This window comes from Cornus florida, unplaced genomic scaffold, assembly GCF_030987335.1.
Source record: "Cornus florida cultivar Cherokee Brave unplaced genomic scaffold, ASM3098733v1 CherokeeBrave_3.0.0_Hap2_Chr01, whole genome shotgun sequence".
NCBI classification, from domain to species: domain Eukaryota; kingdom Viridiplantae; phylum Streptophyta; class Magnoliopsida; order Cornales; family Cornaceae; genus Cornus; species Cornus florida.
Window position 1 is genome coordinate 75,387,121 of NW_026775571.1, and position 144,179 is coordinate 75,531,299.

Sequence of the window (144,179 nt, forward strand, 5' to 3'; positions counted from 1 at the left end):
AAATTTAATTTTAAAAAAAATAAAAATTAGGAACTAATATAATTTTCAAAACAAATTTAATTTTCAAACATTTACCAAGCTTTTGTTGTTAGAGTAAAATAATAATGTGAAGTATAGACATATACTCAGGGGTCCAAATAAAAATTACCCAATTAAATTCATGAATTGGGAAAAAGATTTGCTCGGGGGAGCATTAATAGAGCAACACCCCTTAGATTGATTGTGTGATCCAGATCATAACCCACAATTTAAATCATTTACTTAAATTTGTTTAATTCCAAGCGTATTTGGACGGATTAACGGATTGAATGGCTCACGGGAATAAAAAGAAGGGACATACACATATTACTATAGAGACTTAATATCATCTTAACTTTATCTTTATCAAAATTATTGGCTACTTTGCTTTGACATGGAAATAATTAGTGAAAAACAATTCAAAAAATTAAATCAAAATTTTTTTCAATTTTAATTCCAAGATTTCAATTCCATACGAGGAGCACGCATTGACATATCGCATCTTCCCTTTACTGAGGAAACTAGAGAGTTCGATCAAAATGAATTTTTGTTTTGACTAAACAATTATGGATAACTTGACAATTTCAATTTGAATCGACTACTTTGGTATATTTTCCACATTCATAGGAGTGCATCTATGTTTCTGCTTTACGAATATGATATTTTTTGGGCATGACCTCCTTTTGGGAAGTAGGAGCCTTGTACCGCTAGGCCACATGCCTGTTGGTAGTAACGTTTTCTTTATTGGATCCCAAAAGACTTGACTTGCAACCATGATCAGCATCATCAGCAATTGCTCCTCCATGACCACCCCATGAACACGCTTTGCCACTCACTTGAGAAATTTAGAATCATCTCTTTTTATCTTGCAAACAACGTAATTACGATTGCCTTCTTCTCCCAACCCATCCAAACTCACATCATCCAACAAATACTCGTGCATATTCCAATGACCCCACGATATGGGAGAGCACTCATCTTTATTCACTTTCACTTCGAAAACCAATAACTTATTAATTCCGATAAGCTGTTTCTGTCGATTATAAATATTCTCAGGCTAGGTTTGGCCATCCCATGTCCTGCACCCGGCTCTCCTCAAAGTTCTCTTATTGGCGCCAATTTTTTTCAACCTCGCGAACGCGTAGATAATGAATTCCCTTTTGTCTTTGTTGGTCGTGTGCCATGGATCTTTTGTCTGGAATACATTTCACAGGGATTTGCCATAAATTTCGCGCTCATTTATGACATCTGAAGACAATGATTCTTCTTTTACCTTTCTTTGCAGATATTGAATGATCAGTTCTTGATCTGTAGGAGCAAAACGAAACCCTAATAGTGCTATTCTGTCCATATCTGTGACATCTTGGGTTTTTATTAGGTTCTTTATATTCTTAAGTAAATTATGTTTTATTTGCAAATTTTTTTTTTTTTTTTTTTTTTTTTTTTTTTTTTTTTTTTTCTCTTGCTGCCACATGAATTTTTTTTTTTTTCTTATCCTTAATATTTAAAATGCATCAAGATTTATTTTCCTATTCTTTGTGAGTTAAGTTGTTTTATCTCTATTATGCTGAAACTATTTTTTTTTTCTCCATAGTAGTGTTGTATTATTTTTCTTGTTTTAGGTAGAAGGGTGGGCCAAAGATGCAATTAGTTAGCTAAGTTATGCGGGTTCACTATTAGAGGAAATTGTGGGGAAGTATTGCTGTTCCTCTATATTTAAATTAGATGGTGGGGAACACTTGCAATTTACATAAGATTTATATATTAGTGGGAAACACTTGTCATTATTCCTAGCATCCTAAGGACACGTTTGTGTTCTACGATTGACACCAAGACACCAAGCTTAGGCCCTTCCACATATTTTCTCTGCATGTAAGAATATCTAAAAGTAACTAACAGAAAGGGGAAAGAGGAAGATCGAGCAAGGAAAAGAGGAAGAAAAAGGGACGCCGAGGAAGGCTGGGGAGTTGTTTATTCATCTATGTAATTGGTAGGGATTCTCTAATTTTGCTGATTTGGGACATTTTCATTCTCTAAAATTTCTTTGATAGTCCTATATGTTATATTGAAATTTCTTTCTCTGTAAGCTCATGAAATATTTCTCTCTAGTTGTGATGCTTAGAATTTTTGAAAGTCATGTTTTCTAATATGTGTAGGTTCTGATTTTTCCTTTTTGAAAGATTGAGACAAGCATTGTTTATATCATGTTAAAAACTGATTTTTTTCTTTAATTATTTGAAAATAAGGGTACTTCCAGTTAAGGTTTTATGAAAACCCTTTAGGCATTTGTGTTAAAGTGAGATGTTTACTGGTTTGTGCTCAAGAAACAAATTTAGTAGACTTCCTTCAAGTTTGAACTTCTAAGTTGGTACAATAGACATCATGAGAACATATTTTCTTGCGTGAATTGAGACTGGGTGCGTGAAGTCTCGGAAGGGAAAAGAGGGTACGAACTACCCTAGGGTGAAAGTCCCAAAACCCGCAGCTGTAGACCCTTGTTTGGGTATTTGGGAGATGTTTACACACTGATCGGTGTGGGAGTGACAGTGTGGGACACTCTGGGATGAGTTGAAGGTGTTCGATGAATTGTACCAAAGAAAAGAATATGGTTTTTTTTTAACAAATTTCCTGAATATTTTGTTAGCTCATTGTGAGTTTTGTTTGTTCTTTTGTATGAAAATATAAAATTCTGATATATATAACATAGTCTATAATTAAAAGAACAAAACCTCATTGAGGCATCATTAGAATTTTCCTACTGGGCATTGTCTCACTCCTAACAATTTTCAGGTACCGTCAACCGAGATGGTGGACGTAGGGATGCTAATTGTGGTCCATGACTTGCTTTTGCACTGGGATATATTTTGGATTGAAGCCTATGTTGCTTGATGAAATTAAGCTGATAGTATGATAAGTTTTATTTTGGCTTTTATTATAGTAGTTATAGTATGACTCTTATAGCAGGTTGTAGAATTGTCACTCTTTGTGCTGGTTCGAAAATGTTAGCATGCTCTTCTATTGTATATATTTGGTTTTGATGTTGTATATAGTTGGCTTAAGGGGTGAAGCATGCTATGGTGTTAATGTATGGGTTTAGCCTATTTCAGGGTATTAGTTGTACCCTCTTTTATGTGTATACCAATGTAGTTTTTGTGAATTGACTAAGTTTTTACCCATCTGTATGGAGACCTTGGTGTGTAAATGTATCTGTTTCTATGTAAATAGATATCTAGAGACTTCTTTCTTATATTCCTTGTGGGTTTGAATGATGAATTGATGATAGGGAATCGGAAATTGTTTGTTTTGTTGCCGGAAATTCACTTTTCTTTCAATTTTGCTGAAATTCAAAAATTTCTCCAATGAGCTGTATTGATCCAAATGCTTTCAAATTTTTACCACAACTTCCTTTATGCATCTAGTATTTCTCCATAAAATTTTGTAATTTTTGGATCAACAAATATTTTTCTAAAAATTTGAGAGTACCAGCTATCCGAATTTTACATCTGCTGGAAATCAGATTTTGCTTGAATTATTTGACCAACTTTTCAAGACCGAATCTTTATAAAAAATTTTAGTTTTATACTTCCCTAAGTCTACTTTCTAAAAATGAATTTATTGGAATTTTCATAGCTCCGGATATTTTCAAATGAATGAAGGTTTCCGAAACACTTTATTTTCCGCTCATTCTTAGACAGCCATTTTCCTTCCAAAAACTGATTTTATCTGCAAAGCTTAAGTTGTTGGGAATTGTAGTGTCACATTACCCTTTGAGTCTAGTTTTCAATTCATTTTCGTTTGCTCCGTTACGATTTAAAATGAATTTGCTATGAATTTTTGAATAATCGTTACTTAGTTTTCTTCCAATTATAATGAGCTGTCTATTATTTTTTTTATTTTTTTATTTTTTTCAGAACTGTACTTTATCACGCCCTATGGTTTTGGGGCGTGACAATATCGATCTACTTCAACGGTTTACAATCTTGCTTAAAAAAAAAATGAAAGTACTAGGGTTAAAACTAACTTACCATATAAGGTTATGTCTCTTATGTCGATAGATTATATACTGTCTTGTCTAGTGTGTATATGTTTTTTTTTTTTTCTTTTTATTAAAGGATAAAAACATATACAAGGGCAAGGCCCAAAGGAGAAGCGGCCCAAAAGACCACAAGCCCAAACGTAGCAAACACGACAACAAAAGGCCCACAACAGGTCTTGTACTAGTAAACCTGGGTTAGGAAACCCGAACCCAACCGGAGCCTAACTCGATTTTTCGCAGGTTTGGGCAATCATTTTTACAAATAGGGTTGGTTTTAGATTGAAAATCTCAATCCGGATTGAATTAGGGTTGGGCTTAGGTTAAAGTGCTAACAACCCGAACCCGAATTATAATATTATTTTCATATATATTTTTACTTTAAAATACATTATATATATTATTTAAACTATGATTACCTTTTTTTTTTCAACTTTTTTTAAATCTTAACTTATTGTTTGTAAGTTATTAAAAATCTACAAAAAGTCTTTGAACTTTTTTATTGTTTAAGAGTAATTTAATCTAAAACTAATTCAGGATCATATTAAATTTTTGGTGTGAAGATTAGCCATATGAGGAACCCGAATTAACCTGAAGTTTTTATACGAAATCTAAGCCCGAGTTGCCAGCTTGAATTTAAAAGTAGAAGGATGGGTTGGGTTCGAGTTGAGTAGTTAAGGTTGAAGATAAGGTTAGAGTTGGGCTTAGGTTTAGCATTTCATATGGTGGGTTGGACTCAAGTTAGACCTCAAACACGCTCGAATTGCAGCCCTATGTACTAGGTGTGTTTTAAGTACCATGACACAGATTATGTTTTAAAACTTATTTACTGCATGTCACAAAAAATAGAAAAGAAAAGAAAACCACTAACAAAACCAATAAATTTCGTTATAGAATGCAAATGCCCAGATGAATTAGTGAAACATTTTTGCCCCGGAAACTAATAAAGAATGGAAAATTTTAACTCAAATATATCTAAACTCTTAAATTCTCACAAGAAAATACCTTTAATATTTTAATGGGGGAGAAAAGAAAAAAATAAATAAATTTCATCCTCTACGTGGAAATTCTTGCATAATCAACTATGAACAAATCTTGGTTTTGTGGCACATTGGTATCTCCTATAACTCTCAAAGTGGACGGTGAAGGTTCAAGTCTCCAAAGAGGGTGTGTGAGAAGTGTGTGTGTGAGAGTTTCTTGCCAATAAAATAAAAACAAAAACAAAAAACTATAAACAGAATATGGTATGCAAAATATCTTCATAGGAGACAAAATTATTCCACAAAATACTTTTAAAATTGCTTTAATGCGTACATGCAAATGTTTAAAAAAAAAAAAAAATTAGTTCGATAATTTGAGCAATGTTGAAACTATTGCGGATATATACACAACAATGTTTTGAGAGGGACATGGTAAGATTCTTTAGCAATCATAAACCCTTGGTCTCCAAAGGGAGTGAGACATTGGTTTGCATAAACAGAGCAGAGGTAAAACCCTTGTATTCATATGATTGAAGAATTAACTTCAACATAACACCGGGGACCACAATGGCCATTGTATACAAGGGTCGCAAGTATAAATTTTGATATATACTGTTTTATTTGAATCCTAATGAAATATATATGTGAAACAAAAAGCCTTATTTTGGACATATAAAGATGAGAGATTAAGAAACACAATTAAGTAATCAGGTCTGCTGAAGCCTTAGGGATCGAACCTAGGTGGTTGCATAAGGTCTATAAACTTATTGTTTTGTAATATATTGGATTTCTTAAACTTTTTATTTCCTTGGCTCTAAATTTTTTATTTAAACTTCATAACAAATTTGTTATTTCCTTATAGACGGCCCTCCAATAAGAAAGCCACTAAAACTATTGTTTCCTTATTTTATTAGACTTCCTAAAAATATTGGACTTCTTAAAATTTTTGATTCCTTACAGTAGTAAGCCCATAAAATTATTATTTCAACTTCCTAATAAATTTATTTCCTTATACACGGTCCTTCCAATAAGAAAGCCACTAAAAACTATTGTTTCCTTATTTTATTTGACTTCTTAAAATTAATAACTTTATCTTACTAACATTTAACATTTTTATTTGCTTTATATTATTAGACTCCAACTAATAGTAGCTATTTCGTTGGATTGGTAAGGACGCTAAAATTATTACTTCCTTTATATTTTTATTATTTTATTATTTTTAACAATATTGTATATTATTAGACTTTTTTATTTCCACATATTATTAGACTCTCCAACCAATAGTAGCAATTTAATAGTAGTTCCTTATATTATTAGACTCCTACAACCAACCAATCGTAGCAATTTACCAATGGGCGAAATTTGAATCATTCTAAAAAAAAAAATTATTCCACTTTCTATCAAAATTCCTAATACAATCATTATTTAATTTTATTTTTCACCTCCCCTTCTTTAACGTTTTTATTAAATATATATGTAACTAATAATTGTGAAAATTAATTTTTAAATTATTTGAAATAATTAAAAATATTATTGACTTCATCAATGATAATTGAATGTGTAAGTCACCTCAAAGAATTTCATTTAAATAAACATTACTAATATATTAAGAAGTTACTTTTATAAGTTTTGTCTAAGACCTCTAATTATATTGAGCCACCCCGATAAATAACGCACACACAAAACCATATAAAATTTGTGAGCAGAGGAAAAAAAGGCATGGTAATAAAACCCAAACACAAAACCAAAAATTTGCAACAAAAAGGCAAATAATGACAATGGTTTGCAACACCACATATAAAAATTTGAAACTACAATAAAAGTGTGATTAAAAATAGTCTTCTGTTGTGAATATAAGAAAGGATATGAAAAGAGAGAATAGAGAGAGAGTTTTATTTATTCATAAGCTGAAAGATGTCATCTATAGGACCCTTAACCACACATATATATCGTCCAGAGTCACCGCCTATAACTACTTAGTAACCAATCAATTGCATTGCATATACATAATTGAACTAATGGCATAGACACACATCAGTGGACCAACACAATTCTTCCGCATCAGCAATCACCGCCTCACATTTCTCTCTGCATCTCCAACTTACATTTACATGCATGAAATATAGTGGAGCCCACTTCTACAATACTCCCCCTTATGATCCATTATACAATACTAAGAATATGTCTCTTTAAAACCTTGCTAAGAAAAATCCAGTTGGATAAAAATTAAATAAAGTAAAAAGAGTACAATATTCTTGTGTATCAGAAAAGAGTATTACATAGGTTAGAACTGCCTCATTAAAACCTTGTTAGGAAAACCCATTGAGACAAAACTTAAGCGAAGGAAAAAGAGTACAGTATATGTCAATACCTTTTCAATTAAGTAGCCCCCATCATCAGTGCCAAAGATCTTTAAGTTGTCGTATCCCAATATTGTGTACTAACTTCTAAAATGTCGTGGTTGGTAGTGCCTTGGTGAACAGTTCTGCTAAATTATCACATGAACTTATTTGCTGAATATCAATTTCACTTATTCTTTTAACGTTCATGTGCGTAAAAGAATTTTGGTAAGATGTGTTTGGTCCTGTCACTTTTGATATAACTCTCTTTCATATGTGCAATGTATGCAACATTATCTTCCTATAATATTGTGGGGCTATCTGTTATTGATGAGAGGCCACATGTTGTTATAATGTGTTGGATTATGGATCGCAACCAAATGCATTCCCTGCTTGCCTCATGAATTGTGAGTATCTCAGAATGATTTGAGGAAGTAGAAATCATTGTCTGTTTCATAGAGCGCCATGAGATAGATGTGCCACCACAAGTAAACACATACCCTGTTTGTGATCGAGCTTGATATGGATCGGAGAGATAACCGGCATCTGCATATCTAATTAACTGGGATTTTGATTCTTTTGAATAAAATAATCCCATATCAATTATTCCATGAAGATATCGCAATATGTGTTTGACTCTATTCCAATGTCTACGAGTTAATGTAGAACTGTATCTTGCTAATAAGTTGACTGAAAAAGTAATGTCAGATCGCGTGCAATTTGTAAGATACATAAGAGCATCAATTGCGCTAAAATTTGGTACTTCATAACCAAGGAGTTCCCCATCATCTTCTGGAGGTCGAAATTTTTTTTCTTCTTAACATCAAGTGATAGTACAACCATTGGTGAGCTCAAGGGATGGGCTTTATCCATATAAAAACGCTTCAGAACCCTTTCTGTATGTGTTGACGGGTGGATGTGGATTCCTCTTAATAAATGTTCAATTTGCAATCCTAGACAAAAGTTGTCTTTCTGAGATCTTTCATCTCAAATTCTTTCTTTAAATTAGTGACAGTCTTTATGAGTTCTTCAGAGGTTCCCACCAGATTATACTGCAACAATAACAAAACTAGATTTTGTTTTGTTAATAAAAATGCATGGACAAAGATGACTATTAACATACCCTTCTTTTATTAAGTACTCGCTAAGGCGATTGTACAGCATGCGCCCAGATTGCTTCAATCCATACAAGGATCATTGTAATTTTATTAAGTACATACTACATGGTTTTGTTTTTGGCATTTTGAAACCATTATGAATCTTCATGTAAATATCATTATTTAGTGATCCATATAAGTATGTCGTTACCACATCCATTAGATGCATATGCAATCTTTCTGTGACTGCCAAATGTATTATGAATTTATAAGTGTTTGCATCCATATGTTTTTTTTATAATCAATACCAGGTTTCTGTGAGAAACCTTGAGCTACCAGTCAGGCTTTGCATCTCACAATTTCATTTTTCTCATTACGTTTGTGTACAAATACCCATTTGTATCCAACAGGCTCAACACCCTCGGGTGTTTGGGCAACTGGTCCAAATACTTCTCGTTTAGCTAATGAACTTAGCTCTACCTGTATTGCTTCTTTCCATTTTGGCCAATCATTTCTTCGTCGACATTCTTCGATGTTTCGAGGTTCTGAATTCTCATTTTCAATATCAAGAGTAACGGAATATGAGAATACGTTGTCAATAACAATTTCATTTTGTGGTGACCTTGTGGGCTGGTGTGTGTGAGCGTGTGTAGGAAACACCATTAGGCTACCACACTGGGCGAGTTACAGGTGCACAATCCTACATCGCCTCGGTGTGGAAGGGGCTAGTACTATATGTAGATTCATTACTCTTCTATGATACAATGCGTTTTAAAGCCGTAATGGCCGTAAACCCACCAGAACTCTGGAGTTAAGCGTGCTTAACCTGAAGTAATACCAGGATGGGTGATCCCCTAGGAAGTTTTTGGTCCGGGGGAGCCAAAAGCGGACAATATTGTGTCTAGCCAGGGTAAGGGTTGTTACAAAATGGTATCAGAGCCTGACCCAGCCGGAAATGTGGCCAACAAGGATGTTGGGCCAAATCGGGATGATTGTGGCGACCTTATGGGCGGGTGTGTGTGAATAAAATAATGGATTCGTACATATATTACTAGTGAGACTTAATATTATCTTAGCATCATCTTTACCAAAATTAATGGCTATTTTGCTTTGACATGGAAAAACTCTAATTTTTTTTAGTATGAAAAAATAAAGTCGGGAAGGACTAAGCTTCCAAATCAACTGGACATAAAAAAATACAGAGCAAAAACCTAAGGTTGTGGCATTGGAGAAAAACAATTCAAAAAATCAAACCGAATTTTTCTTCAATTCCAATTCCAAGACTCCAATTCCATGCCATCGCCGAACACGGGCTAAATGAAATAAAAAATTAAATTTCATGACTTCAATTTTACTTTTCTTTTTTCGAAGTCACAGGCATTGACATATCGCATCTTCTTATGAGTAGGGTTTTCTTCATTGGATCTCAAAAGACTTGACATGCAACTATGATCACCATTATCATCAATAGCTCCTCCATGACCACCCCTGTGAACACGCTTTGCCGCTCTCTTGAGAAATTTAGAATTGTCTCTTTTTATCTTGCAAATAACGTAATCACGATCCCCTTCTTCTTCTAGCCCGTCCAAACTCACACCATCCAACGAATACTCGTGCATAATCCAATGACACCACGACATGGTCGAACATTCATCTTTATTCACATTCGCTTCGAAAACCAACATTTTCTTGAATCCGATAAGTTATTTCTGTCGATTATAAATATTCTCAGGTTTGGTCTGGCCATCCCATGTCTCGCGCCCGGCTATCCTCAAAGCTCTCTTCTTAGCACCAATTTTCTTCAACCTCATGAATGTGCAGATAATAAATTCCCTTTTGTCTTTGTTGGTCATGTGCCATGGATTTTTCGCCTAGAATACATCCCATGGGGATTTGCCATAAATTTGCGCTCAATTATGACACCTGAAGACAATGATTCTTCCTTTACCTTTCTTTGTAGATATTGAATGATTAGTTCTTGATCTGTAGGAGCAAATCGAAACCCTAATGGTGCTATTTTGGGCATATTTATTTCAACTGTTTACAATCTTGCTTAAAAAAAATAAAAAAACTTTGATAGTTTTTAAAAAGAGAGAGAATATATAAAAAGAAAGAGCTATGGTTAAAACTAACTTACCATATAAGGTTATGCCTATAGATTACCATATAGGTTATGTTTATAGATTATATAGATACACACGCTGTATATATTAGAATTCTTAGAGGACAAGTTTTCGTTCCTAGAGAGCGTTTAATGGTGATCTTATATGGTAAGTTTATATAAGCCAGGAGTGTATTGTCCTAATGTGAGTGTGTGTGTGTGTGTGTGTTTTTTTTTTTTTTTTGGTATGTGAAAAATTTATTAAAGGATGAAACATATACAAAGGGTAATGCCCAAAGGAGAAGAGGCCCAAAAGACCACAAGCCTAAACGCAGCAAACACGACAACTGAAGGCCTACAAGAGGTCTTGCACTAGGTGTGTTTTAAGTACCATGACCATTATAAAGAGAGGCTATGGTTTAAAACTTATTTCCTGCATGTCATGAAAAATAGAAAAGAAAAGAAAACCACTAACAAAACGAATAAATTTCATTACAGAATGCAAATGTCCAAATGAATTAATGAAATGTTTTTGCCCCGCAAATGAATAAAGAATGAAAAATTAATTCTCATAAGAAAATATTTACCTAGAAAATTTATTGACGTAGTTAAAAAAGACTTGAATGAAAATTTACTGACCTGGCAATCAGAAACCCTTGGTATCAAAAGAGTTCATTAGGGAATGAGACATCAGACACATGCTTCATAAATAGAGCTTGAGACCTAGGGTTTTCATACGATTGAAGAAGCTTCAACAGAACACCAAGGACCACAATGGCCATTGTATACAAGGGGTCGCAAGTATAAATTTTGATATGTTAGCCTAATGAAATATATTAAACAAAAAACTTTAATCATATGATCGACACCAAAGAGAAGTAAGAACACATTGATGAACATTAATTCAGATACAAATTTTAAAATGATTTTGGACATATAATGATGAAAGATTGAGAAACACAACTAAGTAACGCACAAACAAAACCATTTAAAATTTGTGAGCAGAGGAAAAGAAAGCATGGTAATAAAACCCAAACAAAAAACCAAAATTTTGCAACAAAAATAGCAAATAATGACAATGGTTTGCAGCACCGCATATAAAAATTTGAAACTACAATAAAAGTGCGATTAAAAATATGTCTTCAAATATATATTAGTAGCTAGAAAGTACTTTTTGTTAGAGTGTTTCTTAATTTCATCATTGTGCTTTATTTAAGATGGAGAAATCTTCAATTAAGGTGGAGTTATGAAAAGATCTTTGTTCGATGTTAAGTTATGGTGGAACACATACGTGAAGATATAGTCTAATTACATGTTGATTATGTGAAGAAATTAGGGTGCTCAACATCGCTGATTTTGGTGTGCACTTTGGCTAGTGCCAAAGTTGAACCTGGGTCAAATGTCGTTAACGACTTTTGGCTACTATGAAACTTCAACCGGTATAGAGCCATTGAACCAGTTCAAGTTGGGTAATGAATTGCACCTACACAAAAAGTTGAACGGGTTTAGTGGTGTGAAACCAGTTCAACTCTCCTGATAAATTATTTGAATTGATTTTCTTATTGGTTTTGGGCTTGGAGAAAAGATTGAAGATACCATTCAACTCTCCTGATAAGTTATTTGAAATGATTTTCTTGTTAGTTTTGGGCTTGGAGAAAAGATTGAAGATTAATTTGGGAATAAGTTATACATGTTATTTTAGAGTTGAAGACGGATATTGTTACTCCTTGTAGGCAAGTTGGAATACTTGTCCAACAATTAAGGAATTGAGTTTTGAAAACTCTAGAAATAGATATGGGTATAAGAGGTTTAGAGATGAGATAGAAAAAAGAAAAGATGTAGGGGTTTAAGGGTGAGTGTTGTGAGGAAAAGAGAGAGTATATATAATTCCCGAATTTATATATGTAGCCTCAAAAGAGATGATGAGTAAGTGATTGGGGTTTTGACTTTTGATTATATATTCTCTTCCTTGATTCATAATAATAAAATTTCACGAACCTAACCCTAGAGTTGGGCAAAACATGTAAAATATTGTGTTGTGAATCTCCATATATATGTGACGTTTTTGATTTTTCCTATTTTTCAATTTCGGGTATTTTTTATTTTTATTTTTTTGGATTATTTTTTTTGCCTCGTTTTGCGTACTGGACACCATGGGATGTGCCGAAGGAGTTCTGAGAGTTGATTGGAGCATTCCTTCGAGTTTAGGACTCTTAGAAATGCATCACTGGTCATTTTGACATTTTTCAATTTTTCGGGCCAGGAGATCCCGGGCGGGACCCACAACTGAATTTGTAGTATACAAGAATTATTTTTTAAAGCTATTGCATGTTACAGAATATTGATTGATGTATATTTATGTGGCTATATATTTAAATGAGTGTTTGTAATGTGTTTAGTACGTGTATATATATATATTATAATGTTAAAGGGAGATATTTTGTTGTGTGGGACCCACCATTTGTTTTAACCCTAAGTAATGACCATATGACCATTAATTCTTCTTCTTTCTCACTCAGTTCCCCTTTTTCCTCAATTTTCTATTTTTCTTTTTCTTTTGCTACACCCATATAAGCTTAGATCTACATTAAACCTTTGGGATTTCGACTTTGTCACTAAAAACAAAGTTAACGAGCACGAAGAGAGCTTCGATTTGATCGGAGCAAAGCTTGATTTGGAGCAACTTGGTGATTTTGAGTTTTGGGGCTTTTAGCATCTAAAGTGGTAGATTTGTCTAATTGTCAAATGTGATACCCCCGGATTTCCGGATGCGGGTTGGCCAGGCCCACGCCCGATTACCCGAGGATATCAAAACAATTAGCAATTTAATGAACACAGAATACAATATAGAAAACAAGAATGAATAAAATTTGCTGAAAAGAATCTAGAATGATAATCCAATAATTGAAAACCTCAGAATAAATAATTTCATTGATAATTAAAACTATTTTTGATACAACTGATCCACCACGAACGGAAATCGTTCTCCAATTTATACAACTCGGGAATCCATCTAGTGGACCCCTAAAAATATCCAATGGTACTCAAAAGACTGGAACAAAACCCAAGTCTTAACATGAAATAAAATCCTACGCCATCAGTAGAGTGAATAATTGTATCTGCTCAGCACGATCAAGCTCTACAGCCCAGAACTAACGAACACCTGAAAAAATAATAAAAGGGTGGGTCAGGCCCACTAGCAAGTTCTAATCTAACTGCAATCCATATAGTGACCCGATACGCAGATACACCATAGATACCTCACAATATCTATCTAGTCCATACATATATATATCCACACTATGGGACATTCACTGAACTACAGTAGGGGTCTCAACCTAAATAGAAGGTAACATGCGAATACGCACCCAAAGGTGGGCATGAGTACCTAGACCTAACAGGGTACACCCAACCTACTATAACCAGCTACACGTCCACTGCATATACGCACCCTAACCAACAAGTTTGAGACTCAAGCTCAACTCGTGGTACCATAAACATATATATATCTAAACTCCGTTCCTAACCATTCACAAGAAAATCCAATAAGTCATTCGGCGTATTCAACCGTACCGACTTATATATATATAAGGAGGATTTATTTAACAACCCGTTCCCTTATTCCAAAACAGGTAGGACTGAGTATTTTAAATCAGTCTGTCCCTAGTATGCCACCGTCCCATACCGGTGCATACAATCCACAAAGTCCATATAATTGATAGAACCAGTCATACTGTTCACCAATTAAAATCCATAAGGTAGGAATTAGCATTTTGAGCTAAACCATACCTAGTATGCCACCGTCCCATACCGGTGCATACCATCCTCCATATCCATGTAAATTACAACATTCAGATGACAAGCAAGTAATTTACAATGCAAAACCAAACCCAGATAATTGACAGAATTTTAATGTGAGAATTCAGCAATTAAAATCCAATACATAATTCCAAATAATTGGTCAAATTTAAGATAAGAATTAAGCAATTATAATCCAATATATGATTCCAAATAATTGACCGAATTAAGTATAAGAATTCAGCAATTATGTTCCAATACATAATTTCAGGTAAATTACAAGGCATAAATAATAAGCATGTAATTTATAGTCCAAAACCAATCATCCACATCGTTGTAGAATAGTATGTAGTATTTCAACAACTTAAAAACCAAAACCATGTAAATTACAGACTACGAATGATAGTACAGCAATTTAAAATCCAAAACCAATATCCAATTAATTACCGAAGATTTTTAAATGTTTCAGCAATTTAAATCCAACCAATTAACCATATAGTTGCAGGGGATGAATTAATGAATCAACAAATAACTTCCAGAGCCTGCATAGATTACATCTAACACATCAATGACCCCATAATATATTTAAGACCTTTTAATAAATATATTACATCCCACTGGAATGCCTAAAAATAAGCTTAAGCATTTAAAACTTCATTCATCCACCAACCGTATACAATTGTTCATAAGCGTTATACAGTTTGATCCGTTAATTTAGAATTAACCTTAAATTAATTTAGGGTCTTAATAACACCCAAAAATTAACTATTTAATCCCCCGTGTAGTCTTATTAAATTTCTAAAATTTAATCAAGCCATTTAGTTCCTTTCTCTGTTAGTAGCATACACCGTGGTATATTTTTACACTGCTTCATCCTTTGTCTTAAAGACTTAAACCATGCAACATTAAGTTTAATAACACTTAAAATTAACTACTTAGATCCTCTGTTAAGTCCCTACAGTTCATTAGAATCACTCAGAAGCCCAAACAGTGCTCAAAACACCAAACAGAGCCCTAAAACCACTTTCTGGACGTAAAAACCAATTGGAGCCGGCTCTTGGAATGGAGGAGCCGGCTCTTCCCCTATTGGAGCCGGCTCTTGCTGAAGGGGAGCCGGCTCTTGACTTTCTAGAGCCGGCTCTCTCCCTCTTGAGAGCCTCCAGTTCAGTCTCTGCTTCCTTTTCGTCAATCTGCTCCTTCTCCGATCAATTCCTACCCCTCTGCTTGTTTCTTAAACTGATCTAAAGGATCTAACACCCTCCTGATAGCATCCCCAAGGTTTGATTATAGCAATTTAAGTCAATTACAAAGCTTAAGTTTGCTACCCAACTTAACATGCTGTTAGTATGAACACTGGAACCATATGCAAATTGAAGCAGAACGGATTGCAACACGTATTTAAAATAGAATAATAGCCTCCCTATAAGCTTTGTATAACCCCAGTAGTGTTCCTATACTGTGTTTACAAAAGTTGCAATCACATACAGAGACTAAATTTACAACAGAATCAATATACTTGACGTACAGGATACTGAAACAAATATACACGAACTGTAAATATATTGGATTTTAAAACAAACAGACTATCACCCAAGCATATAATAAACATGTAGGTTTCAATCATTGATTAGTTATTCCCTAGAGATCATCTAGGTGCACAGAACACGGCCCAAAGGGAAAGAGGAAGATAGAACTTGCCTGATTAGGTTTGCAAACAAACCCTTGTTGCCGTTGGTCTCAGTTTTTCCGACATCCACTGAAACTTGTCTAACCTCCTAGAACCTCTGCTCCTTCCTTCTCCTTGGTTAAACCTTGGAACCCCAGTCGAAATACTCACAAACTGCTCTGTTCTCACCAAAACTCCCTCTGTAACTATCTCTATTTGGTAGACTTTTCTGTGTAAAAGTTACGACAATATGTAATCCTAGGTTTAATATATACTGAGTTATTTATAATTGCAAGATTAAAACCCTAATCCACAGAGCCCTAACTTCGTCGGCCCACAAAGTAACCCAGTTTAGATACATATCAGATGCTTACGAGACGGCTCCAAAAACCCTAACTAAAACGTATCTAAAACCCTAGTTAATGGAAATTACATAATTACCCTGTTCAAAAAATTAAATACTTAATAAACAATTAATTTAAACCCATTAATTAAATCAAATAAGGAAGCAACGAATCACTTAAAACACATAAAATAAATAAACAAATAATTAAAATAAACCAACAAATAAAGAATTACATCCTTAATTAAAATAAACAATAATAAATCAATTAAATCAAATATCCAATTAAGTCAATTAATGCAAATAATGTAAAATAATTCAACTAAGACAATTAAACAAAAATAATAAACGCAAATAAATAATTAACAAATAAATCAATTAATACACACAAATAAACATTTATTCATAAAATTAATAAATAAAATAAAAATGCACATAAAATAACATTTAAATTCCAATTTTATCCCCTTTTTAAAGTAGGGGTATTACATCAAAGTACTTGATGATGGTAGTTAATTGGATGCTTTCCCCCTCCTATGGCATGTCAATTTGATGTTTAATTGGATGATTTGGTTCTAGGGTTTTGGTTTGTGCATGAGCTTTGTCAATTGCTACGTTCAATGCAATTATATATTTAGCTTGTGTATAAATTACAAATGACAATTTATTAAGATGTTATGTGATGAATTACATAATTTATTCTCTTTCTATGGTTGTTGCGGTTAATAGTTGTTCACTTGCTAGATGATATTAAATTGCTTAAAGCATGCTATAATTGTTAATTAACCTTGTTGTGACCATAAAATTGTCTATTGTGTTATGGAAGTATAATGTGCAGTGAATGGTTATGTTTTGAAACATTTTCATATGCATGGCGTAAGGGTGTTTATAGCTTGAGAGTTGTGTGGATTCGATGTGTGGATACACGAGGGTGTGGTTGTGATTAAAGAATATGAGAGTGTGGACGTGGTATGTGGACGCGTGAGTTGTGTGGGTGTACCGTATGGTTGCATTGAGCATATCATGCATTATAAGTGTATGTGGATGATGATGATGATTACTTGAAAACGAAAATGTGGTATGTGAATCCCTCGTATGATCCCTTACTCTTTTTTCTATTCATTGTATGTAAAACATGTAATTACTTACCTTACTTGAAGAGATACCACTTAGGCAATCTCTACTGAGCCGCTGTGCTCACTCCTCTACATTTTTTAGGTTACGGGGAAGAGTTGGTGGATGTTGATCCTCTATATGCATGGACGGGACTAGAAAGGATTTCCATTTGACATTTCGTGATTAAAAGATGTATCTAATAAAGCCTTGGTAGACATTATGTAATAACCTTATAGTTGTGACCTTGACGATGTAACTTTATTCTTTTGGGCATGTATAAATCTGTTTTGAGGCCTTTATATATATATATAGACATAATGGAATGGATTCATATGATTAAATTTAAAGCATAAAGGATGATTAAGTGAATTCTAGTTCTTTTGTATCATTTGATAGTTGAACCATATACCAGATTGTTATGCATATTTTAGACTGTTACGAATGTTGTCGGGACAGGTTTATACCATAGTTGAGCTTACAAATGAGCCCGATAATATATGGGGCCTTAGAGACAATAACATGCAGAGTTAAGCAGCTTCTAGGGCCTGTCGGTCGGCTAGTGGCACCTGCCAGCCGACTGACAATGCATTTTATGCGCAGACAGAGACTTGGTTTCTCAAATTAGTCGTTTCGGTTGGCTGAGCATCACTGTCAGCCGACTGACCCTCCTCCTTCAGCTGGCTGACACCGGACTGTCAGCCGGCCGATAATCCATTTTGGGGAGAAGCCGAGACTGTGGAGTTTATATCATCGTTTCGACAGGTTGACCCTCATTGTCAGCCAACCAACCCCTTGTTTCAACCGATTGACGCAATCCTATTTAATTACCTTTATACCCTATTTCAGTTGTTGACGCTGAGATGACTTGCAGACTTTACAATAAATGTAATTAATTATATCACCACATTGGAAATAACCGTAATGCCTTAGATGACCTCGGATTTGGGTAAGGATCCGGTTAGCGATTCGAACCCCCGGGTTCGGGTCGTTACAATATACTTGTATTGATGTGATGTGATGATACTTTCACTAAATAAGGGATTTAACTTTCAACAACAACCGACCGTCGGGTAAGGAGAGAGTTAATTATCCCCAACACTTTTTGCACTCAACCGAGTAGAAATAAATGTGTTATTAATAGACAGGATATGTAGTGTGTAATCTAAGCTTCTAAGCTAGTTATTTTAACAATAACATGTGCTTCTGCTTTTGTTGTTGTCGATACTGTTCCTTTTCTTTCTTGTTGGCAGTGAAAAAAATTATTTCTCTTGCAATCAATTGTTTTTTGGCTCTCAAATTTTCTTGGGTGCTTTTACTCACGATTTTCTTGTCTTTGTGTTTATACATGTATTTCCCTCATACTCAGCTACTAATTTAGCTACTCTATTTTAACAAAATGTAAAAGAATGCATATCAATTTCTGATGTGGAATGGTTTACAATTTGCCCAATTAAAGCAAAATATAACCCATTAAAGGTTAACTTCAAAAGAATTGTGGTCCTTTAATTGCTCAGTTTTTATCAAAAATACATTTTATATCTAGTAATTTGCAACTATTTTTCATTTGTTAGACAAACGTATCTATTTGAACCCTAATGTTGATTTACTTTGGTTCATTGACAGCCCCTCAACCATGAAACCCTGCATTTGCATGTACATGCCTCCTGGCAGGGCTGCCCTGGGCAAGGCGACTAAGGCGATCGCTTAGGGCCTTCAATTTAGAAAGGCCTCCAATTTAGGATCATAATGCATAAATAGTAATATATATTTGAAATATCACTACTTTACACCATAATTTTCATACTTAAAAGACAATACACATTTATATATCATGTAAATTTATAACAATGAATAACTGTAAAAAAATATATGGCAATAAACACATGTACTAATAATATCAATTTATATAGGTAATACAATAATTTGTATGGTAACAATAATTTGTTTCTATCCCCTCCCTTCAAAAGAAATTTATTTAATTTTTTATATGGAGGCATTTTTCTACGATTGCACTCCACTATTAAAGAAAATGACACTTCTAACTCTAATTTAATAATTAAATAATTATTTTTTCTCAAATACCATAATTATTAATTCAGTTATGAAAAGATCTATTGGTTTCCGTCTCCCTCTCCCTCTCTCGGCAATTAACGTTTTGGGTTACTTCCAGCCTATTAGACTATTCACTCATTCGATGCTAATGATGATGGTAACTTTTTCTTTAATTTTTCTTCTAGCGTTGTATGCTACGAGTTTAATTTGAGTTTACCTTTTTTTTTTTTTCATGTGATTTTTAAGAATTATGGACTAAGTGGACAGGCCTGATTGTAGTCTTAGAAAAATGATGCCAAAAGCATTATCAAATTCAGAAAGGAAAAAAAAAAATGTGTATCTCATGAAATTTTGAAAAAAGTTTATTTGTTGGTATACTAAAATGATACTAGAAGCAGTAGTTTATACATCAAAGCTACGAGAAATGATTATATATATATATATATATATATATATATATATATATATATATATATATATTTTCATTCATTCAATTTAGATGATGTTAAATTCTATAGCCACAGCCTAAGAATCAAATTCATAATAAAAAATAAAAATAGAAAATTATAATAGATACCAAAGTGACATAAAAAAAGGAAGTTATTAAAGTGAGCCGTCAACATACATCTCCTTTCACTTCTCCTCTCTTTTATTACAATCTCACACGCACATCTCCTTTTTTTAGAGAAATAAAATATTTACAACACAATTATGATATTATAAATTACGGAATGATGCATAAATGAGTTTATAGATTTTTTTAATCATCTGCTTTAAAGAAAAAAGAGAAGTGGGTGCAATCGTAGAAAAAATTAGTGCGAATATTGTTTCCCTTTTTTATATTTAAACTTAGGAATTGATTTATTTTATTTTTTTAAAAAAACAAAATTTTAATTAATTGGTACAATCCACTGTCACATTTTCCAAAATAATCTTGAAGACCTTTTAAAACATGACCTGGTTTCTGATATTGATGTGACAAAATTATTTTCAAAGTTACAAGTTTTAGGAGAGCTTTACCAAGAGAAACAAAAAAAGGCAATTGAAGTATTAGATTTTATAAAAAGGCTTGGTTATTGTTTTTCAAATTCTTGAATTGCATATATTATTGATTATCCCACTTACAGTTGCATCTGCTGAGTAAGCTTTTCAAAGTTGAAGTTGATCAAATCCTACCTACGGTCGATGAAATGTTCGAGAAACTTGATTGGAACACTTTAATTCCTAATTTTGCTTATCAAAATGCAAGATGGTCACATTTACTTTGATATGAAGTTGAATTTTAATTTTTGTGACCAAGTTATGCTGAATATTTCTTTTATTTATTTAGTTATTTATTATTATTATGTATTTATTTTTATGTAAACTAGATAGTGTTCTTTATAAAGTACCAAGAGCGAGTTTTGTTTTGTATGTTTCTCATTTTAATAAAAATTTTGTCCTCTTATAAATTTTGTGCGCATGTGAAACCTTATGCACAAATGACCTTCCATTTGAAAGTTCGCCTAAGACCTCTCAAAATTTTGAAAATCTCAGGGTCAGCCCTGCCTCCCAATCACAGCCCCAATAAACTATTTTGATGACGTTTAATAAATAAACTGAGAATGTCCAGCGTATGTAATCGAAAGATTTCAGTACTTAAAAACATTTTTTCTAAATAGATATATGAATATAGAATGAAATACGTAGGTTCCCATGTTCTCTCTTGGTGTGGGATGATGGGCATGCCAAAGGCTTTCACTAGTACTTGGGGCATGGTTCAAATTCCCTCCGAGTGGCAAAAGTAGGGCTGCAAATGAACCAAGCTGTTAATGAACAGCTCAGGCTCGGCTCGCTAAGGGCTCGGCTCGGGCTCGTTCGTTAAGTAAATGAGCCGAGCTCGTACCCAATTTCTAGGCTCGTTTAGTAAACGAGCCGAGCCTGAACAACATTAGGCTCGGCTCGTATGGGCTCGTGAACAAGGCTCGTATAAGGCTCGTTTAGGCTCGTGAACAAAGCTCGTATAAGGCTCGTTTATTAGCCAATTATAAGTTCTTGATCTAGCCCATGTATATGAGACCATTACAATTATACATGATAAGCCCATTTGAAAACCATTACTAAAAAACAATTATACCTAAAAAAAAAATGGCCCATATTCATTTTAAAGACCCAACCCATTTATGTTAACAAACAAACCCTATTCTATATTCAAAGTGTTAGCCCATATAATACATTAGTTTGGCCTAATTTACATCCTTTCATTAATAAGGCCCAAGGACCATTGCCCCATCATCAATTAAGGTTGCATCTTAGCCGTTGATTTTGGTACTTTTTAAGTGATAGAATAAACCGTAAAGAAGGCAGTTTCACCATGTATCCATCTTCATAGTTTCACCACATAAACGCGCCGGAAGCCCTCACAAGCAACAGAGCTCCGATAAACTCCAACGCTGGCATCCCTCCCTAAGTCACTCATCACTCCACTTACTGCTGTCATCAGAGGAAGGCAAAAACCATATAAGATCTAATTTTAACTTCTTTATTTGTTTTTTTTTTTTTTCTTCTGTATTTTTTCTTTTTTCTTCTTCTTGGAGATTAAGATCTGATCTCATGAAAGAGAGCTTGTTTAGTTCTTTTCTTGAATCGGGAATTAATTTTACAACTTTGAAATTTTAACTTCTTTATTTGTTTTTTTTCTACAGTAATTTTTCTTTTTTCTTCTTCTTGGAGATTGAGATCTGATCTCGTGAAAGAGAGCTTGTTTAGTTCTTTTCTTGAATTGGGAATTAATTCTACAACTTTGGAATTTTAACTTCTTTATTTGTTTTTTTTTTTCTTCTGTATTTTTTCTTTTTTCTTCTTCTTGGAGATTGAGATTTGATATCGTGAAAGAAAAGCTTGTTTGTTTAGTTCCTGTTATGCAGAGTTAGGAAACAACAATTGGAGGTGCACGTAATCGAGCCCGAGCTTCTGGAAAATCTATCGAGCCGATCCCGAGCTTTGCTTAGCCAAGCTCGCCCGATCCCGAGCCTAGCTCGAGCACCTCTCTTTGAGTGACGAGCCGAGCCCGAACAACCCAAAGCTCGGCTCGGCTCGGCTCATTTGCAGCCCTAGGCAGAGGCTGACCCGAGATAGAGATGGTTAAGCAATTTTGAGGTTAGTTCTACCTTGGTAATAAGGAGTGTCAGCAACAATGCTTTGGTATGAATAGGGCTGCAAATGAGTCGAGCCGAGCTTTACCATGTTTGGGCTCGGCTCGCTAGTGCCAGGAGTGTGCTCGGGCTAGGCTCGGGATCAGGCGAGCCTGGTCAAGACTGGCTCGATGCAATACCCCTAAAATTAAAAAAGATATAATTGGGATTTTACAATTTATTTTAAGTGTTTTATGTGATTATGTGGATTCATGTTATGTGTTTAAATGAATTAATTGTTTAAATGTAAGTGTGTGCTTAAGTGTTGTGTTTACATTAAGTATTGAATGCGGTTATTTGTTATTTGACTTGCGGTTATTTGTTGTTTGACTTTGATGTGTATTTTATTTTATTTTAGGTTGTTTTATTTTTAATTTAAAAAGGAGGAATTGGAGTAGGAGTGATGGATCGACCCAAAGGGGTCTCATGGATTATCTGGATGGAGGTAATTGTGGGTACGGATATTTACTCATATAAGGATGGTGTATATATTTAATTGAGTATATACGTATGTAAGGATGGAGTGGTATTATTATACACAATTATTAGTATTTATGTTAATAATAGGGTTTTAGCAGGTTGTATATATGTGTGTGTGTGTGTGTGTGTGTGTGTGTGTGTGTGTATATATATATAAAATTATAAATTATATATATATTAATCATTTTATCTTACGACATTAGGTTTTCTGTCCGTCGGTTTTGGATTTCAATAAGGATTAGGGTTTTGTCTCTTATTACACAAAGGCTAGGGTTTTGGTTAAGTATATATATATACTGTTATAAGTCTATTGAGGGTTGAAATCACAAACTCTATTCACGAGCAGTGAGTATAGAGAGTTTTAGAGTGAAAACAAAGAGAGGTTGGGGAGACAAAACAAAGCTACTTCAGAGAGGGTTTTGGCCGTGGCTTGAAGGTCGAATCTAGGAGGAAGAAGGTTGAGAAGTAGGAGGTAGAGTTGACTAAGAACGGATGTCGTCGAAAAACTTAGGAAGACGGCGATGAGGTTTTATTCCAGGCAAGTTCTTTTCTTCCTCCTTCCCATTGGCTCGTGTTCTGTGCACCTAGATAGTCTCTAGGGTTTAAGTAATTATTAATTGGAACTTACATGCTAACTATATGTTATATTGATGATCTTTATGTGTTAAAATCAATTCTGTTTAATGCTTGCAAGTCTTGTTTCAGTTTTATGTTTTAAGCATGTTATGTTGTTAGCAATTTTAGTTTCTGCAATTGTTTTTAACCTCTATAAATAAATCATGGGGATGATTATGGCGTGTTATAGGACTCTTAAGATCAGTAGTGAAGAGGAACAAAGGGGTTGGACTAGAACTGTTATTGCAAAATAGTTTCAGATTTGTTCCTAACGCATGTTAGTTCGGTAGCAAATTTAATATCTGTAATTGATTCTAATGGTTGTTATCAAACCTTTGGGATGCTCCTGGGTGTTAATAAGATGCTTAAGATCTGTTTTAGAAACCAATAGAGTGGTAGGAATTGATCAGAGAGGGAGCAGACGGACTGAAACGAAGCAGAACAGGGACAGAGGCTCTCAAAGGAGGTGAGAGCTGGCTCCATGGATGTGGGAGCCGGCTCCCACACTCATTGAGCCGGCTCTAGGATGTTTAGAGTCGGCTCCAGGCTCAAAAAGAGCCTGCTCTTGGAATTTAGAGCAGGCTCTTTTCAATAGTGTTTTTGAATTTTTTTTTTTTTATGAACAGTTTGTTTACTGTTGGAGCATGGGAACTGTTCTGTTGACTCTGGGGTTTTATAGAGGGTCTAAATGGTTAATTCTAAGTGTTATTAAACTTATTATTGCATGGTTTAAGTCTCTATGATAAAGGATGAAACAGTGTAAAAATGTACAACTGTGTATGCTATTAACAGAAGAAAGGAACTGAGTGGCTTGTTTAAATTTCAGAAATTTAATGGGATGTCACAGAGGGATTAAATAATTAATTTTGGGTGTGATTAACACCTTGAATTGATTAAAGTTGATTTCTAAATCAATGGGACAAATAGTATAAAATTGATAAATTTTCTACACTGTTAACGGATGGAAGACGGATTAATTGCTTAATTAAATTTTTAGCAATTTAATGGGATCCAGTATGTTAATAAAATTTGTTTTAAATGCATGATAAGGTTTTTATTTTAGATTGGAACTATGCATGCCTTGGATGTTAATTGTTAGAATATTAAATTCTTTGATGCAATTGCATGGATTAATACTGGATTTTAATTGCGAGATTGTTAATCTTCTTTCTGCAATTATTTGGATATTTGGTTTTGGATTGTAAATTACTTACTTATTATTTATATGTTGTAATTTACTTGGATATGGAGGATTGTATGCACCGGTATGGGACGGTGACATACTAGGTATGGTTTAGCTCAAAATGCTAATTCCTACCTTATGGATTTTAATTGGTGAACAGTTTTACCTATTCAATCAATTTTATAGATTTTGTGGATTGTATGCACCGGTATGGGACGGTAGCATACTAGGGACAGACTGATTCAAAATACTCAGTCCTACCTATTTTGGATTAAGGGTACGAATTATAAAAATATAATTTTCCTTATATTTAAGTCTGTGTAGTTGAATAAGCTGAACGACTTACTGGATCTCTTATATAAGTTTGTGCAGTTGAATAAGCTGAACGATTTATTGGAGTTCCTATGGATGGATATGAATGGATTTTAAATATATTTTTATGGTACCACGAGATGAGCTTGAGTCTCAGACTCGTTGGTTAGGGTGCGTAGCTAGCTATGTTGGTTGAGGTATACCCTGTTAGGCTTAGGTAGTCATGCCCACTCAGGTGTGTATTGCATGTTGCCTTCTATTCAGGTTGAGACCCTCAGCATAGTTTAGTGAGAGTCCTGTAGTGTGAATATATATTTATCTATTATGGACTATATAGATATTGTTGAGGTATCTAGGGTATATCTGCGTATCGGGTCACTGTTTGGATTGCAGTTAGAGAAGAATTTGCATGTGGGCCTGACCCACTCTTATTTTTACAGGTGTTCGTTTGTTCTAGTTTTAGAGCTGGATAGTGCTGAGCAGATACAGTCATTCACTCTACCGATGCTGTAGGACTTTGTTTCATGTTTTAGGATTTGGTTTTATTTCCAGTCATTTGAGTTTAGTGGGATATTTTAGGGGTTCACTAGATGGATTCCCGAGTTGTATAATTTGGAGAACGATTTGTATTCGTGGAAGATCAGTTGTAACAGAATAGTTTATTTATCAATTGAATTATTTATTCTGAGGTTTAAATTATTGGATTATCATTCTAGTTTCTTTTTAGCAAAATTTTTTTATTTATTCCTGTTTCATTAATTGTATTCTGTGTTTGTTAATTGTTAATTAATTTGATATCCTCGGGTAATCGGGCGTGAGATTGGCCAACCCGCATCCGGAAATCCGGGAGTATCACACTTGAGCTCAGCTTGCCAGAATTTCGGAGAGCTCAGGCTCGGCTCAAACTTGCCTTAAAAAAAAAAAGAAAAGAAAAAAAAGACAAGCTTTAGATCACCATTCTACGCATCTTCCTTTGATCCTATAAAAAAAAAAAAAAAAACTCAAGAAAGAGATTTGAGAAAAGAAACCTAAGAAAGAGATTTGAGAGACAGAGATATGTGGATACATGAGCAAGAGGAAGATGTGTTGAATTGAAAGGGACTAGAGGACCAACTAGTACGAGAAAAAGAAGGATGCACTGTTAGATCTGAAAGTTGAAACTAAATCGTTGCAAGATCTGAAAGTTGAAACTGAATCGTTGCAGAGAAAGAAAGAAGAGAATAGAGAAGATGAGGGGCAGCCGTTACTCCATTAATGAAAGTATAATAGGGTTTGTGTGTACATAAGTGATTAAGTGGGTTGGGTCTTTAAAATGAATAAGAGCCATTTATTTTGGGCTTTGTTATTTAAATTGTAGTAATGGTTTTCAAATGGGCTTATCATGTATAAGTGTAGTGGACTCACACATATGGGCTGGATCAACAACTTATAAACAGCTAATAAACGAGCCTTATACGAGCCTAAACGAGCTTTATACGAGCCTTGTTCACTAGCCCATACGAGCTGAGCCTAACGTTGTTCGGGCTCGGCTCGTTTACTAAACGAGCCTAGAAATTGGGCTCGAGCTCGGTTCATTTGTGTCACGAACGAGCTCGAGCCGAGGCCTTAGCTAGCCCAGTCCGAGCTGTTCATGAACAGCTCAGTTCATTTGTAGCCCTATGTCACAGGTTTAGAGTTTCAGTACCACTCTAGCTACTCCCGTGCGGCATCAAGACGTTGCTTCTACTCTCGCAAGTACTTGGTCAGCCTAACTCCCGTGCACACCTTAGCCAACACACTCCTCTCGTGCGCTTAATAGTGTTGTAGTGGCCCTCGCCCTTTTCTCACTTGGCTTGCACACTCACACACACTAAGGCACTTAAGTTGGCAAGGAAAGAACACTTCTATTACTTCAAAGAATGCTTTGTACAAGACTAGCTCTCAAAATCTCTACAAGGCTCTCAAGCTCACTTTTAGGACTTGTTGGCTACAAAATGAAGTCCTACTCCTATTTATAGGCATCCCCATCCCTAATGGATGGCTAGGATGCATTCTAACCAATGGTGGAGATCGATTCTCTAGAACCTTCTCCCACCTTCTTCACACTTCCATACTTATCTACTAGTATCTACAACATTCTAGAACTCTCCATACTACTCCACACAATTCTGGAGAACTCTAAAATCTTCCACATACTTCTACACATTTCCACACAACTCTAGACAACTCCGGAAGACTTTAGAAACTTCACTCGCCATGCAGTTGCCATGTAACGTCCTTCTCAGCGTCTGCGTGTCGCCTGCGTGGCACAACCTCCATAGGCGGGGCGTGACATTCTCCCCCACCCATTTTCGTGACGCCCTCGTCACGGTTTCTTCAGCTGACCCAGCCTCTCGCAGGTCATCAGCACTTGCGCATATGTCCTTGGCCCAAACGTACGAGCGCCCTTCGGGAGATGTGAGGTCCTCACGAGCTCCATCGTGTTCACTGCCACCTCTGGACTCTCCTTCCTGCCCACGAGCGGCACCATGTATGCGGCCTTACCTTTTTCACCTCCAAGTATCATCAACGCACCAAGGCATGGTAGTGGCGCGACGTTGTTCCTATCCATGAATTCCAGCCCCAGCACCATGTTGTGGTCGTCCATCTCGGCAACCTGGAAGTCGGCCTTACCATTCCACCCTTGCATGCATAGCTCCACCTCCTTGCACACTCTGCTCACGCGTGCCTCCTCGGAGTTGACGGCCTTGATCCAACCATCCGTCTTGCGCATCTCCAAGCTAAGTCGTTACGCCTCTTTCGAGGTAATGAAGTTGTGTGTGGCACCCGTGTCCACCAAAGCTTGCACGGCTTTACCACCAACCTGCGTATCCATATAGCGCACCCTGGCTACCTTCTTCACCTTGCCCTTTTTCTTGGTGTCATGCACTATACTACTCAGCATCTACATAGCCCCCATGCACTTGTCTTCGTCGCTACCCGCATCGTCCACCTTGCCCTTGCCCTTGCCCTTGCCCTTATCCTTCACAAGGGCGCTCATGGTCTTCTTGTTTGGGCAGTGTCGCAATATGTGCGGCCCTTCACACAAGTAGCACTTCAGCGGCTCTCACTTGCCCTTGTCGCGGCGCTTCCCTTTGCCACTAGCCTTGGACCTCTCTCCATGGTCCTTACCCTTATCATGGTGTGGGTGTCTCTCCTCATCGCTGTGCTCATCATCACTGGACTTGGGCGAGCCCCCTTTCTTGAAGCGTCGGTTTCCCCCACCTTTGCCGTGGTCCCTCCTGGGAGACGTGGCCCTCTTGTCATCGCACCTAAAGTCTTCAAGGCGCTCTGCTATAGCCATTGCGAATGCCAAGTCTCTAGGCTCCCTCCTTCTCAGCTCTGTGGCTACCCAAGACTGCAACCCATCAATGAACAAGCACACGCGTTGCCGCTCCGGCATCTCTAGGATCTCCAGCATCAAGTTGGAGTACTCATTCACATACTCCCTTATGCTGCCCTTTTGCTTCAGGCGCCTTAGGTTGATCATGGCGAGGTCCTCGACGTACTTGGGATAGAACTGCCTCTTGAAATCCTCCCATGTGTCAACCGCTCTTGCACCTCTACCAGTGAAGCGATGTCTCCACCATAGAGTGGCAATGTCCGTGAGATACATGGTGCCCGTCTGCACCTTCTCCTCATCATCCTCGATCTCCATGCACTCAAAGTACCTCTCTATGTGCTAGAAGAAGTTGTCAATCTGGCGCGTATTCCTTGCCCTATCATACTCCTTGGGCTTTGATGCCTTCTTCTTCCTTGGCTTCACCACGACCTCGCGCGCCTGGGAGAACTCCTTCTTGCACTCGGCAATCTCCATGCGCAAGTTGTCTACCCGATCATGCAAGTCCCTTTTCTTCTCTTGCGCCTTGTTGGCGATGCCATCAATCAGCTCGTAGAGCTCCGCCATCCTTCTCTCGAGCCTATTAAACTTGGTCTCCGTGTAGACCAAGTGTGTGACAAGCTTCTCCTCCAAGCTCTGCTCCAAGACGTGGACTTGGTGGTCTCCTCTGCTAGCCATGTCTACTCCACAAAGCTCCCTTGACGAACCTGCTCTGATACCAACTGTCACGGGCTTAGAGTTTCAGCACCACTCTAGCTACTCTCGTGCGGCACCAAGACATTGTTTCTACTCTCGCAAGTACTTGGTCAGCCTAACTCCCGCGCACACCTTAGCCAACACACTCCCCTCGTGCGCTTACTAGTGTTGTAGTGGCCCTCGCCCTCTTCTCACTTGGCTTGCACACTCACACACACTAAGGTACGTAAGTTGGCAAGGAAAGAATACTTCTATTACTTTAAAGAATGCTTTGTACAAAACTAGCTCTCAAACTCTATACAAGGCTCTCAAGCTCACTTCTAGGACTTATTGGCTACAAAATGAAGTCATACTCCTATTTATAGGCATCCCCATCCTTAATGGATGGCTAGGATGCATTTTAACCAACGGTGGAGATCGATTCTCTAGAACATTCTCCCACCTTCTTCGCACTTCCATACTTATCTACTAGTATCTACGACATTTTAGAACTCTCCATACTACTCCACACAATTCTGGAGAATTCTAAAATCTTCCACATACTTTTACACATTTTCTACACATATCTAGAATTTTCTACACAACTCTAGACAACTCCGAAAGATTCTAGAAACTCCACTCGCCATGCAGTTGCCATACAGCGTCTCCTCAGCGTCTGCGTGTTGCCTGCGTGGCACAACCTCCATAGGCGGGGCGTGACACCTAGGTATGAAAGGACTTTAAAATCTCTCAGGTTGGTTGTTGGTGGCAAATTGAATATGTTGACTGGGGATGCAAACGTGGTGTATCGTCAAGATACATGTACGAGAACAAATATACGAGTCTGGTACATTGACAACTCATGTCTCAGTTCTTTTTGTGAGCCATCACATGCTTAATTTAACCCATTTCAAGTGTTTGTAATTTAAGAGCGAATTCAACTAGTTTATATTGATATCCGTTTGTTCGTAAGTGATACCGTCTGTGAACCAATAACGAGAAGAAATGAGATCGGGTGAGTTATCAATTTGGATTTTTCTCTCTTCCGTCCCGTATTACCAAATTTTCATCTTTGATTATTCATTAGATAATCACCACCGGGGACTCAAGTAGATACCCAAAATATTTTAGAATTTGTCGTAAGGAACTTTGTTTTCCGCCATTTTTTCTTTAATATGTTGTTGTCTTGAAGTCGGTCCACAGATTTTGGGCCTGGGTGGTCTTGTAGTAGTTTTTTTTTTTGCCTTTTCAATAAATTTTCAATAATAATAAAAAAATACAGCAGGTATTATACAGTAATAAGAGAGATTAAAATCCAAATGATAGACCTTTTTGTTGCAAGTAAATGCTATACAATAATAAAAGAAATTAAAATCCAAATGATGACCTTTTCGTTGCAAGTAAATGCTACAGCTGTCTATAGAGGTGAAGTATCTCGTAATACTAATATATGAGTATGTAACTCTATTATTTTAGAGATTTTAATTCACAGATAGATTTTGTACATTTCATGCACATTGAAGATAGATTTTTATACATAAATTAGTATGAAGGGATGAAACACTATTCTTGTATTACTTTTTCATATATAATTACAAAAATATACTTTTAGAGAATGGGATACACATTGTATATATCAGAATTTTTAGAGGGCAAGTTTTCATTTTAGATAACAACGGTGATTTGATACGTGAAAAATGTATTAAAGGATGAAAATATATACAAAGGTAAGGCCCAAAGACCATTATAAAGATAGGTTATGGTTTTAAAACTTATTTACTGCATGTCATGAAAAATAAAAAATAAAAAAACCCATTAACAAAAGAATAAATTTTATGCAAATGCCCAAATGAATTAGTAAAAAAAAAGGAAAAAAAATTATAAAATAATATGCTAAATAAGTAGTGTAAAAAAATAAATACACAAATATAAGAACCAAAATATTAATTAATAATATTTTTGTTAAATACAATCACAACGGTTCTATGGTATTCTCATTTTGAAGCGATTTATGAATTGATTTAAATAAGTAGAAGAAAAATAAAAAGAATAAGAAACAGAAAAATCTGTTACACTACATTATAAGTGAAAAAAAAAAAAATTTGAAAAATGAAAGAAAAATATGGACTAATTTGAAGAAAGGGGATATATGTAATTTTTTTTTTTTTCAAAAGAAAATTAGGGGAATTTAAAAATTATAGGAGCACTATTAAAAAATATTGCCATATAAATATATATTCATTTTGAAATTATTTTCAAAAAATAAAAAAATTAACAGTTTTCTGTTCTCTGAATTCCTGAGAATTGTTTTCAGAATTATAAATCAATCAAATTTTAAATATTTCAACTCATTACTAATATGCTTAAGAAAAACCAAAAGTATATTGTGAATATATTCCTAAATTATATTGTAAGTTTACCATGAATGTGTGTTGTATATACAAGTGTATATTATATATGGAGACTTGTATAAATATATCACGTGGTGGCAATGAAACTTTTTCACTATGGCTTATTGTCACGGGCTTAGAGTTTCAGCACCACTCTAGCTGCTCCCGTGCGGCACCAAGATGTTGCTTCCACTCTCGCAAGTACTTGGTCAGCCTAATTCCCGTGCACACCTTAGCCAACACACTCCCCTCGTGCGCTTACTAGTGTTGTAGTTGCACTCGCCCTCTCCTCACTTGGCTTGCACACTCACACACACTAAGACACTTAAGTTGGCAAGGAAAGAACACTTCTATTACTTCAAAGAATGCTTTGTACAAGGCTAGCACTCAAGCTCTCTACAAGGCTCTCAAGACTCACTCTAGGACTTGTTCCCTGCAAAATGAAGTCCTACCTCTATTTATAGGCATCCCCATCCCTAATGGACGGCTAGGATGCATTCTAACCAACGGTGGAAATTGATTATCTAGAATCTTCTCCCACCTTCTTCACACTTCCATACTACTCCACACACTTCCATACTATTCTCCATACTACTCCACACAACTCTGGAGAACTCTAGAACCTTCCACACACTTCTACACATTTCTACACATATCTAGAATATTCCACATAACTCTAGACTATTCCGGAAGACTCTAGAAACTCCACTTGCCATGCAGTTGCCATGCAGCGTCCTCCTCAGCGTCTGCGTGTCGCCTGCGTGGCACAACCTCCATAGACGGGGCGTGACATTATGCTAACATTCTCTTGGGCAATATTCATTAATTGACATATATATTGAACGCATGATATGTAGATAGTGGTGTATACATGGGAGCACAATATCTATACCTAGTTGGCAATGTCGTTAGTTATCTAGTTGGCAAACAATTTTGATATAAAGCCAAAATTATCTGATCAATATCAAATTATCAAATTAAATCATACGGAATTGAATATAAGAATTTAATTAGTAACTTTGTATTTCAAAAAAAAGAAGAAAGATGATATTTAAATAAACATTACTAAATATTAATTTATGTATATATATTACATATTGAAAAGTAATTTTTATATTTTTCGATAATGTTTAAAATTACTCGATAGGTCAACTCAGAAGAATGTTTTAGAATCAATTATTTTTATATAGAGTGGAACAATTTATTTCTTTAATTCATAGTGGGTTTAAAGAATCTAAATATACGAAAATATTTTTGGTTACTTTGTTTAATTTCAAAAGGCTAAAATCATTAGATGATTATACTTCGAGAAAACATTGTCTTAATTTCGAACTGTTTCTAAAGTATAACGAGTCTTCTAAATATGGTGTTTAGATTTATTTTTAGAATTAAGAGTTTTAAAAGAAATTTTACAAATAGAAATTACATATAAAAATTTAAAAGAAATTTTACAAATAGAAATTACATATATAAAAAAAAAAATAAAGATTCCTTTCAAAATATCCAGTTATAAGAAAGATTAAATTAATTATCTATTATCTAATAAAAAAGATATATTAACAAAATTTGAATATAATAATTTATTTAATAACTTTACATTTCAAAAAGTGAGAAGGAATGATGTTTATTAATATATTAAATATTAAAAGACTACAAAATTTAATTTCAATACCGTGGCCTTGGGTTATGGAAATGAAATCCGTTATTATACAAAATTTAACAGTTTTTAAACGTTGTCGTTTCTTCTGTTATACGCACTGCTACCGTCTTCCTAACCTTTTGCTCAAAGTGAACTCATCATCATCACAAACCCTAGAGGAGGAGTAGATACTGCTTGTTCAAGAGCAGTGCCTATCACATTTCATCTCCGATGATTCATATAAACAGTAAAATACTAGTTCGTTCTAGTTTCTCTTGTGTTCTAGATTCAACAATCCCTAAATTGTATGCCCTTCAAACCCATCCACTGTCTTCATCTCTCAATTCCATCTCAACTTCCACAAATCCACACTCATTTACTGTCAATTATCTGATAAATTCTTGCGGGTTGAGTCCAGAAACTGCTATTTCAGCTTCCAAACACGTCAATTTCAAAACCCTAGATAGACCAGACTCGGTTCTCAACTTCTTCAAGAACCATGGATTCAGCAAAAGCCAGATGTCAGATGTCATCAGAAAAGAACCAGGACTTCTCTTATATGATCCCAATAAAACCCTTTTGCCCAAATTCGAGTTCTTTTACTCCAGTGGCATTTCCAGCACTGAGCTCGCGGAGATAGTATCCAAAGGCCCAACCATATTGACAAGTAGCTTGAAGAACCAAATCATACCATCTTTCAATTTGTTGAAGAATATATTTCATTCAGATGATAAGTTTATGGTGGCCTTTAAACGATTCCCTAGGATCATAAAGTTTGATCATAGTGATATTACAGTCCCCAACACTGAACTTTTGAGACAACACGGCGTGCCAGATTCGAAGATTGTGGACTTACTGCTCATTCTATATCACTCATGGTAAAGCCTGATAGATTCAAGGAGGTAGTGGAGGATGTAAAGAAAATGGGTTTCAACCCTTCAAAATTAGTGTTTGTTATGGCAGTTATGGCATTGACGGCAATGAGCAAATCAACATGGAAAAGGAAGATGGAGGTTTATGAGAAGTGGGGTTGGTCCAAGGAAGAAACAATCTTGGCTTTTACAAGATTTCCGAATTGTATGAGGATATCCGAGAAGAAGATAATGGCGGTGCTGAATTTTTATGTCAACACAATGGGTTGGAAGTCTTCCCTAATTGCTCATGATCCACTGGTACTGGCAATGAGCTTGGGTAAGAGGATAATTCCCAGGTGTTCAGTACTTCAAGTTTTGCTGTCGAAAGGTTTGATAAAGAAATCCATTAGTCCAGCCACATTGTTGAAGTGCAAAGAGAGTTTGTTCCTTGAGAAGTTTGTGACCTGTTTTGAGGAAGCTCCTCAGTTGTTGAAACTATATCAAGAAAAATTGGACATTGCAAAATAACATGGTCATGCTTATGAAGGTAAGAGTGGAACTTATCAGTTTTAGATGTAGATGATCTACTTCCTAGATGAACTGAAGTGGCTTACACATCCCTGTTCTTGTACTTGCTTTCATTTCCACCATATGCTATCACACCACCACCTTTTTGAATTAGGTTTTTATGAACAATATTTTTTGTTGGATTTTAAATGTCTCAATTCGATTTTCTCAGCAAGTATTTATTTGGTTTCGTTAGAAAATGCTTAGAGATTATGTGATGCTCTAATATATCTTCCATTAATCATGTATGCATTTAGCTTAATGATTTATTATTTTTTGTGCAACTCTGACTTTGCGAGATCTTCTTAATCTTTAATTTGAAGGAAATAAACTCAATATGTAAAAGTCGTGTCATTGGAAAATCCTTTATTTGGAAAGATTTCACCACCTGCTACTGAATGAAAATGTGGCTTTAACGACTGACCAGAGTGGCCACAGTGGATGTGCATCACTATAAATAATAGAGTGGCCATGCATCACAAACCTATAAGTAGCCAGCAGGATAAATCAAGGTTGAAAAATGATATTTGAGACCTAATACACTTGCCCAAGGCGCATTTATTTGACATGCTTTCTTAAGATATTTTAAGTTGTAGCAGAGTGAACGTTAGAACAATAATTCATTAAAATATACATACATACACACACACACACACACATATATATCCTTCTTGGACCGAGCTGATCCTCCCAAAGACAAGAGCCCTTCATAGAGTGGCTAATTTATAAAGGCAAAATTGATAAGTTTATCGACTTGTAAAATCTACTTTCGGACTTGCATTAGAACCAAATGTAAGATAACAAGTCTTTCTCTTTTTCCGTTTGAAGCTCTTCAAAGGGCCTAAACTTGTGGAGGAAATTGTTTTTCATTGGGATGCTGCTAATTTAGAGTTGAAGACTGATATAGTAACTCATTGGTAGACAAATTGTGGGAATTCTCATCAATAGAGGTGGAGTTGGGTGAGAGAGAGTAAAGATGTAGGAGTTGAAAGGCTGAGTGCTGTAAGGAGAGCAGAGAGTATATGTAATTCCTGGAGATGTTATATTAGGCAAGCAATTCATAATATTCTCCATCGATAGTCAACATAGCAAAGGGAGAGAATTAAATTTGAATCCGGTCTATTAATGAGTTTAACTCGATGTCTTTCTAAATTTTTTTTTTTAATTTTTTATTTACTTATATTGTAGGGACATGTGTCACCTCATTTTTGCGCCACATTGGTGGTAAGAAGGAACTTACTACTCATTGGTGAGTAGGTAAGTATTGTCCTTATCCTACTTGGAGGGAAAGAGGTACCGAAGATTGTTCTAGATCTGTTTAGCTTAATCAGGAGGTTGGTAAATATGGAGTTTGGGGTGTGAGGGGCTTTAAAAATAATCCTAGGATTAGGAGAGCCTCTAGTTGAAGATAGAGATGGATTTTCTTGATTATGTGATCTTGACTCTCCTAGTATGTTCACTGGCAATGGAGAATATTATGAGCTGCTGAAGGCTTTGGTGTGAGTGTTCTTACTCTTTTTTCGTGGGTGATCAATGAAGATTTGCACTAATGAATGTAGAAGGATCATCCGATCACAAATATCTCAATAAATAAAATATGACCTAGAAGGGAGTGAATAGATCAAGTATGGAGCATTTATAACTAAAGTACCAAAAAAGACAGGATTTCTTTGATTGCATTGAATAAATAGTTTCCTCTATTAAATATAAAATCATATCTAGGATGCTAAAGCCTCAAATTATATATATATATATATATATATATATATATATTACCACAAAACAGAATTTTATTGATTAAACAGAGGACAAATCCATTTGAATAACATTCAATAGCTAACCAGGCCAAATATCCCACTGAACATCCCCAGTTTTCCTACCCAATGCATCTTTGGCTAACTCATGAGCCACTTTGTTACAGGATCTAGGAACACCCAACCAAGTGAAAACCCATGATTGGCACGCAACAACAATTTCACATCTTCTAAGAGTGGACCAGACAAGAAGTTTGATGGTTGAAACTTCACCAAAGATAGGCAATCACTCTCAATATCAACATCTGAATAACGCCATTGTCTAAACCTTCTCTAATTACCAACCAGCACTTCAGCTACTTCCACATTAGCCACAAAATGAATAAAGACAGAGGCAACCTTAATAGGATGACCCAAATGATCCCTTAAGACAAACCCTCCACCACAGCAACTAGAGGAAGGACAAAATGAGGCATCACAGTTCAGTTTGAGTTGTGTGTTAGTGGGAGCAACCCACCTACAAATTGATCAGATGAAGAAACAATTGAGTCAAGACTATTAACCTCATGGAACTCGTTGAAGTAAAAGACTGCTTTCTCCATGATTTCCATCGTACCCCATGAGAACTTATTATAAACCCAATCATTTCGTCCCTTCCAAATCTGTCAGCAGAGAAAAGAAGCTAAGCTGAAGAGTCAGTCTATCCGCCTCTGAAACATTTTTCCATAAACCAAGCAACCAAGTCCAACAATGTAACCATGGGATACAATTTGCAGGGAATTGCAACCGCGAAGGACTAAGTCTCTATACATCTTGTGCCTTGGAACAGAAAAACATCATGTGACAAAGTGATTCATCATAAACCCAACAAATGCTACAAGTTGCATTTTCCATAACCCTTCGTTGTTTAAGCTGTAAGAATACAGGAACTCTCTCACCACAACATTGCCATAAAAAAAATTTCACCTTCCGTTTTGTGTGAAGATTCCAAATGCTTGCCCAAACAACAAACTGAGGAGGAGCATAACTAGTACTTGTTTGAACTGTTACCATGGACGACCTTGGATCCAACCCTCCAACAATCCTATAAGCGGAATTAACCGAAAATTTACCGGATGCTGACCAGCCCCAAACCAAACGATCTTCACCTTCCAGCCTTCTCAAAGGAGTTTTCAAAAATTAATCCCACATCTCAAACATTAAAAATGCTTCGAATCAAACTTTCAGGTTACTTGTGTTCTCTCAGGTTGTGTGAAGTCCCCTGATACCTTGCTAGAGAAAGCTCCGGCCTCGAATAACCACCCCACCACCCCCCCCCCCCCCCCCCCCCCCAAACCCCAACACACACACACGCGTAGTGGAAGACATCGTTGTATATACGAACAATCAAAAAAGTATTTAGATTTAAAAGTAGGAAATAGTAAAGAATCCTCTCCAATCTCCAAGCAATTTTAGACAACAAAGCTAAATTCATAGCTGAAATATTTTTAAAGCCCAATCCACCAAATTTCTTAGGCTCGCACAGTGTTTCCCAACTCACCCAGTTCACACTTGATGAGGAGGATTTGCCTGACCACCAAAAGTTAGTAAGCTGACTTTAGGTTTATCACAAGTGGACTGAGGGATTTTTTTTTTTTTTTTGATAAGTAAAAATATATTAGAAAAACGTTCAAAAGGGGAACGCATCCCTAATACAAGAGAAAAGATCTAAGGACCAATAGAATCCAAGAGATCAAAGAAATCATCAATCGAGGAGCATGTACTTCCTCTAACATAAAAGAATAAAGAACGAAGAATATGAATTTTTAAATTAGCTAAGGACGATTCTTTTCCTTCAAAGGATCTATTATTTCTCTCACGCCACAAACACCACCAGACACAATGAGGAACAATCTTCCAATAAGCACGAGCTTGTTTCTTAACAGGATAGCTTTTCCAAGCGTTAATCAACTGAGAGGAGTGCTTAGGCATTACCCAAAAAATGCCGAAAATGCTGAAAATAAAACTCCAACAACCAAACGCCACAGGACAATGCAAAAGAATATGATCCACGGATTCACTATCGTCTTTGCATAAACAACACCAATTAACAATGATGTTACCTCTCTTTCTCAAATTGTCCAAAGTCAAAATCTTCCCCAATGTAGCTGTCCAAGCGAAGAACGCGATTCGAAGAGGGGCTTTAGAGCACCACACGGACTTCCAAGGAAACTCGGAACCAACGAAATTGGATAAATGAATAAACATAGAGCGGACATCATACCGACCATGAGCCAAAGGAACCCACAAAATATCATCACACCCTCTGCCAATATCCTTCTGCCTATACAAAATATCCAAAAAAGCAGAAACTTCCTCCATTTCCCAATCCTGAAAAGACCGCCTAAACCGCACATCCCACGTAACTCCATTGTTATCAAGATGATAACAATCAATCACGAAAACATGCTTATTAGTTGCAATGCTATAAAACCTAGGAAATGAGTGTGAAAGCAACTGGTCGCCACACCAAAGATCCTCCCAAAAACGAACATGCCTGCCATTACGAACTTTGAATCTAATAAGAGTAGAGAAAACATCCCATCCCTTCCGAATAAATTTCCACAAACCAACGCCTCCCGTAATAGTAACTGGACTGAGGGATTTTAAAACAATGAAGAGAGTATGTAAATAAATCAGCAAAATAGCCTTCTGCAAGCTGTCTCACTTCTTCCTTGGGAGTCAAACCACACGCCAAAAGCATTTTCGAGTCCAATAATTTCATTCTTTTTCCTTCGAATAATAGTCTTTATATGAAAAAACTTGGTATTATTATCCCCGTGCATTAACCAATTGATCCGGGACTTCTGTTTCCAAAACATTTCTTTGCTTCGCCAAGCAGCTTCCAACTCAGCTTCAAGTTTAAAATACTCAACCCTGTCAAAAGAAACATCATTTTGAAGAACTCTGATTCTTTCTTGAAGCTTTGTGATCTGCACTGGACCATTAGACATCCTAGACTTACTCCACTGTTTCAGATTCTCTTTGCAAAGTTGAATCCTTTGAGAAAGAGCATGTTTAGCACCACCATGACCAGGAGTAATCCAGGACTGCTGAACAAAATCATGAAAACCTTTAACTTGAATCCATCTAGCATCAAAATGAAACTTTATTCTAAATCCACCCATTCGATCATTAAGCTCCAACAATAGAACAACATGATCAGACCCTACAACCAGCAAATGTTTCAATGAACAATGAGAGAAAGTCGATGACCATTCAAACAAACATAATGCTGTGTCTAACCTAGTCATAATAGTATGACCTTCCCCGCTTCTGTTACACCATGTAAATGGAGGGCCATTAAATCCCACATCAAGAAGCTGACAATTTTCAATAAATTGTCTGAACCCTCTCATCATCCAACTCTTCTTCTTGGCTCCTCCTCTCTTCTCCCCTGTATGATAAATAGAATTGAAATCCCCCATAATAAGCCATTTGGGGCCGATTCTATATCTGAGCTCACCCAAATACTTCCACTGCTCAGCCTTAACAACCTCATCACAGGAAACATACACCCCTGTAAAAAACCAATTCCCAAACCCATGACCACCATCAATTTTACAAGTGACCTGAAACTCATTCCACTCCACCATACGAACAGTACAATCAGGTTGGTAGAATAAAGCAATACCCCTTGCTAAACCTCTCGGATTGACAACAAAAGAATCATATCCACCCAACAATCTCTTCACACTCTCCACACTCTCCACATGCTCCTCTTTATTTTTTGTTTCCAATAAACAAATTAAAATTGGGGAGTGAAGGTTCACCATCCTTCTTAGTTGGGAAACTGTCCGGGGTCTCCCCAAACCCCGACAATTCCACACCGTAACTTTCATTAAATGGTTGGGGGCCAATTTTGGTTGGTCACCACCACCTCAGAAGTAACAACTTGAGAACCCTCACATTCATTGTTGCTTGACAATCCACCTCGTCCCCCATCCGTTTCTACTAATTTCAATCTCTTCCCATCGGCATCTTCATTTTCCCCAACTTGCTTTCTCTTTGAACAACTAGTAATTCCCTCATGAAGAATAGTAGATACACCGGAACGAGCTTTGCGCTTCCAAACCTTCTGTATAGATTTCCCTCTTGAACGTTCAGGAGAATCAGAACCAATATTAGGTATTTCAACACCCGCAACAGGGACGTCAATCGCAGCTGTCTTCACGTCTGTGAAAGCCACCCTTTTCTTCTCAAATTATATTTAGTAGCCCCAAGTGTTGCTTAATGTTATTAGACTTTAATTTCAATCCAATCATCTATATTATGCTTCTGCTTATCGACTAGTAAAATCTACTTTAGCACTTGCATTAGAACCAAATGTAAGATAACATGTCTCTCTCCTTTTTCCTTTGGGACTTTCCAAAGGGCTTAGACATATGGAGGAAGTAGTTTCTCATTGGGATGCTGCTATTTTAGGGTTGAAGGCTGATATGGTAACTCCTTGGTAGGCAAGTGTGGTAATTCTTGTCCAGCAAGGAATGAGTTGAAGACACTATAAATAGAGGTGAAATTTGGTGAGAGAGAGAGAGAGGAGAGATGTAGGGGTTCAATGGGTGAATGTTGTGAGGAGAGGAGAGTATATGTAATTTCTAGAGATGTAAAATAGGCAAGCAGCACGTAATATTAGTGAAACATTCTAGCAACGGATGAGAATTAATTTGAATCGGGTTTATTAATGAGTTTAACCCAATGCCTTTCTAATTATTTATTTTTTATTTATTTATATTGTAGGGACAGGTGTCACCTAACTTTGGCACCACATTGGTGGTAAGAAGGAACTTCATACTCACTGGTGAGTAGGCAAGTATTGTCCTTATCTTACTTGGAGGAAAATGAACCAAAAATTATTCTCCATAAAATAGCTTAATGTCTTATAGACAACCCAATTGGTGTTCGAGGGGCTTTAAAAATAATCTAGGAGAGCCTCTAGTTGAAGAGAAAGGGATTTGTTTGATGATGTGATATTGACTCTGCTAGTAAGTTCACTGTCAATGGAGAATGTTATGAGCTGTTGGAGGCTTTGGTGAGAGTGTTCTTAGTCTCTTTTTGTGGGTGATCAATGAAGAATTGCACTAACGACCTTAAACTATGCAGAAGTCTGTCCGTTGTACAAACAATCTCAAGTCCATAACTCACTTTTGCTGTTTTGATTTTATTCCTGGGATACATATACTGCACAAGTGTATGCCCCTCTTAAAGTAACAAAAGATGCCTAATTTTTTAGAACAACATAACTAGCAGCAATTTGTTAAGTAACAAAAGATGTCAGCCCAAATGTTGACCTTTTTGTTGCAGGCAAACAGTACAGCTCCAGGTGGAAATACAATTTGAATGATAATCATTGTTCCAATTTCGCAGCTTATTATCCTGGCAAACAAGGGGGAGGGGAGACTCAAACACGGGCACACCTGCTCAAGAGTTGGGCGCTTTGCCAACTTTGCCAATGTTTTTGCCTCCATAACAATTTGACTAACACAATGGACTGCTATGGGTGCAGGACTGCGTTCCCTCGGCAGCCGAATGAAGGTCAACATTTTGAGACACGGAAGAAGGTAGATATCAGCAATAGGAGTGTGAGCTCCATTGCTCCAGCCACTAATTGAAGGCCTCAAGGCCATTGCTGATTAGCAGTCACGCTCTACTGCAACAACACTGTGTCCCAAGAAAAGATCAGCTTCAAAGCCTTCCTTTACGACCAAAAATTCTGACATTCCAGCTCCAGGTGGAATTCAATGTGAATGATATTCATTGTTGCTTTGATTAGGCATAAAAAATGGACAGTCCAGTTTTGCAGCTTAGAGTCACTAGATTTTGAACGTTGTCCTTTATGGTTATATTTTGAGTTCATAAATCTAAACATTGTAGCATGGAAGACAATTTCTTCTTTTGTCTCTGTTAGAAGTGCCTCAAATTGAATGGTGTGAGTGTGTTGTGGTCAAATGGTCAAAGTGTGTTGTGAAATTATGATACATATTTTATATATACATATACATATATATACACACACACACACACGAGAATGTGATATGGTGGTTAGATTGAATACAGGTGGTGATGGAAATGGGTTGAGTATATCATTTTTATTTTATTTTCTTTTTGTTGCTACTGCATGTATTCAAGACTTCTGTAGTTGTTTCACAATTCATTATTCCGCCATATTCGCAGGGGACTAACAACAGAAGATAGGAAGATAGGATTCCATTTAAAATCCATCGGAAGAAATGCTCTCTCTCAACCTCCGATCCAGAAAAATCCTAATGCCCCTCTCCCACCCTCCGCCACCAGCACCACCACTCCGTCTTTCTCTCTCTCCACCACCGCCAGCAGCACTACTCCCCACCCTCTTTCTATTTTTATCTCTCTCCCCACCCTAATCAGTTGATTGGTGTTTTGGATGTTGCACAAATTTTATGTTTTGGATGTTGCAGAAATTTATGCGTATGTGAGGAAGAGGGGAGAGGATTGTGATTGGTGAAGCAAAATGCTAACCTGACCCAAACGGATCAACCATTAGTAATATTAGAAGTCTAAAACCATAAAAAATCAATCTCTGTAATAAAAATTATATGTACTAATATATTTATATATATATAAATAAATCTAAAAATACCTAGATTTTGGTTAATGGCGGAGAGATAAAACCCTGTTAAAAATGGATTAAATCTGCTACTACTATTTTTTTAATAATATTTTAAAGGACAAATTGCAAAAACCCCCTTTTTACTATTACCTAGTTGCCAAAAACCCGGATTAAATCTGCTACTATTATTTTTTAAATAATATTCTAAAGGACGAATTGCAAAAAAACCCTTTTTACTATTACCTAGTTGTCAAAAACCCCTTATGAATATTTTTGATAAAAAATCAGCCCTCAATTATATCAAGGGATGTTTTTAACTTATGTTTGTTTAAGTGGTTGGTTGAGGGAATTTTTTGGACGAAATTATCCCTTAATAGATTAATCTTCCGACAATTTATTTTTGGAGTATTTTGTATTCTCGAAGTAAAAAATATTTAAGGTATTTTGTGTTCTCGAAGTAAAAAATATTTAAGGTATTTTTTTATTTATTTACAAAAATCAAATTTAAAAAAAGAAAAGAAATTATGTTGCTTTTTAATTGCCAATTTTAGTCCACATACCATACAGTAGCGTAATTGAATTAAGGAAAAGAAAGAAATTGGACTAAGGAAAGGAAAAGAAAGAAATTGGATTAAGGAAACATGGCAAATTATTAATTATTTTTATTAAAATAATTAATTGTTATAATGGCTTCTAAAGATCAAATGCACTGAAGGAGTTCTTGAGTTGCTTAATTTTTTCATCTTCTATTCCAACGCCATGGTGGATTTTCTCTCTCTGTTTATTTTATTAATTATACATAGCTTAAAGATGATTTTATTAGCTTTTCATTTTTTGTTTTTTTGGGGAATTTTTCTTTGCTGCTTCCATATACTTTGCTTGACGGGGAGAGAGAAAAGAAATAAATAAATTGTTTGAAGAATAATCTGTTAACGGATAATTTCGTCCGAAAAATTTCCTCAAATAATCACTTAAACAGACATCAGTTAGAAACAACCCTTTTTGAATAGTTGATGGGAGTTTTTTTGGCCAAAAACTATTCAGAAATTTGTCGAGGGTAATTTTTTTACAATTCACCCTATTTTAAATTTAGAACATGTGTTTACTTATCCACTTCGCTTATATGAAGAAATTTTCACGGTAGGAAGCAGTATTCCCCTTATAATTAGACCAAACTTTCAACCAATCTTATTTGAGATAATTTAGATATTTATAGTTCTCTAATTTAAAATTGTATCTTCAGGTATGAATATGAATTTTTACGTATTGAGACCTAATGTCCTATATATAGATATTATTATTATTTTGAGTTAATTACAACGACACTTTCTGAGATTTGACATATTGACAGTCATATATAATTTAGTCCTTTTTTAAACAATGACACCTCTTGTGAGAATTTTGATCCAAACAAGCCCTTAAAATGTAAAAAAGATGAGATTGCCCTTCAATGTTTAATTCAGGTTTGTGGTAAAATATCATAACTTATGAAAAGTCAAATTTGCCCTTATATATATACACTAATTACATCAGCACCATCATATATATATATATATATAATACAAGTCCAACAAAAAAGCAGCACCGTCGCCAACCACAGCCACCTCCCTCGCCGGATCTGTCTCACCGGTCCACAGCCACCGGCCGAGCTCGCCGTCGCTCTCATCGCCGATCACAGCTGAGTTCTCCTTGCCCGCCGGTGGACATCATCAAAGCCGAGAGTCCCTGCGATGGACATCCGGATCTGTCTCACCGATCCATAGCCACTGGCGACCTCGCCATCACTCTCATCGCCGGTCGCAGATATCCACAACCAAGTTCTCCTTGCTCGCTGGTGGACATCATCAAAGCCGAGAGTCCCTCCTCGCTCATCACCGCAGTCAACTAGCCCGTCACTATCGGCTCCATCAAGCCGTCACAGCTAGTCCGTAACCGTTTGCCACAGTTCATCCACAGCCGAGCTCTCCAACTTGCTCGCAAGCTCGCCGTCGAGTCTCCACGACCAGTGGATGCTTTGACGAAGGCACTGCCTCCACTCTCTCTACCACTATCGCCCGTTCATTCTTTCAAGAAATATATATATATATATATATATATATATATATATATATATTTGCCCACAAAATTGAAGAAACACATTGGATAGGTATAGAGAAAACATTGATTATTACCTATAAAAAAAAAAAAAATTTAATAGTATGCAATAATTCTCACTAAACACATTTGCAATTTCTCTAACCAAGCTGTGTCAAAATTGCTCCTTTAGTAACTCTTTATATTTAGAGATTTGAATGAAGAAAAGACTGGATTGCTTCAGCGTGGAATGAATCAAAGGATCAAAGAAAGTTGTAGTCACCTCCACATCCACACCCGAATCTGGAGGAGAAAATTATTCAGAAAAAGCCCTCTATAAAAAAAAAAAGAGTCAGAACTTATCTAACTATGAGCAAAATGGAGTCAATCGGGGAAGCCCTATCTTTTCGTTTTTTGGTGGAGGTGGCAGTGGTGGGTGGCAATGGTGGAAGTGGTGGAGGTGGTTTTGGGGGCAAAATTCTGGGTTTTCAATAAGAGAGGATAGAGAGATAAAATTGGGATTAATAAGGGTAATTCTATCATTTGAAGATTTGGATATTTTAAATCAAAAATTAGTATTTTATTGAAGGGCAACTTAGTCTTTTCTCATCTTTTAAGGGTCTGTTTGGATTAAAAATTCTAATAGGGGGTGTCTTTGTTAACTTTATCAAACCTAAAGGGATGGCATCATTAAAAAATGATGTAACTTATATATGACTGTCATTATAACAAACTTCAGGGGTGTCACTGTAATTAACCCTATTATTTTTAAAGGAAAGAAAACGAACGTTATATATATATATATATTTATATTGGGATGGGATTTGGTAAATGCATTGTTGATGCAAAATTTAACAGACTCCTCGAGAAAAATAGAGTGAAAAAAAAGAATAAAAGAACAAAGATATTTCAAACGTCGTCGTTTTCTTCTGCTAATTTGCATTTCTGCAGTCTTCTTAACCTATGCTTCAGCCAAAGTGAACTCAAACGTCACACAACCCTAGAGATACTGCAGGTTCAAGAGCACCTAACGATCAGGTGAGTTCCTCTTGACGGTGTTCAGCGCATTCCATCTCCAATAATGATTTATATATACACTAAAATACTAGTTCGTTCTAGTGTCTCTTGTGTTCTAGATTCAACAATCCCTAAATTGTATGCCCTTCAAACCCATCCCATCTTCATCTCTCAAATCCATCTCAACTTCCGCAGATCAACACTCATTTACTGTCAATTACCTGATAAATTCATGTGGGTTGAGTCCAGAAACTGCCATTTCACCTTCCAAACGCGTCAATTTCAAAAATCTAGAAAAACCAGATTCGGTTCTCAACTTGTTCAAGAGCCATGGATTCAGCAAAACTCAGATCTCAACTATCACTAGAAAAATCCCGGAACTTCTCTTATCGGATCCCAAGGAAATCCTTCTGCCCAAATTCGACTTCTTTTACACCACTGGCATTTCCAGCACTGAGCTCTTGAAGATAGTGTCCATTAGCCCTGGCATATTGCACCGTAGCTTGAAGAACCAAATCATACCGTCTTTCAATTTGTTGAAGAATATATTTGGTTTGGATGATAACTTTATGGCGGCCTTTAAACGATTCCCTGGGATGGTATGCCGCGATCATAGTGCTACTACATTCCCCAGCACTGAAATTTTGAGACAACACGGGGTGCCATATTCGAATATTGTGTACTTGCTTACTCATCAGCCTAGGTCACTCATGATTGTAAAGCCTGATAGATTCAAGGAGGTAGTGGAGGATGTTAAGAAAATGGGTTTGAACCCTTCACAATCACTGTTTGTTTTGGCGGTTGTCGCATTGACGTCAATGAGTAAATCAACATGGATAAGGAAGATGGAGGTTTGTGAGAAATAGGGTTGGTCCGAGGCATGGGCGGAGTCAGGAATTTGTTACAGGGGCGCCTGTATTATATTTTTTTCAAACGAATAATGCTGCAAAACAATAAATCAAAAAATAGAACTGTAATAATGGTGGAATAATAACATTTAATAATTTGAAAAATAATTATTATTAAAAAAAAATAGAAATATAAAATACTAATCTTAAGAGTCTGTTTAGCAACAAATTTAATTATCAAACTTTGAAGAGAAAAAAAAATAGTTTGAATACATGAATGCAACTTTTTTGTTTTTTAAAAGAATATAAAGAAGAAGAAGAAGAAGAAGAATATAAAGAAGAAGAAGTGGAGGAGGAGGAGTAAAAATGAAAAGAAAGGAAAAATTAAAGATATTTTTAAAAAATAATTATTTTAGTGGGTATTTTACTTGCTTTCATTTCCATCATCTGCTCTCACATCGCCACCTTTTCGAATTAGGTCTTTATGAACATTTTTTGGCAAGTATTTATTCTATTTCGTTAGAAAATGCTTCGAGCTTTTGTTCTGCGCTAATATATCTTCCATTAATAATGTATGCATTTAACTGAATGATTTATTATTTTTTGTGCAACTCTAACTTTGCGAGATCTTCTTAATGTGCTGCTCTAATATATCTTCCATTAATCATGTATGCATTTAGCTGAATGATTTATTATTTTTTGTGCAACTCTAACTTTGCGGGATCTTTTTAATCTTTAATTTGAAGCAGATAAACTCAATTTAAAACGATCATGTTACTAGAAAATTGCTAATTCAATATATAGGGGCCAGGCCCAGAAGATACCCCGCTCTCGCCTTAATTGGCTCCTTCCCTGGATACAAATATCAACAGATGTTAATGATTTTGTTGTTAATTATTTTTTAAACATGTAATGTTGAACAAATGTAAAAATATATTTGGAACCATCTCCTTCGGACATGGGTATTATTTCACAATATACCTGGCAAGTATATAAATGCTAATGGCAATTCAGAAAATTTAGATATGAGGAGGGCTGAAAAAACAATGGATGCACAATAGTGTTTCCAAAGATTAATACAGTTTGGATTCTTTATCAACGACATAGGTAGAGGTAAAATCCTTTATCTGGAAAGATTTCACCACCTGCTACTTAATGAAGATTATTACATCTTATTCATATAATTGAAGATGTTTTAACCACATACCACAGTGGCTATAGTTGATGTGCATCACTATAAATAAGAGTGGCCACTATAAATAACAGAGTGGCCATGCTTCACTAATCTAGAAATCAAGATTGAAAAATGATATTTGAGACCTAAAACATTAAGCCCAAGACGCTTTTGTTTGAGATGTGTTTGAAGTGTCATCCATGTTTATCACTCAAAACATATCAAATAGGGGGCACGGATCCTCTCTATTGAGAATCTCATCAAGCCCCTCCTGTAAGTGAATAAGGGCGCGTTTGGCTCACCCATTAAGCAAGTTACTATTAGTAAAAACAGAAGACAGTAAATATGATAACTTAAAACACATACCGTATTTAATTTTTATACGGTATTTACAAATGAGTTGCTAGGGCGTTTGAAATTTCAAAGACCCGCTTTTTTCTTTTCTTTTGTTATGTTATTTTTCTCTCGTATTTATTTGAGATGTGCTTGATTTTAGGGTTCTTAACTTGAGTGCATTGGGTACATCATCCTTCCCCCCTGCGTGTATATAAATGAAATGAGGATTCTCTCCTCATTTCTATGAATTTTTGGCATGCCGTTTTGCTCTTCCGTCTCCTTAGGGCTATATATTAGTGTGTATATATACACATCACAGTCTCAACTCCCTCTAAACTAGTCTAATTTTTGTTTGGTAACTAAGAAAAGGTTTCTTTGTATCATAATCAAAATTAAATTGGAATACTCGTTTCACTAATTCTTCCAGGCGCTAACAAGTTTTAATTTGTTTGAAGTCGATTGGGTGTTGACTGACAGAAAATGTGTGAATTTTGCTTGGTTTATGAATTTGGGTTGATGCTAACTTGAAAATTATGAAGTATCCATAATAGAAAAGGCTGCAATTTTGTGTTTTGTAGGGTTCTTGAGCTTGAGTTGTGCACTGGGACTATTTGCATGTTATTTTGTCATTTTTAGCTGCTTTATATTGTTGGATATGTTGTTTTTATTTATTTATTATTTATTGAAAATTTTGCAAAATGTATACATTGTGCAAATATCTATATAACTTTTTAATCTTAATTTGGAATTGTATATTCGTGTTAATGTTCATATAAACTTTGAAACTGCAGTAAAATTTCCTCAAAAATAATTAGGGGCAAGGATTGGTAGTTTACTGATAAAACTGAGTCAATTTCCAGTAAACATTAAACATTTTTAGGCTTTAGTCTATTATTTATTCTGTTTTCAACTTTAAATCCATCAGTGAGTCCTAATGTGAGGATATATTGTTGTACTAATTCCATTGGTACGCACAATGCATAGCTGAGTTCTCATTTTCTAGTCACATAATTTTGTTTTTTTATTATTGACGTTCTATTTGGGTATTTTTTAGTTGAGGGTCAAGTATCTTAAATTATTTATTCTCTGTTATTGCTTTATCAAAGTCTTTGTTTCACATTATGATGAAACCAATGCTTATTCAGTGGTTAGAGGAAATCTTGATTCTTCTGGAGTTGTCGCTTCTTTCTCTTCTTCAGTTGCAGCTTGTACCAACAACATTCCCGCTAAATATGACAAGGCACAAGGGTAAAATTTTAGTTTGGATTACAGTGTTCAGATAATGGTACATTAGACCTTGTTTTTATACTCGAGGATTGTGTTTAAATGATAAAATTACTTGTGATATTTTTAATTCTGCACATACTAGTACTTTTCTATTATAAATTGGCGTCTTTCCTTTTCCATATCATATATCTTCTAATTCTGTTTGTTAATATTGTTGCATTTTGTTGGTAGAACTGAAAAATAAACACTCTGCTTTGATTCTCAATTTGGAAAGTATTTCATTGCTTATTTCTAGCTGCCCAACATTCATTACTAGATAAATACATCACCTTTATGCAATTTTATTTTTTATTTTTATGCAAGACCAAAATACAATTTTTCCTTCCCATCCAACAGCCCCCCACCCCCCACCTAAGTTCTACTAGTGCTCAAAAATTCAAATCTGCATGTGGTTGAAAAATAAAGGTTGAATTTATATTGGCTTTGTTTTTTTTACTTGTATTTAGTTCAGCTTAATTTTCCAACCTAACAAAATTTGTGTAGGACAATGGGTGTATGCCATGTAACTATGAAGACTATATTAAATTGGACAATACTTAATGATGTGAACAAATAACAAATGAACACATTTTTTTTAATTACCAAACCAGAGGGTAAGTGGAGTATGTAATTCGCCATCTTTGATTTGATAAATAAAAAAATGTGTTTATTAGTTATTGGTCGATATGTCCAAGAACTATGTAATGGTAGTAGTCTTGCGCTATTTGTAAAACTAAAAATGTTAGTGCTATAAGTGATTGAATGTGTGTTTGCAATAAAGATACTATGATGAATTCTCATTTATTCTTTAAAATTTCCTCCATTTAGGAATTTTTTTCTTTTCTTTTTTTTTTTTTGACACTGAAGAACAGTCTATATTTCATTTTGCTAAATTAGTTAGAGTTGAGGGGCAATTTAAAATGAATAATGATTTAAGAAACGAATTCAATTTATGTGAGTGGAATGATAGACCCCACCATCCAATGTTATGATGACGTTATCTAATGTAGTTATGTAATGTGATGAGACTCGGCACCTCATATATAAATTGAATTCGATAATTGCGAATTCAATCCCTAAATTATTATTCAATTAAAATTCAATCCCTAATTCACTATTCAATTAAAATTGATTGAGCAGATTCTCAATCATTGTGAACATTACTTTATATGCAAATACGACGTACGGTCCAAAGATAATATGATGGCATAGAGGCCCAACAAAACAAGTAAAAACAGAAGCAAGAAGCTCAGCCCAAACCCATTCCTAGTACAAGCCAAGCCCAGGTTTCAAAACAAGGCCCGTTGGTCATTCTTCCAGATTGATCAATTTAGAACTTGCACAAGAAACCTCAACCCATAATGGAGTATTAATTAAAGAAATTTAACAAAATTCTGCATAATTACACAATCACTCCTTTCTTTCACAAGTATTGTCATGTGCCAGCCGAATTGTAAAGTAACTCGAACCAACTCAAAAAGAGTCGGTTTATTTTTGTTCCATCTACTTGAAGTTGGATACAAGAATCTACTAAGAATATCCGCACCGGTCTTTTAAAATTTTGACTCTTAAAAAATGTCATTTCAGTTTTTTTGAGAGTAACGTCAGCAATTTCAAGAGTCACGTCAATAATTTTCGCTTTCCAGAAACAGACACACCATCAGGTTCTCCAGATTTTCGCTCTTCAAAAACAAACACCGCTGCTGCGGTGGATTTGGGGAGCCCAAATAGCGAAAAAGGCCCTTTGGGTAGTACGCTTATTCTGATTGGAGCTATTGCCCACTCGGCGTCTATAGAATTAGATATATGCACGTGAATTCTTTTAGGGTTTTATTTGGAGTAATTTAAAAATAAATTTTTTTTTAATAACAAATAAAAAAGAAAAAGTTTTTTTTTTACTTTTATATTTAAAATAAAATAAGGTAAGTTTTATATTTTTGTATTAATAAAAACAAAATTAGAGTTGAAAAAACATAAAAATTAATAATTGAGTATTTCATGATGTTTCAAATTGGAAAAGAAACGATTTAATTTGCATATTTGTTCATAAGAAATTTATAAAAAAGGGTCAGCCCGTTCAGCCCGAACACATTCAGGCTTGGGTTACCGTTAAAGTCCAGATTTTTTGACATTGGGCTGGCCCAACCCAATCCGACTTTAGGTTGATGTTGGGTTGGGACCGGATTGGGTTAGGCCCGCCCAACTTACAGCCCTAATTAGAAGCAATGTTCAAAAGTGGAACACATTGTAGCCATATGCCTGAAACCTATAGTTATATTTGAATTCGATTCATCACTTGGCAGCAGCTTGCTTGACTAATAATTCTAAATAAATACACTATCCATTCTGGTAGAAGCATCAAGCATCAAGCATCAAGCATCAAGCATCAAGCAGCTTTCCTGTCAAATAAATAGAAGTATCATTTACCCTAACTTCAACTAGCTTCACAATTAATTCGTGGAGCTTACACCGAAATTCCGATGACTATGAGACTATCTACCTTTTCCTAAAGTTACTTTTTTTTCTAATTCTTTTCTACAAAATTTCAGCCAAATATATTATTAAAAAAAAAAAAATGTTGCTTTATTATTTTATAAAAAATTAAAGCAGTTGTATTCTGATAACTACTACTTAGATACATTTGTCAAGATTAGATATAATGCTAGATGTGGCATCTGCATTGGATGATTAATCTGGACTATGGTTATTCAATACCATTGATTCATTGTTATTGAAGCCAATAATGATGTCCTGTTAGATGAAGATATAGTTGCCATCAACATCCTGGTAGATGAAGACATGATTGCGCATAGGACTTTGGTGGCATTCCAATGTTTGGATGAGCTAGGGGAGTAATTGCACAATACCATGCATATCAATAGCATGCAGGGTTCCTACTGTTGGATGATCTGATATGGCTGACTACAAACAATTCAAGACATGCCTTTTCAACTGGAAGGTCTTGAATTGCCTGTGAAAATAATGTTATATGATATGTGTTTGAATCCCCATCCAACCATCTTAACGCAACTGGAGGCATAATTTTGGGATCTCTTTATTGCTAACCAAATTTTTGATTGATTTTCCAAACGTACTATTGTGTGGAATCTTGACTTGGAGACATTCATTATACATGAATTAAAAGGTGGGTCTGCAAATTGAAAGGGAAAGGGATAGAAGTGAACAAAATCTTCTTGTCCAAAAGCGAAGACTGAATTTAAGGCATAAAACAAAATGCATGAATAATCACTATGGAGTCATTTTCTAGAGGAAGCTTCCACGTTTGAAGACTTTGACATGATCAAGGTCCGCGTTTCCGTGTACCACGGGGATAGCTTTCGATTGTGGAAATATGCCAAGACTTAAAAGACTTGAGGCAAGGCCACATATATCTCATCAGAATTGCTAATTAAAGCGAAAGAGACAACTAGACTAAATTTATCATATTAATACAACACTTAACTTCCTCTTTTGATTCACCTCGACCAGCTGTGTCGCCTTTTCATGATGGAGAAAACTAGCTCCCTTGTTTCTGTTACATTTCTATTGTTGGTGCACTACTACTACTACTCTCTCATGGCTTGCTTGGCTGTGACGGTGAGTACTAGTAGGAGGACTGCAACCAATATCACCACTGATCAATCGGCTCTTCTTGCCCTGAAATCCCACATCACTAGCGACCCTCGCAGTATTTTGGCCAACAATTGGACCACCTCAACCTCCCATTGCAACTGGATTGGTGTCCATTGCAGCACTCGCCACCACAGAGTTGCTGTCTTGAACCTTTCTTACATGGGCCTAAGAGGCACCATCCCTCCACACATTGGAAACCTCTCCTTTCTAGCCTTTCTAGACATCAGAAACAACAGTTTCTATGGTAATGTCCCCGAAGAGATTGGTCATTTGCGTAGACTAGAATCCATCAATTTCTTTTCCAATGACTTTACAGGAAACGTTCCTAAAGAAATCGGCAAGCTTGCTAGTCTAAAGTTTCTGAATATGAGGTGGAACCAACTTTCGGGCTCCATACCTGCCCCCATCTTCAATATCTCCTCACTGGAAACTATTTCTTTCACAAGTAATAGTCTGTCGGGTAATCTTCCAGCGGATATGTGCTACCTTCTTCCAAAACTCTCCAGGCTTAATCTGTCCCACAACCAGTTTGAAGGCCAAATTCCTTCCACTTTAGATGAATGCTCCAAACTTCAAACCTTGTCATTGTCATATAACAAATTTTGTGGAGCAATACCAAGAGAAATTGGAAACTTGACCTTCCTGAAATGGTTATATCTTGGCGCAAACAATTTAGAAGGTAGGATAAATTCTGCTTTCGTTCTCCTTACTATATCCATATGTGCTTACATATGGGCAACTACTCTATCTTATACAGTGACAAAATTTTGCATAACAAGATGGTTTGGGAATTTGTGCTCTATTAATGATGTATATTAATTAATTACTAGGATGAATATTAAATACATAACCTCTCCACCCTGCTATCCCTCAACATTAAAAAGTTAATTAGAAACAATAATTTCTATTATGATATCCTAAGGAGAGAGGTAATTTGTGTTGACTAGAAGTCGATCATGATTTTCATTCTCAATGACTTTACAGGAAACATTCCTACAGAAATTGGCAAGCTTGCTAATCTGAAGGATTTGGACATGGGGTGGAATCAGCTTTCGGGCTCCTTACCAGCCTCCATCTTCAACATCTCCTCACTGGAAGGAATTGGTTTGGACAATAATACCCTGTCGGGTAATCTTCCAATGGATATGTGCTACAGTCTTCCAAAACTATACTCGCTTAGTTTGTCGTACAACCAGTTTGATGGCCAAATTCCTTCATGTGAATGCTCGGAACTTCAAACCTTGTGGTTGTCAAATAACAAATTCAATGGAGAAATACCAAGAGATATTGGGAACTTAACATTCCTAAAAGAGTTATATCTTGGCGGAAACAACTTGAAAGGTAAAATAAATTCTGTTTTTGTTATCCCTTGCTACGTCCATGCTTGCTTACATATGGACAAAGACTTTATCTTATAAAATGATTCTGAACAAAGTTTTGCAAATCGGTAAAGTTTGGAAATTTGTGCTATATATATTAATGTTGTATATTATTTACTTGGAGGAATAAATGTATGAAAGATACATTCAAATATATAAATTAATAATTTGCCAGCAATTTTTTTTTTCTTTATACTAAAAAATTATTTTGTTCCAGAAATATATTTTAATAGATTATTTGTGACCCAGTTATAGAACTAGATAGATTAATTTAGAACTTATGTGGACTCACTCTCCCAAAGGGCATTCTTATTGAGTTTTGGATTGAAGTATAAAAGCAACGAGAACATGACATGACATGATGTAGTTAGATTAAAAAAATGGACATCTATGACCAAAATATAAAGATTTATTAATCTTATGGCTTCCAGAAAAGGTGAACAATAAGTGAAAGAAAGTTGCTTTTTTAAAACTTTGATCGAAAGGCCTATCACAGATTAAAATGATTCTATACATATAGAGACCATGATTTACTTACCAAAAAAAAAAACCACAAGGTAGGATTTGCGAAGAGATGAGCTGTGTTTCATTGCAATCTTTTAGTTTTAAATAAAATGTACAAATTAGCTGTGTTTAAGTTTTACATGCTTGGTTCTAAACATTTGAATTAAATCACAACCTTAACTTGCTCAAGAAAGGATGATAATGGTTCTTCGCTTTAATATGTGTAACTGTACCAGCGTGGTGTGGCCTCAAGTTACATGCTATGTTGGAAATCAGCTTTGTTTAAATAGAAAGCCTATAATATACTTGAAAAAGAGGTTAATTTGTTGGTAATTTTGTAATACCCGTGCAGGGAAAATTCCACAACTGGGAAATCTTCATAATTTGGAGATACTATCAATTAAGGAAGCTGGCCTCACTGGTACCATTCCATCTTTTGTCTTTAACATTTCTTCTTTGAAAGAGATTTATCTGGCTAAGAATCACTTTACTGGTAGTCTCCCAAGTGGGATGAGCCGGCATCTTCCTATGCTCCAGAAACTTTATCTTTACAGAAATGAACTGTATGGAAGCATTCCAAGAGAAATTGGAAACTCTACTTCATTGATTCAATTATCTGTGGGGGAGAACAGTTTCACAGGTACCCTCTTAATTATCAAGTATATCCAACTTTCTTTAAAATACCTTCTTCCTTCTCTTTTTTTCCTTTTTTCTTTTTTCTCAATGGATGGGAGCTTATTAGAACATCTTCTCATAAACTTTACTATGTGAGATCGCCAACACAAAGAAAGATGTAGTACTTGCTAAAATGTACATAAGAGAACTGGTAATCATTGCATTCTGCATATGCCAACAATTTACTTGCTTTTTGTGTTATAATATATACATTTTGATTTGCAGGTGCAATACCAGAAGAGATTGGAAACCTTCACGATCTGGATTTTTTAGATTTAAGTTTGAATAGGTTAAAAGGTCCGATTCCGGAAACAATTTTCAACATGTCGAAACTACGAATCCTTTCACTGGTTAACAATTATCATCTCTTAGGCAAACTTCCGTCAAGGATTAGGTTACCCAATCTTGAAGGATTATACATTGCTGGAAATAAATTCAATGGAATTATCCCTCACTCTATCTCAAATCTTTCCAAACTCACTCATTTAGAACTTTCCAATAACAATTTTAATCATTCAATTCCCAACTCACTTGGTAACTTGAGACAACTAGAATTTCTAGACCTATCATGGAACAATTTCAACAGCGAATCTCCAAACCAAGAATTAAGTTTTATCATTGCCTTGACAAATTGCAAACACTTGACAACATTGTGGATAGATAACAATCCTTTGAATGGCATCCTTCTAGTTTCCGTTGGGAATTTTTCCACTTCACTTCAAGATATCCGGGCAAGTTATTGTGAAATTAAGGGCAGCATTCCCAACCATATTGGTAACTTGACCAATTTAGCTTTCTTAAGTCTAAGTGGCAACGGCTTCACTGGATCTATTCCAACGACAATGAAAGAGTTGCAAAAGATTCAAATCTTAGATTTTGGAATTAACAAGATACAAGGCCCCATTCCAAATAATCTTTGCCACTTACACAACTTGGGTTTATTAGCTCTGAATGAAAATGAACTTTTTGGTCCCATTCCAACTTGCTTAGGGAATATTACATCTCTAAGAAAACTTTTTCTGGGTTCCAACAAATTATCCTCCACAGTGCCCATAAATTTGTTCAGCCTCAAAGATATTTTGTATATGGACTTGTCCTCAAATTCTTTAAGTGGCTATCTTCCCTCAGAGATTGGAACTTTAAAGGCTGCAATACAAATAGATTTGTCACTGAATAGATTCTCTGGTGATATCCCCAACTCAATTGGAGGTCTGCAAAGCTTAATCATTCTTTCTTTGGCACACAATAAACTACAAGGACCTATTCCTCAGTCATTCGGCAATTTGATAAGCTTGCAATCCTTGGATCTATCTTACAACAATCTCTCAGGCATAATTCCGAAGTCAATGGAGTCACTGCTGCTTCTTCAGTATTTCAATGCATCATTCAATAGGCTAAGAGGAGAAATTCCCAGTGGAGGACCATTTGTAAACTTCATAAATCAATCCTTCAAGTCAAATGAAGCCCTCTGTGGTGCCCCACAGTTCCAAGTCCCACCATGCCGTTCAAGCTCTCTTCACAGATCAAGAACAAAAAAAATTGTTCTAGTTGTTTACATTTTGTTGCCAATTGCTTTAATTGCCTTGATCTTAACATTTGTCTCAATAAAATGTCGAAAGAGAAACAGAATTCCAATTGAAACAGATTTGTTACCCATGTTACCACAAGGAAGAATTTCACACCAAGAACTTCTATGCGCTACTGATGGTTTTAGTGATAAAAACTTGCTTGGAATGGGAAGTTATGGTTCTGTTTACAGAGGGAGATTTACAGATGGGACCATTTTTGCCATCAAGGTATTCAATGAGCAACTAGAAGGTGCTTCCAAGAGTTTTGATACAGAATGTGAAATGTTGCGCAACATTCGTCATAGAAATCTCACCAGAATAATCAACAGTTGCTCCAATCTAGATTTCAGAGCTTTGGTGCTCCAATACATGCCTAATGGGAGTCTTGAAAAGTGGTTGTATTCTCCTAACTATTTCTTAGATATCTTACAAAGATTAGACATAATGATAGATTTGGCATGTGCGCTCGATTATCTCCATCATGGTTATTCAATTCCGTTGGCTCATTGTGATCTGAAGCCCAACAATGTTCTGTTGGATGAAAATATGGTTGCACATCTCAGTGATTTTGGCATTTCAAAGTTCCTGGGTGAGGGTGAGAGTATTACACACACCAAGACTCTTGCTACATTAGGATATATTGCACCAGGTGAAACTTTTAACTTATGTTTTCATTCAAATTTACTTTAATGTTTCTTTTAATAGTAACAAAATTTTTAATTGGTGTTCTAATTTCCCTGTACATGTTAATTCTAATGTTGGATGTAGAGTACGGATCGGAAGGATTAGTATCCACAAGATGCGATGTTTATAGTTATGGTATTATGTTAATGGAAATATTTACAAGAACCAAGCCCACTGACGATATGTTTGTTGGAGATTTGAGCTTGAAGGTCTGGGTAAGTGAGTCACTACGTAATGCAATAATTAAGGTTACAGATGCCAGCTTGCTCAGTCGAGAAGGAGGACAACTTGGTGCAAAGGTACAGTGTGTATCATCCATCATGCAATTAGCTCTGAAATGTTGTGCAGAATCACCCCAAGATAGGATAAACATAAAAGAAGCCCTGGCAACACTAAAGAAGATCAAACATATGTTTCTTGCAAGCCGTGAAGGCAATAAACACGAAGGTATTTGTTTTATGTTACATTTAGTTGTACATATCAAATTTATTATTGCCATATTTAGAAGTTCACCTCATTTTAAGAGGGCATTTCTTAAAAGTAGTCTGTTAATCAAATAATTTATACAATTAACTTCCAAACCATAGGAAAGCGTTGTGATTTTACCTTGGTATGTGCCACTAGTACTAAGTTTTTAATTTTTTCTTTCAAAGAATGTCTGTATCAAGGATAATAACTTAAATAAATTAAGAAATTCAGATGTTTTGTTCTGATAGCATGATTCTATTGCAACAGATTGCATTGCTTTGAGAGGTGGAAGCGATGGTGGCTCCTCTGCTCCATGATATCAGAACTATGTCTGAAAGGGAGTTTGCTCTGTAAAATAGATAGATGACATTGGTGGAGGCACATATATGTTATGTCACAATTCATTTCATTGATTGTCTTTAAGATCTAGTGGTCATGTACTGCTTTGCTGTTTTTATTCTGTGTATTCTAGCTGTATGCTGCATGCTGCATGCATGTTTTTATGGTATCTATGCATAATGTTTTTTTTAATTATTACTATGGTGTAGCCTTGATGCGTTCAGTACATTTTTAATGGGATCTGTCCAAAGTGATTTCATTCTAACAATGCTTATGTTGCATTTGCTTTACGAAATCTTAATCATAGTGATTTGAATTAGCGAAATAAAATTTAACCTATATGATGACATGGTTACCCATGTAGGTAACTGACAGTTTTAAACTGAAAGTGAGTCTATGATACAAAGTTTTGTGCATTTTCAATTACTCATCAAAGTTATCAGCGGTTCTTCCAACCTAGATTTCAGAGCCTTGGTACTCTAATATATGGCTAATGGGAGTCTCGAAAAGTGGTTGTACTCTCATAACTATTTCTTAGATATCCTCCAGAGATTAAACATAATGATAGATGTGGCAAGAGCGCTGGACTATCTCCACCATAGTTATTCAATACAATTGGTTCACTGTGATTTGAATCCTAATAATTTCCTGCTAGATGAAGATATGGTCGCACATGTTAGTGATTTTGGAATTTCAAAGTTCTTGGATAAGGGGGAAAGTTTTGTGCACACCAAAACTCTCGCTACTTTGGGATATATAGCACCAGGTGAAGTTTTAACTTCTGTATTTATTCAAATCTTACTTTAGTTATTTGTTTATTTTTCATTTTAGCTTAAAACAATTTTTAATTGGAGTTTTACTTTCCTTCCACATTTAATTCTTTTGATTAAATCTGATGTTGGAAATTGAGTATGGATTGGAAGGACTAGTATAAAAAAGGTCCGACATTTACAGTTAATGGACATGTTTACAAGGACTAAGCCAACTGATGAGATGTTTGCTGGAGACTTAAGCTTAAAGCTATGGGTAAGTGAGTCACTACCTAATGTAATAATTCAGGTTATAGATGCCAACTTGCTCAAGCAAGAGCAAGGACAAATAAGTGCAAAGGTGCAATGTGTATATCATGCAATTGGCTCTGAATTGCTGTGCAGAATCACCACAGGAGAGGATCACCATGAAAGAAGCGCTAACAACACTAGAGAAGATTAGATATAAGTTTCTATGCAAGAATCATGAAGGTATCTGTTTTATGTTACTTCTAGTTGTGTATATCAAATTTTGACATTTATGTGCCACTGGTACTAATTTTCTATATTTCCAAGAATGCCTATGTCCAGGTCCCCAGGAATCAAGGATAATAAGAATATATATATATATATATATATATATATATATATATATATATATATGTTCTATGCTGATAGCATGATTTTATTGCAACAGGTTGCACTGCTTTGAGAGGTGGAACTAATTGTAGCTCCTATGCTCCATGATACTGAAACGTCTCAAATGAATTTTGCTGTGTCACACATCTGTTGGTTCATTTTGATAGGAAAAAAACATATGGATATATATGGTGTTGTCTGTAACCCTGTCAGTCTATTGGCTTGATTTTCTTTAAGATCTAGTGGACATGTCTTGCTTCGGTTCTGTATACTCTGTGTTTTTCTAGCTAGTTGTGTGCGGTATGTATGTTTTCATTATATCTGTGTATAATGTTTTTTGGTTAATGAATTTCTTTTCTTCTACAACAACTACATCAGAAAAATGTGAAAACTGATTAAATTAAGATTACATGTGTTGTTGCCTTCTTGGATCACATGCCTTGCATTTCATGTTATATTTTTTTCTTACTAACTCTACCATGCTACTTTTTCTCTATCTTCTACCTTAAAATTTCCCCTCAGTGTAAATAGCATCGTCCCTTCAAGTGGTGCACTTAGTGATCTCTTTGTTCATGTCCAAAATATCTTTATATTTTTCTTATTTTATTTAATCTTTCTCTGTTTTGTCTCCAATTAATTCATCTCTAATTCTATCATTCTTGTTTTGCCATAATTCATCTCAACATTGACAATGTTCATCACTCTAAATACCTAGATGATCAAGTTTGCTAGAGAACAAACTGTTAGAACAATTCAGATGAAAGTTGCTTAAAAAAAAAAAATGGATGAATTTTTGAAACTCAACAAAGTACATATATACAAATTCATATAAAATTTGTTAGGAGAGGTGACAGAATAAATATCTGCTAGTGTATATGGATCATTAATATATTCACTTTAATCCCTAGACCATAACGGACACTAACAACAACTATTAATTAATATTATAAACAGTTATGCGGGTGGATAAGAGGAAGAAGAAGAATATAGAACAAGAAGACACAACCAGGAGAAGGAGTTAGAATAAACAATGAGCTAAGATCTATATTATTATCAGAATATAATTCAAGTTCAAAAGTTCTACATCGTTATGTAGTCTCTTTAACCTTCTTTCAACTTGTACTTTCCTTGCTTCTTTCCTTCTTCTTCTTTATATTTATATTTATATTGGCGTTAGAATCAAATTATTGTACTTGTTTTCATGTATAAGAATTCCACTCATCAAATAAAATATACGCTTGGATTTTTGTACTTGTTTTCATGTATAAGAAATTCCAATCATGAATGAAATTGGACGCTTAGGTTGTTGTCCCCTCTATTGTTATCTTATAATACATATTTTTTTTTTATGATTGGTCATAATTACATAAAACTCTCTCATGGTTTAGGAAATTATTCAGACATTCCTTAAAAATGAAACTAACCTAAGCAGACCTCTCTTATTAGTAACGGACAATCAAATGCATTAACAGACCTGTCTAATTTACCGAAATATTCTCACGTTACTTTGATAAATTACTGAAGTACCAATGTATATTTTTATAAAGAGTGACGTCATAGGGCTATATAATTGATTAGAGCATTAGATTCGGGAATATGCTCATAAAGCATAAGAGAATACCACTCATCATAATTATATATTTTTATATAGAGTGACGTCATATATTTTAATAAAGAGTGACGTCATAAGGATAGTCTGGCCATCCCAAGTCCATATTTCGAAAGTCCAATAAAAGCACAAGAATGTTTTTTTAGAAATTAACTTATTATTAAAACTTGATTATTTATAATAAAGGTTTTTATACTCACTATAAACTTTTATACCATAAAAATACCTTCTTTTACTTGCAATATATTCATGAAAAATTCATAAATACTTAAATAAAAAATACCATCTTTTTTATGCAATAAATTTATTAAAAATTAAGAAATTACTTAAATTGTTTTAAAAATTAAGTTTTTATTTAAAAATTGAATTAAAAAAAATTAAAAGCAATATTATGCAAATTTAATGAAGAATATATCATCAAATTAGTATGATTTTTTTTTTTTCATAATTTATTTCAATAAGAAAAAAATAAATTAAGTGTGATTCAATAAAAAATGACATTATGATCATTTAATAAAATATAGTCCAAGCATTGGAGCATTTTGTAACTAAATGTGATAGTTCAAGGGGTTGTAAGCATAAAATATACTTCTGTAACGACCCGAACCCGGAGGCCCGGACCGCTACACGGGTCCTTACTCGAACCCGGGGTCGTCAACGCCGAACCTATCATTTCGAGAGTCGAAATGTCATCATTCCACTAGGATCAAACTTCTAAACAAGATCATGAACATTTAGAACGTACGAAGTGATGAATACCCGAAGAGAAGAACGGAGCAACAACATTCAGCTTCATTTCGGTCGACCGAAGTGGAGCTTCGGTCGTCCGAAATGAGCTCCTGAGCTTCGGTTGTCCGAAATTCTATTTCGGTCGACCGAAGGGTAGATACCGAGAGCAGCAAAATTGCTTCGGTCGACCGAACCTCATTTCGGTCTATCGAAGTGAGATCCTGAGAGTGAAGAATTCTATTTCGGTCGACCGATGCACCATTTCGGTCGACCGAAATGGAGATCCCGAGACTTGAATCTGATACTCAACTGTTGTGCTATGAAAATAGGGGAGAAACTGAAAAGAATACCCGGGAATGATTCGAGCTCAATATAAAATGTCAATCATGAGTCATTCTATGATTAGAAACAAACAAACTAACCCGTGATCACATTACAACACCATTGATTGAAATACATAGAATTATGTATATACAATACTTCCAACACTCCAATTACATCAACAAGGTAAGTTCCATTCTTAATTTACAAGGCCGTTTGAACAACTTTAATTACATTTCCAAAACTATACATATACAAGAAGGTGGCCTAATACAAAAGGAACAAAAATAATCTTCTAACATCTCTTTTAAGCTTGAGGTGGATTATCGTCCACCGGTTCTTTCCCAAGACCTGAAAAAAAAATATATATAGTAGGGTGAGCATAAAGCTCAGCAGGTGACACTTAAAACACATATCTTATGTCCTTGTGAATCCAAACAAAGCATAGGCCAATGGGAAATAGGGATCATGCAACATAGGGGATCAATACAACATACAAGTCAAATCCAAGTATAATCAATGCGATGTAGTGAAATGTAATGCATGCAAATGTCACTCCCCATTTTCATCCTTCAAAACCATCACTTTCCAATTGTTAATACAGCCCGCCCTTTGGTAACCCCGCCGCAACACGAGAGGAGGATTGGCTAGTGTCCCTGACCCTTGGTAACCCCGCGGCGTCATTATGGGGTCCAGCTAGCTCAACCACGCTAGGGCGACTCTGTAATACTCCTAATTTTTAAAAGGATAGTCTCGGTAGTTTTATTTATTATTTTATTGGATTTTTATTTGTTTAATTATTAATTATTTGTTTAATTGGTTATTCTGGTTGTTTAATTGATTTCTTGCCTTTGTTTATTTATTTGGTGTGTTTAAATTGATTAATTGATTGGTTGGGTTTATTAAATGGTATTTGAGTTGAATTGTTAATGATATTATGTTTTTGTGCATTCACTATTTTATTTTATTTTTGTAATGATAGTTTTAGGTTATTAACTTAAGTACGTTTATAATGCCGACACTTTAGACGTAGGTTTTTTATATGGGCCGACCAAGGTTTATGTTAGGGCTGTGGCTCTAATTAAACAAGGATTAGGGTTTAGGGTTGTACGTCTATAAATATAGTGCTTTCGTTGGTTAAAGGTTTGGAGAAAAACAAGTCTTGGTTCTGTAAAGAGAGAAGTTGAGAGAACAGAGCATCGTAACGGTCTGTCAAGGAGAAGAACAGAGAGGACCAAAGGAGGATTTTGGTGGATTAGATTAGAACCAGAGGAGGCTAGAAGGTAGTCAGTGGTTGCCGGAAAGCTTAGAACAACGGCGACAAGGTTTTGTTTATAAAACTGTATAGGCAAGTTCTTATCTTCCTCCTTCCCTCTGGCTTGTGTTCTGCGCACCTAGATAACCTCTAGGGGATTAATTGGCCATTAACTGAACCATGCATGATTTATATATGTTTACTTGAGGATCTTTTAACCGTGAAAATTTATCTGTAAAACCATTCTGTCATGTATGTGTTCTATTCTTTGTTTTGGCATAACGTCCCACTGTTCTAATTTTTATTTTTGATCTTACTGAAATCAACCAAGGTTTGAATGGATACTAGATGTAATTTAAGACCTTCAAATTTAAATTAGAGGAAGAAAAGAGGGGTTGGGATAGAACTGATGTTGCAAATTAGTTTCAGAGTTGTTCTTCAACAATGCTAGTTTAAATGGCTTTGTTTAAACCTTGTAATTGTTTTCAAATTTATTGTAAACAACCTTGGGGATGCTTCTAGACTAAATTAAGACTCCTAAGATTAGTTTTAGAAACCAACAAAGTGGTAGGAATTAATCAGAGAGGGAGCAGACGGACTGAAACGAAGCAGAACGAGGACAGAGGCTCTCAAAGGAGGTGAGAGCCGGCTCCATGGATGTGGAAGCCGGCTCCCACAACAAGTAGAGCCGGCTCTAGGCTGAAAGAGCCTGCTCCCAAAATTTGGAGCAGGCTCCATCTTCAATTTTGTTTTTTTTTTGTTATTTTTTTTTCAGTTTTCTACGTACTATTTAACACTGTTGGAGCATGGAGACTATTTAAGTGAATCTGGAACTTTACAGAGGGATTAAGGAATGAATTTTGAGTGTTATTAAGGCCCTAGATTGATTAAAGTTTAATTCTAAATTGTCGGGACAAACAGTGTAAAAATTAAGGCACTTCCTATGTTGTTAACAAATGGAGGTTAAATTAATTGTTGAATTAAATTTCATCAATTTGATGGAATGTAATGTGTTTATAAAACTTGTTTTAAAATGCATGATAAGGTCATTTAATTATTAATTTTGATCTATGCATGCTCGAGAGGCTAGTTGCTGAATTTTTAAATCGTTTCCTGCAACTATATGGTTAAATGCTTGGATTTAAATTGCTGAAACTTTAAATATTTTTCTGCAATTATTTGGATGGTGGTTTTGGGTCTGTAAATTATTAAACGGTTATATATGTTGTAATTTACATGGATATGGAGGATTGTGTGTACCGGTATGGGACGGTGACATACTAGGGACGGTTTAGCTCAAAATGCCTAAATTTAACCTAATGGATTAATGGAATGGATTGAAAGATATCGAATCCTAATTGTGACTAAGTCAGATCAGCTGTAACCAAGTTGGATGACTTCCTGGATTAACGGATGGTAGTTAAGTCATATCAACTGAATAAGTTGAGTGACTAACTAGTTGGTTTGTTGTATGTCAGTTTATTAAATATGTGAACTACATACCCTGGATTTGTATGGATTTTATATATATGTTTATGGTGCCACGAACTGAGCTTGAGTCTCAGACTCATTGGTTATGGTGCGTATATGCGGTGGATGCGTAGCTGGTTATAATATGTTGAGGTGTACCCTGTTAGGTCTAGGTACTCATGCCCACATTTGGGTGCGTATTCGCATGTTACCTTCTATTCAGGTTGAGACCCCTATTATAGACCAGTGAATGTCCCTTAGTGTGGATATATTTATATGTATGGACTAGATAGATATTGTGAGGTGTCTACGGTGTATCTGCGTATCGGGTGACATTATGGATTACAGTTAGATTAGAACTTGCTCGTGGGTCTGACCCACTCTTTATTATTCATTTCAGGTACCGGACGGTTCTAGTCTTAGAGTTTGATCGTGCTTGTCGAGAACAGTCTCACATTCATCTGATTACATAGGACTTTTCTCGATGTTTCTAGCATTATCTATTTTCAGTTTTCAGTTTCAGTTGAAGTTTTGGTTAGGGGTCCTCTAGTGGATTCCCAAGTTGTAACCTTGAAGTTTTGGAGGATTGGAGTTTTATTATTCAGTTTGACATGGAGGGTTTTATTATTATTATTTCTTTCAGCTTTATTCTATCTTTATTGTTTATTTTTGTCATCTGTGTTCGCTTTAAAATACTTTAATTGTTTGATATTCCCTCGGGTTTGGGCCTGGGCCTGATCAACCTGTGTCTTGGATCCGAGAGGTATCACAGTTGGTATCAGAGCACTCCAGGTTCAAGTGTCTCTAGGATGTTTCGTATTAAGTCTTCCGCGTAGTGTTTCCTCTTGATTAGAGCTTAAGTTTAGGATTCGTCATATTCCTCTACGGTTCGTTTAGAGGTTACTGATGTCAAGTTTATTCTGTAATTGCAGAATGTTTGGCACTAGGAGGAGGATGAGGGCCGCGATGAAAGCAAAGAAGGGCCCAAGGCCGAGGAAGGTTACTTCGGTAATTCCCTTACGAAGGCCGATCAAGAAGGCGAAATTGGAGACCAAGGAGTTGATTCCAATAGGTGTTGCTTCGGAGTACAAGTCAAGGAAAGTTTCTTGTGTGCGGGATTGGCCACCAAACTGTGGACCTAACACAACTTCGGTGGTGCTCGAAGCTGAGACAAGTGGAAAGGAAAACCCCGAAGAAGATCAGGATGGAGGAGATACCGGGGCATCCGAGATGGAGGGCACTGGAGTTCAAGGATGACTGCTCTTTTAAGAGTACTTTTAATTACTAGTAGTGGAGGAGGTATTAGTAGGAATGTAGTACGGATTTAATCACGTACATTAGGATTCTGTTAAAGAATATTTTATGCTTATTCGTTTGACAGTTTATGGTTTGGAAAAGTTCTTAATAAAGTGAACTGGCGGTTTTGGCTATCTTTTTTGTGTTGTGTGATAGCATTTTGGTTATATATATGGTTTTATTAAACTTTATTTGGGTGATTATGTTGCATTAATAGATGATTATCTCAGTGGAGTAATTGGGGTTTGTGGAACAGGCAAGCAAATAATTGCTTGTTAATACATGGTGTGGAGACAGATTGCTTATTAAGAAGTTTATAAGAGAACTTGAGTCAGTCAATATTGTAGGTTTGGTATAGAAGGAAGATTCTCAAAATAGAGCGATGTTCTAACTCTGAGTAGATTTCGGAGTATTTTTGGTTACTTTACGTGTTTTGCATTACGGAGTATTCAGAACAGTTGGGAATTAGGTTGGTGACACATGTATGCAATAGTCCTCAGGGTATTTCTGCACCTTTTTGGGCGATACAGCCATTTTTCATAGGAGGATGGGCCTGTGACACTAGATATTGGTAGACTCAGATTTCTAACAAATCTTTTGGTCCTGGACATACACACGTATGACGTGATACTTGAGATGGATTGGTTATCACTGTTGCCTTAATAGGCAAAAGTGAACCGTCTTGGTCAATCTGTCAATGATGACCCATACGGCCTCATTGCCTCTCCGTGACCTTGGAAGACCTGTCACAAAATCCATAGCGATCTGTTCCCATTTCCACTACTCTACAGGCAATGGTTGCAACAACCCTGCTGGTCTCTGATGCTCGGCCTTCACCTGCTGACAGGTAAGGCACTTAGCCACAAACTGTGTAACATCTTTCTTCATCCCGTTCCACCAATACTGATGTCTCAAATTGTGATACATCTTGGTACCACCTGGATGAACTGCAAAGCGGGAAGTATGAAACTCCCTTAAGATGTCCTCACGATAACCTGTGGAAACCACCTACAAACCCTTAAACCGTAGACCTCCATCTTCATGCAAGGTCCAATCTTTCACTGTCTCACCACTGGAGATCAAAGCGTGAACGGCATCTAAATTTGGATCCTGTCTTTGTGACTCAATCACTCGTACAACAAGAGTAGGTTGAGCCACAAGACTAAATAAGAATGCCGACTCACTACCAACCTCATCATCAAAACACTGCAATCCCATCTCTGCCAGATCATTAAGCATTTTTCACTTCCGAATGGCTAAACTAGCCAAGGTTTCATGAGATTTCCGGCTTAAGGCATCAGCTACCACATTCGCCTGGCCCGGATGATACTGCAAGTCAAAATTGTAATCCTCTAAGTACTCAACCCGTCGTCTCTGCCTGTTGTTCAAGTTCTTTTGATAGAAAAGGTACTTGAGACTTTTATGATCCGAGAACACCTCGAATCTCTCACCATACAAATAGTGTCTCCAACACTTCAAAGTAAACACGACTGCCATTAACTCCAGATCATGAGTAGGGTAGTTGTACTCATGAGTCTTTAACTGTCGAGACCTATAAGCCACTACTCTACCACCTTGCATCAACACACATCCCAAACCATCACGTGAAGCATTACAATAGATCACATAACCCAAGCTACGCTCAGGTAACACCAACACTGGAGGCATAGTCAACTTTGTCTTCAATTCTTGAAAAGATGACTCGCATGCTTCATTCCAGACAAACTTGATCCTTTTCCGAGTCAAACGGGTCATAGACACTACCAAACGGGAGAAATCTTTCACAAATCTCTGGTAATAACCCGCTACACCAAGAAAATTGCGGATCTCAAACACATTCTTGGGTTACTCCTAATTCAAAACAACTTCAATCTTTGATGGATCAACCGATACTCCACCTTCTGAAACAACATGTCCCAAAAACTTCACCTTTTGTAGCCAAAACTCACACTTCTCATATTTGGCATACAATTGGTGTTCTCACAAAATTTGTAGAATAGTACTCAAATGGACCTCGTGCTCTTCCCGAGTCTGTGAGTGCACAAGAATTTCATCCACGAATACTACCACAAACTGGTCCAAGTAATCGTGAAAGACGCGGTTCATTAAGTCTATGAATACTGTTGGCGCATTAGTCAAGCCAAAAAGCATAACAAGGAACTCATAATGTCCATACCATGTACGGAACGCTGTTTTCGGGATATCTTCATCCCTAACCCGCAATTGATAATAGACTGACCTCAGGTCAATCTTCGAGAAATAACTGGCTCCCCTCAACTGATCAAATGGATCATCTATCCTTGGCAAAGGATACTTGTTCTTGATGGTGGCATGATTCAACTTCCAATAATCAATGCACAACCTTAAAGAACCATCTTTCTTCTTAGCAAACAAGATCAATGCGCCCCACGGTGACACACTTGGTCGGATTAAACCTTTCATCCTCAAACCATCAAGCTGTCTTTTCAACTCTTCCAATTCAACTGGTGCCATATGATACGGTGCCATAAAAATCGGCACGGTACCAGGCATTAAGTCAATAGTGAACTCTACTTCCCGATGTAGAGGCAACTCTGTCTAATCTTCTGGAAACACGTCTAGAAAATCACGAACAATCGCCGGATAATCTTCTCCCACAACATCATGTTCTTCGGCTAGAAGACTAGCCAAGAAGTAATCACTACGTCCCTTTCCAAAAATTCCATACAATGATGAAGGTTGGGAATCACTCCGATCTCCCATGAAAAAGAAACAGTCTCCCTCAGGAGTACAAACTGTGACTCTTCCTCTGAAACAATCAATCGTGGCATGAAAGAATGCTAACCAATCCATCCCGAGAATGACATCAAAGCTAGTCATCTCCAGGAGAATAAGGTTAAATACAAATGTCCGTCTGACTATCACAATGGAACAATCCCTCACAACTCGGTTCAAAGACACTGAAACTCCAATTGGCGTATCAACCGATAACGCCCATTCCAGGAAACCAATCTCTAACCTCGATGCAAATGCAAATGATGAAGAAATGAAAGAATGAGATGCACCAGAGTCAAAGAGAATACGAGTCCAAAAACCAAGCACTGGAAAGATACCTCGAAGAACTGACAGTCTAGAAGATGCATTAGCCGGTGCAAGTGCAAAGACACGTCCCTGTGGTGCCTGTGCCTGAGAACTGCCACCCTGAACACCAGACTACTGCACCGACCCAATAGGAGCATCCCTCTTAACAGGTAAGCCTTGAGAAGACATAACAGACTGAGGTAGTGGCGGTGGTCTAAAACCTGACTGAACTGTGGCCGACTGAGACGGCCTCTGTCGTGACCCTCTGCCACTACCGGTGCCTGCTCCTTGACTAGGACAGTCCCAAATCAAAATAACCCTGCTGGCCACACCCATAGCAAGTCCTTGGAGCTGAAGAAACTGAAGACGATCTCATGGGACAACTAGACTTGTAGTGTCCAGGCTGCTGACATAAGTGACAAATAACTCCACTCTTATCAGATCCAGCTGGCATAGGAGTGGTAGGAGCAGATCGTGTAGACTGTTGCCCCTGAAAGTGAGAAGAACCACTCTTGTTCCTCTTCCAAGAAGATCCCTCCGAAGATGGCCCTACACCTCTCTTTTGCTTCAATTGTTCTCTTTTTCCGTCCTTCTCTTTATTATCGGCCTCCAACATCAATGCCCTTTCCACCGCTTCAAAGTAAACCCTAATGAACTGTGCCGTGATCAACGGCCTCATCTGATCATTAAGACCGGAAACAAGCTTCCTAGTCTTGTTAGCTTCATATCTCACCATTTTTGGAGCAAAACGGAAGAGTGAGGTGAACTTGTTCTCATATTCCGCCACTGACATGCTTCCTTAAATAAGGTCATGAAACTGGTCTTGTAACTCGCATCTTTTGCAAAGCGGAAAGTACTTTTCATAAAACAATTCCTTGAACTTATTCCAACTCATCTTCTCCACCTTGTGCAGGCTCGTAACCGACTTCTACCATAGTTTGGCATTCTTATTAAATTTGTAAGTAGCTAGGATGATCTTCAAATGATCCTCCGTCACATCTATTGAAATTAGTTGAGTCTCCACTTGATCTAATTAGTCATCCGCTACCATTGGATCTGCACCGCCCTCAAACATAACTGGCATCAACTGAGAAAACCCTTTTATGATCTTGAGATGCTTTTGAGCTGGTGTCTCCTCAACTTGAACTATAGGTTGTGGTGCCAACTGCGATTGAGCAGCAATCGTTGCCCTCAAGGCATTTTGTAATAAACGATTCAACTCCAGTGCCACAGAACCTTCACCCACTTCTACAGGTGCTTCAACATGCTCTCTCCTTATGGGAACAACTCTTGGGGGAATCAAGTCCCTAAGAAGTGTGTCCTCATCATTTAGCTCCTCCGGATTGGAGCTAGAGCTCTTGCCAACATCACCCCTTGCTAGCCTAGTGCCCATTCCCCTTGCTTCCTCACATCGTGACATCGTGCTATAAAACGAGAAAACGACTCAAAACACGACACCAAGGTCCACTGAGATTGACTCAACATGAAATGATGTCGTAACAACACTAAGCATGCAAAACTATACAAGAAACAGTTTAACATAAACATTTAAGTACATAAGCACATAAGTAGTTAAGTATGCTTGCTCAAGTAAATAAACATGTAGCAAGTAGTCACATAAACAATGCAATCAACACCCCATGCAGGCCTCTACCCGTCATCCTAAAGGTTTTCAAACCATCGTTCTGATACCATTAATTCTAACAACCTAAACCCGGAGGCCCGGACCGTTACACGGGTCCTTACTCAAGCTTGGGGTCGTCAACGCCGAACCTATCATTTCGAGAGTCAAAATGTCATCATTCCACTAGGATCAAACTTCTAAACAAGATCATGGACATTTAGAATGTACGAAGTGATGAATACCCGAAGAGAAGAATGGAGCAACAACATTCAGCTTCATTTTGGTCGACCGAAGTGGAGCTTCGGTCGTCCGAAATTCTATTTCGATCGACCGAAGGGTAGATACCGAGAGCAGCAAAATTGCTTTGGTTGACCGAACCTCATTTCGGTCGACTGAAGTGAGATCCTGAGAGTGAAAAATTCTATTTCGGTCGACTGATGCACTATTTCGGTCCACCGAAATGGAGATCCCGAGACTTGAATCTGATACTTAACTGCTGTGCTATGAAAATGGGGGAGAAACTGAAAAGAATACCCGGGAATGATTCGAGCTCAATATAAAATGTCAATCATGAGTCATTCTATGATTAGAAACGAACAAACTAACCCGTGATCATATTACAACACCATTGATTGAAATACATAGAATTATGTATATACAATACTTCTAACACTCCAATTACATCAACAAGGTAAGTTCCATTCTTAATTTACAAGGCCGTTTGAACAACTTTAATTACATTTCCAAAAATAGACATATACAAGAAGGTGGCCTAATACAAAAGGAACAAAAATAATGTTCTAACATCTCTTTTAAGCTTGAGGTGGATTATCGTCCACCGGTTCTTTCCCAAGACCTGAAAAAAATATATATATAGTAGGGTGAGCATAAAGCTCAGCAGGTGACACTTAAGACACACATCTTATGTCCTTGTGAATCCAAACAAAGCATAGGCCAATGGGAAATAGGGATCATGCAACATAGGGGATCAATACAACATACAAGTCAAATCCAAGTATAATCAATGCAATGTAGTGAAATGCAATGCATGCAAATGTCACTCCCCATTAATACAGCCCGCCCTTTGGTAACCCCGCCGCGACACGAGAGGAGGATTGGCTAATGTCCCTGACCCTTGGAAACCCCGCAGCGTCATTATGGGGTCCAGCTAGCTCAACCACGCTAAGGCGACTCCCTAGTCCCCTCTAGGATATATTAACTTTCGGCCCGTTGGTAACCCCGCAGCGACCGGGTTTGCATAAAATCATTTCATCAAAACACTTCCCTGAAATTCCCCATTTTCATGTTTCAAGAATAAATTTCTCCCGTTTTATGCAACCCGATGGTACATGCATGTATATATGTTCCATGTTTCCAATATTATGGCATTTAAAGAATTACAACATCCAATCGAGCATATATTATGTTCAACATTTCTAGATAGGTCATCAACATATTAAACACAACAAATACATCTAAGCATGCTTTTCACATAAAACAACTCATGTACACAAACATATATTTCTCTAGATAACATCTGATATGATCATTAACACAATTAATTCTCAAATAAAGCATGTTAGCACATAAGAGAGATGTAATTCATAATGGGACAAGAAAGAAGTGGATTAAGAGCCCTTACCTCAAAAGTGAACAAAACCTTTGAAAATGGGTTCTCAAATTCGAAATCCAAAGGGTGCTCAAAGTCTGAAATTGCTGGTACTAGTGCGTAGAGCTCGTCGTGCTCTTCGTTTTGCCTCAAACGGTACCTTAATCCAATTAGAAATGAGAGAGAGATCTTGTCTCAAAGATTGGCTTGAAAAAGAAAAGAAAATGGAGTGAAAAATTGAGAGAGAGAAAGTGATACGAGGAGAAAGAATAGAGAGACCAAGAAATGGTCTCTAACCACACATTTACATTAGTGGTGGGTCCCACCACCACTTTCTTTTCTCTTTTTCTTTATTCCACACCACACACATAATTACACCATTTCCAAATACCATATAACTCATGCAAATTAAAATGCACAAGATTCAATTGGACCCAACCACAATCCCACACGCAACACATGAAAAGACCGAAATGCCCTTGCATCAACAAAATTCCGGAAAAATGAAAAATACAGAAAAATTGGGAACATCACAACTTCAAGGGAGTTATTTGTAAATTTTGACATAATTCAGGGAGTTTTTTTTTTGTACTTTACCCTAACTATACTAATACATGAATATCCTCAAAAGTTGAACCGACTACCAAGACCTAGGGATGGCAACGGGGGCAGTTTTGGGCAAGTGTACCCTCCTTCGCCCCACAATCGTTTAGAAACTCCCACCCTGTCCCTGCCCAAAACCGCATAACTTTTTTACCCCCGCAGACAGCCGCCCCGCCCCGTTTAGTTCCAAAATTTCTCCTCCTTTTTTTAAATTTTTTTTTTTCTTAAATACAATTATATAACTATTGAAAAAAAAATCAAAAAAAATGGGCAATTAATAATTTAACGTAAAAATCAAGGGTATGAGCGTTCTTAATTCGTAGGGCTTTACCGTTCACTAGAACGGTTGAGAAAGTGAGTGAATGTGACTTAAGGTTTTTAGAGCTAACTATATATACTAATAAAATAAGGCTAATTTAGTAATTATCTACCTAAACGGAGCTGGGCGGGGTGACCTCCCACTGAACTTACACGAATTTTTATTAATAAAAATCAGTCCTGCCCAAATAAGTTAAACGGTCCTCCAAAATCGTTAGAAATGGGGCGGGATGGGGCTGGTACCCGTCCCCGCGGGCAAATTGCCATCCCTACCAATGTCGAAAAAGAAGAAGAAGAAGAAGATAGGAACAAAGCTTTTGTTGGTGTACGCTAGCTTTTGTTGGTGTTTTTGCTTCTTGGTTTTTATTCTGTTGTACATTAGCTTTTGTTGATGTTTTTGCCTGTTGGTTTTTATTCTGTTCATTCCCCCTACTTGGGGGTATCCTGTACATTCTACGCCTTCCTTTCTTATTATATGCTTACCTTTTAACTTATATATATATATATCAAACGTTGTTGTTTGTTTCATTATTTTGCATTTCTATTTTCTAATGTATTCTTAACCTTTTTGCTCCGACCGAAGTGAACTCATCATCACGACCCTGAAGTCCAAGAGCACCTAAGATATCGCTTGTAGTGTCCATCACATTCCATCTCCAATAATGATTTATTTATGCAGTAAAATACAAGTTCGTTCTTTTGTGTTCTAGATTCAACAATCCCTAAATTGTATACCCTTCAAATCCATCCACTGTCTTCATCTCTCAAATCCATCTCAACTTCCACAAATCAACACTCATTTATTGTCAATTACCTGATAAATTCATGTGGGTTGAGTCCAGAAACTGCCATTTCAGCTTCCAAACGCGTTAATTTCAAAACCCTAGAAAAACCAGATTCGGTTCTCAACTTGTTCAAGAGCCATGGATTCAGTAAAAATGATTCCCTGGGATGGTATCGCGTGATCATAGTGCTATTACAGTCCCCAACACCGAAATTTTGAGACAACAGGGTGTGCTAGATTCCAATATTGTGCACTTACTTACTCATCAGCCTAGGTCACTCATGATTGTAAAGCGTGATAGATTCAAGGAGGTAGTGGAGGATGCTAAGAAAATGGGTTTCAACCCCTTCAAAGTCACTGTTTGTTTTGGCGGTTTATGCATTTACGACAATGAGCAAATCAACATGGAAAAGGAAGATGGAGGTTTATGAGAAGTGGGGTTGGTCTGAGGAAGAAACAATCTTGGCTTTTACAAGATTTTCGTGGTGTATGACGGTATCTGTGGAGAAGTTAATGGCGGTGCTAAATTTTTATGTTAACACAATGGGTTGGAAGTCTTCCCTAATTGCTCGTGATCCAATATTATTATCAATGAGCTTGGGTAAGAGGATAATTTCCAGGTGTTCGGTGCTTCAAGTTTTGTTGTCAAAAGGTTTGATTAAGAAACCCATTAATGCAGCCACATTGTTGAAGTACACCGAGAGTTTGTTCCTCAAGAAGTTTGTGATGTGTTACGAGGAAACTCCTCAGTTATTGAAACTATATCATAAAAAATTGGACCTTACAAAATAACATGGTCATGATTATGAAGGTAAGAGTGCAATTTATTAGTTGTAGATTATCTACTTCCTAGCTGAACTGAAGTGGCTTACACATCCCCTGTTCTTTTACTTGCTTTCATGTGGCGACCTAATGTGGGCGGGTGTGCACTTGCAGGTGCGAGGCACTGGCAAGCTACCACACTGGGCGAATTACATGTGCATAATCCTAGGATGGGTGACCCTCTAGGATGTCTCTAGTCGGGATGAACCAAAAATGGACAATATTGTGTCGGAACAAGGTGAGCGTCGTTACATTTGATTTCCACCATTGGCTATATCACCACCACCTTTCGAATTATGTTTTTATGAACAATATTTTTCCTTGGATTTTAAATATCTCAATTTGATTTTTTTGTCAAGTATTTGTTCAGTTTCATTAAAAAAAACTTAAGAGATTTTGTGCTGCACTAATATATCTTCCATTAATCATGTATGCGTTTAGCGGAATGATTTATTATTACATTTTATTCAAAATTTTAATCATGTATGCATTTAGCTGAATGATTTATTAATTTTTCTGCAACTCTAACTTTGCGAGGTCGTTTTAATCTTTAATTTGAAGCAGATAAACTCACTATATAAGAGTCATGTTCCTTAATGAAGAGTATTACATTTTATTCATATAATTGAAGATGTTCTAACCACACATACCAAAGTGGCCTTAATTGATGTACATCACTATAAATAACTGAGTAGCCATGCATCACTAATCTATAAATAGCCAGCAGGGAAAACTATATATATATATATATATATATATATATATATATATATATATATATATATGGTACTACGCTTAATCTATCTTTGACCTACTTGAGTTTATGTATTTCCACTGAAGGAGAACTCTGTGGCTTTTTCAAGAGTACTAAGGGATCAAGGCAGGGGGATCTCATTTACCATTATACCCTACCTACTATTTGTGATTACAATGGATGCTCTATCACCCATTACAAACCTTATGACTTTCTCTAATCCTAGCTTCATCTACCACTGAAGGTGCAAGGCTTTACAAATCTCTCATATTTCTTTTGTTGTTGAGGTTATAATATTGTTTTGAAATAGAGACATCAACTCAGCAAAAATCCTTAAAACTGTCCTCGACACTTTCCCCAATCTTTTAGGCCTTATTCCTAATCCCCTAAAGAGTCAACTATATTTTTGTATAGTCACCTCTTTCAGTTTCCTTGTGGTACTCTTGCATTCAAGTATCTTGGAATACCTCTCGTTACTACCAGGTTGACTTTATCTGATTGCCAAGCTCTTATTGATAATTTGAAGAAACATGTGCTTGAATAAATCAAATTCTCTCAAGATTTCTTTGGACAGGTCCTGCGATGAACAAGTTTAGAGCTAAAGTAGCTTGGGATGAGGTCTGCAGGCCAAGAGAATGTGGTGGTCTTAGAATTCGTGACATCCGAGAATGGAATAAATCCTCTATTCTGAGACAAATATAGACATTATGCTCTCAAGACTCGAATAGTTTATGGAAACCGTGGACCTTTGTTGGTGTCACCTGTTAAAAGCTGACATGGCATGTCAACAAGCCCCTGTAGTGGTTTGAAAAGTCAAAAGTCTTGGGTGACCAACCCTCGAGCATATTAAGCCCTGGTATTGCTCCAGGCCTATTAAGCCTCAAGAGTTTAACCTTGAGCACACTAAGCCCTGGCATTGCTTCAGGCCCATTAAGCCTCGAGAAGTTGACCCTCGAGCACTTTAAGCCTTGGCATCGCTCCAGGCCTATTAAGCCTCGAGAAGCTGACCCTCGAGCAATCTAAGCCCTGGCATCGCTTTAGGCCCATTAAGCCTCGAGAAGCTGACCCTCGAGCACTCTAAGCCCTGGCATCGCTCCAGGCCCATCAAGCCTCGAGAAGCTGACCCTCGAGCACCCTAAGCCCTGGCATCGTCCCAGGCCCATCAAGCCTCGAGAAGTTAACCATCGAGCATCATAAGCCCTGGCATTACTCTAGGCCCATCAAGCCTCGAGAAGCCAGCCCTCGAGCACCCTAAGCCCGGGCATCCCTCCAGGCCCATTAAGCCTTGAGAAGCAAACCCTCGAGCACCTTAATCCCTGGCATCACTCCAGGCCCATCGGGCCTCGAGGGACCAATCCTCGAGTGCTCAAAGCCTCGATATCTTGTTAGGTAACACCATCGCGAAAAAGCAGAACCGTAAGAGGCTTGCTGTCAAAATTCGCATATAGCATGAAAAAAAGGTAGGATCTTCGTAGCTCTAAAGTATCCAAGATTGGGAAACTTAGGAGGATCTTGGATTGGTGGATGAGAAGTTAAGAAATGCCTTCGCTCTTAGTAAGGCCCAATTAATAAGATGATGGGATTACACATGTTATGCCAGCAAACTTTAAAATCACATTTAATGTTGTGTCAGGTTCAACCAACTGACGGCCAAGCAACATTCAATGCCATTAATTAAGGGAAAAATGAATGGCAATGTAATGCAAGGCTCGATGAGAGGATTAGATTCTTCAGACTATTAAACTTCCAAGATCACCACAAAACCTGGATTGGAGGTGATGCATGTAAGAAAATATACATGGAAGAGACCATTGGGCAATGACCAATGGAGTTTGGGCCTATAAATAACATTGTCATATGAAGGATAACCAACCTAAGAGAGAAAGAAAAAGCTGTCATAACATATTTTCCCTACCACCATCAAAATCTTGCTAATTGGTCTTCTCCTCCTCCTCCTACACTAAGCACCTCCTCTGTTTCCTTCATATTTGTATATATGATATTTCCATTATATAGTTATTTATTGCTTGATCAAAAAAGAACCTTTATATTTTGGCGACTCTGCTGGGGATATCAGTACAAGTAGATGGAATCACAAGATGTGCCAACTCACCATTCAGAGCCTTTTGTTGCAGGGGTGGTGACTCTCCCCTCCAGTCCCAGGCGCCATCACATGCTTCCAAAGTTCATGCACCACACATCGTGATGCCGGAAAGCTCAGCAGCCCCTTCCGTTCATGAGGAGTTATTGTAGTCCAACCGTGATTTTAACGACCGCCTGGACAGATTGGAGGCCTTGATCATGCAAAGTGCACGGGCCAAAACTGCTTCTCCCGCTAGGGCAGCTTTGCCTGAGCATAACCAGCCAGGCAGCTCATCTACTCACGTGCCACCACTATGGTATCCGCCGATGCAGGCCTAGACAGTCCCAAAGCCCACCCCAGTTTAACCTGTTCCACCGGGAAACCCTTCCCCGGAGTATATCACTGAATCCATACTACGTGACTTCTTCATGAAGCATGTCCCATCCGCTGCGCGTGCATTGGTATTGCAAATAGAGCCTCCATACCCAAAAAGCCTTGCTCAAACACCGTACCCACAGGGGTACGTCATCCCAAAATTTCCCATGTATGATCGTGTCAAAGGAGATGCTGATGAGCACTTGCAGAGATTCGTAAAATCTCTAGGCCAGCATAGCTACGATGAGATTTTGCGCCTCCGAGAATTCTCCAAGTCTCTCATGGGGCTCGCTTACAGATGGTTTCGTAACCTCGACATACACTCGATCACCACTTGGCAGCAGTTCTCTCAAAAATTTCACGACACATTTGCCCAAGCCATTGAGCGAGTCACCATGTTCTCCTTCACTAAGGAAGTACAGGAAACCCACGAGGAGCTTCTTAAGTTAATCTCCTGCTTCCAGGCCAGGGCGAAGGAGTGCTTCGAAAGCAGCAGTGAGCGAGATCTAATCGACATCTGTATACAAGGCATGATCAAAACTTACAGGATACATTTGGTCAACTTAAGACTCAACAGCTTCAGTGACTTTACCACAGTTGTACGAAACATTTGCAAGGATTTCACGCCTCCCAAAGCAGAAGTCGCTGGACAGGTAACTCGCAAAGATATGCCAGCTACTCCTCGTAATGACAGAGCAAAGAAGCGTCGCGAGACAGATGCTAGAGCCAAGGGACCTCGGGCCGAATGAGCTAATGATCCTCACCCTTTCCTAATGTGTATGGAAGAGGCCGCCAGCACTCTAGAGCAGTGGGTCAAGCATGGCGTAGTCGTGCTACCTGTTCCCCATAAAGAACTAACATCACAGGATCGCGCAAGCCCAAAATTTTGCATTTTCTATCAGGCCACTACACATCCAACGAGTGCCTGCAGGATGCTGAGGAGAATTTTTCAACAACGGCTCGAGGCTGGTGACCTCGAGTTGACCGTGCCGAAAGATGTGCAGCGCAATCCCTACCCTCGTCATCGCGGGGTAGCTATGGTCACATATTATGATGAGTTGGAAGAAACCAATCCCCTGCAACCCAAGATTCAAGCACAACACAGCGAGGAGGAGTGTTGCGCAGCCGCGTCGCCCAGTCAACATACCTCTCATCAGGCTCCTTTGACCATTTCCTTCTCTGAATCTGACAAGAGAGTTTATACTCATCAAAATCATCCTCTCTATGTTACTGCACAGCTTAATGGTAGGGAGTTCTGTCGTGCTTTTCTCGATAACGGATCCTCCATTAATATCATGCCATGAGCCACTTTTCAGAAAGCTGGTTTGCCTCAGGATCGCCTTGTTAAGGAGTCCATTGAGCTATACGTTTTTGGTAATGAATCTCATCAGACCATTGGTTATGTGAATGTTGATCTTGCAGTGAACAGGTTTTGCGCTCCCATCAAGTTCCATGTTATTAAGGCTGATACCTCTTATCATGTGCTCCTCGGGCGGGCATGGATGCATCGCTTTGGCATAGTGGCTTCAACATACCATTAATGCTTCAAAGGCATCCTGGGCAACAAAGTTATCACGGTGCCATGCTCTGATAAGCCATTCATAAAGCACGAGGCTCACTTCACTGAGGCCCTCTTCTTTGATGACTTAGACGAGGATGATGAAGAAGGAGAGGCGCATATTATTCGCACCATGTTGCCCAAGTGGGAAGAGGTTTAGCAAGGCATTTTTTACCTTCCACAACCGTACGTTCCCAGACGCAGCATGGAAGCTACTACCCCTCGCGAATGCAAACGAGTCCACCTGCTAGATGGGCGATATGTCTTCCGTTTATGATGGTGTACGGGCTCCGCTTCGGCGAGCCCAGTTGTAGAACTGATTGGTTGGTCAATTAAACATCAACCTTCGCAATAACATGAATCATTGTAAAATAGGGCTATTGATCGGGTAAGTCGAACCACTGGGACTGCGCTAGTCTTAAGGCAACCTAAGTGTCTAGAGTCATTTTAGAGTGATAAGGGGTGTTCATAGAGGGTTTGTTTTATGGTCACTAAACTAGGAATTCAAAGTGCATAAAACAATAGTGTGCTAGGAAGTAAAGAGATAGAACAATAGAGAAGAGACTAGGGAATTGACTTCACCACAAGCCATATAAACATGCCTAATTGCAATTAACTTGGGGAACAAAGTATACATGCAACCATGATATGTAGAAATGCAAGACAACTACAATATCTTCAAGAAGTTTACACATTCAAGAATTAAGTATAATCCATCCAAGGTTGGCATAAGTCATCTATCTAAACTAGGGTATAGAGTGAAGTATCCTTCCTAAGCTATGAACTATCAAAGTCCTCAATTTGTGTGGTAAGTGCACATGAAGTCTAGAACTAAGCCATAATCCATCAAAGGTTTCCCTAAGCCATGGAATATCAAATTTCTTAAACAACATGCCATTAAAACCATTGTATAATCTCATCTTCATTCTCACTATAAAGATGTAAGTAGCATAATCATGAAGAAACAATTTCTAAGACAAGATAAGAGTCTCTACAAGATTAAATATGGAATGAAACACAAATACATCAAAGTGTATCTCTAGATTAGACAACTTGTTACATAAATGCAAAGTTCCCCAAATATAAACACAATTAATACATATTTACTTGACAAAGGTTACATCAACTCCCTAGGAAGAGGTTTAGTTACCCATGGTAGCTCTAGATGAAGGAGGAAGCATCATCCTCATCTCTATTTTCGTGCACCCTCCTTGAAGCTTCAAGAACTCCTTTCTTGCTCTCTTCTTTCTCCTCTAATCTTGTAAAAATGAAGCTTATGAAATGTGTGGCTCTTATCCCTCTTATCTACCACCAAACTAGGCTCTCTCTCTCCTCCAAAAACATCCCCAACCACCTCATTAATAGGGAAATCCAAAGTTGGAAATTTCAGAGCATAAGTGGGCTGTCTCGTGGAGCAAACTGCCTAAATTTTGAGTGCTCGAAATAGGGCCTCGAGCACTCGAATTTAGTGTAAAAAGCTCCATGCTTCACTTGCTCCGCCCAGACCTACTTTGATGAAATGGCCATAACTTTGCATTCCGAACTCCGAATGACGAACCGTTTAAAGATTTGGAGAGCTGATTCAGAGCTTTAAAAACTTCATGTTTTGATGAAGACCCAAATCTCAAGTATGGTTGGTCGAAAATGGGGAGAAAGGCAGTACTTCAGTGCTGCCAGGCAGTTCTGCGCACCTCTGGTAACAAGGCCATAACTCTCTGCTCCGAGCTCCGAATGATGAACCGTTTGAAGATTTAGAAAGCTAATTCAGAGCTCTAAATCTTTCATGCTATGATGGAAGTCCAGTTCTTGAGCTTTCTGGGTCAAAATGGTGAGCAAAGTCCTGACTCCACTGCTGATCTCGTGAAGCAATCTGCCCTAATTTCGAGCACTCGAAATAAGGCCTCGAGCACTCGAAAATTGGCCAGAATGCCTTATGCTTGGTTTGCTCTACCCGTACCTACTTTGGTAAAACAGCCATAACTTTGTGCTCTGAACTCGAAATGATGAACTGTTTGAAGATTTGGAAAGCTAATTCAGAGGTCTAAAAACTTCATGTTTTGGTAGAGATCCAATTCTTAAGGATGGTTGGTCGAAATTGAAGAGCAAGGCAGAAATTCATTGCAGCCAGGCAGTTCTGAGCACCTATGATAAGAAGATCATAACTCTCTGCTCCGAACTCCGAATGATGAACTGCTTAAAGATTTGGAAAACTGATTCAGAGCTCTAAATATGTCATGTTATGAGGGAAGTCCAGTTCTTGAGTTTTCAAGGTCAAAATGGCGAGCAAAGTCCAGGTTCCACTGCTGCCAGAAATTCAGCATTGTGACCTTTGATGTTCAAAACTCCACAAAGCATCCTTCTTGCTTCTTTTTGGCCAATGAACCTGAAAATATGCAAAAACGTGCATATGAAGGTAATCTACATAATTAAACAAACAATGGACTTAAATAATGCAATTAAGGGCGCTTGAATATGCAATATTCGGCGCTTATCACACCCCCAAACGTACATTTTGCTAGTCCCTTAGCAAAACCAAAATGAATACTTCAATGAAAATACAACCATGGGCATGCTACCACAGAAATATCTTCCATGGTGAAATGAAGTGCAAACATAGCTCAAATACAATTTGAAACAACAAAGAACTGGAGATGGGGTCATTAGGAAGACTACCTTGCATATATGAAGCATTGATACTAAAATTGGCTAAATACATTTCCATATACATGCATCAACATCATCGTCCATATAAATAACTCAATTGTCATCTCTTAAATGGAAATCAACTCTACTTCAGTGAAAGTGAATTGGATTCTCAACATGCGGCTTTTACTTTCTTTTCCAATTCCAAGGCACAAGTTTTCAATCAATGAATTCCCCTTTACATGAAGTCCCTAAGGCATGATTTTATTTTCAAGACAACTTTTGTTGCCTGTTAACAATTTATTGTAACTCATAAGCGAAACATAGAATGGTTGTGCAATGCTAAAGTCCCTTAAGCTTTCTAACCAACCTATGTAGCAAGCGTTAGGCCAACAACTCCCAAACCAGATGGCTTTAGGGTGTTAAGTGTAGAGACACTCCAAAGGGCTTAATAGCTCAAGTTGGAAAGGCTACGAACTCTAGCGAACCATGTTTATTACAATTTTTTTGAATGACCGTGCAATGTTTAAGTCCTTTAAGCTTTCTAACCAACCCTTGTAGCAAGCGTTAGGCTAACAACTCCCAAACCAGACGGCTTTAGGGCGCTAAGTGTAGAGACACTCCTAGGGCTTAATAGCTCGAGTTGGAAAGGCTACGAACGTCAACTGGTCATTTTTTTCTTTCTTTCTCAGTTTTTTTTTTTTTTTTTTTTTTTTTTTTTTTTTTTTTCAACTTAAATCATGCCAAAGATATTCATCTATCAGGTTCATCAAATCAGATTAACTAGGCCAAGGTCAAGGTTGATCAAGTTGCATGCCTCACAGTTAAGTTTCCAATGTGCATCTGTGCATTGTGAAGCTTAAAAGAGTGTCAAATCCAGCGAGAATTTAATTGAGACATTTATACAGACTAATTTGAATCTACATGATCATTTCAACTCAATTTTTCTTTATTTTCAAAAATTTCAATTGCTTCTATACACAAGGTATTAAACATATGTTTCATCTCCGACAAGTGTCAAGTTATACTATCATTGCTTAGCAAAAATTATGAAACCAAAAATGCATAAATGCACCCCCAAACTTGAATGACACATTGTCCTCAAGGTGTGAAGACAAGCATACCAAAATAAGAGCAAAAAAGAGGGGAAAAGAACAATAATACTAAGTGGAGTGACGACGACGTAGATGTTCAGCTATGTGAGTGCGCAAAAGCGTCCCCCAAACTTGGACAGGAAGACCTGTCAAAACACAACTAATATACACATGTAAAAGCATAGGCTCTTAAGAAAAATCAAAACAGAATTAAAAATACTAACCTGAATTGTAGTGCAAGATAAAAATCCAAACAAAACACAAATGCAGACATTAGCCACAAGTGTAAAATGGATAGCAAAAGAATGCCAAAAGTGTGCCATTATTTTTTTTTTATTTTTTATTTTTGAATGGCATGCATGAGGGTGTTGTGGAGGAATTGAGGATGGGGTTGATTGAGTGTGAAGGGTGGTGGGTGGTTAGGGAGTGAAGGTGCCGAGAGAGAGAAGGCTTGTGTGAGGGTTGGTTGGTGAATGAGAGAGGGGTGAAGGTTGGGGTGGTGGTCGGTTTAGTTTGTGGGTTGAGGTGGTGGAAGTTGATGGTGCATGCAAGATGCCGAGAGGGTGGGGTTAGTGTTGGAAGCTGAGGGAAATGAGGTGTGGGTTGCTTGGGTTGCATAAGGATTGCATGGTGGATGAGATAGAGAGATTGGTGATTGGGTGTGTTGAATGAGAGAGAGAAAAGGTGGAGGTTGGTTGGCTTTGGGTTCATGCATGGGAGTTGCCGAGATGAGGGGGCATGGTTGTGTGGCTTGGTAGGGAGAGGGATGGTTGAGAGGGATGACATGCATGCTGTTAGAGGAGTTTGTGGGTTGGAGAAAAGAGAAGATGGTGGTGTTGGTGTTTGATTGAGGTTGCATGGTGGAGTGGGTTGAAGGAGGGAGATAGGAGTGGATGCAGAGAGGGTAGGGTGTTGTGAGGTTGGTTGATGGGTGGTTTGGTTTATAGATGAGATGGCCGAGAGGAAGAGAAGGCGATGAGGGTGAGGCAACGAGTGCTCGGGGCGTTGGCATGAGGTGTTCGAGCACTCGCTCGGGGGAGCTCGAAATGGAGCCAGTAGGTTCGGTATGTTGGGGTTGGCTATGGAGAGAGAAAGAAGGTGGAGTTCGAGCACTCCAAATAGGATCGACGAGTGCTCGAACTGAGAGCAGTGAGTTGGGTGGGTTGGTGCATGAAATTCGAGCACTCAAACTAGAATTTAGAGTGCTCGAAAATGGCTCAGTAGGCTAAGGGGTGAGCTCGGCTGCGAGGACTGAAATTTGGAGCAATCCAAATGGAATTTAGAGCGCTCTAAAATTGGGCAGTGGTGCATGCAAGATTGGTTCACAATTAGAGCACTCTAAAATGGAGCTAGATTGCTCGAAATGAAGGCAGTGACTTCGGCAAGTTGGTGTGGTAATTTGGAGCAATCCAAATGGAAGCTAGAGTGCTCCAAAAATGGGCAGTGAGCTTGGGATTGATGGTGAAGACATTTAGAGCAATCCAAATGGAATTTAGAGTGCTCCAAAATGGGTAGTAGCTCATGGAATTTTGGTTAGATCATTCGAGCACTAGAATCTTGGCCCAGTGAGCATTTTGAGTGGATGCAATTACTGAAACAAATGTGTCAAACTTTGCAACATCTTGCTAATGCATGAATATAATTGGAAAAATTTTCAAAATGTAACACATTTCCAATGTATGGATGAATTTTGAACTTTGCAAATTCATTCCATTCCAATGCATGGATGGAAAATTTTTAAACTTGGCATGCCATTCCCATGCATGGAAAGATTTTTAAAGCTTTGCATGGCAGTTGGAAAAATATTTGAAAACTTTGCATGCCATTCCATGCATCGAAAATTTTTCATGTCATTCCCATGCATTGAAAAATCATTGCAAGCAGCAGCTTCAATTCAAGCCATGCATGTAAAATTTTAAAACTTTGCACATTATTCCAATCTAATGCATGGATGGATTTTTGAAGCTTTGCATACATGGAAAGAAATTGAAATTTTGCATGGGACAATGCATGGGGAATTTTGAAAAATTTTTAAACATTGCAAATGCATGGAAAAATTTTAAACAGTGTAAGAATTTCAATGCATGGATGATTTTGCGAAAATTTTCAAGAATGTATTACAAATGAGACATTATGCACATGAGTAGCATTCCCAAGATCTGATGAAATTGCTAGGAAGCGATGGAAATTTCCAGGAATGAAAATTAGAGTTGAGAAGGTCTAAGAAGAATCAAATTTTTGGCTTTTCTAAACCGTTTCCCAGAAAATTTTGTAAGGCACGAGCAATTTCAAAGAGAAGGAAGCTTGGAAATTGAAAGAATTGCTTCCCTTGCTTTGCTAAATTTAATGTCGATAGCTAGACGAAGTTAGAGCAGGTACTAATCCTCAAAAATCTCGATAGCTAGACACACCGAGATCAGGTTAGTCCTCCTTACCCTATACCATGTCTCTCAAGAGATTCAAGCTTCCCCAAATAGGATAATTCTTTTAAAAGCGAATGAGGAAGAGCTTGAAAACAAAAGTGGAAAAGAGGTAGCGGAAAGACCTCAACCCACTCTTCATCCTCAATGAAGAACTTTGGATTATGGGGCTTATTTGGATTATAGGAAGATGGAGTAGGTGAGAGTGCACCTAGCAAAGGCTTTTGAAGGGTCATATTGAGCACGGGAATGCTCGATAACTTGTCCTTCAAAATTTTAACATCCTCCTCACACTTATCCGACGGTTCGGGCTCAACAACTTGAGACAACTCAAATGAGGGAATGGGATGAGATGCAAGCTCCCAAGAAAGAGATACATTTGATGTTGACCAAGGAAGAGAATGAATAGGTGGATGAATATTAAGAAAAGAATTCACCTCCGAAATGGAATTGTCAACATTAAAATCCTCACAATTGAAATGAGCCAAACAAGCTTTTAGAGGATCCTCCATTGAAGGAGGTACATCAAGCAAAGGATTATTTAGGGGTTGTTCTGGAGTTTTAAAGGATGCAATCTCATCATCTTTTTCCTCATTTTTAACCACAAATTCTTCCATTTTATGAGTGGCAACAATTTTGATCTTCAACCACCATTTCATCATTTTCACATGTAATAACCACTTGATCATTCTCATGATGAAAGTTACTAGGAGTAATCTCATCATTCATAGAATTTTCTTTTGGATTGGCCATAAATTCAAATGAAAATGTTTCCTCCTCTTCATGATTTTTAGCATTAATCCTTTGTTGAATTTGAGATATTTGGTCATCTATCATTGCACTAACTTGGGACTGGTGATATGGTACCACTTGATTGATAGACTCTACTGTGGATTGCATGCTAGCAAGGGAGGCCAATAGTTGATTGTTGGAGTCCATCATTTGTGTGTGCATAGACTCCATCATTTGTTTGTTAGCAACAATTAGCTCATCCAATGGAGACGGTGGAAAAGGAGAAGAGGGCTGGAAATAATGATCATTGGGTTGAAAATTGGCTTGAAAATGTTGCCCATGAGATTGTGGGGCTGAATTTTCCATGTCATGCCACAAGAAATTTTGGTGATCTCCCCTACCCGAGTCATAACCATTGAAGTATGGATCACTACCCGGTTCAGAGAAATTTGCATTTAGTTGCTTTAGATAAAAATCCGAGAATTGTCTCGTTGGAAGACAATCTCTTGTATGATGTGTATTACTAGAGCAAAAAGCACAAAACGCATGTGGTGTGTAGAATTGAGTTGGAAGATAACTACCCTCCATCTAGGACTTAAACATTAACAACACACAACATAATCAATACAACAATTCTTTATCATCAACTCCACATACAATGATCCCTTTCTCCTCAATTATCAACAAGATAGGAAATAAATGGCCACGACAAGGACCGATGCTTTGCAATATAGTAAAACAAAAATAGCCTCGACAAGGGCTTCACAAATAAATTAACTACTTCTAAGCTTAACACATGCACAATATCCACAATTCGAAACTAGAAGTCACGAGACTTACCTGGGGTCCTCTAGACTCACAATTTGCTAGCGTTCCCACGGCGAGTTTCGAGTCCCTAGAATCTCACAAACACGAAGATAATCAAAAATACACAAGGAGTATTCACAAGACACAATATTCACAATTAAACTAAAATTAACCCTAGAACTTTGGTCGCTAAACCGTTTGCAGTCCCCGGCAACGACGCCAAAAATTGATCGGTTGATCAACTATACATCAACCTTCGCAATAGCACGAATCATTGTAAAATAGGGCTATTGGTCGGGTAAGTCGAACCACTGGGACTGCGCTAGTCTTAAGGTAACTTAAGTGTCTAGAGTCATTTTAGAGTGATAAGGTGTGTTCATAGAGGGTTTGTTTTATGGTCACTAAACTAGGAATTTAAAGTGCATAAAACAATAGTGTGCTAGGAAGTAAAGAGATAGAACAATAGAGAAGAGACTAGGGAATTGACTTCACCACAAGCCATATAAACATGCCTAATTGCAATTAACTTGGGGAACAAAGTATACATGCAACCATGATATGTAGAAATGCAAGACAACTACAATATCTTCAAGAAGTTTACACATTCAAGAATTAAGTATAATCCATCCAAGGTTGGCATAAGTCATCTATCTAAACTAGGGTATAGAATGAAGTATCCTTCCTAAGCTATGAACTATCAAAGTTCTCAATTTGTGTGGTAAGTGCACATGAAGTCTAGAACTAAGCCATAATCCATCAAAGGTTTCCCTAAGCCATGGAATATCAAATTTCTTAAACAACATGCCATTAAAACCATTGTATAATCTCATCTTCATTCTCACTATAAAGATGTAAGTAGCATAATCATGAAGAAACAATTTCTAAGACAAGATAAGAGTCTCTACAAGATTAAATATGGAATGAAACACAAATACATCAAAGTGTATCTCTAGATCAGACAACTTGTTACATAAATGCAAATTTCCCCAAATATAAACACAATTAATACATATTTACTTGACAAAGGTTACATCAACTCCCTAGGAAGAGGTTTAGTTACCCATGGTAGCTCTAGATGAAGGAGGAAGCATCATCCTCATCTCTATTTTCGTGCACCCTCCTTGAAGCTTCAAGAACTCCTTTCTTGCTCTCTTCTCTCTCCTCTAATCTTGTAAAAATGAAGCTTATGAAATGTGTGGCTCTTGTCCCTCTTATCTACCACCAAACTAGGCTCTCTCTCTCCTCCAAAAACATCCCCAACCACCTCATTAATAGGGAAATCCAAAGTTGGAAATTTCAGAGCACAAGTGGGCTGTCTCGTGGAGCAAACTGCCTAAATTTTGAGTGCTCGAAATAGGGCCTCGAGCACTCGAATTTAGTGTAAAAAGCTCCATGCTTCACTTGCTCCGCCCAGACCTACTTTGATGAAATGGCCATAACTTTGCGCTCCAAACACCGAATGACGAACCGTTTAAAGATTTGGAGAGCTGATTCAGAGCTTTAAAAACTTCATGTTTTGATGAAGACCCAAATCTCAAGTATGGTTGGTCGAAAATGGGGAGAAAGGCAGTACTTCAGTGCTGCCAGGCAGTTCTGCGCACCTCTGGTAACAAGGCCATAACTCTCTGCTCCGAGCTCCGAATGATGAACCGTTTAAAGATTTAGAAAGCTAATTCAGAGCTCTAAATCTTTCATGTTATGATGGAAGTCCAGTTCTCAAGCTTTCTGGGTCAAAATGGCGAACAAAGTCCTGACTCCACTACTGATCTCGTGAAGCAATCTGCCCTAATTTCGAGCACTCGAAATAAGGCCTTGAGCACTCGAAAATTGGCCAGAATGCCTTATGCTTGGTTTGCTCTGCCCGGACCTACTTTGGTAAAACGGCCATAACTTTGTGCTCTGAACTCCAAATGATGAACCGTTTGAAGATTTGGAAAGCTAATTCAGAGCTCTAAAAACTTCATGTTTTGGTAGAGATCCAATTCTCAAGGATGGTTGGTCGAAATTGAAGAGCAAGGCAAAAATTCATTGCTGCCAGGCAGTTCTAAGCACCTATGATAAGAAGATCATAACTCTCTGGTCCGAACTCCGAATGATGAACTGCTTGAAGATTTGGAAAGCTGATTCAGAGCTCTAAATATTTTATGTTATGAGGGAAGTCCAGTTCTTGAGTTTTCAAGGTCAAAATAGCGAGCAAAGTCCAGGTTCCACTACTGCCAGAAATTCAGCATTGTGACCTTTGATGTTCAAAACTCCACAAAGCATCCTTCTTGCTTCTTTTTGGCCAATGAACCTGAAAATATGCAAAAACGTGCATATGAAGGTAATCTACATAATTAAACAAACAATGGACTTAAATAATGCAATTAAGGGCGCTTGAATATGCAATATTCGGCGCTTATCAAGAACCCACGTTTAAGGAGTGAAAGTCCTCGCAACTTCTAGATCTCAATAAGGTTAATCTCGCCCTCGAGGGATAAGAGCCGCGGGCTACATTCATTTCCTCGTAACTGGACCCATCATTGTGAGACGGTCTCATTTGTCTCTTGAAAGAGTTCTCAGACATCTTCGCTTGGACTTAAAGCGAGATGCCAGGCTCACGCCCTGTCAAGCAGGCACCTCAAGTCTACCGTCCAAAGTTCGAGTTACAAATCAAGGCTGAAGTTGAAAACTTGCTTCTAGCAGGTTTCATTAAACCAATCTTGCATCCCACTTAGCTAGCAAACATCGTTCCCGTGAAGAAGAAGAATAGGCAAATCCGCATCTGTGTTAATTTTCGTGATCTCAATAAGGCGTGCCCAAAAGATGACTTCCCCCTTCCAATCATTGATACACTGGTTGACGCAACCGCAGGGCATTCACTTTTTTCCTTCATGGATGGTTACAGTGGGTACATTCAGATACGAATGACCGAAGAGGACATGCACAAGACCACATTTCGGACACCACTTGGTAATTTTCATTACATGGTCATGCCTTTTGGTTTAAAAAATGCAGGTGCCACATACCAGAGAGCCATGATTGCCATTTTCCATGACATACTACATCACACAATCGAAGACTATGTTGACGACTAAGTGGTGAAGTCCAAGCAACAAGAGGATCATCTTCAGGACCTGTGCCAAGTGTTCGAACGATGTCGCATGTATAATCTACGCATGAACCCTCTTAAGTGCGTGTTTGGGGTAAGTTGAGGCAACTTCTTAGGCTTTTCAGTACGTCGTCAAGGGATTGATCTCGATCTCACCAAGGCTCGCGTAATCACGGACATGCCTCGCCCTTGCTCTTTCAAGCAGCTCAAGAGTTTTCTAGGCAAGGTTTCTTATCTGCGTCGATTTATACCAGCACTGGTGGAGGTATCTCATCCTTTCATCTCCCTGATCAAGGGCAATGTTAAGTTTATTTGGACAGAAGCCCACCAACAAGCCTTCGAGAAGATTAAGTCTATTCTTAGCTCCTCGACCACCATGCACCCCCCCGTCAGGGAACAGCCACTACTACTCTACCTCACCTCGATTGACAAGTCTATTGGGGCCCTTCTCACTCAAGAGGTCGAGGGACAGGAGCGGCCCGTTTATTATCTCAACCGACTTATTCGAGAAGCTGAAACTCGCTACTCGGCTATTGAGCACCACTGCCTCGCGCTTGTCTTTGTTGCACAAAAATTTAGAGATTACTTCATGGCCCATCCTGTTCATCCAGTCACACGGTGTGATCCGTACCGACACATTCTCTCCAAGCCCATCATTTCCGGAAAGGCGTCGAGATGGCTCTTGGCCATCTCGGGGTTTGATATTACATGCCACGCACCGCGAGGCAATAAAAGTCAAGCTTTAGCAGATCTATTCGCTCAGTTTCCTGAACAGAGACACGAACCTCTCGGTGAGACTCTGCCCCTAGATGAACTCCAGGTGGCGGCCGTACAAGACACTAATGAAGAGTGGCAGCTTACTTTCAACGGCTCCTCCACTACCAAGGGAGGAGGAGCAGGAATTGTCCTCACCTTTCCAACGCAGCAAATCACAGTCGCTTTTAAGCTCGCCTTCCGTTGTTCTAACAATAAAGTAAAGTATGAAGCACTTATCCTCGGCTTTCTTGCAGCCCTCGACAAGGGCATCTCGAGTTTATGCATCTGTGGAGATTCCAAGTTGGTTGTTAAGTAAGTAACTGGTGAGTATGCCATTCGTGAGCCTTCGCTCGCCTTTTATCGCACTATCATCCAAGGGCTCCTTACTAAGTTCTCTTCTGTACGATTCATGCATGTGCCTCGTTCCAGTAATAGGTATCCCGATGCACTCGCAACATTAGCCTCTAAACTAACAATTGCAGATGACGAGACCAAAATCCGCATTACCAAACGCATCAGCCCAGCTACCATTACCGAGCTTTTCCCTGCCTCAACTATTCCAGATAATGATTGGTGCACCCCAATCGTCAATCAGCTTAAGTAAAAGACGGGACCGTTACCCTTCACGCAATTAAAATCATTCCAACTACTGCAAGGGCTACTATATTTTCGTCTACCATGTGGAACATTGACTAGATGCTTGGACTCGCAAGAAGCAGAAGAGGTCCTCAAAGTGACTCACGAGCAGCATTGCGCTACCCCTCTCGTGCTGTATCGACGGCTCTAGCGTTAGGGTCATTACTGGCCAGATATGGCTGTGTAGTCCAACGCCCTCCAGCGCACCTGCTCACGATGCCAGGCCATGATGGACGAAACAGAATCCTACGTCTTTGAGGTTGCAGATTGGCGGCGTCCTTTCATTGAATTTCTATCACAGGGCGCTCTCCCCGCAGACAAGCAAGTCGCTGCAAAGATAAAGCGAAATCTGCGAGGCTATGAAAGTCCTAAAACAGGCTCAACAGTTCGAGCATCAGGGCGCGCGCAAGCTCTTCGCGCATTTGCTGAGAAAAGGAGTTTATTGGCCTACCATGGAACGCGACGCCAAGTCCCACGTACAAAAGGGCAGGCCTTGTTAACATTACCATTATCAAATTCATACCCTGGCTACGCACCTCCACCCCATTGAGGCCCCTTGGCAATTTCATACATGGGGGTTAGATTTCATTGGCCCAATCCATCCACCCGTGCGAGGGCACATGTGGATTCTTGTGGCAACAGAGTTCTTTACCAAATGGATTGTGGCTATACCACTTAAGCATGCAACTGGTGGCGCTGTTGCTGAATTCATACGCGAGAACATTATCTGTCGTTTTGGGATTCCCCAATGTCTTCTAACTAACAATGGCACCCCTTTTGTGAATCGAAAAGTCAAGAGGCTACTCGCGCAATACAATGTCCAGCATGTGCGTTCATCACCTTATTACCCTCAGGGTAATAGCCAAGCCGAGGCCTCCAACAAAAATATCATCCACATTTTGAGTAGGACCCTCGAAGAAAACCCTACCACATGGGTTGATCAGTTACCATTGGCACTTTGGGCGTATCGCACTTCCAGTAAACGCTCCACCGAACAAACCCCGTTTTCACTTGTTTATGGAAATGAAGCTGTCCTACCTATAGATATTGCAATCCCAGCCACACTGCTCGCCTCGCGGAGTGGAATTCCTATGGCTCGGGAAAGTGAGTTGGAAGCTCTTGATGAAAAACGAGAGGCTGCCCTTCAGCATCTTCAGCAGTATCAATGCACTATAGCGCAAGCATACAACAAACATGTCCAACCTCGACAGTTCAGACCAGGTGAGCTTATTCTTAAAGCTGCCCCACACGTCATGCGAGGGCTCTCCGCTCCCAAGTTCTCACCCAATTGGGAGGGTCCTACATTGTTAGAACATCTAGCGACAGTGGTTATTGTACTCTCAAGGGTTCTGATCATAGTCCGATCAATAATGTTTGGCTAAAACCCTATTTTTGTTAAGTATTTATAATCCAATGTTTCACTTAGCAAATTGATCTTCCTATATCAACACATATCCCTGTTCAATACATGGGTGCTGTCATTCGCAACCAACAAAAAAGGTAAAAGGTTGCACAAGGACGGAAATATACATAGGAATCTTCTTCTCATTACAATTTTTGGCGTTCTCAATTATTACAATCACAGACTCAATACAATGTATATAATAAAGGCTTAATCTACATATGAGGTCAGCAATGAGTAGTCATCATCAAGCTCTTGGGAGTATGTCATCATCACTGCCAAGGTTTCTCACTCCTGTGCAAGCTCCCCCTCTAATTTTGCAAAGCGAGCTCTGATTTCTTGAAGGCGGGATACAAGAAGCCGCTGCTGTAGGCACTTCTGAGTTATGAGCAGTTTGCGTTGCAGCCATGAAACAGGGACCTCGAGCTTCTGCACATCGTCTAGAAGAAGAGTGGCATCCTTCACGAGATCGGCGTTAACAGCACCTTGTTCAATCTCCACAAAAATTTCTAAAATCCTTCGAAGGCACATGTACATGGATTGTCGCACAAGTGGATGGCGCGATGACAGGAATTGTGGCACCTCAGGATGATGCGCAAGGGCAGCCTCGAGCAAATTCACAAAGGCTTGAGGAAATGAAGGCATACCCATCCACTCTACCATAGGAGTGGCACTTTGCTCTATAACATGTTCTCCTTCAACCCCATGCCTAGCAGCCACACTTCCCTCTTCTTCCTCGCTCCCTAGAATTTCGGTCCTTTGCGAATTCAGTTCATCACTGGGAGACGAGGCTTGCCTCAACTGTTCATTCTCGTTACCCACATGCACAGAAGGGTTAGGCGAAGTCTGAAAGTCTTCGTGAGGCGAGGGCTGCCTCACTTTATCAGTGGCCTCGACTCCGAGGGAAAGAGAGTCTTGCCCAACATTTTGCATCTCTGCCTCTTGTACCTCCTCCAAATTAGTAGAGTATGTTTCTCTCAAAGGCGAAGTTTGGTCCACCTAAGCTTGCTCAGTATGATTGTGCTCATCATGTGGAGACACCATACTATTCTCGCCCATGTTTACATTAGATAGGTCCTCGCTCAAACCTTTTGGTGTCTCGCGAACCGGGGGCTCAGAGTGCTCGACTTCATCAGACAACTGAGTACTATCTCGAGCAAGGGGAGTGCCCTCTTTCATAGGTTTTACGTTTTCCTCTGTTTTTACCCCCTCTCGAGTTTGTTCTGACATGGGTACATAACCTCGCATCATCTCCGCCACCTCAGTAGCATGAGTGCGGATATGCATGTCTCGCATAGTCACAAGTGGCGAGACATTCAACGCCACAGCCTCTAGCTCTTCTTCCACTATCCTTGTTACTACCTCCTCCTGACCACAACCATGTAGAGCACTTTTGCCTAAGGCTCGTTCAAAGTCAAAATAAGGTAAATAAGAAAATTCACTATCAAAGGCCAATACCTCACCGGAGTTTATGTCGTGAACAGTGAAATTGACTCCACCATCTCGCACGCGATGCAACCTCTGTACTTCACTTCGACTCTTCCCAAATACAGCACCCATCGAGCCATGTTCTACTGTAAGGGGCTGTTCTTCAACAGTCTCAGATGAGGAATCAGTATCCACTTCCTCTTTTTCTGAAGTTTCGTCTCGCAGTGTAATCCTGCTTGTTGAAGGTATGGGGCGATTTGCTTTGGCTGGTGGAGGACTGCTGGCCTTGTAGCACTCGCGGCTGCTGGCTGTGTAACACTCGTAGTAGCTGGTTCTGCAGCACTCACAACTGCCCGTTTGCGAGGAGGTCCAACACGTACGTGCGCGGGAGCTCTTGACTTGCGCTTGCGAGCAGGTACTGGGGCCACCTCGGCCTCTGTATTAGCGCTCACTGCAGCAGGTTGCGAGGATTCCTCTTGTTGTGGTGCAGATAGCGCGAGGTCTGGCGTAAAGCTGCAAAGCTCGCCTCTGTCAAACTCTACAGGAGGCCTCAAGGTGAAGTCCCCTACATAGATCACCAATGCCTTCGCTCGTTGGGCTGGGCTAGAACAAAAATCTTTCCAGCTAGCCAGTTCTATGGCCCAAAGTGAGTGAGCTGCCTCTGTGCACATGGGCACTCTATGCTTTCCTTGCAAGAATAGAGCGCCAAGCCCTTCTCGCAGCAACCCTATGTGATCTGCTGCAAACCTCGCAAAGCCCCATTCATAGGAGTCCTCACCTCCAGTAAAGATGTACTGCGAGGGCACTGCTTTGTCATAGCCAAACTGCAAAGGTACCCGGCGAGGATTGTACGTCTTCATTATTTGGCCCCCCTCCCACAAAGCCGGTAAATAACCAGGAGTGGTCATCAGCAAAAACACTAACACCTCATCCGCGTTTAGCCGGTGTGCCCCTGGGGGGATGTGCTCATCTTGGTCTAAATATATGGGCAAAGTCAATGCCCCAAGCAAGTTTATGGAATAAGGGCGAAAGATGAACTAGAAGCTTTGGTCGAGGTCTAAATATATGGGCAAAGTCAATGCCTCATGCCTCGCATAACTTGTTCATTAAGGGCCAAGTCTGCAGGGCTCGGGGCATAAGACTGGAACCTTTCGAACAATAACATCTGTAAAAAAAGTGTGGACGCGTAGCACCCATGGGCATAATTACCAACAGAGCGCCCCATGTCCTCCCCCTACCATATCCAAGCAATGATATAGTGTCCCCAGGAATAGAGGCGCGAGTGCAACTTTAACACCACTCGCCAACTTAACTGCGAGGTCAACGAGGCGAGGTAGAGGAGCGTCCTCGGGGGTACCCTCCAATACATATCACGAGAGCCAACACAACAGGTAGGCCGCGAGCCCAGACGAGTGGTCAATCCAGGGACCAGGAATACCCTCCACACCTTCTTTTGAGAGATCCTTCTTTGACATAGGAAAATCTCTGAAGTAATATCGTACTAAGGCACCAAGGGTGGACTTGCGAGTGCCTTTGTCTCGAGTAGCACGGCGAGCCCCTTGTTTATACCATAAAGACTTGAAATCCTTGGTCTCGTCAAGGGCCGTTTGAAGATCCTGAGATAGAGTCTCCTCCTTTGCCGAGAATTTCCACAAGCTAAGATTCTCCACACCCTGAAAGGGCAAGCCTAGAAGCTGACTCACATCCTCGATAGTGAGGGTAAACTCTTCCCACGTGGTGACAAAGGTATGAGAGCTCGAGCTCTATCGCGAGAGTAGCTCCCATAAACCTGCTACATCGCGAGGGATATAGAGTCGGCGAAACAACTTTATGCTGGGTAAGAGGCTCGTCTTTTCTAAAATCGCCTCATATAATGGATTATCAAGGATCGCGTTCGTCCACGCTTCCCAACCATGGCAAGGGCTAATGTGATTCGCAAAATTCACAAAGGATAAGGGGTAGCGCCCTTGCTCGACCTCAAATCTAAAAATAGTGTCTGCAGGAATCCGAAAGGCTCCACCTCCTCCTCCTCCTCCATCAACTCCACCACCTCCAATGGGTCGCCAGCAACCACTGCCTGGTTTGCCCGGTGCCAAAATAGATCGTGTTTTCCAAAGAATGGTGCCCGTCACCATTCTGAGTCTGCAGGCACCTTGGGAGGAGGGTGATCTTTCTTACTCAGCTCTTGCTTCTTGGTAACCATGATGGTGAGTTCATAGATCGAACAAATAAGAATCAAAACTAAAGTTTTTTTAAAAAAAGCTCTTTTTTCTTCGCAGGCGACGATGGCAACAACAGCAAGCACAATAAGCTTTAAGTTTTTCTCGTTTCACAAATGGCCTTTCACACCACTGTTTGCCCCTTTTAAATAACTATCTCATCTTAGGAATCCCCAAAATTGAAGAAGCAGTAGACAACACATTAATAGTTGGAGTTGACCTTTCAAGCTTGTGTCTTTTCACACCCCTCGACATAGTTAATGCCCTAGCCGCCTAGCCTTACACGCGCACCAATTCATTATGAATCGTTACGCGTGCAAAGGGACAAAATGTGGGTGTCACCTGTTAAGAGCTGACATGGCATGTCAGCAAGCCCTTGTGGCGGTTTGAAAAGTTAAAAGTCTTGGGTGACCGACCCTCGAGCATATTAAGCCCTAGTATTGTTCCAGGCCCATTAAGCCTCAAGAGTCTAGCCTTGAGCACACTAAGCCCTGGCACTGCTTCAGGCCCATTAAGCCTCGAGAAGCTGACCCTCGAGCACTCTAAGCCCTGGCATCGCTCCAGGCCCATTAAGCCTCGAGAAAATGACCCCTCAAGCACTCTAAGCCCTAGCATCGCTCTAGGCCCATCAAGCCTCGAGAAGCTGACCCTCGAGCACTCTAAGCCCTGGTATCGCTCCAGGCCCATCAAGCCTCGAGAAGTTGACCCTCGAGCACCCTAAGCCCTGGCATCGTCCCAGGCCCATCAAGCCTCGAGAAGTTGACCCTAAAGCATCATAAGCCCTGGCATTGCTCCAGGCCCATCAAGCCTCAAGAAGCCAGTCCTCGAGCACCCTAAGCCCAGGCATCAATCCAGGCCCATCAAGCCTCGAGAAACCAACCCTCGAGCACCCTAAGCCCTGGCATCACTCTAGGCCCGTCTGGCCTCGAGGGACCAATCCTCGAGTGCTTAAAGCCTCGATATCTTGTTAGGTAACACCATCGCGAAAGAGCAGAGCCTTAAGAGGCTCGCTGTCAAAATTCGCATAAAGCACGAAGAGAAGGTAGGATCTTCGTAGTTCTAAAGTATCTAAGATTGGGAAACTTAGGAGGATCTTGGATTGGTGGATGAAAAGTTAAGAAATGCCTTCGCTCTTAGTAAGGCCCAATTAATAAGATGATGGGATTACACATGTTATGACAGCAAACCTTAAAATCACATTTAATGTTGTGTCAGGTTCAACCAACTTACGGCCAAGCAACATTTAATGCCATTGATTAAGGGAGAAATGACATGGCAATGTAATGCAAGGCTTGATAAAAAGATTAGACTCTTTAGACTATTAAACTTCCAAGATCACCACAAAACCCGGATTGGAGGTGATGTATGTAAGAAAATATGCATGGAAGAGACCATTGGGCAATGACCAATGGAGTTTGGGCCTATAAATAACATTGTCATATGAAGGAATAACCAACCCAAGAGAGAAAGAAAACGCTGTCATAACATATTTGCCCTACCACCATCAAAATCTTGCTAATTGGTCTTCTTCTCCTCCTCCTACACTAAGCACCTCCTCTGTTTCCTTCATATTTGTATATCTGATATTTCCATTAAATAGTTATTTATTGCTTGATCAAAAAAGAACCCCTACAACCTTCAAGCATTTGATCAAACATAGAAGTCTATGGGAGCTGAGTGTGCCAAGCAACTCTGTACCTAGTTTTGGAGGAAGCTGCTCCAACACAGACATCTTGCTCAAACACTCGTACTGCATAAGATAACAGCGGTATATCTTCTTCGACAAATGTATGCTTTTTATGTCTTAAGTGCAGCTAAATGTCATAAGCACATTTTTCACCACTTCCCTTCTTCAAAAGTCATGTGGAGCATATTACAAGACAAATGTGGGTTCTACACAAGCCCTAACTCGTGAATGAGTTTCTAATATGAGCTTCTTCAAATTAGAAACATAAATTAAAATATAGCATGGTTCTGATATGGAAACTTACCCTTGCGAGTTTCGCGTACCACATTTGGAAGAAGAGAAATAACGGCATATTCAGAAACAAGTCGTCCCTTCCAATGGTGACTCGGAACTCAGTTATTGATCCCATTAGAAGAAGTCTGTGATTGAATCAAGGTGTTGATGACGATCCTATAGGGGGGTGATGGTTGCCCTCTTAAAGTTATTGACCAGTGTGAATTTGAGGTTACATTTAAAGTTACTACTAATGTTAGAGAAGGCAATGGATTCTAGCAGCTTTTATGCTAGCATGTCAGGTATAGAATTCTCAACAAGAAATGATATTATAATAAATATTATATTTTAAATATTTCAACCTGTATTTCACAATATTTTTTAATATTGAAATATTTTTGGTGGTCTTTCTCCCTCGCAATTAATTCACATTATTTTTCAATTGCGTACAAGATTTGTAGTTGATTTTACATCATTTTTCAACCAAGGCTTACAAGATTAGCATGTTGCCATGTTCGATGTTGTGTGAATTTTTGTTAGGTGCACTGCGTATGCAAATACTCACTTCATTCCAAAAGAGTAACTTTTGAGTCATAATTTTTTAAAAACCATTTTTTTATGGAACAGAGGGAATATAATCAACACCAACAATTATGGTAGAAAATTACAAACACCGAAAACATGTACCCAAACTTCAGTTCTCGAGCTTAAACCCAATTCCTTGATTGATAAGAATTATAATTCCTTAGCAATTGATAAGAATTATAATTCCTTAGCCGCGCATTGCATAAAATTCATTAAAGGTCAAGACTATAAAATAACACAAAGCCTCGGTTTGTTTGGACGTAAAATATTTTTCAAGAAAATATTATTTTATTTTTTGGTGTTTGGTTGTCGTAAAATATTTAAGAAGAAAAAAATATTAAAATTTAATAAAAATAATTTATTCAAAAATTTTTGGCAAGTTATTTCACATGCCTCACCCAATGTACTCAACCTTAATCTCTACGTAAACCTTTGCCAAATACTGACAAAATAAAAATAAAAGAATATTTTACCTAAAAAATAAAAATATATGGGTGGGCAAAAAATCCGCGAATCCGTAATTCACAGATCGGATCACAGATTAGGCTGTTAAAAATTCGATCCGATCCGTGAATCCGATCCGTGGCCAATCCGTTGCATATATATATATATATATATATATATATATATATATATATATATTATATAATACAATTATATCATATTCAATTATACAATCCTATATATATAATATTACCATATTAGTGTTGGGACCACCTCACCTTGAAATTTACGTGATTTTGAAAAGGCAATGGACTTTTTGCATCCCCAACAAATTTTCATTGAATCAATCCTTCTGATCTACTATGCTTGAGAACTCAAGGAAGACCAAAGAGAAAAGCGGCCTTCACCAAATCGAAATCTAGCCATCAATCAGTGAAAAAAACCCCGTCTCACCTCTCTTCTTCTAATCTTCTCTCCCATCTCCTTCTTCTTCTGTCGAGCTTTTCTTCATTTGTGTCTCAGTAGGCACATCACAGATCTCGCCAATCCCTAGTATCTTCTTCAATGGCTCAGCCTCTTGTGAAAAAGGACGACGATCGCGATGACAAAGGTATGTGATAATTCGATGTTTTTTTAATGGTTTTTTTTAATGGTAATAGTTTCCTTTGAATATTTTAATTCTGTTGTTGTAACAATTTATTTGATTTATGCATTCGGTTTAATTTAGCTTTTAATTTTTGATTATTCATATCAAAGATTCAGATCTTCTTTACCATTTGCCTCACTGTGCTGTGGTTTTCTGATTTAAAGTTCATTGTTAATTTAATCAAATTTTTATACTCCTTGCGGATGTTGAGGGGATTCATGGAGATTGTTATGGCATATTCAGTCCACGGATTGGATCCGATCCAATCTGTCATTCCACGGATCGAATCCGATCCGATCCGTTGGCTAACGGATTAGTGGCGGATTTAGAATCTCCCAATCCATTGTGAGCGGATCGGATTAGAATTGATGCCTAATCCAATCCGATCCGTGGTCACCCCTAAAAAAATATAGAGTTAATTACAACGACACCCCCTGAGATTTGCTATAATGACACTCATATATAAGTTAGACGTTTTTTTGGACAATGACACTCCCTGATAAAATTTGAAACCAAACAAACCCTTAAAAGGTTTGAAAGACAAAACTGCCCATCAATATTTAACTAATTTTAATTGTAAAATATTAAAATATTAAAATGACACTTTTACCCTTCTACCATTTCTTCTAATCGATCCCCACCCCCTTCTCTTTCTTCACCAGCCGCCATCATCTCCTCAAAGGCAGCCCCTTAACCACAACCACCGCCACTTATCCTCAGCCACATCCCGCCGCCACCACTTCTCCTCAACCACAACCGCAACCACCATCTTTCTCCGCCCATCGGTGATTGCACAGTATCACATCTCTTATCACCACCACCACGCTTTGTGCAAAAACAACAGAGGAGCAACCCATAGATCAATCCAGATCCATTTGCATCATGAGACCGTGGTCGGAGGTTACAGCGGAGGTGGTGGTGGTATCACCGGAATTATCTGAATCAGATTCATTTGATTCCTTTGCGCGATCTGAAATATCGATATATGTGAGTCGATATATATTCAAGCGATATTTCAAGCTATATATATATATATCGACTCAAATACACTTTGTTTTTGCGCGATCTGAAATATAATTCCTTTGCGGTGCGGCAAAATACACTTGGTTCTGGCCACATATCAATATATGTGAGTCGATATATATATATATCTGTAACTTCTCTTTCTATATATGGTCCCTATACATGGTCTGTAACTTGACTTCTATATATATCTATAATATATCGAGATCTGTAACTTCTCTCTATATATGGTCTCTATATATGGTATGTAACTTGACTTCTATATATATATGGTATGCAACTTCTCTCTATAAATATGGTCCGTAACTTAACTTATATATATATAATATCTCCATATTGACAGACATAGATCGCGCAAAGCGAGTCTCTATATATATATACCAGGTTATGTATATATTGATCATATTGCAGATCTCGCAAAGTGAGTCGGTATATATGTGATCATACAGAGAAATGTGAGAGAGATTATTTTGGACATTTTAAATTTATTAGAATGGGTAATTTAGTAATTTTGTTATTCAAAAGTGTCATGTCATAAGTTAGAGGTCATTTAGGTCATTTTATCACATGTGAGGGTGTCTTTGTCAAAGGCAGCAAAGCTGAGGGGATGTCATTGTTTAAAAATAGGTTAACTTGTATATGACTGTCAATAAAATAAACCTCAAAAAGTGTCATTATAATTAACCAAAAAATATATATATATATTTTAAGCCGAGACTCTCTTACACATCATATCAAAGCTTTTTTTGGGCCCTGGCATACTGTATGTAATTAAGTGTGCACAAAGAAATATATATATATATATATATATATATATATATATATATATGAAGTTTTCACGCTCTACAAAATTATCCTTTGCGTGAAAAACAAAAAAAACCCCTGCCAAATATTATCTCTTTCTCAAATATTGACCTATCTGCATTTGGAGGTGAACGAAATAAAACCAAACGACCAAGCAAATATTAAATCATGGTATAATTTGAAACAACATTTTGATTTTACAATATTCAGTTGAAATTAAGAAAAATATTCTTTCTTATTAAGGGCAGATCTAAAAATGGTCAATGGGCCTAATATTTGAGTGGGCTAATAACATGAGTTGTGTGTTTCTGTTGGTTGAAAATTGAGTATAACATACAGTTTTTTTTTTTTGAATGTCATGTTATTTGCAAGAACTAAATAAATAAATAAAGATTATCACTCCAAAGAATTATGGTTTCTATAATCTTTGCCTGTAATTTTTCATAACATAATTAAATATTAGCAGCAATTTGTTATGTAACATGGTTATTATTATAAGGTCTAATATGAGTAGATAGTCACCAACAAAATGGAACACCGATTTTTTATTTTTATTTTTACATTTTAATGCATTTAGTATGAAGATTAATTTTGTACATGCACTAAGTATGAAGAATCACAACACAATTTTTGCGTGGCTTTTTCATATAAAAATATCATACTCAATTTTTGCGTGGCTTTTTCATATATAAAGTATCATACTTTGTGAGAGTGATAAAAATGATTGATGGTAATTAATTTAGTTAAGCAAAAGTGTGTGCTAATGGGATATTGGAGGAAACTAATATAAAAAGGTAACTTCTAAAATGTTGGCTAATGTGGTATAGTTATCTCTCTTTTTTATTATTAGCATGCGAACGTAGATATGATGTACTGATACTTCCAAATACTGTAACAAATTAGGGACAAAAAAAAAGTACAAGACAAAAAAATACAGTGAACTTTATTTTGACCCCTATATTTGATCAATACTACAAATAGACTCCTATATTTGATCAATACTTCAAATAGACTCCTTTACATTTACAAATCTATTTTTTATTATCATGAAACATTTACAAATCTATTTTTTATTATCATGAAGACGTAGATATGGTGTACTGATACTTCCAAATAACAAATTACCAAAAAAAAGGTAATTAGAAAAAAAATTAGATAAAATATTTTATCATGTATTTAGATTAAACTCATTAGAAAGTTGGATATCAAAAGAATATTTATTAACATGAATCTGTTCTGTTTTTTTTTTTTATTTTTTATTTGTTTATGATATAACTCTTCAAGCATGCGTTATTTATTAATTTATTTTTTTATTTTATTTTTAATTCATTTACAGCCCTGGTTTGTCAACATTTCAAGGAAACTCTCACATTTACAAATCTTCTGTCAGATCCCTTATCAGTAGGGATGGTAAAATCCTCATAGCCGGCGGGTTCCCGCCCCACCTCGCCTTGTTTATGGCGGGTTTGACGACCCATTTATGTAAATGGGGAAGGAATGGGGATAGAATTTGAAACCTCGGCGGGGATGTGGTAGGGGCGGGGGAGTGTAACCCCGCCCCGCTCGTTTATAGTGCATTTTTATAAAATTGCCCTCACATGTTATAAATTATTACTAAATTACATAACTATACGAAACCCTAGATCTATTCCCTTGTAGTATAGAGAAAAAATATAATCGTTGTGCATCAAACATCTGATCATGTTTTAAATTGTTATAATTGTGCTGAAACTTTATTTAATTATTAGGTTGAAAATTTTTTATGACTGTGTTAATTTTGTTGAAGGTGAATTGGAATTTAAAAAATGTTATGCGGGACGGGGATGAGGGCTAATGTGACGGGGCAGGGTTGGGGGAGGGGGTTGAAAATTAAAAGGCAATGGGGGCGGGAATGGGAGTAAAAATTTTGACCAAGAATGGGGATGGGGAATGAGATCCCCGCCCCATCCCGCCTCATTGCCATTCCTACTTATCAGACATTGTCGGTTGACAATACCAAATGAGTGATTAAAATGACTAATTTACCCTTTTTTTTGTTATTTTCCCATATAACCGTTAACCAAACTCTTTTTATGTAACTCCTACCAATGACTATCCTATCTGTCTAACCAAACACATTTTATTCTTCTAAAATATAAAAAAAGCCACATGTATATTTTTTTTTCCCTAAATAAAATATTATTGATTTGTCTGTCCCAAATCGCGTAAGGCAAGTTTTAGGGTTGAAACGAGACCAGTGACGAGAGACAACGGTGATGAAGAAGAGGACAACGGCAGACCGGCGATGAAGAAGATTACAGCGGCAGACCGCGAGCTTGAAGGATACATATGGTTGAATTTATGGTTTTATTAGATAATTCTAGTGCTATATTGATGAGAATGATGGAATTGATGAGTTAAATTGAAATGTTGGGGTCGGATTCGAGGAGCTTGTCGGCGATGAAGAGCCACCACTTGGCCTCTGCTCTGCTGCTGCTGTTGGCCGCGGCGACAGAGGTGTGTAGGCCGACGAGCTTTGATGTCTGACCGGTGAGGAAGCAGCGGCGAGAATAGTAAAAGAAAATTCCGGCGTTTTTTTAGAAATTAATTTATTATTAAAACTTTATTATTTATAATAAAGCTTTTTATGCTCACTATAAACTTTTATATCATAAAAAATACCTTTTTCAGTTGCAATATATTCAAAAAAAAAAATAATAAATACTTAAATAAAAAATACCCTTTTTTTATGTAATAAATTCATTAAAAATTAAGAAATTACTTAAATTGTTTTTAAATTTTCTAGTTATGAAATTTAATTTAAAAAATTAAAGGTAAATCTATACAAATTTAATGAAGAATATGTTATCAAATTAATATGAATTTTTTTTCATAATTTATTTTAATAAAAAAAATAGATTAAGTTTGATGAAAGGGTACTATGATCATTCAATAAGAAAGTGTATTGGATCATTTTGTAACTAAATGTGATAGTTTAAGGGGTTGTATGCATAAAATATAGGGAATGGATCATCTCCAAAGAAAATTTTCTTCTATCATCTCCAAATATTTTACTCCGGCCCCGCCCAAAACCGCTTAAACGCGGGACCTTTCCATCCATCCTTGACCCGTTTAACTTTTTTTTACTCCCACACCCGCCCTGTTTAGTTCCAGAATTTCTCATTCTTTTTAAATTTTTTTCCTTAAATACAATTATATAATTATTAAAAAAATAATAAAAAATGGGTAGTAAATAATTTAACATAAAAATCAAGAGTATGAGAGTTTTTAGTTCGTAATCTTTGCCACTCATTAGAACGGTTGAGAAAACGAATGAATGGATGCGTAATAGTTTGGGAGTTCAACGCACATGTCACTTTTTGAGGTTAGAACTTAGAAATCCTTATTTACTCATTTTTCATATTATAAAAGTGAGATTTAAACATTAAAGATATTATTTGCACACATTTCAAATTACAGATGGTTTTGTTTTGCACTTCACCCCTTTTATAACTAAAGTATGATAAAAGACCGAATTCCTTTGATTGCATGGAATAAATAGCTTTCTCTATTAAATATAAAATCATATTTACTATCAATTATCTCACCAAAAAAAAAAAAAAATGGATTGAAAAAGACACTTTAACAAAATTTGAATAGAGAAATCTAATTAGTAAATTTGGATTGCAAAAAGTAAGAAGAATAATTTTTAAATAAAAATTACAAAATATTCTTTTATATTATTTAGTACTCCATCTGCCTCAAATTATAATGAGCAGCCTAAGTATTTCCCAAATCCGTAAGTTTGTCTAAGTTGTTGCCATTTTGTCCTACATACGTAATTAACAATTACTTTTCGAGAAAAATAAAGGGAATGAAATGAACAAGGATACATCAAACGTGGTCGTTTGTACTGCTGCTATTTGCACTTGTACTGTCTTCTTAACCTTTGCTTCAGCCAACGTGAACTCATCATCACAACCCTAGAGGAGGAGTAGATATTACTGGTTCAAGAGCACCCAAGATTAAGGATTAGGTGAGTTCCTCTATCACATTTCATCTGCAATGATTTATATATACAGTAAAATACTAGTTCGTTCTAGTTTCTCTTGTTTTCTATATTCAAGAATCCCTAAATTGTATGCCCTTCAAACCCATCCACTGTCTTCGTCTCTCAAATCCATCTCAACTTCCACAAATCAACACATATTTACAGTCAATTACCTGATGAATTCGTGTGGGTTGAGTCCAAAAACTGCCATTTCAGCTTCCAAACGCGTCAATTTCAAAACCCTAGAAAAACCAGATTCGGTTCTCAACTTCTTCAAGAACCATGGATTGAGCAAGACCCAGATCTCAGATCTCATCAGAAAAGAATCAGAACTTCTCTTATATGATCCCAATAAAACCCTTTTGCCCAAATTCGACTTCTTCTACTCCACTGGCATTTCCCGCACTGATCTCGCGAAGGTTGTATCCAATTGCCCAAGCATTTTGAGACGTAGCTTGAAGAACCAAATCATACTGTCTTTCAATTTGTTGAAGAATCTATTTCATTCAGATGATAAGTTTATGGCGGCCTTTAAACGATTCCCTGGGATAATACTGTTTGATCATAGTGCTATTACATTCCCCAACATTGAAATTTTGAGACAACATGGCGTGCCAGATTTGAGTATTGTGCACTTACTTACTAATCAGCCTAGGTCACTCATGATGCTAAAGCCTGATAGATTCAATGAGGTAGTGGAGGATGTTAAGAAAATGGGTTTAAACCCTTCAACATTACAATTTGTTAGGGCAGTTTATGCATTGACGTCAATGAGCAAATCAACATTGAAAAGGAAGATGGAGGTTTACGAGAAGTGGGGTTAGTCTAAGGAAGAAAGAATGTTGGCTTTTACAAGAGATCCGCGGTGTATGACCATATTTGAGGAGAAGAGAACGGCGGTGCTGGATTTTTATGTCAACACAGTGGGGTGGAAGTCTTCCCTAATTGCCCGTCATCCTATATTATTATCAATGAGCTTGGGAAAGAGGATAATTCCTAGGTGTTCGGTGCTTCAAGTTTTATTGTTGAAAGGTTTGCTTAAGAAACCCATTAGTGTAGCCACATTGTTGATTGGGACAGAGAGTTTGTTCCTTAAGAAATTTGTGACCTCTTATGTGGAAGCTCCTCAATTGTTGAAACTATATCAAGAAAAATTGGACCTTGCAAAATAACATGGTCATGATTATGAAGGTAAGAGTGGAGCTTATCAGTTGTGAATTTTGTACTTTCTAGTTGAACTGAAGTGGCTTACACATCCCCTGTTCTTTTATGCTTTCATTTCCACCACCTGCTATCACACCACCAACTTTTCGAATTAGGTCTTTATGAACAATATTTTTCGTTGGATTTTAAATATCTCAATTAGACTTTTTTGGCAAGTGTTTATTTTGTTTCATTAGAAAATTCTTCAGAGATTTTGTGCTGCTTTAAATCTTCAATGCTTCAAGTATGGATTACATGTTATTCAAAATTGTAATCATGTATGCATTTAGCTGAATGATTTATTAATTTTGTGCAACTCTAAATTTGCGAGATCATCTTAATCTTTAATTTGAAGCATATAAACTGAATATATAAGAGTCATTTTACTTGATGAAGAGTATTGCATTTTATTCATATAATTGAAGATGCTCTAACCACATTCCAAAGTGGCCATAGTTGACGTACATCACTATAAGTAACTGAGTGGCATGCATCAATAATCTATAAATAGCCAGCAGGATAAATAACTGAGTGGCCATGCATCACTAATCTAGCCCAAGGTGCATTTATTTGAGATGTGTTTCAAGTGTTATCCATGTTTATCACTTGCGAGTTTCGTGTACAACATTTGGAATGAGAGAAATAATGCATTTTCAGAAACGAGTCCTCCCTTCCAATGGTGACTCCGAACTCAGTTAAGACTTGTCTTACACATCATATCAAAAGGTTTTCTTTTTTTCTTTTCTTAGAAATGATTTGGATACCCCGGCATATGGTGTAATTAAGTACACAAAGAAAAAAAAAAATCAACAAAAATATGAAGTTTCACACTAGACAAAATTATTCTTTGCATGAAAAATAAAGAAACACCAAAGGATTATTTTGTCAATATTAAATCATGGTATAATTTGAAACAACATTTTGTTTTTACAATATTCAGTTGAAATTAAGAAAAATATTCTTCCTTATCAAGGCGGATCAAGAAATTGTCAGCGGGGACTAATATTTAGATGGGCTAATAGCATGAGTTGTGTGTTTCTGTAGGCTGAAGATCGAGTATAACGAACACTTCTTTTTTTTTTTTTGAATGGTATGTTATTAGCAGGAAATAAATAAATAAAGATTATCACTCCAAAGAATTATGATTTCTATAATCTTTGCCTGTACATAATTAAATATTAGCAGCAATTTGTTATGTAACATGGTTATTGTTATAAGGCCTAATATGGCTGACCATGGTGAATCCTAATTTCTGATTTTGTACACGCACTTAGCATGAAGATGAAGAATCACAACACAATTTTTGTGTGGCTTTTTCATATATAAAGTATCATACTTAATTTTTGCGTGGCCCTATCATACTTTGTGAGAGATAAAAATGGTGATGGTAACTAATTTAGTTATGAAAAAGTGTATGCTAGTGTGATATTGGAGGAAACTAATATAAGGTGGGAACTTATTAAAAGTAGGCTAATGTGGTACAGTTACAAAAGTAGGCTAATGTGGTACAGTTACAAAACTTACCTCTCTACTTTTCATATCCACGAAGACGTAGACATGATGTACATACTTCCAAAAATCGAGAATTTGGATATCAAAAGAAGTATTTATGTTGATTTCCCACCCTCATCTATATAGAAGGTAGTTTTGAGATTTTAGAAATGAATCAAATGACTCTTATATATCCCTTAATTTCCTTGCAGATTTCAAATCAAACCCTTCTATTTGGCTAAGCCTTCCTCGTGAGTGCATCAAAATTGATAAACACATCGTTAACCATTACCCTATTATACAAGATTTAAAAAAGTTAATTTTTTTTACACGGTTAAAAAAATGTAATTGGTCTATCCAACGCTTGGCCTCTTTCAATGAAATAAAGAGGAGCTAAAAAGTTTACTCACAAGGACCATAGCCAACAAATGAATGAATTTGCTTAAGTTGTAAAAACAAAAGATAAACTTAGTACCACCCACAAAACAAATATATGCCGTAAACTTCATGTTAAAGGCTGCAGAAGTGCAAAAAGAGACTAGGATACACATTGATAGGCTCAAACTCCTCTTCTGAGAAGTCAAAGTACTATTGATACACAATTATTTAAAAAGTCAAAGTAAGGTAACATTACCGATTTAAATTTTTTGTATTAGACTTATAAAAAGTAAACCATCACATTTCTATTGATCCACTATAGATAACTTGGTAATTCATGCACTACCGTTATAATAAAAAAAAAAAACACTAAAACTCATTCTCTTAAAAAAATTAAATTTGGACATTGAATTTGGGACAAAAGTAATATCAGAGTTGATTCAAAGGAAATTGATTCATAACACGGTCACTGCTAGATTCATTATCCGAGTCCTCTTTTATAACTTCCAGTGCAAGGTTTTTATCATTCTTAGTTGGAAGGAGTATTTAATTCATAAATTTGCAGTGATCAATATTCATAATTTGATCTATGTTTTTGTTTTCTTCTATAGTAGAGTAACTTTAACTTTAAATCTTTTTGAAGTGATTTTATAATTTTTCAAACCACTTTAGATTCGGGAATACGTTCACTTAACGTAAAGCATTTATTCACAATATAGACAATTTTATATGTAAATAGAAATAGTACTTTTAAGTATAAAACATATATTAAGTCAATCCATAAGAGTAATGTTAGTCTTGACATGATATATGGTTAGTTGTTATTGAAAAATATATTTTCACATAAAATGTATAAAACAATCGACTGAAGGTAAAAATAAATAATCTAAAATATTTGTGTAAATGTATTATGACACATATGATTTACACAAAAACACAAAAATATATATATAAACGGTTGAAAATGCTCTAATTGACACACTCGGGTAGTAACACAATAGGATCATCCGATCACAAATATCTCAGTACACAAAGAATGACCTAGAAGATGGTGAATAGGTCAAGTAAGACTTTTATAATTAAAGTAGGAAAAAAGACAAATATGAATTCACAATGAAGATCAAATAAAATAGCTTACCTTCTTTCAAATCAAATGATCAATTATGTCACAAGAAAGGTTAAATTAATTGACTATATTATATATTGAAAAATAATTTTAACTATATTTGAATACAATAATCTAATTAGTAACTTTGCATTTCAAAAAGTGAAAAGGGTTAAGTAAATATTACTAAACATTATTTTGTATTAATATATTACATAATGAAATGTCACTTTTTTAATTTTTGCTTAAGTTTTGAGCTGCCGCAAGTATTTCTTAATATTATCGTGCTTTAATTTCAATCCAACCAACTATATTACCTTTGAGGGCGGGGCCTTGCCCATCCAAAGTCCTTAATTCTGTCCAAGATTTGTTGCCATTTTGACCTATACTTGTAATTAGATCAAAATTTAAACCCATCGTTTGCTCTTTATTTGCAATTATAAAATTTCAAAATATATTTATTAAATAAATTATTTCTTTTGTTAAGATCCAAGAAAAAAAAAAAAAAAAAGGTATGAAAAGAAGAGGATTAAAAAAAAAATTATCTCTATTGAAAAAAAAAAAGAAGTTAACTTTGTTGAATAAATATTTGTATATATAAAAATAAAAAAAAAATTCACTATGGAATAAATTAGATCTTTTGACTGTCAAAATTAAAATTATTTGCATGGAATAAATTATTTTTTATGAGAGAATTTCTAGAAAACAAAAATAAAGGAATAATAATAATAATAAAGAAAATAAATATGGTACAAAAAAGTTAAAGTTGTATAAAGGGTAGTTGACATTAGAAATTAAGAAATGGTACATTAATGAATTCAAGAATTGTCAATTTTAATTCTTCAAAACATAATTAAATATTAGCAGTCAATTTGTTAAGTAACCATAATTAATTTGTTATTGTCATAAGGCCTAATATGGCTGACCATGGTGAATCCTAATATCTGAAGACTCAGTAAATAGTCACCGACAAAAGGAATATCTGAAGACTCAGTAAATAGTCACCGACAAAAGGAACACGGATTTACATTTTAATGCATTTAGTATGAAGATTGATTTTGTACATGCACTTAGTATGAAGAATCACAACACAATTTTTGGTGTGGTTTTTTCATATATAAAGTATCATAGTGATAAAAATGGTGATGGTAATTAATTTAGTTAAGAAAAACGGGAGCTAGTGTGATATTGAAGGAAACTAATATAAAGAAGCAACTTATAAAATGTTGAAATGAATTCTTCTCTCATTCTATTCCTAGTTGTTACAGTAGGACAGAGCCAATCATTAGTTCCCAACCATGGGGCAAATGGAATAGAAAAAGCTTTTATTGTGTCGCTTAAGTTATATAAGAATTCCTGAGTCCAAGAGTTAAGAATAAACGTATATTGTATCATGCACCTTAATCTCCTGTCATTTACGCCAGTCATAACCCTCAAAACTTAACAACGCCACACAATTTTGAGTCAACCCTCAAAACTTAACAATGTCTGACTCTTCTATTTGACTAAGCCTTCTTCGTGAGTGCATCAAAATCCAACCCTGCCTCTTTCGAAATAAGGAGGAGCGAATTTGCTTAATACAAAACAGGACCATAAGCTTTAGGATTTGATTCCAACTAAATATTAATGTTGGCGGCAGAAGTGCCGGGAGAGTCACTAGATAGTACCATCACGGTTAATGGCAAATGCCCATTAACAGCTTTGGAAAATATACTTTTAGCTTTGGAAAATATATGGCTGCGGGCAATGACATGAGGCCAAGGATCCCAACAAAACCACCACTCAACCCTAAAAAATTACAGGTACAACCGTATATAATACAATTTCCATTTCATCTCTACAGGGACATTGAGTTTACAGAGGGGTGTAAGATTTCTAGAAACAATGAGATAACAACCTTATTAACAAACTTTGGGAAGAGAGATCAGATTTTAGGTCTAATGAAGAGCCTTAGTGGAAAACCATGACCTGGTTTTGAAGATGTGATAGATGAGGATTCGATTGTGTCCGAAAAAAAAGAGTTAATCAACCGGATAAGCTCAACCGTTCCTCCAGCCACGAATAAATTAAGATTGATTCAAATAAAAATAAAAAAGCAAACTTAACCATCTAATAAAACTGCAGTAATTTGGGAAAAAACCTGTCTATAAGTTCATTGCAGGCAAAAAAGAAACACACCAGCATAAGAGTTAAGAATATAAAATTCCAAACCCATCATTACAATTTTCTTGAAACACTATTGAACAGCATAACACAAAAAGAAAGTTCTCTCAAACAAATGCCTCAATTAATATAGCTCCCACCATTGAGCTAATTTCACAGATCTTGCACGCTCAAACCTGAAAATGCAAATGAACAGATATAGTTTTAGACAATTCACTGCACTATCAATGCAATCAAAAGAGAACATCGAGATACAGTCACCAGTGACACCTAATGCTACACAACAAGGGGAAGTGACAATTCAATCTTTTTCTAGTACATAACTAAGCAACATCAACTTCAAAAATATAAGATATGTGACAAAGACTAATGACATCTCGGTTAGTCCTCTGAAGTTTCTAGATGACAAATTTCCTCCCCTTCCACCCTTCCAAAATCTAATGAACTCCCAAATAAATTAGTGGTATTTTGGTGCAAGATTAAAACTGCCAGCTGATGTTAGCCATTTTAACCAGGTATATATGCCATGTTGAATCCATGACCCCCTAAAATACATACTTGGTTCAATGGGTCAGTAAACATACATCCTGTGCATAAACATGTGTTGTGTGTGTGTGCGCGCATAAAATCCACAGGTCAACCATACTACAATCCATAACATCAAACATTTTTACTTTCTACAACAGTTACATCATCAACGAGATAAATCAAGTAAAATTTCAGCAGTAAGAAAAAGTAACTAACCTGGAGGGAGAGATTGCTTCAACTTGTCAGCCTTCTCTGAGTCGAAAACACAAAGTGTGTACAGGTACTTGGAGCAACGGACCTTGAACTTCACAACATCTTTGCTCCTCTTGATTTTCACGGAACGTGCATCCTTCCTTCTCGCGGTAAGGAGGAAATCCTTGATCTCATGAATTTGCTTGGGCTGAGCATTATAAACAAAAGGAAACAGTTAGCATCAAAGTACATTCCTAAACTTAACATCCCCACCATCCACCCCAACAAGAAAAGGAAAAAGAAAAAAGAAGAGTAGAATGACATCCAAAGTGAATTTGAATATCCACATTAATTTTCCTAATATCAGCATAATTGTTACTATTATTAATATCCAATAAGTGAAATCACTAATTTCAGTATCCAATGGGACCAAGCTAGAACAGAGACCAAGTAACAATTGTTATTATTTAATACGTGCATTCACTAATTTTAGTATACAATGGAGCAAAGTTAAAACAGAGATAAAGTAACATTATTAGTATCATTGAGCAAGTAAAATCACTAAATTAAGTATATAATGGAACAAAGCTAAATCTATTAAACAGATACCACCATAAAAAACATAAACTATTATAGTATAGCTTGTATTTATATTTTCATATTATAGAATGTGAACAAGATTACCCAAAAGAACAATGAAGTGTGCCTAACAGCAGCTCCAAGAATTTAACAAAATAATGTCTTTTAGGTAAGATAGTGTGCAATATTGGTATTTCAATCATTTTGAACAATTAATATAATAAAATTGAATTAATAGACATTGTTTTCAGGTGAATTGTCGAATCATTATAGATCAATATCCATACTTGATATCCTGTGAGAAAACTGGGTTAAATTTATAGCATCAGCGTATAAGCCTAAATTTTTCATTTTCCCTGAAGTTTTTCTTAAAAAAAAAATAATAAAAAAAAAATAAAAAATTATCCATCAAACCAGTGCCTCTGGTAAATTCATAGATCATCACTATACATAAATACACACATATTAACATGGTTAAATACACCAAAAATAACTTGACATGAGAACATAATATATGAATAAACTCCCATAATCAGCACGAAACCTTCAAATGTATAAACCCTAAACAAAGCTAAAGTTGAATCTTCCGTTAAGCTATCAGAAACACTAATTATATATAAATAATGTTAAAATATCATGGATTCTCAAATTAAATCCGATAAATAGATAAGAAACTTGTCAATTCCTAAGTTATAAAGGAAAATCTGAAAGTAACTAGAGAGAGAGAAAGAGAACCATTTTGGCTTCTGAAACAGAGATTTCCGCAGAAGCTTGCACGTTCCAAAACCCTAGCTGTATAGGTCTGTGGCTCCTCTGACTCTGAGAATATATATAGGTAGGGTTTGGGAGCAAGTGTGTATTCGATGTTAGGTTTACATGAGGAGGGCACATGGCCCAACTTGTCAAACAACTATTACAATGGGCTCACAGTGTTGGGCCCAATTCATAAATTTTAAAAAATACTAAGTCTACGTTAGGCCCAATACACTCGTATTTTAAAAAATACGTGTGTTTGGTGAGGGTTATATTAAGATACTTGTCACTTCCTCGATCCGTCCCTTTTCTCCAAGTGTAAACGTTATTCTGTCTTTAGGAATTTAAGATGGATTTTTCTTTTTTCTTTTTTAAGAAAATACATAAATTTTTTGGTCATATGTGCGGATTGTCACGGGTAGGTTGGAGTGGAAATGTCTTCCCATTTCAAGAATTTTGTAGATTATTTTCATAATTGTAATATATATATTTTTCTTATACTGAAAATAAAATTTAACTTCTCAATTAGAAATTCAGATTTAATATTATTGTAAAAACAACAAAATAAAAAATAAATAAAAATTCTAAAATAAGAATAATACAAAAGGATATTTGGTTATTAAAATAGTATTAATTAGAATTTGTTTAATATATACCTCCTATTATTAATATAAAATAAAATATAAACACAAATTGTAATTTATTACTATAAACGGGACGGGATGACCCTTTTCCCATTTCCGTCCTATAATTATGCAGATTTTTAATCCTAATTTCCAACTCCGAAACTATTTAATCACCTCATAACTGTTCTAAATGGGCCAGGTATTTTGGCATTCATAGTCATATGGTCTAATTTGGATATTTGACTAACTGAAATTTGTACAAGGCTTACTAAGACCCAAATGTTTTGGGGAACGGATCCTCTTTAATAAAAATTATCTCCAAATATCTACAGGTATTAATCCTATGGCTACTAAGACGACACGTCAACAACTTTTTTGACTCACTAAATATATTAAAAGTTACTGCACTTTCTTAAAATATCTAACTATGTTAAATTACAGATTTACCCATATTAAAAAAAAAACTTTTTTATCCTTTCTCGTCTCTTCGTTCTCTCTCCTATATATATATATATATATATATACACACGCGCGCGGCTAGAACAAACCCAGTTTGCTCCTTTTCTTGATCTGCCATTGACAACTCTCTCTCTCTCAAACCTCCTCTTTCTTTCTTTATTTCTATGTCGTTCCAGAGAGTTGTGTGTATCATCAAATTGGGTTCACAGGAATCCATTGAAAAGTGGAGAAAAAAATGCTTCAAACCTTCAATCAACAAAACTGTTCAAGCTTGAAACCTTCAAACCTTCAATCAACAAAACTGTTCAACCTTGAAACCTTCAAATCAATTAATAATTCTAATGCTTGGTGATGGCAATCAACAAAACTGTTCAAACTCTTAAATATATATTATTGGAGAACTATAATTGAATTTCCTAAATAGGATATAAATACAAGTTGAAGGATCATAATCAATTTTTATTGGAATTGACAAAAATAAAAAATAAAAAATTGATTCAACAGTAAAGAAGAGAGTTGAATTGTAGATAATCTGTATATATATATATATATATATATATATATAGGAGAGAAGAAAGAGAGGAGAAAAAGAAAAAAAAAAAATTAATGTGGGTAAACCTATAATTTAACATAGTTAAATATTTTAAGAAAGTGCAGTAACTTTTAATGCCTCAGTAGTCGTAGGATTGATACACGTACGTAAATGCTTGGAGAGAAATTTTATTGGAGAGGATCCTTTCTAATTTTTTCAACCCCAATTTTTTTCCAAAACCTATTAATGATAATTATTTATAGTTATTGGCGGTGATTTTGAATTGGAAAATTAAAGTTAGCCTCCTAAAATTCTTTAATTCGCACTTATAGTTACTTATTTATGTTAATTAAAGGTAGTTTGCTAAAGAATCACTTGTAAACCCCATCAAAGTCCATTAAAGAATTACACGTATATGTAAAACCCCATCAAGGTGGTCTTTGCTAGCCAATTGTATGCCAATCTCGAATTCTTACCATCACTACAAAGTCCCTGAGTGTTACATATGTAATTTTTTTTTATTATTTGAAGAGGGAGGAGAAAGAATGCTAGACAATTGATAAGCTCATTTATCACTCCAGCTGATTTGGTCGAATGTAATTAGGACACTTGTCTAAAAAATTTTAAAAATTTAAAAATAGACATTACCCATTTCGTACGGATTAAACCCTTTTCTTCTTCTTCTTTCCATAACTTTTTTTTTGGTCTTCCCTTCTTAATCACAATCATCTACCTCTCTCTCTCTCTCTCTCTCTCTCCATAGCAAAACAAACCCTTTTTTTAGCCCTAATATTATTATATAGCGATCTCCGTTTTAACCCTAATATTATTGTATAGCTATCCTTTTTCTTTTCCTTTTTTTTTTTTATTGTAAATTTTATGTTCTTGATATACCGATAGATGATTATTCAATGAAAATTAATAAGAAAACCTCATTGCTTTGCTCCAAAAATAAAAGTTTTGATCAACTCCATATCAATCAAGAAGGAGAGATGGTTATTGGTTGAGAGGATACTTTGGATTCAATCCATGATGTGTGTTTCTAAGTTTGCAAGAAATAAGGCCAGCTATCTTGATTTAGAAGGAAAGCTAAAAGAAAAAAAAAAATGGAAAAAAAAAAAAAAGAGTAATGCCCATCTTTAATTTTTTATTTATTTTTAGACAGGAGTAACTGGGATGAACTTCATCCTCCTAAGAAGTATTGCCTTTTATTTTTCTCATTCTAGTTCTGGATATGCTCTTAAAATTTTACATTAAAAATGCACCCAAACTAAAATAATTACAATTATTTTATTTTATTTTATTTTTAAAACTTAATCTTATATTACTATTTCGGCCCCCCCCCCCCCAAATAGAGATTCTTGGCTCTGCCCTGGTGACTTGAGAACGGTTCCTCATATAGTCTATCAACTTTATATGTTTAATCTTTAAGTTGGTGGAAACGTCTATTTCTTAATAATTGATGAACATGCATTGTTGGTTCACCATCTTTACTTTCTCACTTTAATAATTTTTTTCCCATTTTTTTCTTTCTCACTCTTTTTTTTTTTTTTTTTTTTAAAAATATATATATTTATTAATAATTACTCAGAAAACTAAAAAGCACTGAGCCCTACCAATGTCCCAATTCGATAGGAGATACGTGAAATTCACAATGTAAAAGCATAGAAGTGAATTAATGGTTGTGACACTTGAGTGTGAGTATATATATATATATATAGCGATAGAGATATTTATTTGTTATGAAGTTTTGTAAAATAGATAAGAAGAAATAGATTCAAGACTAGTTTAGCACTAGTCATATCTAAAATCTAGAAAAGTTATTTTCCACTATGTAATGTTGGCCTATGGCATTTAAAAAGTCCATATATGCTATTCATATCACTAGACAAGAAGACAACCATGGGATTCAGTTGGTGTACTTCTGCTTGCCACCAATCTCTTTTCATAGGCCCCTCTTCTCTTTCCCAATTTATTTTTTTATTTTCTTATTCTTTTTCACCCGACAAGGTAGGGGAGAAGACATATGGCCGGAAATGAGTCAACCTAGACACTCACACGATTCAAGGAATGCCTTTACTAACTGGACTACCCAACTCATCCTCATTTATCAATTTATTTAGTGTACGTATATATCCTCCCAAGACTTTAAACCCTTACCTACAGGGTGTAGCGGTATTGCCCGAGTGATAAAAGGGTCAGGCCTAAAGTGCCCCCACTTTATTAGTCTTGGGTACCACTAAACCTAATAAAAAATATTATATGGCGCTGATTTTCCCTAAGGAATGTTGTACTAGACCTGTGAAGGATATTATATAGTTCCAAATAAATAAGGTTGCAAGGTGATTGCTATCAAATACGAACATTTTTGCTTACATTTATCAGCTCAATTATTTTCTATTACGTGAGCAATGACTCCTACTCATGCATGCAATGTGTTTGTATTTATATTTATCATGTAATGAATTTTTTTTTTTTTTTTTTTTTTTTTTTTTTTTTTTTTTTTTTTTTTTTGATGTTTGATGGGATTTTGAATCTTGTTGTCTACTCCATGGAGGATCCCAAATAATATTTATAAATCTAATGTATATACGGATAAACCCTATATGCCATAGTACCACATTCGACTCAATTATGATTCACCAGAGTACCATCATAAGCTAGGAAGAAATATCCTCTTCCCCAATCTGGTTCTACTATTCTAATTCATAAAAGAGAGATTTATGTCCCGTGGTTGTGTCTACAATGAACCCGGGAATCGGTTGAGAAAAATCATCTTTCGAAATATCCAGACACGTACATATATGTATTCAAGAGTTGGTGGTTTAATATAAAGTATCTCTTCTCTTTTTGAAGTGAAAGGTACTTAAATTTTCTCAAAAAATATTCTGCGAGTATATATACTTATATATAGAATCATATGAATTTGCTATCTATTAAAATATAGAACTAAATGCCGATGCTCTAAGCTTTTTGGAATAAGTAGAATATTGGATGCAAAAAAGGCATAAAAAAATATGCATTCTATTAAAAAAAAAAAGAGTTTGTGCCATATTATAAGTCAACAATTTCGACCGAGATCCTCAGCTTATAAAGTTAGGGATTTTGTCCGAAGGCTCTGATTGGCGCAATACAAGAGAGTGGCAGAGTAGTTGGGTCCCGCTCCCTTATATTTGGCCAATCAGTGTCTTCGGCCAAAATCTTCAGCTTATAAAGCATTCAAAAAAAAATAAGAAATATCATGACTGAAAAAGAAACATGATTTTAACGACCTTCTTTTATCAAAAGTAGGGCTTGTTCATCTTTTAAGTGTTTCCTTTCACTCATATTGGTTGAATAACTTCTTACAATAAAGAATACAAACTTATATATAGGGGATCATCATTGGTTTCTTTAAGGCTTCATTATCAGATTTTTTTCAATAGATTCATCTTTAGATGTTGTATTTATCTCCAAGCTGTTCACTCAAATCCTAGCCATTTGAACCATTTTTTAGGTTGTGATAGCATTCATATATACTAATACAATCTCTCACTTCCTCAACCAATAGCTGTGATTAGGCAAGATGAACGCAAGATTCCATTAATAAATTGTAGTATAGACGTACCATTAATGACATGGTATCTTATATACATATGCATTTACATATATACATAATTATATATACCATACAGAACCTAGTAGCTAGCCTGCAACACATTATCAGACAGTAAGTTACAGATCCCATCAAACTATATATATATATATATATATATATATGAATAAGTAATTAGACATATTACTATATATGAATGTTTTAAGAAGATGATTCATAAACAAAGATAGAAGCAATTTACAGATCGATCCCATTAACCTAAAACACCAATCATTTATGATTGAGTACTTAATTGATATATCTAGCTAGCTAGCCACTTACACCTACTTACTATATATATATATATATATGGGTTGAAAGAAAAGGATGTTACTATAGGCCAGGAAGAACATGATTATCATCTATACTTCACTTTAATGCATACATGCAATAATTGATCTGGATAAACGTACAAGTGATGGATATATGAGAAGGAACACATGCATTATCAGACAATAAGTTACAGATCCCATCAAACTATAAATATATAACTAACTATATATATATGAATAAGTAATTAGACATATTACTATATATGAATGTGAAGAAGATGATTCATAAACAAAGATAGAAGCAATTTACAGATCCCATTAACCTAAAACACCAATCATGTTTTGAGTACTTAATTAATATATCTAGCTAGCTACTTACACCTACTTACTATATATATATATATGGGATGAAAGAAAAGGATGTTACTATAGGGAAGAACATGATTATCATCTATACTTCACTTTAATGCATACATGCAATAATTGATCTGGATAACCAAGTGATGGATATATGAGAAGGAAAAGGACTTAAAGCAAACAATCCAAATGGGAAAAGGGTTGAGATGGAATTTATAAAAGAGGCACAATTGCAAACACTTTCAAACAAGAACAAAGTTAGAAAAAGCAAAAGAAAGCAACACACAAACTCCCAACCGCAAAGCATAAGAAATTAAAGTTGGACCAAAGAAACAACAAGAAGGTATTAATGGAGAAGATGATTAATAAGAAAAACAGAAAAGAAAGAAAATAAAAAGGAAATCTTTCTATGTTCATATATGGCTTCCATATATCTCCAAATATAATAAAAACTCCATGCTAAGAGCTTGACTTGATTGTAGCAATGTTGTCCTGACCATTCTATCTAGGGTTTCCATGCTGAAGCCCATACTACTGGTTCCTCTTTCCATGTCAAGTAGATTCCTGAGCCTTGATCTCCTTGTGGCAGCAAATGAGACCAACCGGCTCGGTATCTCTTTAGCAGCGCCTTGACATCATCAACAACATCGTCGCTGAATCCAACTGGTGAAAAAACCTCCTTGAGCCTCCTACACCATTGGCTTCCTCTCTCTCTCCTCTCAGTACAGTCTCCCAAACTGTCTATTTCATCATGATCATCATCACAAGCTAAAACCCTAACTATGCTCCTTGAACACTCCTTCTCCAACATCAATCTCTCATTACTAGTGGCGCCAAAGCTCTCCTCCAGCATCTCAAAGTACAATGTGTAGAATCTAAGGCACTCTTCGAAGCACTGCATGAAATCATCATCACTAGAGGTGCCAAAATCAGCTTCTTCTTCAACAACTGTCACAACCCGAGGCCCAAACGATCTGATCATCTGAATCACGGACTCCCTTTGCTTCACTTCAACATTTCTCAAGGCCCCAACACAATTCACTGCGATGGCTTCGCCTTCTTCAATCCGTAAACACTCTTTTGTGAGCTCTCCCAAGTGATTCAGTTCGCTTATCACGTTAAACTCAAAGGGAACTCCCATTAGTCTCGCGAACTTCTCCATCCTTTTCGCTATGTCCTTCATTACTGATCTTACAATGGCCACAGTCACCACAACCGTGAGCTTCAAATGCGGTGTCTCGTCATTTCTTGTAGCCAAGGCCTCTAGCAAAGTAGGCCATTGAGTACAAAGGGTGTTGCTCATATCAATTATGTGGAGTTTGGTTTCTCCTTCTAGGGCTTCCAAAATAGCCCCATTAGATGCCACATGACCAAAAGTTGTCCAAGGGCTCAACTCTTGGAACTTCAGTATCAACTTCCTAGCAGAATCGAAGGAGTGGCTCTTCTCAGCAACTGAATTTAGGGTTTTGTAACACCGTAGGCCGGATTCTGTAGCCCTACAAAAGAGAGCTTGCGAGAAATAAGATGCTAACTTCTGATCACAATCGCCATAAGGGGACGAGAGCTCGTTCAGCCTCCACAGAAGGTGATTGATCTCGGTAGAGTCCTTCGCGGAGATTGCTCTTGCACAATCCCTGAGAAGACTCGCTGCCCACTTCCCATCTGAGCCACAAGGCTCGCTGGAGTCTGATGATCGGCTGGTGGACGTATAGCTAGTCTGAGGCTGGTGGTTGGTGCTGCTTTTCATGTCTAGCTGATGAAGAACATTGCTGTGATGGTTGGTGTGTGTGAAGTGTGTGATGATTAATGGTGGAGCAAAGAGAGTTGCGTCCATGTTTTATGTAGGTCTAGCTTGATCGCTTTGAGGCTCCTTTGCAAGCTCAACCCCATATGGTCTTAAGTAGGATGAGAAGTGGCCAAGTACAAACCTATGATTTGGATGCCTTAGTACTGTTATATTTGGGGGTCATTGTCATGCTATTCTATATTGTATTGCTTATATATATATATATGTAATGGAATATTATCATACTTTGTGATCCAGACTGCATAACCAACTCATGAATCAAAGTTAGACTGGTAAGTTATTATCACATGAACTATGAAAGTAACATATATATATATTATAGCAAAATATGTATATATTCTAACAAAATTAAAGGCCAACCCGATAAACAAGACTCCTGCGTGATAAACAAACATAATTCATATAAACGGCCAAAAATATTGTAAGAATCAATGCCATAAAAACCAGATCAGAGGTCAGATTAGAAAGGCAATTCATTTATATTAACACAGTATAGCGCAATCAAAGAGAGTTTTTTTTTTTTTTTTTTTTTTTTTTTTTTTTCTTTAAAATATACATATATATATATATATATATATATATATATATATATAGATATATATATTATGGTTGATCAGCATAAGAGAGAAAAAAAAAAAATGAATTACTAAATTGTAGATAAAAGGCTGAAAACTTGAATATATGTATATATATATATATATATATATATATATATTTCCCAATGATTCATTTGATTATTCCAGCTCACTTGTTCAATATAATCCATTTCAGAAATGTACAACAGTTGCATGGTCTATCTTAATGCAACAAACTTTTTGCGAACCAAAAGAGAACAAAAATATAAATCCAAAAATGATTAAGCCTTTGTCTTCATAATTTTTATTTATTACGAAAGAGTTTTTGGTTACTAAATGGCAGCTTACTCATTTTTCTGATATATCAACATTTTTGTATTATATCAACATAATTCTATTATGTTTAATTATATTAACTTTATATTAGTTATAGTAACTTTTACTCTTTTCTAGAGTTATTGCTACAGTCGCTACTTAAGTACTGTAGAAACTCAAATATATATAATATATCATATCAACAAAATCATACGTTATTTAATTTTCTAGGGTGAACTTCCAGTGGGTGTAACCCTCAGTTTTATAAATTAAAGTAGTTTCTGAATCATCACCATTATTGGTTTTGTTGCTATGCACTAATCCTTTTCATACATAAAAATTACTCAAAAAGAAAATGTGTCTTTTATTTTTGTACTTAGCTTTTGATACTTTGTCGTCAATCCAATCCATTAGACCATCCTCATCTTATAAGTGCTACAAATATTTAAACATAAAATAATACTATCAACAGATCAATGCTACTTTTTCGTATTCTAAAGTAAAAGATAGGGAGTTCATGTCCTTAAATGAGATGCCAGGGTGTGCAGGTTTTTTTTTTTTTAAACTCCTCTTTGTTGTTATGCATCTTGATATTAGGGATAAAATGAAAAATAACTCCCTTAAACTATTGTTATTTTACAAATAATCCTCTGAACGAGTTAAATTACTGATTTGTTGTAATTAAGAACAAACTCATTAAAAAAACTATTTTACCACTTCTCATTAAATTTGTCATTTCTTATTAAATTATTATTATTATTTTTCTGGTCAATGTTAATTATACTATTTACCTTAATTTTATTATTAGTATCAATTTATCATTAAAAAAAAAAAAAAAAAATTAGATTTGTAACTACCATTTCTAAATTGATTAACTTATTATTAAATAATAAAATTTATTATAACTGGTTTAAACTTTTTTATAGAAGAAAAATACCTTCTTTTTTCATACAATATATTGATGAAAAATTAATAAATTATTTAAATAAAAAATACCTTTTTATGTAATATATATATTCATAAAAAATTAAGAAATTAATTAAAAAAAATTTAAAAATTATATGCAAATTTAATGGAGAATATGTCATCAAATTAGTATGAATTTTTTTTTCAAAATTTATTTCAATAAGAAAAATAATTTAAGTGTAATTCAACAGGAATAACTTTATGATCATTTAATGAAATATAATCTAGGCATTTTGCAACAAAATGTGATGTTATGCATAAAATGTAGTTCGTAAGAGTTATTTGCAAATTCAAATATAATTTTATACAGATTTTTTTTGCACTTTACCCTATTATTGAACTATATGACTTAAAATAGGTATATGTTAGACACACACCTAAGAAAATAAAAATAAAAAAAAATAAAAAAATTATTTACATTTTAATGCTATAAATGACATGTGATCTAATGATATTATGAGCATATTAAATAAATAATTTCAGTTTGGATAATAATTATTTCGCAAGCCCCTTCAAAGAAATGGCCCACGCCTGTCATCCTTGCTGCCTTTATGCATATTTTAGGACATACTCGCACTTTTTATTAAATGCAAAATATAGATTAGTAATTTAGTAAAAGTCCTTTATATATATATATATATATATATATATATATATATATAATGAAAATTGGTTCGAAGGAGCTTAGCCCACAAAAGTCATCCCGAGACGTGGGCGAGTTCCTTTTCCTTATTAAGCTCAACGATTATGGAAACCACACAAATTTTATTGGCATTATTTTCTCATCAACCCAACAGTAGGAAGAAAACAAGTAAAGTGAATGCATTTTACAATAACATATTCACATAAATATCATGTCAAAGAAGATAAACAGAAAAAAGGCACTTACCAAGAAAAAAAATAAACAAAAAAATAGCCTAGATAAACACTCTTGTACATTAACTTCACACATGGTGACCGTGCAAAATTTATTACTTTGAAATTTATTGAGATTTGACATATACATTCAATGATATTCCTCGAATTTTCATTCGGATAGACTGAATCTGTCAACTATCATGGACTGTTTGAACTCCTCACATGATAGGAGGCTCACCACGTGCCGATTGAGGGACGGATTGGGATCGACTCCTTCAACAGGGCCATGCCCAGGCATCGAACACCTGTGTTCTTTCTAAAAGACCTATTGATCAAATTTTACAAAATGATAATTTTAAATTTCCCTAATATACTAAGACAATAATAAACATATGTAGTGTAATAAAATGATAAAATAATATAAGGTCACTATTGACCTTCCATACTCAAAATCACTTTCCGTCAATCAAGAAACAGGTCTAGGAGAACTCAAGTGTCCTCCGTAATTTACCCAAATCTTAGAAAAAGTCAATTTAATTTACCTTTAATTTTACACCACTCAACAAAGTAGTTCACTTTCTCTATATAATCCTCACCACAGAGTCTGTCGAGAGCCAAGAACTCTATTTTTATTGCTGTTGCTGTTGCTAGGCTTATCAAAGTGATGCTGGGTTTAAAGCTTAAATTATTAGAGGGTGAAACATCAATTCCAAAATTAAAAAACACACTTGGGTAACATATCTTCAGAATCATCTTAATACTGTAGATACTCAAAATATCACACATCAACAAAATCATACCAACAGAGAACTTCCGATGGCTTCTACAGCTCAGCTTATAATTTAAAATTGTATTATAACCATATCACCATAACAGCTTTTGTTGTTGTTCGCTAATCCAATCCTTTAACACATCTGTAGCAAAACTGCAAAAGAATATTGAGAAATCGTCATTATACATGGCACTTTTACCTCAACTAAAGAAATATTCTTCGTCATTATTTTCTAATCAACCGAACAACAGGTACAAAACAAGTTAATGGAATGCATTTTACAGGAAAAAAAGAAAAGAAAAAGAGGTCAATCTACACAAGGTTTCAGGACTTTCTGATGCATGAACTTAATTCAAGTAATTTCAGTGGGAGCCAAACAGCCCCTCTAATAACGTAAGATAAATTAAACTAATTATAGATGCATATAAAAGTTTATAAATGTCCATTTAGCATCCATGAAAAGGAAAGATTTGGAAGGTGGATTCACCAAATACAGGGTATCAGAATTAGTTTATTCCGCCATCCAATCATTTGATAACTGTCTTTGCCTCAATTTCCTTAAATAATTACTTTGTTTAAAGAAAAGTCTCTATAAATGGTGATTCTATCTGGTACATATTATTGCAGCCTACCTTGTCTGCATGTGTTTTTCACACCCACACACACACATCACACTGTCTATGTTTAATCTAACAACTTTCATTAGTATTAATTAAAACAGACCAGCTGCCAATAAACATTAATCAAACTGTGTACACATTTGTGACAATGCTGAGATAAAGACACTTTGTAGCTTGTGAACATATCCTAACGGGATTATTTCAAGTAAATTCCTACGTCATTCCGCTGTTTCACATATTAATATAGTAAATAAACCATATTTGAATAATATCTATAACCACAATAATATAAATATTCATATGCTAAACCATATTTGAACAATATATATAGAAGCAATAGCCTAGTACAGCGTAAAAAGTTCAAGCTACACGTGTTTCAGTCCAAAGAACAGCCACTTTGTGAAACTTATCTGATTTTAACGGAGCTTCAAAATCTATAATATACCTGATAACAAGGAAAATGTTTTCAACTATAAATGAATGAGCCTCCTGAGACTAAATAGTAATTAAGTTTATCATCATACTCATGAGAGTGTAATGGAAGTTAAAAAAGAATCGTGATTTGCATTCTTTTAGCAACATCAAATAGAAGCAGAAAAAGGAATCTATATAGATCTTAGGGACATGACAAGGAATGAGTCAAGTAGGGTCAGGTTGGTTCCACTTCATGCAAGTCCAAGAACACACGAATCATCAACTTACTTGTATATAATTATTAAGCAGTATAACAAGTTTCAAAAAATTTATAGAAACATTAGAAAAGTTTGATATGACTAAAATAGGAAAAGAGTTTGCTTTTGCCAATCTAAAAGCCACATGACATGTTCCACCTAAAGTTCCACAGAAAGTAGAAACAAAGGTACAACTACTGTTTAAGGTGCCTGTGCCTCCACTAGCATATAAAATTTTCAAAACACACACACACACACACACACAAATATATTGTCATATGTAAATATTGAACACCTAATTACATCCTTCCTTTTAAATGACATGCCAGTGCTTAACCAATCTTTCACACAACTACTTTAGCCTATGTACCATAATCTTTTCATCAGTGAATAATGAGAAACATTTATATCAAACTACAAATATTATTTATAAGAGCAAAGCTATATTATAAAAATAAAAATAAAAAGGAAATGTACTTCTTAATGAACTAGAAACTAGGAATAATTGAAGTGAGAAAACAGAGAATGTCTTTAGCTTATGTTTGCTATATGCCTTCAAGAATATTTTGAAGAGATTAATTATAGATTCGGATCAAGACAATAACAGATACTAAATGTTCATGATAAGATGCACCGACTTTGACAGCTCAATAAGTTTAATGTTGTTTTGATGCAAATGATTTTTCATTTTGGGGGCCAATATGATGTAACCTTTGTCGAAAGCAAATCCATAAGAAGGCTTTATAGAACACTGCAACCTATAAAAACATGCTCTTAGAACTGTCTACATGGTAGTAAGGCTATTTATCATCTATAAAAACATGTTCTTGGAACTGTATAAATAGTAGCAAGGGCCCATGGCTATTTATCATCCTAAATATCATAACTTAAGCTTTAAGTCTTACCTTTCAACCACACACACAGATACATTAGAAATAAATCTCATCCCCCTTATGTATAGAGTGTTGAGAATTGTAGAACAGAGATAAACCTAATCTTTGACACTATTTTACACAAAATATCTAGACTCAGTTGTAATTAAAAATCCTATGCGATGGATTCTCTAGGTTTGGTTGACAAAAAATATTTTAAAATATGCTACATTACCAATCATACTGGCATATTATACTATACATCTATAGTACATGGACTTTACAAAGTAGTTGAAATACCCATGGGGACACACAATACTCAGGCATTGGAGTGGGATATGTATCCGACATTTTTTGTTGGACATGCACCTGAAAAAACACATCCAATAATTCATTTTTTATTGAATTATTACTTCAAAAATGAGCAAAATGCAATATTTAACATTACGTCACATAAAGAATTATTTTACTATAAAAAAATAAAATAAAAATATTAAATAATATGAATAATTAGCAGTGTCCATGTGTCCAGATTGAGGACTGGACGAATCTGACGTGTGAATACATACTAGTACCCGAGTCCAGGTAACATAGCTACTAAAGTAGAAGTGTTGGGAGTTAAAAACTCCTTGCATACTGTTAATAACACATTGTCATCCAATTGGAAAAGAAGGTTGCTATGAAATTATTATTTATTTATTTATTTGGAGAAGGGGGAAAGGGGGGAGACTAATTTAAAATATTATTAGTAGAACTGGAGTAGGATGGACCAAATAGAGACAAGCTTGTGGTACCGTTTATGATAGAATAATATCAAACAAGTTAAAAAAATAAATTTATAAGACAACTTAAGCTGCACCCTCTCCAACAGCTTAAGCTTTTAGATTCGATAGTTGTTTATATGGTATCATAGCAGGCAAGGTCCTATCTTCAAACCTCACCGTCACTCTGATAATTAAATTGAAATACGTATTGGACCAAAAGAAGGCCACGCATGGGGGGCCATGTTGAAGGATTTAAATATTTAAATTAACCATCTCTAACAGCTTAAGCTTTTAGAGTAGATGGTTGTTAACAACAACATTACATCATCTATCTTATACGAATGGTGTGCTGATCTCGAGGTGGATGATAGAAGTGACTACAAAAGACAGATTACTAATCAAAACTTGAGGAAGATATAAGGAATAGAGCCTATTAGTGATGAAGAGAAAAATAAAATAATAATAGAATGCAGTACTTTCCTCAGCAAGATTGTGAAGTAAAGGAAAATAATAATCAAGCTATATCATTTTCATGCACTTCAAGGAACTAATTAGGGGGAAGAAAAAGTTGACAGAGAGAGAGAGTGGGAGAAAGTTGTCACCATAACCACCACCTCTTGCACCATTCTCACTGTACAACTCCTCCCATCAAGACCACTGCGTGATGCACAAACACCTCCTATGTTTAATGGACAAGTTCATATAACTGAAGTACGATAAATGCAAAACTAGTACTAGTAAATCATTTTTTGGAAACTAATCTCCGCCAAGTTTTGTACGAAAAACTGAAAACTGAAAATTGATAAATTTACAATTTACGACACAGAGAAAACTGAAACCATAGACTCTTCAAACATCTATTAGTATTTCACTATTTGGACAAGTCATTAGAATAAACACGATTTTGAAATGGTGACACTAAATTCAAGTATTAGGTGGTGATGGTGGTCATAGAAGCGTGGTATGTTTAACATACACGCGGTGTTGACAAAGTCATACCCAACAGTGTGGCATTGGCCAGTCATGCTAAGTCAGGTTATGGTGCCAGTAATGGTAAAAAAATGTGGCTGTGATAAGTTACCAGTGCAATGATATATTGGTGGTGAAGCAGTAACAAGAACTGAAAGATGGGGCCACTGGTAATACTGAGATACTGAGATTCTCAGAAATTATATGATAGTGGATGTAGAGAATAACTGAATATATTAGTAGCACAATGGTCCCAATTACAATCTAACAAGTGATTTTCATAGTTTAAATGAAAGTACACCTGTTTTAATTCCATGCTAAATGTCAAAGAGAAACCTCAAAGTGATTGTCTACTTTACCTTGTGTCATAAATTGAAGAAAGTTGAGGTTGAAGAAATTGTTGCCCAAGGAATGAGCCATCCAAGTCCAGTGGTGAGAACTGACCGTTGTATTCCATTCATACTAGTTGATGGGTGCTTTTTCTGTGATATGAAGCTATAGTATTACACTAGAACAGAAGAGAGCGTTCAGCTTGCAGAAACAAAGCCAACTAGTCAAAGTCTGACCAAAGATGTTGAAGGGATTAACATAAGCAAAACAACCACAATCAAATATATATTATCATATTCACCAGAAAGGAAATTTAAATTTTAGAGAAAGATCCAAATCTGCTGCCAGGCAGGCAGACTAGAAACAAACTAGTGAATTCGACAGCTAGAGAGTAAATCACCATAAAGGGAGTGACCTTGTTGGCATATCACACATAGCGGTGAATAGATTGAAAATTTGACAGTGGCAGCACATACTATAACTTAAACCTGGGCAAGGAATAGCTAAACCATGGCAGTAACTATTAAGCTACAATCATAGAGAAACTCTACATCTTAGAGGATCTTTCAAATTCTGGCTCTTGTACTCGTAGTCCGCTTCCACTACCTTTGATCACAGAGAAATTAACTTATGATAAATGATACAAACTGAAATGGCATAAAAACCTATGAAAATCTAGAAAAGGAGTTGCACTGCAGAATTAAAGGCATTCAAAGAGGAGATACCATTCAAGCAAAAAAATAAAAATATATAAATCACAAGAGACTAGTTCATATTTCTGACACCGTAGCAACTATAGAACGAAGGACCATAATGGGGTGCATGGGTCAAGGACTGACACCATGTCTTGCAAATACATTGAATGTTTGGTTTCAGTTTTAAAAGGAAAGAGCATACATGCAGCCTGAAAAATTTTAGAGTTGAGACTTGTGCTTATACTTAATGTCTTCTAGTTATGACTGAGAATAGAACAATTCCCACTGAAGGCACACTTTTACAGTTGAGAGGGCCAAAGTAACTGTCTCCTGGAGTAGAGTCAGTGCATCCATCCTTTTGAGTGGCCTTCCATCATGTATGGTTCAAGAAATCCAATGAACTGCAACAATATAGAAATAGGTGATTAAAATCAAAATTTTGCTATTAGCAGTGACAGAATAAACACTATAGGCTCCATTTGTTCCAAAGAAAGTCAAATCCTGACATAAAACTTCAATTTTCAATTGGCTACCTGTTTATACAATTTCCTATTGTTTGCTAGGTGTTATCTTTAAACAGGTGAATTTTAGTCCACCTGATGGCAGCCAATGTTGTTTTACAGGGAATCATTTCAAAACTGTGGCTTGTCCTGTGTTATCTGAGAGAACTTTTTTCAACATCCATAGGAAGTTTTTTCACCACTTATATCCTGCCAATAGAAGCCATATATTAACATACATCTTGTCATCTAAAGTTACTGGTATTTATGCCTTTTTATGAGAATACGATTCGGCAATGAAACAAACACAGCCTAAGGAATGTTGCATATAATAACCATATTGTGCTTTTCCCGAATATGAACAGAGAACGAGGAGAAACAATGAAAAGAAAAGACAAAATAGAAAAACTTGTAATATAAAATAGCATTTCCTTGTTCAAAATGTTCATAAGACCAAGTTAAAAATATTACAAAGTCCAGCTTGATTTAAGTCACTTTCAAAATTCAAATTTTCCACCATATAAAATGGCAGTAATTCAAACCAATTTTGAAAAAAAAAAATCAAGTTATTATTAATTTCATTTCAGTTACAATCAGAACAAAAATGCCATTGCAATAACATTCTAATCTTTTTTCTAAAATCTTAATTATGCAAAAGAAAAACAACCTGCAAATTCTTTGGAGATTGGGTTGTCAAGATCTGATTTTTAACTGCACAATATTGAGATTCAGTCTGAGGTTATTTAAAATTCTAGCTTTCCTCTGGCCGCAAATCCTGTAGAAGTGTCAAATTTTAATCCGTCCTTTTAGTTATAATTTAAAAAGCATAAAAAAAGAACATCAATACCTTTGTTCCGTCTTCAGACCATCGAGCACCATAACCATCAGCAATCCTTATCTCAAAGACCACCCCATGTGGTGGAACAATATGCATATTTTGCCAGCAACAATGATCTATTAAGCGAGTAATGACATCAACAGCAAGTCTGTTTTTATCGGAATCTAGTGGAGGAAAAAAGAAAAAGCAACAAAAGATCAATCAAGATTCTTATTACAGTGATGAGTCTAACTAAGAAAAACCTTTTTCATTTCTTTTTATAAGATGTACAATGGTCATTAATCATTATCCTAAAAAAACACTACCTTAGCATTTAAAAGGAGAATCCACCATCATAACAACCCCAACCACTAAATACAAGGTGATGGCGTATTAACTGCACCAAATTTCTAACCAAAATGGAGGATTCTATTATTGAGTTAAATTTGCTATTGTCTTTAAAAAGTATAAAAAGTTACACTCCCAAATGTGTGGAATTTGATAGCCACCATTCAATTAATTATCCTCCCTCAACCCCAACCACTAAATACAAGGTGATTACGTATTTTATCTGCAACAAATTTCTAACCAAAATGGAGGATTCTATTATTGACTTAAATTTGCTAGTCTTTAAAAAGTTTAAAAAGTTATGCTCCCAAATGTGTGGAATTTGATAGCCACCATTCAATTAATTATCCTCCCTTAGCTGTTCCACGTAATGATACGATGGGTTTTTTAAGACCTTTTTAGGCTTATACAATCAAGTTTAGAGGGGGGAATACTCATGGTCATTCCCATATGCATCCAATATAGCTTCTCTAATGAGAGTATATGTGTTCCCATCAACATTTCTTTTTCCAAACAAAAGAGTAATTCATTGTGAACTTCTTAAACTAGAGATCAAGTTGCCTATATTAATAAGTTGGTGCTCATAAAGAGTATGTCAGCAGCCCAAAAGAATAAGCAAAGACATCACACCTTTTTCCTTTAGGAAAGAAACTTATATTCTTAATAGCATGTTATGAGGCATGAGAACGATCAGCGTTATGTTTACATGCAATAAAAACAACGTATCTATATTGAAGAGCCACATCAAAAAAAAAGGAACCAACCACTTCCATTGAAACTACCCCAGTATCCATCACTGCTCCTGTTGATGTGCTTAGCTAAGGCCCTAGCTCCATCAGTCAAGATGCTACCTTTAACCTGTAGACAAGAAAATGAGAATAGTTGAGCACTGAAAAAGGTGTCATATCATCATTCTCCTAAAGACTTCAAGAAAATAAATATATAAACTTTGTATATAAAAATAAAAATAAAAAAGAACTCTCAAGAAGAAAATGTTTTTCCAATCACTCTGATAAACAGAACATCTCAATGTCAATACAAAGAAATTTTTTGTTTCCAATCACTCTGATAAACATCCCAATGTGAATTCATAAAATACAAAAAAAAAAACAAGTGCACCACCATTTGGGTAAAGAATATCAAGTCACAAGTCTGTAAATGTACAGATCAGGGTTTTTCAGGTCCAATACGGTAGGTATCATTAGTGATGTCACTCGTCAGTGCAATTGGATGAAATGTACCATCCACACTATATAGATTTCTGCAATATATTTCTGACTGTACATTCCAGAGGACACACTGGAAGTCATTCTTTTATTTCTTCTACATGAGACCCATCAAATTGTTTGACCTACCTCCTCAGTGTATGTGCTATATCTAAGGTGCAGACAATGCAAAATAGCTGACTCATCCTCCTAGCCACATAAAACTTTTTAAATACAATCCAAACATCATCAACAAACCCAATTCTCTCTCCGTTTTCCTTTTTCCTTGTAATAACATGAAAATTTGCACCATCAAGAACTAAAAAAAATTAAAAGGAAAATTGTATTAACAAATAAAATGAAAAGAAAATAACTAATAAGATAATTATTACAAGTCACCATTATACCTCTGGATTATGAGGCAACAAAAATGACAAAAGCAGAGTTGATCTTGGCGGAGGAAGAGCCTCTGGAATTGTTCCTGCTGTACGAGTGAGACCCAAAAGCCTCTGAACACCCTCATAACTCAATCCCTGGATAGATATGAAAATAGTTTAACATACCACTGCAGGATCCTTGTACTATAAGGTACATCTCTACTCTAAATAATATAGATGTTTGGTATATAAATGAAGACAAGAGAACCCTATATGCACATGCAAAAAATCAAAGCAGATTCTTACCTGACCATATTATGTGCATATAAATGCATACGATATAGGAGTATAAAATGTAACAGTGGAGCAGCAACTAATATAGAATATAATAATCTGATAATTCTTTAACTTCACCTTTCACATTATACAATTCTCATAATAAAAATAGAAAAATTAATCAAGATTCTATAGTCACTTATATAATAAACGTATATAAACAAAAAATTATATTCATATTCTTGTGTTCATGCCTGACAATATCCTACTTTTCTAGGATCTGTTGTTTCTGCACATTTGTGTAGTATTATGTTCCGTGTCCAGACATCTATGTTACTTAACTGCAAATACACTTACCAAAAGTATGCTAGCCAAAGGAATGTAAAGCTGAGCAGCTGGCTTCGTAACACGAATTGCAAGGACTCCATTTGACCTTTCCTTCTCTTCTGTGTAAAACTTCCGGTAAATCTGCACACCTGAAAAGGTTGAATGTCCATTATTTGTGGACTACAAGTATAATAAGTTTTATAAATCACTTCAAAGTCAGGATTCTACTGGTCATCAGTAATTCTTTCATTTAAGTTAAGTGATTGCAGGATTAACTTAGCACGAAGCAGCAACAAGAAGAGGATATGATTTCTGACCAAGCAGGTTAAAAAATAAGCATGTTCTCTAAACTTCACTTAAAATAAAATAAAGCATGACATTATATGTGACATTATAAATGCTGGGGGCACTCAGGACATATACTCACGAATTCATTTGCTTAATTACTAGAGCTCATTACTACTCATTTAGCGTTTAACTTATAAAAGAGTCCTCTATCACATCACTTCTTCCTCTCACTCTTCTTAACATCAGGTTTGGATAATAAAATTGAATCTTCTGTCTCTTTGCCTTTTGCTTTCTGATAAGCTTCCCTGAAAGTTTCTGCAGTTCAACAGTTTACCATCCTTTCAGATTCCACACTGCATAACTGCTTATTATATTTGAAAATTTTCAACCAGAGAAAGGCCTATCAGGTAGCAAACCAGTAACTGCCAGGTTCATCGCAATATTGGCTAATATCAGACTGTACAAATAGTCATCAAAATGTTTTTTAAAATTAGAGGTTTGAATGCAGAATTTTAAATCTTCTCCCTCTCCAGATTCAGGTGATGGCCACTTTATGGTGTTATTTCAGAAGTGCAAATATCCCTGAGGGCCTGTATCTGTCTGATTTGTTTTTTAAAATTAGAGCAGTAGGTCCACAATCCTGTACTTTCTTTTAAGGAAAAAAAGAAAAATCATTTGGGATGTCCCGGATAGAAGAATGTCCATTTGAAATTTATGTACTTTTGCATATATTTTGAGATTTAAGATTCTTCAAAAGAAGAAATAACTATATATTCAAACAAATTCTAATAAACAACTCATGTTCACGAACCTTTATCGAACTTGTTCATGAACATGTTCACAAGCCGAGCCATGGATTGTTCAGGCTCGGCTTGTTTATCAAACAACCTCAAGCCAAGCTTTAATCAAGCCAACCGGGCTTTTCATGAATAGCTCGGCTCATCTGCAGCCCTATTGTGGTTCATTTACAATCAACAGCGACATCAAAAAGTAGCCTGAGTTGAATTCCTAATAAAATATGAGGCTGTTACCTTCTTCTGTGGTTTTTACTCCAGGAAGGACTTTTGCTAGACTCTCTGCTTCCAACATCTCAGAAAACGAAGCATACCTGATGACATCCTGTAAACTATTAAAGCTACGTGTGCAGAAGTGCATATGAAGAAAGTAAAGATGAACTGCAAGAAAATCTGATCACCTGAACTTGAAGCACGAAACACTTGTTGAAGAGAAGCAGTGCTCCTGATCCAATTCTGATAATCAAATTAAGGCAAAATTAAAGAGAGAAAAATGAATAGGAAAGCCCAATAAAGAATACGTAATTAATCTTAATTAGTATTCACTAATTAAAAAATAAAAGGCTATTAGTTTGACACCAGGGAAACAGATTTAACCTGCAAGGAGAACTAGATACACTAAATAATCAGGAAGAGAAGCATAATCCTTCAGGTTAAAAATAGGCAGCAAACACATCCACAGCAACTATTCTCCTTGTCCAATCTCAACTTAATTTTATCTTGTGACCCCATCATATCTTCCCCAGAAAATATTTTTCACTTCTCACCCAAAAGGAAAACACAAGAAACACTAACAAATTCCTACAGTCTATTTCTTTCTGTATGGACATTCTTTTTCAGCTCTTTAAGAAAAGTGAAGTATGCTCGTCTTAGTGAGCCACTGAGCCCTGAGAAGATTATTGTTATTGTTTAACACCTTCAACCTGACAAAGGCTAATAGGGTTTCAGTTGTGTATTAATTCACAGAAACTAAGTAAGAGCTGTTACATGGGTTGGACTCCACTACTCCCTTCTTCCGTCTTATAGCTTGGAGTACTCTGCTCCATTTCTTTCTTCTTTTTTTCTTTTAACTATCATCTTTTGTGCATGTCATTGCAATAAAACTCATGCGGTGGCAACTCCATGGATTTATATGTAACTTAAGGTACGTATTTTTCCAAACAAGTGATGTTGTGGGGGTTTAGAATCAGGAGTAAAACAGCCCCATTAAAGTTAACAGGCTCAACCAGACCCCAAAATTTTTTATTAATAATGTTGAAGACAGTTACATGGTTTGGCTTAAATTCATGACTTCCAATTGTTGTTCAGCATGCAGGTACACAACATAAATTAGTTTAAATGGATGAAGATGTACAAAAACCAAGAAACAAACTTCAATTCTCAAACCAACCATGCATATTTCTTATTTTCTGTACTCTTTTGTGTTCTTGCATGTCTCTGTTGCATCTTATTCAAGTGCATTTATTTTGGTAAAAAACATCTAAAGTCTTAAAATTAAGTTTATTACTACTTTCTTCTTTTCTTGTCTTCTACGTACCTATAGGAGAATAAAAATAATAATAACAAAATCTTTAAATAAGAAATCAAATTTAATAAGGGATTTTAGAAAAGATTTCAAAACTTAATATGAATGGAATAACTGGAGTTCATACTTAATTTGTTTTCGGGCATTGTGTACATTTGAAATTTACTGAGTATTTGAGAATGCAAAATGACTAACAAGTGAGTTGATTTGTCATTTAAAAAATAAAAAACAGAAAATGTATGTAGTTCCTGTGTTATAGCACTTGTGAGAAAAAGAAAAGGCATTTGTAGCATAACTCCTAAAAAGAAAGCATAGACACACTGTACTTTTGGTCCATCTATTTTATGCATAAACTGTGCATACATATGATCATGATGTCAAATTATGAATATGAGCTGTAATTGCAACTCAAGGTACATTATTATTCATTATGAAACACTTTTTTAAGTTTATTTTTATTAATTATTTGGACAGACGTACTTACTACCCATATAGGGAAAAAGATGACTAAAAAAGAAACATAATAAAACCGATGGAAGGAACCACCAAGAAGAAAGTGGACAACTACTATACTTAATAATATATTTAATTACAGAGACACATGTAAAATCAAAGCGCCTTTTTTAGACCACAACCATGCCTACAACATCATATCATATACTAATATGCCTGACATTTAGGGTATTGCAGGTAAAAAGTAAAAACAGGAACTTTCCAGGAATTTCCTCTGTTTATATATATATATATATACACACACACACAATTATATACGTGCGCACGCTCTTGCATGTGTGTTTTAATATTCGATAATACCTGTTCCCTAGACTTCTTTTTGTTAATTTCTTGCTCAACTGTTAAAATGATCTGTAGTGTTCTTATGAGTATAACTGTATAACTAATAGCCCTTATAAGTTTATACCAAAACGGGCAATACGTACACACAATTATTGATGTAGTTTTTTTTTATTATTATTATGCAATATAATTAAAACCATAATATAACTTTTATGAGTTTTTTTATTTTTTATATATTTATTTGTTTTTTTGTTTTTTTTAACCTTGGTAAGAAAATTACACCCCTATTGCAATTATACCCCTATAAGGAGACTCAAACCCTTGACCTTTTATTTTGAAAGACGAAAACCTACCACTACACTACAAGTGCCAAGGTAAAAAAAAAAAAAAAAAAAACAAAACTTGTCATCAATGGGGTATTACCGTATTAGTCTCTCCTCCAAAGAAGAAATTGAGTATTACAGCTTTGTTAGAAACAATATGGATGGGGGTGTATAATACATGTGAATGAAAAACGCAAAAAATAGACAAAAGCAGAAGTGAAGGTTGGATTTTTTTATTGTATTTTATAAATTTCAACCAATTTCTTTTCTATGATATACATACAATGTACAGTATTGTTTGAACTCTGAACTCTCACGTCTTACAGAGAAAAAAACAAAAAACTGGAATTTCACACAGATTTTCTGTTTACACATACATGGAGATACGGTTATGGAAGTGAACAACTGAGGCATAATCAGTGTTGACACATACATGGAGTTAACAGGCTCAACCAAACCCCAAATAAGTGTGATCAAGTTTGTATTACACAGACTAAATCTCTTATTTGATGAAAAATCTAAACCCATCTACCTTGGGTACGTTGGCAGGTCCAAGTTCAAATTTGTCACATTGATCAATGATAATGACAGAATTGTCAGAAGGATTATCTGTTTGAATGTCTATTTAGGGGTTCAGAGAAGTTTATTCTGTTTGAAACTCTAAATACTTGGTTTACGTTGAGCTTGATTCAAATTTCAAACTAAACCAACCCAAGTGGGACCTGTAACAGTTACATAGTATTTGATTTATGACACAAAAGAAGAGAGCAACGTGAAAAAAGAATGTAAAAAAATTCAGCAAAGTGCATTATTACATAATTTATATACAGAACTAAAATAAGCCATACTTATTATAGTCACCAACAGCACATCTTCCTTCAGTTGTTTTTAGGCCATCTGCAAGCAATGCCAAGTTATCAAGATAGAAACAATGAATAAATAATCATTCATCAGATAGAAACAATTTATCAAGAAATCAAGCTCAAAAGCAATTAGGACTTCCACAGTTAAGCATCAAAATATATAATCCAGTTATGGGCCGCCATGTACTTCTTAATACAAACACACAATACCTTTGAGCTGGGAAAAGAAAGGCTCCTGAACATGAAATTCAAAGTCAATAGTTTTCAACATCTGATAGAAGGGCATACAATTTGTTAACAACAATGACACCAATGTATCATAAATAAATATAATAAGAAGGAAAACAGAAAATGATTGACATCATCACATTTAACTTACATTTACTAATTCAGACCCCTTTGCTAGAACCAATTGATTCCACTTTTCTTCTTTCTGCTTCATGGAACTGTCTTCATGGATCAAAGTTCCAGAAGATATAGACTGGTACAAAGCTGATGCTAGAGGCTTGCGTAGAGGATATTGAGAAACACCTCCGGAAAAATCTGTAACAAGTGTGAATGAAAATTTTATTTCCTTAATCATAAATGCATTGGCCACCAGATTTGTGTAATCTATTGTCAAAATTAAGCTTCATTCTACCGCAACATAAGGTGTTTCCACGACATAACTACAATTCAATAATGCTTCGTTTCCTACCATGTGCATGGCAAGTGCCACACACCAGTAGCATTATGTACCTCAGCTTGGATCACCAATCGGATTGGCATGAAATTTGGATTAAAAAGTTGGACAAAATTTAAATATTTGACTGTTTTAGTACTTTTTTAATGATTCATTTCAAAATTGAGTTAACTATAGAGAAGCTAGGACAAAATTTAAATATTTAACTGTTTTAGTACTTTTTAGAAAAATATTGCTGCTTGTTTCTTATATTGGTTAGTATAGCTGCATAGATTCCGAAAGTTCTTTAACATGCCAAGAAAGATTCCAATGGTTTATAATTAAGGTCCACAGTACAAAAGGATTCACAAGTTTGATTTGTACTAAATATGTCTCAGATTGTTTGCCTCTTTTTCATTCCTACTCTCTTCTTCTTCGGCTTCTATCCGACTTCACTTATTTGAGCAAGTTACTAAAACAATATTCTTTTTCCTGCCCAAATCCCACATCAACTACACACCAAATGGCATTCAGCCCAGCGCATGTATGTATATATATGTACCTCAGCTTGGATCACCAATCGGATTAGTACTTTTTTAATGATTCATTTCAAAATTGAGTTAAGTATAGAGAAGCTAGGCCAAATTTATGTTGACTACAATTGAAAAATAATAATAATAATCCAATAGTCTAAATTCAGATAATTTCAACAATACAAACAAATTCAGATTCAGAATAGGCCTCCAAACTGCCCACAAATTCACAACTTACAAACCACGTCCCCACCCCATCTGAATTTGGCATGCATAAATAAATGGACACAACAAGCTTCAGGAATCACTACCTTAACAAAGTAATTGAGCTATAGATCAGTCATTCATTTCTAAATAACACAACACTCAAGAACAGAAGCTCTACAAAATTAACTGAATTATACACACACATACTACACATCATAGCTGGTGACTTGAGTAGGGAAGAAGTGTGTGTGTGTGTGTGTTGAGTAATGAGTTTTGTGGAAGTGTAGATAGTGAAGATTTGATTTTGATGATTAAACATGTACCGGTGTGATTGCAATTGGGGTTTGCAGGGTCGTTCTTGAGGAGGTTAGAACAGTACTCCTTTGAAAGGCCTATATCGAATCCTAGGGTTTCGTCGATTAAGGACGCTAGTGTAAAGTTGAGCACCTCCTCTATGCATTCTTTGAGTTGTACCGGACTGAGTCCTGGAGACGATGGCTCTTCGTGTTCCTCCATTTCTCACACTTCAATTCTCTCTCATCTTCAATTCAATTGCAGTCTATCAGATGTGCTGTTGCTATGATCTTGGTGCGCCCAATCCCCCTCCATTTTTTTACTTGTTCGTGTGAACTATCTTTCGTTTTTTTTTTTTTTTCTTTTTTTAAGTGCCTTTTGTAATGGAGATAGACAAACCAACGTGTAATTTAAAGCTGCAGGAGCTTATTTTCTTAAAGTCACGGTCCAACAATTTTAAGAGCATGAACAAAGTCGAGAAATAGAGTTTAAATTTTACCAAGAAATTTTATCATTTGGCAAAATTTCACTAACTTAAGTAATTTAGATTATAAGAAAGTTGAGGTATTAAAAAAAAGGAAGATTTATTTGTTTTGCGAATGTCAGTAAGAAAAGATTAATAAAAAATCAATATGGTCTAAATAATATTGCCCATACCTCTCAAAATAAATGGCAAAGATTAGAGTTCCCAAATAAACAAATTGGCATTAGAGAAAATAAGTAAAATTTACTCTTTATTATTTTGAGACATAATATTATTGTTAGTGGTTTACCAAATTTGTGACTCAATTTCTTTAAAAGTTAGAAGCAGAATTATAATAATCAACATTAAATTAAATTTAAAAACAAAATAATATAAACTTCGAATATTTTCCAAATTCCAATATGAACAAATATTATTAAATCCTCTAAAATTTCAGTAGTTTTGTTAAATTTAAGTCTACAAAGTTTCATTATTTAGTACATATATTATAATAGATTTTTTTTTTTTTTTTTTTTTGTAATATTATTAAAACGGTTCCCGAAAAAGGGCATCTTTTTAAAAGGAGAGGGAGTATTTACTAGCATGTTATTAATATTTTAAGCAATCTAAGCAACACAAAAAATCCAAAACATGTTTTATTTGTCACGTGTTTTCTCTTTCTTTCTTTTCTTAAAATGATAGGGTCACCGAATGATTTATCCGAATAAGTCCCGGATCTGACGTGTTTTTGTCCACCTCATTTACTAAAATAGTTTCCAAAAAATAATTGTTTATACGTGATAAGTATAGCCAACCACGTCAAATTCGATATTATTTCGAGAATTCCTTTTCGATTTCTCTATTATTACTCTTTTTTAAATAATCATTTTTTGTGGATCTCTTTTGACATTATTATTATTATTTTAAAAAATATGCTTTTAACAGATCGAATATTCCATTAATATAATCAACTATAAATTTATTAAGGGCGAATTGCAAAAAATTCCCTCAACTTTCACCTGTTAGCGGAACCCCCTTATGAATTGTTTTAGCAAAAAAATCCCCTTAACTATAATGAGGGGGTATTTTAACTAATGTTTGTTTAAGGGATTATGTTTTGGACGAAAATACCCCTTAAATAGTTACCTTCTTTTTTCTTTTTCTTTTTTTCTAACCTCTCATTCTCTTCCCTCCCACGATCGCCACCACAACCCACCTTAAACAGGATGAAATATATATATTCCACAGTTTATATATATAATGGATAATTGAAGCCAAGTGAGAGGAGAGAGAAATAGGATGAAATCCAAAGGAAAAATCTTGGATTTATTACAGGTAGAGGCATAATTAAGGATGATTTGGGATTTTTGATGAATTACTAATGGATTGTTTTCCCCCAGGTTTTAACATGAAGGTCTTGAGAGACTCTATTAAGTTTGCCCATCAAAAATTCCTTTTGAATTCCCAATTATTTAGTTTAAATCAGATGGTTTATTAACTAGTGAAACCACCTTTGAGCCATTCATGAACTGTTTAGGAGCATAATTCATTAAAATCGAAGTCTCAATGTTATGTGGTGGGTTA

At 36.2% G+C, this 144,179-nt stretch overlaps 7 protein-coding genes across 18 annotated transcripts; 4 read left to right on the forward strand and 3 right to left on the reverse strand.

The window, feature by feature from the left end:
• Nucleotides 1-33,476: 33,476 nt before the first annotated feature.
• Nucleotides 33,477-42,663, forward strand: LOC132301471 (uncharacterized). Of its 6 annotated transcripts, XM_059798732.1 has the most exons (4): nucleotides 33,482-34,769; nucleotides 41,323-41,383; nucleotides 41,887-42,009; nucleotides 42,089-42,663. In XM_059798732.1, exons 1-4 carry the CDS (start codon nucleotides 34,752-34,754, stop codon nucleotides 42,145-42,147), a joined length of 261 nt encoding a protein of 86 aa, XP_059654715.1. In that variant the 5' UTR covers nucleotides 33,482-34,751; the 3' UTR covers nucleotides 42,148-42,663. The 6 variants fall into 6 exon arrangements, 3 of the variants coding, with proteins under 3 accessions (XP_059654715.1, XP_059654704.1, XP_059654710.1); XM_059798721.1 differs by having other exon boundaries at nucleotides 41,887-42,531; XM_059798727.1 differs by having other exon boundaries at nucleotides 33,483-34,769; nucleotides 41,950-42,531.
• A 3,592-nt stretch (nucleotides 42,664-46,255) lies between these two features.
• LOC132275004 (uncharacterized) lies at nucleotides 46,256-75,993 on the forward strand. Its single transcript, XM_059776390.1, has 2 exons — nucleotides 46,256-47,112; nucleotides 75,625-75,993. Exons 1-2 carry the CDS (start codon nucleotides 46,402-46,404, stop codon nucleotides 75,991-75,993), a joined length of 1,080 nt encoding a protein of 359 aa, XP_059632373.1. The 5' UTR covers nucleotides 46,256-46,401.
• On the forward strand, nucleotides 53,334-60,841 carry LOC132301499 (probable LRR receptor-like serine/threonine-protein kinase At3g47570). 2 transcript variants are annotated; one of them, XM_059798749.1, is made up of 8 exons: nucleotides 53,334-54,197; nucleotides 54,503-54,859; nucleotides 55,754-56,041; nucleotides 56,302-58,293; nucleotides 58,413-58,775; nucleotides 59,064-60,161; nucleotides 60,290-60,376; nucleotides 60,582-60,841. In XM_059798749.1, exons 1-6 carry the CDS (start codon nucleotides 53,390-53,392, stop codon nucleotides 59,111-59,113), a joined length of 3,858 nt encoding a protein of 1,285 aa, XP_059654732.1. In that variant the 5' UTR covers nucleotides 53,334-53,389; the 3' UTR covers nucleotides 59,114-60,161; nucleotides 60,290-60,376; nucleotides 60,582-60,841. The 2 variants fall into 2 exon arrangements, with proteins under 2 accessions (XP_059654732.1, XP_059654740.1); XM_059798757.1 differs by having other exon boundaries at nucleotides 53,335-54,197; nucleotides 55,754-55,822.
• A 31,696-nt stretch (nucleotides 75,994-107,689) lies between the features above and the next one.
• On the forward strand, nucleotides 107,690-108,337 carry LOC132275032 (transcription termination factor MTERF6, chloroplastic/mitochondrial-like). The gene has a single exon (XM_059776412.1). The coding sequence runs from the start codon at nucleotides 107,690-107,692 to the stop codon at nucleotides 108,335-108,337; it is 648 nt and encodes a 215-aa protein (XP_059632395.1).
• A 5,480-nt stretch (nucleotides 108,338-113,817) lies between these two features.
• On the reverse strand, nucleotides 113,818-116,029 carry LOC132301514 (large ribosomal subunit protein eL38z/eL38y). Its single transcript, XM_059798764.1, has 3 exons — nucleotides 115,888-116,029; nucleotides 114,598-114,781; nucleotides 113,818-114,029 (listed from the first exon to the last, which is right to left on the reverse strand). Exons 1-3 carry the CDS (start codon nucleotides 115,888-115,890, stop codon nucleotides 114,007-114,009), a joined length of 210 nt encoding a protein of 69 aa, XP_059654747.1. The 5' UTR covers nucleotides 115,891-116,029; the 3' UTR covers nucleotides 113,818-114,006.
• Nucleotides 116,030-121,925: 5,896 nt separating this feature from the next.
• Nucleotides 121,926-123,687, reverse strand: LOC132301521 (protein SHORT-ROOT-like). The gene has a single exon (XM_059798769.1). The coding sequence runs from the start codon at nucleotides 123,617-123,619 to the stop codon at nucleotides 122,291-122,293; it is 1,329 nt and encodes a 442-aa protein (XP_059654752.1). The 5' UTR covers nucleotides 123,620-123,687; the 3' UTR covers nucleotides 121,926-122,290.
• Nucleotides 123,688-132,031: 8,344 nt separating this feature from the next.
• LOC132301528 (uncharacterized) lies at nucleotides 132,032-142,520 on the reverse strand. Of its 6 annotated transcripts, XR_009480635.1 has the most exons (13): nucleotides 142,162-142,519; nucleotides 140,817-140,980; nucleotides 140,648-140,708; nucleotides 140,423-140,471; nucleotides 137,333-137,387; nucleotides 137,169-137,256; nucleotides 135,880-135,998; nucleotides 135,277-135,402; nucleotides 134,429-134,522; nucleotides 133,347-133,501; nucleotides 133,167-133,210; nucleotides 132,533-132,709; nucleotides 132,032-132,400 (listed from the first exon to the last, which is right to left on the reverse strand). XR_009480635.1 is itself a non-coding variant. In XM_059798790.1 (12 exons), exons 1-11 carry the CDS (start codon nucleotides 142,352-142,354, stop codon nucleotides 133,193-133,195), a joined length of 1,122 nt encoding a protein of 373 aa, XP_059654773.1. In that variant the 5' UTR covers nucleotides 142,355-142,519; the 3' UTR covers nucleotides 132,032-132,400; nucleotides 133,167-133,192. The 6 variants fall into 6 exon arrangements, 4 of the variants coding, with proteins under 4 accessions (XP_059654773.1, XP_059654763.1, XP_059654756.1 ...); XR_009480634.1 differs by lacking the exon at nucleotides 133,167-133,210 and having other exon boundaries at nucleotides 142,162-142,520; XM_059798790.1 differs by lacking the exon at nucleotides 132,533-132,709.
• Nucleotides 142,521-144,179: the final 1,659 nt, after the last annotated feature.

What these genes read in the sequence shown, in the direction of transcription:
- LOC132301471 (XM_059798721.1), top strand. An exon ending in AAGGAACTTCATACTCACTG is followed by an intron (nt 41,384 to 41,886) that starts GTGAGTAGGCAA and finishes TTTTTGTTGCAG; the next exon opens with GCAAACAGTACAGCTCCAGG.
- LOC132275004 (XM_059776390.1), top strand. Translation starts at nt 46,402, where the DNA reads ATGCCCTTCAAACCCATCCCATCTTCATCTCTCAAATCCATCTCAACT. An exon ending in CATGGATAAGGAAGATGGAG is followed by an intron (nt 47,113 to 75,624) that starts GTTTGTGAGAAA and finishes AGGAAGATGGAG; the next exon opens with GTTTATGAGAAGTGGGGTTG.
- LOC132301499 (XM_059798749.1), top strand. Translation starts at nt 53,390, where the DNA reads ATGATGGAGAAAACTAGCTCCCTTGTTTCTGTTACATTTCTATTGTTG. An exon ending in TGGCGGAAACAACTTGAAAG is followed by an intron (nt 54,860 to 55,753) that starts GTAAAATAAATT and finishes ATACCCGTGCAG; the next exon opens with GGAAAATTCCACAACTGGGA. An exon ending in ATTAGGATATATTGCACCAG is followed by an intron (nt 58,294 to 58,412) that starts GTGAAACTTTTA and finishes TGTTGGATGTAG; the next exon opens with AGTACGGATCGGAAGGATTA.
- LOC132275032 (XM_059776412.1), top strand. Translation starts at nt 107,690, where the DNA reads ATGAATTCGTGTGGGTTGAGTCCAAAAACTGCCATTTCAGCTTCCAAA.
- LOC132301514 (XM_059798764.1), bottom strand. An exon ending in GAAGCAATCTCTCCCTCCAG is followed by an intron (nt 114,030 to 114,597) that starts GTTAGTTACTTT and finishes TTGCATTTTCAG; the next exon opens with GTTTGAGCGTGCAAGATCTG.
- LOC132301521 (XM_059798769.1), bottom strand. Translation starts at nt 123,619, where the DNA reads ATGGACGCAACTCTCTTTGCTCCACCATTAATCATCACACACTTCACA.
- LOC132301528 (XM_059798773.1), bottom strand. Translation starts at nt 142,354, where the DNA reads ATGGAGGAACACGAAGAGCCATCGTCTCCAGGACTCAGTCCGGTACAA. An exon ending in TTTCTTTTCCCAGCTCAAAG is followed by an intron (nt 140,472 to 140,647) that starts GTATTGTGTGTT and finishes CATTGCTTGCAG; the next exon opens with ATGGCCTAAAAACAACTGAA. An exon ending in AGTAAAAACCACAGAAGAAG is followed by an intron (nt 135,999 to 137,168) that starts GTAACAGCCTCA and finishes CAACCTTTTCAG; the next exon opens with GTGTGCAGATTTACCGGAAG.